Source organism: Ailuropoda melanoleuca, chromosome 12 (genome assembly GCF_002007445.2).
Source record: "Ailuropoda melanoleuca isolate Jingjing chromosome 12, ASM200744v2, whole genome shotgun sequence".
Taxonomy (NCBI): domain Eukaryota; kingdom Metazoa; phylum Chordata; class Mammalia; order Carnivora; family Ursidae; genus Ailuropoda; species Ailuropoda melanoleuca.
Window position 1 is genome coordinate 16725424 of NC_048229.1, and position 130446 is coordinate 16855869.

Below are 130446 nucleotides of genomic sequence, written 5' to 3' on the forward strand. Positions count from 1 at the left end.
GCCAAAAGACATCCCAGGCTCCCTGGGTTTGGGTCCCCCCCAGCGTGGAACCAAAGAGGCGGGAAGATGCCTCCCGCCAGTGGGTGAGGAGGGGTGGCCTTACAACCAGAGGGCTCCACGTTACCCTGACTGCCCGCGTTAACTATCATAATAGCAAACGTGTATCAGATGCTTGCTGCGGGCCAGATGCCGAACACACCGCCTTCGTGCATTATCTCAGTGTCTCCCGAAGCGTGGAGGAGGATTTAAGTTCATCCATTCATTCCACAAGCGTTTATTAAGCACCTTTTATATGTCGGGCACTGGAAACAGATCAGCAAACAAAATACATACAAATCCCTGGCCATGTGAAGCTTGGTTTCTGGTGGGACACAGCTTTAAAACACAGCTGGGATGTGGGTTAGCAAAAAGACACTTGGCACTCTGTGATGTCACCGTTATTACCTTAGGATGAAGTTCTAGGTTTAAAAGGTGACTTGAAGGAAAGCATTAAATGGGGGTGCCTGGGTGGCTCAGTTGGTTGAGAGTCTGCCTTCAGCTCAGGTCATGATCCCAGGGTCCTGGAATCAAGCCCCGTGTCAGGTTCCCTACTCAGTAGGGAGTCTGCTTCTCCCTCTCCCTCTGCCCCTCCCCCTGCTCATGTGTGTGCTCTCTCTCTCTCTCCCTCAAATAAGTAAAATCTTTAAACAACAAAAAAGATTTTCAAAGAAAAGCATTAAATAATAATAAAACAGATGTTTCACAGGTGGGCTAACAGCATGATGGGGTTTCTTCTCCTACACCACCCTGCTATAGGTGTTATCGTTAGTCTCATTTTATAGCTAGGGAAACTGAGGCTCAGGGAGGTGGAGTCATTTGGGGCTGAGGTCACAAGGGACACAGCAGAGTCCACATCTGAACACAGGTCCATCTTCAGAGCCCGTACTGTAACCACTTATCGAAGCCAAGGAGATACACCAGCTGGCCCATTTCATCCCACCACCTGGCTCCCTGCCGCCAGCTCCCCAAATCAATTTGCACATGGCTTACATCCACTCTACAGAAATCCCACCGAGGGGTCGTGCCATTTCCCCTTGCTCATGGTTTAGGGTTAAGGAGGATTCAGGGCAGCCTATTTCATATCCTTCCTTAATTTGGGAGCCAGGACCACCCCCCCCCCATTCACACAACAGCCTAGCTCAGGGGCCTGTGGAAACTACCAGGGACCCACTACGGGGACGGAACACCCTCTGATAACCCGCAGCTACTTCCCCAGCCCCGACAGGGCTGATCTCAAGTGTGATCGTGTCTGTGACCAACACGCAAACCTGCCAGCACCCCCACCAGGAAAGCAACTCGGAACATCTCCATCTCCAACCGCAAGCCAGAGGAGCAAGACCGTCTCCCAGGTGTCGCATGCAAAGAGCTGACTCACTCCTCCAACAACTGGTGTGATAACCACCGTGATCATTCCCAGTTCACAGATGAGAAGACAGAGCCACGGAGAACTAAGTAACTTGCCCAAGGTCACACATCTGCTCAGTGGCAGGGCTGCGTTTTCAGGCCCCAGTCTGGCTCCAGACCCCGTGCTCTAAACCATGGGTCAGAAAACTTGTGTTATGAAGGGCCCAGGAGTTAAGTATTTTAGACTTTGTGGGCCATACAGCCTCGGCTGCAACTACCCCACTCTGCCACTGTAGACTCAAACAGCCATAGATGACACATAAATGAGTGGGCACAGCTGTGTTCCAATAAAACTTTATTTACAAAACCAGGCAGTGGGCCAGATTGGGCCCACAAGCCATAGTCTGCCAACCCCTACTTTAAACCACTGCAATGCACTGCCTTTTGTCGTTTCTCAAGCACATCCCCTGCGCCACCCACTGGGGATTTGTATCGTAGAAAAAGCGAGTGAACGGTAAGTTGGTCTCGAAATCCGGAAGGGAATCCTGTGGGACCCTGAGGAGACTGTGTCACCTCCTGGTTCTGTTTCCCCTACCATAAAATGAAAACAATACCCACACGGCACACAGACAGAAAACACACGTGCATGCGTGTGTGCGCTCCCTCTCTCCCTCTCTCTCTCTCTCCCTCTCTCTCTCTCTCCCTCTCTCCCTCTCTCTCTCTCTCTCTGCAGGCTTACTAGGACAATCCAGGGAGGAAGCGCGTGCCAACGGTTTGGAAGATCACCCCTGCCCAAATGCAATTATTGTTATTCTATAACTAGGGCCTTCAGCTGCTCCTCCAGGAGGCACAGAAATTAGTGGGCATCATGGTCAAGAGGCTCTCTCTACTACTTCTGAGGGCCCCTCTATGCCTTCCCGTCACCCTGGAAGCTCATTTGTCCTCCATTTCCATTGCAACTGAGCCTCTTAACCCCCTCCATGTTGAAAGCCACAGGGGCCCACGTATGAGATTTAACACTCCATTCCCCGAGTAATTAGATCAGCCATATAAAGTGAAATGTTGAACAATTAGCTTCTATGGGGCGCCCGGAGGTGATGTGGCAACAGCACCAGCGACCCTGTCCATAAACCACTCTTTTGTTCTCTCCGGGAGCCCTGAAACCACTCATCTGTCCTCTGTTGCCTCTCCATTTTCAGTGGGTAGAACCCCAGGATGGGGTGAGCGCAGGTCAACACCCCAAGAGAGACACTTAGCCCGGTGAGGGGGAGCCACAGGGAAGATGTTTATAAATGGAAGCAGCAAGGTTCAGTAAAATCTAATCAGCCCTGAAACAAGGTGAGCTCTTGATGGTTCCAAGAACGCTCCATTCGTGCCGCAACTCTCTGGGGGTTCGTGCTGTGTGTTGTCACCGCAGCAGACAAGGGCTGCCCTCATGAGTCCACGGGGCTACCAGGGACACAGGAGACGAATAATTCGGTACAAGAGGGATTGACACCCAGGGAGAGGGCAGGAAGTCCTGACCACATATGGGATGCCCTGAGCTCGGGTTTGAGTAAGCTCCCCAAGAGAGGAGCTGAGATGCTCTGAGGTGAGCAGGACTTTGCTACGGGAAGCAGGGGTGCGGGAAAGAACATTCCAGGTGAAAAGACGGTGTAGCAGTCCTCTGGCCGGACGGCCCTCGGTGTGTACGTGTAGTCCCTGAACTCCGTCATGAATTTTATTGCTACTTGACATCATCCTGCATATCACAGGAGAGCAAAAGATCTTTCCTGAGGTGAAAAGGATGGTCCAGGCACGCTCCTTTTGCTCCCCCTTAATGGGCTGTTCAGGGAGAGACTCGTTAAGCGTCTGCGCCGTGATCCCAGCGTCCTGGGATCGAGCCCTACACCACGTTCCTCTGCTGGGAGCCTGCTTCTTCCTCTCCCACTCCCCCTGCTTGTGTTCCCTCTCTCACTGGCTGTCTCTGTCAAATAAATAAATAAAATCTTTAAAAAAATAAAAAAGAATCAAGCAACAGGGGCACCTGAGTGGCTCAGTGGGTTAAGCGTCTGTCTTCGGCTCAGGTCATGATCCTGGGGTCCTGGGATCCAGTCCTGCATCAGGCTCCCTGCTCAGCAGGGAGTCTGCTTCTCCCTCTGCCCTTCACCCCGCTCATGCTCTCTCTCTCTCTCTCTCTGAAACATAAATAAAATATTTTTTTAAAAAATCAAGCAACGAACATCAATGTATCATCATCAATTAATCCTTGGACCCCAAACAAGTTTCACCAATTATTCCAATAAAGTCATTATAATAAAAGGACACAATTCAGAACCAGGACATATTTAGATGCCAACATTTCCTCAGTGTCTTCCAGTCAGTAATAGTTCCTCGGTCTTTCCCTGGTTCTTAAGACTGGGACACTTTTGGCAAGTACTGGCCCGATAGTTCGTAGAATTTTGCTCAGTTTGGATCTGTCCAGCTAGATTGCTCAATTAGATTGTCCACAGCACACCCACCACCACGGACCAGTAAGCCACCAGCTGCCACCAGGTGAGCTGCATGCTTACCAAAAGTAGCTATTTGCTCCCAAACCTGTTTATGTCCCTTGTACTTGCCATTATAATTATATATTTTAGGTAAGAAGTGGACAGGATAAACTAGGAGGGGAAAAGGAAGTTGTGCCTACGAAAAGTGAAGTGTTTGGGAAAGCCCTGAAAAAATCAACATCCTGAATAGGAACTGATGGGGCGCCTGGGTGGCTCCGTTGGTTGAGTGGCTACCTTCAGCTCAGGTCATGATCTCAGGGTCCTGGGATTGAGCCCCACGATGGGCTCCCTACTCAGGCAGGAGTCTGCTTCTCCCTCTGCCTCTGCAGCTCGCCTTGTTTGTGCTCATTTTCTCTCTCTCTCTGTCAAATAAGTAAACTCTCTAAATAGGAACTGATAAGGAAGGCGTTATAGAGGTAGGCACTGTAAAACATGGGGCGGTTGAGGCCATTAAAATAGGAAGGGTCCAATACTCTTGCCCTGCGAGTGTCTTTCAATTCTCATTACGTTGAAGTAAGCCAAAAGAGACAATCACCTGACCTGTACAGGGAAGATGAGAGGAGACTTGAATCAATTAACCCCTCATCGATTAATTAACCCAATATTAATTAATTACTTAGGTTACTCAATTGACCTAATATTAATTAGCCCAATATTAATATTGGAAAATTAATGTACAGAATGCAAATTAATATACAGAACACTGGTGTGGGGACGTTAATATAAAAGAGAAAATATTCTAGGATATAAAATCTTCTGTTTTTCTGCTTCGGCCAACTTTTCCTATTAATCTCCCCAGACTCTAGGCGATGGGGAAATGATACCATGCTCCATATCACAGGTCATCAGGGAAATGTAAATTAAAACAAGACTCCGCCACGCACCCAGGAGAACAGCCAAAATCTGGAACACAGACAACACCAAGTGCTGACAAGGACGTGAAGCAGCAGGAGCTCTCGCTCAGGGCTGGGGGGGTTGCAAAATGGGACAGCCGCTTTGGGAGACAGGTTAGCAGTTTCTGATAACACGAAACATCCTCTCAGCATACGATCCAGCACAGGAGTCGAACGCTTCCGTCCACACAAACACCTGCACACAGATGCTTACAGCAGCTCTATTCCTAGTTGCCCAAACCTGGAAGCAACCAAGATAAATAAACTGTGGTCCGTCCACACGAGGAAATATTCGGGGCTAACAAGAAATGAGCTATCAAGCCACGAAAGACCTGGAGGAAACGTCCATGCACATGACGAAGTGACAGAAGCAAGTCTGCAAGGCCACATATGATTCCAACATATGACATTCTGGAAGAGACCAAACTATGGAGACAGTAAAAAGATCAGGTTGGCCTGGGTTGGGGGGGGGCTGGGGGGATGGGAGGGGATGAACGAGCAGAGCACAGAGGACATTTAGGGCAGGGAAAACACTCTGCATGATGCTGTGATGGTGGATGCCTGTCTTTCTGCATCTGTCCAGACCCACACAGAATGCACAACACCAAGAGAGAACCCGGATGTAAACTGTGGACTTTGGGTGATGACAATGTGTCCGTGTCCGTTCATCGATTGCAACAAGCATTCCACTCTGGTGGAGGATGCTGGTAAAGAGGGAGGCTATGCCCGGGGGGGTGAGCAGGGCGTAGACGGGAAATCTCTGTGGCGTCCTCTCAATTTTGCTGTGAACTTAAAGCTGCTCTAAAAAAATTAATAAATAAATAAAATCTTTAAAATTAAAAAAGAAATGATAGCAGACCAGCATCTCAGCTGTACCCGAGGACATGTTCAAAGTGAACACTAGCGGGGCGCCTGGGTGGCACAGCGGTTAAGCGTCTGCCTTCGGCTCAGGGCGTGATCCCGGCGTTATGGGATCGAGCCCCACATCAGGCTCCTCCACTATGAGCCTGCTTCTTCCTCTCCCACTCTCCCTGCTTGTGTTCCCTCTCTCACTGGCTGTCTCTCTCTGTCGAATAAATAAATAAAATCTTAAAAAAAAAAAAAATCAAAGTGAACACTAGCAATGTTATTTGGCCTTAAAAAGGTAGGAAACGCTGACTCGTGCTACCATGGGGATGACCCCCGAGGGACACTAGGCTAAGCTGTCACAAAGAGACAGACACTGTAGGGTTCCACCTTGAGCAGTCAGACTCAGAGAGAAGCAAAGTAGAAGGGGGTCTCCCAGGCTGGGGGGAGGGGGTCTGGGGAGCTAGAGTTTCAGTTTGGGCTGATGAAAAGAGTCCTGGAGATAGATAGTGGCATTGGTTGTACAACAATGCAAGTGTCTTTAATGCCACTAAACTGTGCACTTCAAAACAGTTAAGACGGTTAATGTTAGGGTACGTGCATTTTAACACAGTAATAATGCTAATCAAATAAACAAGTCAAATATCTAGACCAGCACAAGGCAAAAAGTGAGATGACTTCTACCTGCACTGTTTATGGCTGAAAGATAGAAAACAGATTACGGCTTTAGCAAAACAGGTGCACGGAGAGGTGGCTTTCAAGTGAATCCCACAAAAAGAAAAGGAGGGCAAAGAAAAGGTCTGCAACAATGAACCAGTCCTAACACACGCTTGGGGGATGGTGCCTGGCACCCAGGAAACACTTGCCAGTCGTGATGAGCACTGTCCCACCCCAGCCTCCCTAAGAGGAAGTCGTGGGGAAGCATGTCTGCTCGCGCAGGCAGGACACCCGGCCAGCTGTGCTCCGAAGGGGCCCCTTGCCCCGCTACAGTCTCAAAGCAGCGGGGAAGGCTCCAGATGGAACGGGAAGGGCCAGCGCTGGGGGCCTCGCAGGAATCTGTTCCCCTCCGTCCCTCTGGAGCCCGTGGGCTAATTCGGCAACTGCACCCCCAGACAACGGAACTGTTCTCAAAGAGAACGGAGACACCTTTGTCAGAGAGACTATGGCGGACCTTAAGGAGGCAAAGAATAAAAATGCTGAAAGAAGCCAGTCGCCAAAGACTACATATTCTATGCTTCCATTTATAGAAAGAGGAATCTATATGGACAGAAAGTAGGTTGCTGGGGCGGAGGGCGGGTGGTGGCAGAAAAACCTAAAGGGTGGGAGGTTTCTTCGGGGCGGGGCGGGGTGGTGGTGGTGGAGACGAACAGTTCTAAAATCGACTGTGATTCTGAGTGAACTGTATGGTATGAGAATCACAGCTCAATAAAGCTGATATCAACAACAGGAGCGCCTGGCTGGCTCAGTCGGTAGAGCATGAGACTGTCGATCTCGGGGTCCTGTGTTCAAGCCGCACACTGGGCATAGAGATTTCTTCAATCAATCAATCAATCAACTTCAAAAAAAAAAAAGAAAAGAAAAGAAAACCTGACAGTCTTCTTAAAAACAACAACGAACAACAGAAAGGTGAGTTGGCTCTAAACTTCCTCCTCGGGTTCCTCTACAAACGCCAGAGCCAAAACCATCACTCAAAGGGCTGCACTCCTTTCACAACAATTCACTAAAGAGGAGATGCTCTCCTCCAGGCCAGAAAAAGACCCTTTGATGTCTGTCTGTAGCCCTCCCTCAGAATTCTTATCTAGTTAGGGGAGGGGAATGCATAGAAAAGGCTCTGCTTTCTTGCCTAGCCCGGCACCCTTGCTAATTTCCTTGTCTCCACGTTACTATGGCAACAGAAAGCTTCCACCGAGAGCTTCCGGGGCGTGTCCAAAGGGACTGCAATCTGGACCCCTCTGCCCCTCTGCCTCTCTGCCCAGTAGCTCCCAGATGCCGGCTGGCCTGCTGATGGGTGTGACAAACCATGATTCCATGAAGCAGGGAAGCAGAGAAGGGGAAGGAGGCAGACAGGGGGTCCTGTCCGCCTCCAGGCTGGCCTAGTGGCCACCCTGAGTCACCAACACCATGCAGCAAGAGGAGAGGGTGTTAGGCACATCTTGTAGAGGCCGTGATCTAAAATGGCATCTTGACACCTGAGCCGGTCTCCACTGTCAGCATGACCATAGTTTTAGGCAGGGGGAGGCCGCTTCTCTGGGCAATGAGACTAACATAGCTGGAAAGCTTTCATGAAACATCTGGGGGAAAGGCAGCTGGCAACTGGGAGCCCAGTGTTGTGACAGGTGAGTCTCACACCTGCAGAAGCTTCCTGCCCCGAGGGCCCCCAAGACTTGGCCAAAGGGGCCTGAAGTCCATGCTGTTAGGCTGCCGGATGGAACCACTGGGATCGAGGAGGGGCAGGCACAGTGGGTGCTGGACAGGCAGCCTCCAAGATGGCCCCTAATGATCTTCGCCTCCTGCTGAACATCAGGCAGTCCCCTTCCACAGTGTACCTAGGCTGCTCTGTGTTGTGACCCACACAGTTCAGCAGAGGTGACAGTAGGTGACTTCCAAAGCTATGTCGTAAAGGACATCATGCTCTCGGATCACTCATACCGGGAGAAGCCGCCGTGTTGGGAGGGCACCCAGACAGCCCTATGGAGTGACCCACATGCAGAAAAACTGAAGCCCCTGCCCACTACCAGCACCAATCTGCCAGCCACCAAAACGGGCCACCCTGGAAATGGTTCCTCAGCCCAGTCAAGCCTTAGGTGACTGTAGCCCCAGCCAACACGGCAACTGCAATCTTGAGAGAGATACTGAGTCAGAACTATCCGACTAAGCTGCTCCTGGATTCTTGACACACCACACTATGCAAAATAATACATTTGTATTGTCGTGTTAAGCTGCTAAATTTGGACACTGTTTGTTACGCAGCAGCGGATAACTGACACAGAGTAGATCCAGCTGCCCTTGGGACAGCAGAAATTGTCTTGAGAAGAAAAGGTGGTTTTATTAAGATTTTCCCTCCTTGCTCCTCACACCCCTCCCCAAAGTACTTTTATGAAAGAAAGTGATGTGTTGGTGAACAGAGTCTACAGACTTGAATTTGTGTCCAGGCTCTGCCCTTGCCTTCTAGCCACCTCAGTTTCTCCACCTGTAAAATTGAAGAGCTAAAGCGTAACCTGTCAGCCCTGAAATCATAGGGTCTGATAGCGGTTAAAACTATAAATTTTGAGTCAGGAAGACCGGTTGTGAACCCTGGCTCTGCCACTTGCTGGCTGTGTGCCTCGCTGAACCTTAGTTTCACCTTCTGTAAAGTGGGTTCAATGATTTCTACTTCATGGTATTGTTACAAAAATCCAATAAAGTAATATACATAAATTACTTAGTACACAGTAAGTGCTTAATGAATGGTTGTTACCACTACCAATAATGAGACGGCAGGACAGGTACAATTATTTCCACTTATAGTCAAGACACAGGAGGATCAGAAAGGTTGGAGGACTTTATTGGTCTAGAGCAGGCCCAGGTATGGATGTTTTTTTAAAAAGCTCCCCAGGTGATTGATTCTTTGAGAAACTCCGCCCTAGAGAAACTTCCACACACATGCCAAAAAATCATACAAGAATTTCACTGCCATGTGTTTGTAATAGAAAAGAACTAGAGGGGCACCTGGGTGGCTCAGATGGCTAAGCATCTACCTTCGGCTTGGGTCATAATCTCTAGGTCTTGGGATCGAGCCCCATGTCATGCTCCCAGATCAGCGGCAAGTCTGCTTCTCCCTCTCCCTCTGCCTCTACCCCTGCTTGTGCTCTCTCTGCCTCTCTCTCTCTCAAATGAATAAATAAAATATTTAAAAAGAAAACAAAGAAAAGGACTAAAAATGGGGGCGCCTGGGTGGCACCGCGGTTAAGCATCTGCCTTCGGCTCAGGGCGTGATCCCGGCGTTATGGGATCGAGCCCCACATCAGGCTCCTCCGCTATGAGCCTGCTTCTTCCTCTCCCACTCCCCCTGCTTGTGTTCCCTCTCTCGCTGGGTGTCTCTATCTCTGTCGTATAAATAAATAAAATCTTTAAAAAAAAAAAAAGGACTAAAAATGATCCAAATACCTTTGAACAGGTAAATGGGAAATAAATCGTACGTGGAACGTGACACAGCAGTGCACAATTACTGAGCCAGAATTAACTGTATCAACATAAATATAACTCTCTAAAATATAATGCCAAACTAAAAAAAGAAAAATGCAGGAGGATACACAGTATGTATATAACATGTAACAGCATGCAAAACCTCACTATATGCTATTTAGGAGTATATACATATGGTTAAAAACAAGAGGTCATGTATGGGTGTAATAAGCAACAAATTCAAGATGGTGATTATCTCTGGGAGGGAAGGAAGGGAAAGTGACAGGGGAGAGGATGCCCAGGGCTTCAGGGCATTGATAATATAATCTATTTCTTTCTTCCTTTTTTTTTTTTTTAGACTTATTTATGTTAGAGACAGACAGAGAGCACAAGCAGGAGAGGGAGAGGGAGAGAGAACCTCAGGCAGACTCCATGCTAAGCGTGGAGCTCGATCCCATGACCTTGAGATTATGAGTTGAGCCGAAATCAAGAGATGGGGACACTCAGCCAAATGAGCCACCCAGGTGTCCCACTGTGATATTTCTTAAACTGGAGGGCAGGCACACAGGTACCCATTTTATTATCTATGCCTTCTGGCTGTCTGAAATACTTCATAATTTAAAAGCAGACATGCATAAAAAATATCTATTTCAATTGAGCATGGGAATTTTTTTTCTTATTGTTTATCTGTGCCTTCTATTTATCTGTGATCCTATTTTGCTTTTAGGAAATAAATTGGTTATAATAACATTGTAAGGTGACGGACAATAACTGCACTCTTCGTGGCGAGCTCTGAGTGATGTACAGAATTGTCCAACCACTATGTCCTACAACCGAAACTAATATAATATTGTATGCCAACAATACTTCAATTAAAAAAAAAAAGAAATAAAGTAGTTGGTTATTTTGGCTATTTAACAAGAGAAGAAGCAGTTATGTTTAATTTGTTAAAAGTAAGAAATATCACTTCCCCAAGTGATTTGCTCTGAAAACACTTATTTGCATGTCTGAGATCATCCTGAATCCAGAGCAGGAATCATGGGCCCAAGGACACCTACTCAGTGTTCCCCCAAACCCTGCCTCTTGGGCCCCAGGAACTGGGCCTGACTGCCACTGGGTATACAAAATGAAGATGTCAGAGAAGGACTGCTTCGGTGGGGGGGGGGCGCTCTTGGACAGCAGCTCTAAGTTAGAAGGAGAGGGGGAAAAATCCAAGCAGGCTGGGAAATTAGAGGAACCTGGGAGTGGGGGGAGAGGGGACCAGTATGGTGAATTTTCTTTTAAATGAAGTTGAGTCATTCTGGAGCCATTTCTTGCAAAGCAGCATTTAGCCTCCAGTTGGGGGGAGTTTTGTGTTTCCTAAGCAATAGAATCCGACTCTGACAGCAAGAAGCGCTTGACTGCTGTTTCTTAAAGATGCATAAGGGTTTGTTTTGTTTTGCTTTGCATAATGGACGCGTTTCCCAAGCAGCCACTTTCCAGGTTCTTTGTCAAGCGTCAAGGTAAGCTTTTAGAGCACTCCTCCGTGGGCCTCGGCAAGGAGGCCATTTCCACCCAAGACGGAATGTTTAAGGCGGAGCAAGCCAATTTTTGAATATCGCTTCAGGGACCGTATTTTGTGCATTCAACGCAGCCGAACGCAGTCAAGAAAATTGAGTGGGATCTCCTGACAAAGAGATTGTGTGGGGGAAGTGATACCTGGTAAATTACTGCCTCCTGGTGGCTACAGGCAGTAGTGCGCTCATCTGCCAAAAGGCGTGATGTTCCTGCCTCTGATCCCAGCCACCATCTCCGGGCCATTTTAAAAAACCTAAAGCAGGGATTGAGGTCTAGTAGCCCTCAATGTGGGCAGACATGCCAACTGTTTAAAAATCTGGAGCATTTGCTTAAAAAACTAGGCCTGACATTTCTTTTGAAAATTTAGAAAATCTGTCAACTTTTGGACGAAATGCATTTTTTACACAATAAATGTAGGCTAGAGCTGAGAAGCTGCTGCCCGCTTTGGATAAGGGAGGCACTCTCACCTTCTCCACACTTACCCCTGTTGTCTCACGCCCAGGCAGTTTAATTTGCTGATGGTTTTTGTGCAGCTTCTGGGTTTGCTACCTAAGGTTCTAAGCTCATTGAAGAGGTGACAGTGGCACCTCGGAATGTGGAAGGTGGATGGTGCCTTTATTTTTTTTTAATGTATATTTTTTAAGATTTTATTTATTTGAGAGAATAGCAAGTGACCACGAGCAGTGGTGAGGGGCAGAGGGAGAGCAGGGAGCCTGACTTGGGGCTCAATCCCAGGACCCTGGGATCATGACCTGAGCCAAAGGCTGATGCTTAACCAACTGAGCCACCCAGGTGCCCACAGATGGTGCCTTTATAAGCAGATGATGGCGTCATCTTATGCCTGGGAGGGGCAGAAGTCCACAAGCCCCGGGTTACCCATTTCGGTGGGGTAAGTGATCTGCTCTAGGACACAGAGCTAATAAGAGATACACCCTGCATTTGAGCACATATCTGTCTGACCTCTGAGCCTCACTGCTTTCTACTCCACCAACCATCCTCCATAATTAGCTGGTTTCATAGCAGGCCCTCCTTTGGGGAGAGTTTTTACAACATTGCTGCTTGAGCCATCAGAAGGGAAATTCACAAGATTTCAAGAGAACAATGTCGGAGACCTCTGTTCAAAAGATAGAAACAAGAAACCCCAGAAATAACCACTATCCTGATTTTGTTTCTTTTTTTTTTTTTTAAGATTTTATTTATTTATTTGACAGAGATAGAGACAGCCAATGAGAGAGGGAACACAAGTAGGGGGAATGGGAGAGGAAGAAGCAGGCTCATAGAGGAGGAGCCTGATGTGGGACTCGATCCAATAAGGCTGGGATCACGCCCTGAGCCGAAGGCAGACGCTTATCCGCTGTGCCACCCAGGCACCCCCTGATTTTGTTTCTTAAAATCACCATGGTTTGTCCTGCTTCACGTATTTCTTATTTGAGTCAACAAAATGTCTCAAGTATTTACTACATGCTATTTTCTATGCCAAGGGCCGGGAGCTGGGGGAATGGGGAACAGTTACAAGATATAAACAGGAAGCACAGCCAGCAAGGGCCAAAGCTGTTTGGTCCTTCACCTTCCAATGCCCTCCCCTGTCCCCATGGTGTCTTTTATGACAGCACTCTTCTGGCTGTGGTCAGTAGCTTCCCTAAACTAGAAGCAGACTGAGACCTATGAAAGGACATGGAGTCACTCCCCAGTGACTGGAGCCACCTGAAGCTCTGACAGTTTCTTCCGTGAATAAGAAAACAGCAACAACTTTGTGTCTTGTCTAGAAATAATTGCAACAGCAGATACTTATCAAATGTTTGCTTTGTGCCAGACATGGAGGATCTCACTTCCCCCTCACACAAAACCCTAGGAGGAGGTACTGTCATCGCACTGTCCCCGTTTTAGAGAAGCAGACGGGACCAGTAAAATCAAGTCACTTGCTAAATGTAACTCAGTTTTCAAGTGGCAGAGCTGGTATTAGACCCCAGGGCTGTGTGGCTCCAGTAGAGACCCCTACAACCACTGCCTGATAGTGGCTCCCAAGGGGAATGCGGGTCATGGAGGAGGGCAGATCTTGAACATGCAGGCCTTCTGCAGATCCTGAACTTGAGGTCAAAGGCGAGGTCGGCTGTTTGTCCCCGTTTAACAAATGGAATAACTGAGGCTTAGAGTAACGCCCAAGGTCACACAGAGCTTAGGTGACAAAGACTTGATTGAAGCCTGCAGAATCTATATGGCTAACATCTTAATGCTTAGCATTTCTGGGCACGTCCTAGATGATGAATTTCAGTATTTGTGAACAAGGATGGAGGTTTCAGCTCTCTGCTTCAAGGAAAAATCCCAGTCTCTCTGGGAAGCTAAATAAACCAGACAGTTCCTTCTCGAGGGGATGCAAATTATAGAGTCGGGGAGGAAAAGGGAAAGGGGGGGGGAAGAGGGCAACCCTGGTATCACAGCGTCGGGGCTAAGAACAGGAGCTCTGAAGTCAGACTAACAGGGTGCGGCGCATCCTCATTTTCTACGTAAGGAAACGGAGGCCCACGAGAGCGGCCCCGGGACGAGGCGCAGAAGGGCAGCTTCACGGCAGACGGAATTGCGAGTTTCCGGTCGCGGAACCGATAGGGCCCCCGAATCGCCGCCGCGCGGGTTTTCCGCCCGCTACTCCCGCCTGTCGCCCGGGCCCCGCCCCTCCGGTTGCCCATTGGCTGCTGCGGGCACGAGACAAACACAGGAGCCAGCCAATGGGGGTGACCCACGGCGCGTCTTTCCCAGGGAAGCAGACACAGACGCGAGAACCCGGAAGCGCGAGGGGAGGACGAGTCGGAGAAGCCAATCCGCCGCAAAGAGGATGGCGGACCGACCAATGGCGAGTCGCCGGGGGCGGGGCCAGAAGGCCGGCGGCGAAGCAGGGCCTGGAAGCCGGTGGCTTGCGGGGCCTCCGAGCGCCTGAAAGGCGGCGGCAGGGTCGGGCAGCAGCGAGCGGTAGGAGGGGAGGAGCCCTAGGGGCTCGGAAGGAGCGAGCTGGGCAGGAGACAGCGGCGAAGTGAGCCCTGGTCGGGATTCAGAGGGGTAAGTCCAGCCACTTCGCCCCTCTGGGCCTCAGTTTCCCCCTTCCTAGTGTAGTGAGGGGTGAGACGTTCGCATCTCCTGCCTTCCCCGCGCAGACGCGGGTCCCTGGCGAACTCCAGCTCTGCCGCGGATCCCGTCCCTCCCGGAGCCTCCCAGAACACCTGGACGAAGCAGTGACCCATACTCTCTTCTAACCCCCTAGAGCACACCCAGCGTACCCCGGTTAGAGCACAGACCAAGCCATTTCAGGTGTATCAATGAGCCAGGCTTCCCCATTAGACTCTACGCCCTGGGTGATCACAAACCTAATCGGTCATTTCTGGGTCTTGGAGGCACAGCACCAGAAGCAGGCCGGAGCAGGGATGCATGGGCCCTGGTTGGGAATAAGGTAGCGGTTAAGACCTGGGTACTCTTCCCAGATGCACTGGGGATTCATTCTTGATGCTTCTATTTACTCACGTGGCCTTCTGGAGATTCACTTACTCTGCTTTAGTTTCCCTTGTCTGTAAAATGGAGTTGGGGGTAGCTTTCCTTCATAGGGTGTTAATGATTGAGATAATGCATGGCTAGCACTCAGCTTAGTGCTCAGTACACCATAGGTGCCCAATAAATGCTTATTGTTAGCATAATGGTGCCTGCATACCTAACCCCTCCACTCCCACTGCCAGCCCAAAGCACATGCCCACTGTTATGTGGAGGGCGAGTGGTCACCCACTCTGGCCCACAGCTTGAGTTTCTTTTGAGGTGCTTTGACTGCCCAAGCTCTAGGTGAGATCCTTGCTGGACAGGTCAGGGAAGGAAGGCCAAAGAGGGGAGCGGCACTGTGGCTAATACCAGGATGTAGGCATGAAGAGGCGGCCACCATGTGGCAGCAAATCAGGCCACCAAACAGTTGTGCGCTCAAAGACTAGACCTCAGAACTGCTTTGGCCAATCTGAGTATGTGTGTGGTCAGAGATCTGTTGTCAAGGGAGGGGACTTTAGAGCCATGGGTTCCTGAATTCAAGTCCTAAAGCTGTCACTTACTCACTGGGTGACTGGACAAGGGGCTTCATCTCTCTGAGCCTGTTTCCTCATCTGGAGAAGTGGGATGACGATAGCATCAGCTCCTGTTGAAGACTGCAAGAGATAGTATGTGTGAGGTCCCTTAGTGCTTAGCCCAGGGCCGGGCACACAGTAAGTGCTCAATAAATGTTGAGTGCAGTGGCATTACTTTTCAGAGTCACGGTGCCCTGGAAGTGGCACCCGTCCTCCAGGCTGGCCCCTCCCCATTTACATCCACTTCCTGCCTTGCCCCAACATGTGGTCATAGTGAAATAGGAGGTGTGGGGGGCCTGAGTTCAGAAACTGAATTCAGAAACCTATCTTAAACATGTCTCCTTCCCCTGCCTCATCTCCTACAACTCTTGGTTCCCTGCAGGTCCTGCTCTGAGGCAACTGAGTATGTGCAGGGGGCCCACCCGAGTCCAGATGACACTCATGCCGATGGCTTCAGTGATGGCAGTGACTGAACCAAAATGGGTCTCTGTCTGGGGCCGCTTCCTGTGGGTGATGTTGCTGAGCATGGTGCTGGGGTCCCTGCTGGCGCTGTTGCTGCCGCTGGGGGCCTTAGAAGAGCAGTGTCTGACTGTGCTCAAAGGCTTCTACCTGCTCAGAAGCAAGTTGGACAGGGTGCAGCATGCCATCACCAAGTGCAGCAGCCCTTCCACAGAGCTCAGTGTGACCTCCAGGGAGGCACCACTGCTGGCGGTCAAGACCAAGGCCTCTCCAGGTAAGGCAGACCGGCCACCTGTCCTCACTTCGGAACTGGATAGCTATTTAGAGTGCCTACCGTGTCCCGTGGGCAGGGCACAGGGTACTCTGGTGAACAAGTCTGCCCCGAGCTCCCACCCTAGACGAGCTGACAACTGGCTAAGATACAGCATCACCAGTGTGGTGATGGGGAAACGGGGGAGCATACCAGGCGGGCTCCCTGGAGGGAATGCCTGAGCTGAGACCTCAGTGTAAATGGGGAAATGACCCAAAGGAAAATGCATGAGGGGGCAAGTGCACCAGGCAGAGACCAGAGGGTGAGGGAGCCTGGGCATGTGAGGAAAAGCAGCCCCATGTGTGGCTGACACTTGGCGAGTGGAGGGGTGATGAGGGACGGCTAGGTCTAGCAGTTTCTGTCCCTCCGTACTGTCCTCTGGGGTGCACTGAGCAGCACCCCTGGGCTCTAACCACTGGATGCCAGCAGCACTGCCCCCCCATCAGACACTGCCAGCTGTCCGGGGGTGGGGCGGGGGGGGGCAAAATCACCCCTGGTTGAGAACCACTGGGTTAAAAGATTTAAAGAACAGGGGCGCCTGGGTGGCACAGCGGTTAAGCCTCTGCCTTCAGCTCAGGGCGTGGTCCCAGCATTATGAGATCGAGCCCCACATCAGGCTCTTCTGCTATGAGCCTGCTTCTTCCTCTCCCACTCCCCCCGCTTGTGTTCCCTCTCTCGCTGCTGTCTCTATCTCTATCGAATAAATAAATAAAATCTTAAAAAAAAAAAATTCAAATAACAGCCCAGGGATGGGGAAGCCTCCAGAGCCTAGCACCAGGGGGGAGCTGTTAACAGCCTAGGCCTGAAGGGACAGGGGCCGGGACCAGCACCACCAAGACTGATCCAGGAGAGCAGAGCGCTGAGCATATGGGAGAGCCACCTAACAGGAGCTGCGGCCACAGCCACTCACTCCAGCACTCGGAAGGCAGGGGGCCAGGGAGTCCAGGTGGTACCTCCCAGGTACAGAGAATGGCTCTAGGGACACACAAAGACCAGCTGCAGTGGTACCGTGAGCAGAGGAGCTGGAATGAGCCCCATGAAGGGCCAGCACAGGGGCCAGCTCCCCTGAACATCCTTTGCCCGCCCTACCCTCCCTGCCAACGCTTCTCTGGCTCTTTTCTAGCTGGTAAGTTGGAAGCCAAAGCAGCTCTGAACCAAGCCCTGGAGATGAAACGCCAAGGCAAGCGGGAGAAAGCCCACAAGCTCTTCCTGCACGCCCTCAAAATGGACCCAGACTTCGTGGACGCGCTCAACGAGTTTGGCATCTTTTCAGAAGAGGACAAGGACATCATCCAGGCGGATTACTTATACACCAGAGCGCTGACCATCTCGCCCTACCACGAGAAAGCACTGGTCAACCGGGACCGGACGCTGCCGCTGGTCGAGGAGATTGACCAGAGGTATTTTAGCATCATTGACAGCAAAGTGAAGAAGGTCATGTCCATCCCCAAGGGCAGCTCCGCGCTGCGCAGGGTCATGGAGGAAACCTACTACCATCACATCTACCACACGGTCGCGATCGAGGGCAACACCCTCACCCTCTCGGAAATCAGGCACATCCTGGAGACCCGCTACGCCGTGCCAGGGAAAAGCCTGGAGGAGCAGAACGAGGTCATCGGCATGCACGCGGCAATGACGTACATCAATACAACGCTGGTCTCCCGCATCGGGTCTGTCACCGTCAGCGACGTGCTGGAGATTCACAGGCGGGTGCTGGGTTATGTGGATCCAGTGGAAGCTGGCAGGTTTCGGACGACACAGGTCCTCGTGGGACACCACATCCCTCCCCATCCTCAAGATGTGGAAAAGCAGATGGAGGAGTTCCTCCAGTGGCTCAACTCTGAGGACGCCATGAATCTGCATCCAGTGGAGTTTGCGGCCTTGGCCCATTATAAACTGGTTTACATCCACCCTTTCATCGACGGCAACGGAAGGACCTCGCGCCTGCTGATGAACCTCATCCTGATGCAGGCGGGCTACCCTCCCATCACCATCCGCAAGGAGCAGAGGTCCGAGTACTACCACGTACTGGAGGTCGCCAATGAAGGCGACGTGAGGCCGTTCATCCGCTTCATCGCCAAGTGCACGGAGACCACTCTGGACACCCTGCTCTTTGCCACAACGGAGTATCCGGTGGCACTGCCTGAGGCCAAACCCAACCACTCCGGGTTTAAGGAGACACTGCCTGTGAAGCCCTAACCCTCTAAATCCTCCCTTGGGGACAACGGATGTCCCCAAGGTGGGGGGGAAAAACCTTAGCATTTCATAGAAACCTAGTTGTCTCCTAAAGCAAAAGGAGACGGAAAAGGAACTTAAACATTCTTTACCTCCAAATGTTTTAGTTAAAAAAAAAGAAAACCTAAATTATTAAGCCTTATCTCTAAGGTAACTTATAATTCAGCCCAAGTTATTATTTATTTTCTTTTTGGGGGCTAGTAAATGTTGTGTGGTGTCTGCTGTCTGCACTGGTGGCCCAAAATAGGCTTTTGGGGGCATCAGTGCTGTGTGTGTAACCAGAACGCGGGTTCTGGAGCAGAATTTGCACTCAGGTGGGGGAGAGGCCAGAAGTGTGGAAGGAGGTCCAGAAGCTATAGGAGGAACTCCTCCAAGTGTTCTGTGACTTGACCTGAGAGGTCAGCACTCTTGGGGAGAACGTGGTCCCGGTTTTGAGAAAGGACTGAAAGCTTGCTTCTGTAGAGACTGGCGTTGAGACTAATTCTCACTGGTAGAGCAAACTTTTGAGATGTGAAATAAGATTAATGTTGACAACATTTCTAGTTAGATGCCTTGCTCATTTCAAGGAAGGCCTTGAGTCATAGTTAGCTCGCAAACTCCAGTGCCAGAGGCTGTTATGTTGTTCCCTTATCAAGACTTTTTCTAATTAAGAATAGGGGAGTGGCCAGCTTGGTTTGCTCTGTGTATGAAATGTTTCTCGCACTTTGTTCTCAGCAACTCAGACCAGATATTTTGGTCTACAAGTCCTCTGGGTTCGTCGCACAACTGAGTCCTACCACAGATCAGGTATCGCGCAAGTAGCCAAGTCTGCCCTCAGCCCTGACTCTTGAGTTGAACATCTCGTGTAAGCAGATATTCAAGAACACATCTGAGAAAACAGATGCCACGTCAACACCAAGTAAGCATTTTTGAAAATGGAGTTTCTACCAAACCAAGAAGAAACCTTTCACCACAGCCAGGATGTGTCCTTTTTGTCAGGCAGCCTTCTCCACTTACTGACTCGACCCCCACACCTCCCACAGCCATTGTACTGTCCCACGTCCCGTCAGGGAAGCGGAAGAGATTGCCTTGGAGTGGCCTTATTTTTCTAGCAATTTGTAAAATGATAAAATGTTCTATGTCATACGGCCAGGTTTCCAAGCCTTCATTCTACAGAAGATGACTCTCTTCTATCAAGAGCATATTGGCCCCAGCGCCGATATGACCGCTGCTATGCTGCTCGGAGTCAAAAGGGCCACAGGTTCCTTTCCCAGTGACGGAGCCTGGGACGTCTGGCACTGTCACGCACTTTGTCAGGGTCGGAATGGTGGTGAACACATACAGAGTGTGGTCTCTGACTTGGGAAGCCACACCCTGACAGGAAGGAGGTCACTCTTCTGAGGCAGCATGTGTTTCTACAGTTATTTAACTGTGCAATAGCAGAGTAGCCTTCTGAAAGATGAGGAAAAAGCTGTGTGACGTGGCCCCAAGGGAGAGTTATTCAAACCCTTATAAAAAATATTTTCATCCTCGTATGCTGCCATAAGGTATCTCTTCAACCTGAAGTCTTCTATCGTCCTGGTTTTACAAGCACACCGAGGAAGCCTGACAGAAGTGCGTGCTTGGTACCAGAGAGAAACGTGCACTTTAGCTCTGTTGTGAAGGACGTTACTTAACAGATTACTGACTCTAATAAAGTATTTTATTACATAAAGGCCTGAGACTTTGCTTATTCAAGCGATGTTCCCATCCGTCACAAGGATGAAGGAGGAATTCTTTCGGAACGTTAAGCCCTGTCTGTATTACGGCATAAGGTGCTCATTTCGACAGGCAGATGAGAGGGAGCTGTGGGGGTAAGCGACCTACCTGCACTGGCAGGCCTGAAGCACTGGTCTTCCACTAACACGCCAGTAACGCAAATGGTGTTTCGTGCTTCTGTTTACCATCAGTTCTTGATTTCCTGGGGAAAACACATAAACCCACTCACATGTTCCTGACGGTCCGTTTCTAGGACTGTCCACACCCTGAGCCCCGAGCTCGAGTCTGAGTGGGTTCAATTCTTTAATGAGCCTGTGTTGACATGAGAAAGCATGAAGTGAGGGCAGAAGACTGGCCAACAGCAAGAGAGCAGAACGGTGAAATGTGCAGCACCGAGAGTGAAGCCACGTCAGCTGGGACTGGTAAGGAGATACCTGGGGCTCCTCGGTGGTAGTCCCTGTGCGTTCCTAGTCCTCTTGCCCAACCAACAGTCTTCGGTGGGGTGAGGCGCGGGGGGAGGGGGTGGTAAGTGCCCATTTCAAGAACACAGGAGGGACCAGGGTTACAGCACGCGTTTTTCTGGCCACTATGTGAATTTAATTCACAACTAACATCTAACAAAAAATGTTTTGTGAGAAAGAGAGAGACAAGGTGGAGGGGAACTGTCAGATTAAAAGACTTCAGAGGTTTATCAACGGGTCCTAACTTCCTAGGGGGTGGGGGGATGCACTTACAAAACAACAGGAAACTAGAAATTTGGATTGTTGAGGACTTGGAAGGCATTATTGCTCTTATTTCTAGGACTAATGATAAAACCTTGGCCTGTAGGGCCGGATCTCTTGGAGGCACTGGCTGCAGTCTCTGGGGGTGGGGGGCGGGGCTGCCGAGATGTAACAGGGAGGGCGGGTGCAGTGGAGGTGAAGGACCCTGCGCTAGACAGCGATGCTGCAGCTCAAGGACGGGACGGGAGTTCCTTTTGCTCTTCTGTCAACACTTTTGGATGACATGACCAATTTCCCATTAAAAATGCAGTAAAGCCTGATGCACAAAAACTTAAAAACCAGATAAAGTGGGTTGATTTCTAGCACGCATGAGAGCATTTCCTGATTTCTTCCCCCAGAATGCCTTTATTTAAAAAGTCCATTTCCCTACTGAACTGGCAACATGGCTTTTAAAGCAATAAGTATTTGATAGGAGATGAGAGGTAAAAAAGCCTAGAAGCTAAAGGGCCAAAATGCAGCAAAGTGAAGTCTAAACCTGAAGAGCCATCACAACTGAAATGACTTAAATCAAAGGGACAAAAGGATTTGACTTACAAAAGTTCTATTTACACATCTGTTAGGTAACACAAGTGCACCCATTTCAAAATACATCCATGTTTGAATGCACATCTGAGTACCGTTCGGCAAGAAGTTTTTAAGAGAACTTCAGTTTAATAAACAAAGCTAAGTGGGGAGAATTTAAGTTTGCACTTGACATGGTATTTAAACAAAACCAAAGGGCAGAAACTCAATATTTAGACAAAGAACACGGTTCACTAATCACTAGGCAAAGAAAATGGTCCACAGCAGGTGGCACACACAACTCCCATATAAAACAAAGGTCACAGATATTTCGCATTTAGGAAACAAAACAATGGGTTGATGTGTCATTTACAAATACATAATATAAAAACGCACAGCCCCCTTTGAACAAAAATCCATCAAACGTTTTTTACGTGACTTCCCTATCCCCACCACCCCTTTACTAAAATAGGCCATTCTGGTGAATTACTAGCATCTGCCATTTTGTCTTTTAAAATTAAAAAGAGTGACGGGCACATAAGCTGTGCAGGCTGTAAGAGAAGTGTCTTATAAAAGGGGGCCAGAGCTGGCCAAAAACATTTGGACAAGTGGGTCTCAAAACGGTGTGTTTGAGTTTCACTTCTGTTTCTCACTCTATAAGACACAAAAATAGCTTAAGAAACTACACACTGGGCCCAACCCATGGAGTGATCGTTTTCCTCCCATTGCCCTCAATATGAGGGAGCGCTTCAAGCCTCTTTCCTTGGACACCCTCATCCCTTTCTGTCTAACCCCGAGGAAAATATGTGGGGGGGTGCTGCCCCAGGCCCTTCCATACCCAGAGTACAGCTGGGTGCTGGGCGCTCTTCCTGGCCAGCGTGAAGTAAGGCATTTCCCTTCTCCAGAGTCCCGTTCACTTTCTCAGAAGCAACTTGGCAAAATCGGCATTGGACATCTTGGGCGCCTCGGTGGCTGCTGAGGCGGTGACCGCCGGCTGCGGGGCAGGGCCGTTCTCGGCCTGGGCAACCGTCGCGCTCGGGCGCTGCAGGGCACGAGGCAGTAGGGAGAGCTGGGTTCTCCCCTTCCCCCTCCTGGAAGAGCAAACACCGGGTGTACACTTAAAAAGCAACCATTCGTGGCCCCTGCTTTATTTGCAAAACTAAGCCAGGATAGTCTTCAATCACCCGAAGTTACAGAGTGAAGACCATACTTTCTGGCTCATTTCTATAGTTTGTTACTAGAGAAGTTTCTCAGAATGTGTAGAGTCCCAAGTTAATAGGTGAAGAGTAAAAACCAGAAAGGGGAGAGGATCCCTGTGCTGTGCGACTTTGACTAATATGCAAAAACCAGTTTAACAAACTGCCTTTTTCACAATTTTGGCAAAGACCAACCCTGTGCAACAGTCACACGTAAGGTGGATAAAAACGCTATCCTCTTTCAGACCTTACCCCAAACCACCTCACGATTTCACTGTCTCCTTCCTACCAGGTGAAAAGCCTAGCTCTTCTGTGATTACACCCAGAGTGTAGATTACCCCGGCAAGCATATGGCTCTCAGGTTCTAAATCTCCTCGTATGGATTCTACTGCCAAAGGAGGCTTTAAAATAATCACTGCCTAGAAACCAACTGACCTCAGATAAATCACATGTGTAAACTGAAACACCAGGAAGGGCTCCACTTCTGGGCTTGCGCTCTGCATGGATCTGCTCTGGGGAAGGACGGTGAGCATCCCCAGGAACAGGAGGCCCTGGCTTCCCGCCCCAGCTCGCTGTACTAGCAGGAAATGAATCCACCACAGTGCTGGCAAGGGCCAAGTCCGCGCAGGGTGGCATGCACACACTTACGCTCCGTAAATCTGCCGCGGCACCATGGCGCCACCTGGAGCTTTCCTTGCCTCTGGCTTCTCTGGAACCTTCCTCTGAGGGGGATTGCTGATGGCCACTTTGATGACATTCTCTTTGATGGTCATACCGTCCATCTTCAATACAGCCTGTGATGCCTGGGACTCATTTTCATACTCCACATAGGCCAGGCCCTATAAGAGACAAGATTCAGATCCAAAGCCAGATCAGGTGCAGCCGAGCCAGGACCCAACTTCCTGCCTCAGCCCAGAAGCCAGTACCAGGCAGGCACCCCGACGTCGGGTTCCCTTCCCCACCGCCACCATCCTTTGTCTATCAGTTTATGCACTGACCCTACTCTTCCTCCCTGTTTCTCCAACTGACTGTAACTTCAGATAACCTTTGTGAGGTCAGCGTATCTTGTGCTTGCTCCAGCAAAAAAGAAAAAAAAAAAAAGACAACGACAGAAAAGGAAAAATAGGGAGGGAAAGAGGAAGGGACGGACAAACCAACCAGTATAAATCCAGCAAAAGCAAATGAATGAGGCAGCTGGACACAAGGTGAGCCCTCGTGTCTGGGGTCCAGCCCCTCCTTATTTCATGCTCTTCAACTCTCCATCAACCCGGAGGGCTGGGGGAAAGACAGGTAACCCAAACTCTAAACAACTACTGAGAATGTGGTAATTTTGCAGGACGCTGGGGGGAGCTAGTGGGAGGACGTGATGGGGTCTCAGACCGGAGGAGGTGCCTGGAAGCCTCGTGAAGAGATGAGTCTGGGCAGGAGGGCGCACGCAACCAGGGGTCTGCACTGTGGCCCCTGCTAATTTATGGGAAGCTTTCTTTCCCCCAATGCCCTATTCTTTTTAGTATAATTAGCTAGAAACAGGTTAGGGGCGCCTGGGTGGCACAGCGGTTAAGCGTCTGCCTTCGGCTCAGGGCGTGATCCCGGCGTTACGGGATCNTAATCCGACTCCAAATGCAAGTAGAGCGAAGTGTCCCTATTGTTCTGTGAACTTGTTTCTCAGCAAACGAGGAACCCACTCAGAACCTATTAATCTGAACACCTCAAGAAGCTAATACCGTCTGCGCAGACGCTAACCTTTGGTTTGCCTGCCCGGTTGGTAACCAGCCTGATGTCCTTCACGGTGCCATGAGCCTTACAGATCTCTTCTAGCTCCTCTTTAGTGCAGGAAAAAGGCAGGCCTGAGACAAACAGCTTGTGTTTCTCCAGGGCAGTGCTGTACCTGAACACCTACAGGAAGAAGGGAAGGAAGGAGTCAAACACCCAGGGCCCAGCCCAGCGCACCAGACTCGAGACCACAGGTCTCGCCCCAGCCGGAGACCAGAGCCGATTCTGGCTGCTGCAAACCGTTAGTGGGGTCACCCTGGGAAAGTCACTTAACCTCTCCAAGCCCCGACTTCCTCCCCCGGAACATGGCAGGGATGGAAGCCGCTAGTCTCAGAGTTGAGGTGAGCATCTGACAAGGTAACATGATAAGAACTCCGCACAGCCCCATGCCACTCCTCAACCTTCAGTGGCAAGTACCCGTTATCGTGATTTCCAATTTTCTCATCATGTGTCAACTAGCGCGAGCTCGAAGTGACCCAGCCGTGAGTCAGGCCTCACATACCCGGCTCAGAACAGACCCTAGTTAATGTGTGAGTCTAGCGCTTAACAGACTACAGACCTTCCACGTAGGTTCTAAATGTTAGTTGCTGTAACCAAAGAGCGTTCAGTCTGTCGACAGCAACCCGACATGAAAGGCATTTTCTGAACAGACCCACCTTGAAATCAGGATTTTTGCTCTTATCCACACAGGGGGAAACGAACATCGGCCTCCCTTCTACAGTCTTCCGGTCCAACTCCAGCGCCTGCAGGGCCGACTTCTCCTCTTTAAACTCCACGTAGCAGTAGCCTCGGAAATCGCCCCGGTTGCTGAAGATGGGGCGGATCTCCACCACCTCCCCACAGGCCTCAAAGAGCGGCCGGAGCTTCACGTCCGGCTCACCCAAGCTGTAGGGCAGGTTGCTGACGAAGACGGTGATGCTGTCCTTACTGCTGTCATGGGGCACCTTGGGCACGTCCCTCTTCAGGGCGGCCGCCTTCTCCTTCTGCTTGGAGGGGGGGTCGACGTCTACAGGCGCACTCTTCCCAAAGAGTCCCGTTTCTGCCTCTAGGTCCTGTGCTTCCCCGGCTGGAGGAGTGCTGTTCTCTACCTTTCTGCGTTTGGAAGGCTGCTCTGTAGGGTGAAGAAGAAAAGCAGCAACGATTAACGAACTGCTTCTTCTCTTCAGTGAGCTACTCGATGTAACCCTCCTCCCACTGCGGGATGGAGGGTCTGCAGCGGCTGCACATGACATGCCCCTCCTGTCTCTGGAGCCGGGCACGCACCTCGCCCTCCTTTGGCCTCCACCATTAATCCAGACCATCCTCTCCCACAGTCCCGATTATACGCCACTGCGGTCACGTGTTACATCTGCCTTCCCCTGCTACACCTGGAGCCCTCAAGGACAGTGAGCTAATCTCCATCCATGGTCATTTCTTTTTTTTTTTTAATTTTTTAAGAGATTTTTATTTATTTATTTATTTATTTATTTGAGAGACAGCCAATGAGACAGGGAACACAGGCAGAGGGAGTGGGAGAGGAAGAAGCAGGCTCCCAGCGGAGGAGCCTGATGTGGGGCTTGATCCTAGAACACCGGGATCACGCCCTGAGCCGAAAGCAGACGCTTAATGACTGAGCTACCCAGGCGCCCCCATCCATGGTCATTTCTGACGGCCTCAACAAGGTGCACAAGAAAGGTCCCTCTGGTTGACACCTTTGTACTAGAAAAACACATGGAGTCCTAGAATGTCTACGAACAATTCTTTTCCTTGATAGACCCTGCTGAAATAAATCTGACCCACACCTGCCCACCCCTGAAATGGCAGGGGCGAGAGAAGCCCTAGTTGGAAACTCCACCAAGTCAAAATCATCCGGCAGGCCAAGCAAGGCGGTGCGGGGTGCTGGGGCCTGAGAGGCTGAAGAGCAGGGACAGTGACAGCCAGCTGTGGGAACCCAAGCGGGGTGAAGGGGCACCACACAGAAGGCGGGCAGAGGGGGCAACGGCACAGTGGACGGAGTGGAGCCCGGGTGGACAGGCGGGAGTGGCTGCAGGGCAGTGTCGGGCTCACGACCTAGAGCCCGAGCAGGGGGAGGACACCCATGTGGACGACAGGCAGGGACAGGAAGGGTGATGGGGCACCATGCAAGCAACTTATTCTCAGCTGGTTCAGACACTAGTTCTCTGTACGGTGTCTGCAACTTCTCTGGAAGTTAGAAATGTTCCCAAATAACATTTTCAGAAAGCTCTACCTTCTTCATCATCGCCCCACTCCTTCTCATCGTCCTCTTCTGCTTTGCGCTTGTCTGCACCTCTGGTCTTTTTCTTCTTTTTCAATGCTTTCTTCTCGGCCCGCGCCCTCTTCCGCTGTTCGACCTTTTCTTCTTCCTGCTGGGCAAGGGCTGCTTCCTTCTCCGCAGCCTGGGAAGATGGAAACATGGACGCATTACTAGGATGCAGCAACTGTGGGACCTCTATGGGCCCATGACTAGCGGAGAAGAAAGAGGATGCAGGGAGCCAAAATTTGCTACCCCAGGGAAAGGAGAGGTCATGAGGAGGAGAAGGGCATGAGACAACTTTCCCTGCCAGGGCTTACTCCGGCTTCTCAGGGTACTATATCTCACGTCTACAGGACCTTCTGCAACATCCCCAGTAATTACTCACCAAAAGAAAGAAGACAAAGTATAAAACTGGGACTCTAATTAATTTGGATGTGTACGTTCCACTCACAGGGCTAAGTGAGGCTCCATTCTTAGCTTTTCCATCTATTCCCAGTAAACTTCAGGTCCCAAACTCCCCATCAACATAAAGTTTTTATTGTCAGGGCTAAAGTTCTAAGCCAATCCAAGAAAATGATACATACTGATTCAAGGATTTCACTAATTAATATTCTCTGAGTAAAAGATGCTTCTTAGGAAGACCTCAGAGGTTTTGACAAGAAATATTCATACCAAACACAGTCAAAATAGCTAGCAGAGCTTCTGAAAACTTTAACAGCACCACTACCTTAATTCTCTGCTCATTAACACGAGCTAATCGAGTTTCGGTTTTCTGAACAGCTATATCCCAATCTTCTAGGGTACCTTGATAGAAACAGAAGAAAACTGTCAGTTTTTAGAATTTTAAAGGATAGAATAATACAAAATTTTCTTAATTCCCCCACACCTCCATAAGAGATCTCTCCCATGAGAAATAAGAACTGGAGACTCGGCTCCCCATTTTCCGATTTCCTTACTGTAGGCTTGAACTTTTAGGAATTTGAACAGTTCTTCCAGGTGTGTGTGTGTTTTGTTTTGTTTTTTAAGATTTTATTTATTTGAGAGAGAAAGTGGGAGAAAAGCATGAGCAGAGGTGGAGAGGCAGAGGGCGTGGGAGAAGCTGACTCCCTGCTGAGCAGGGAGAACACAGGGCTCCATCCCAGGACCCCAGGATCATGACCTAAGCCGAAGGCCGAGGGCAGACGCCTAACTGACTGAGCCACGCAGGTACCCCCTTCTAGCTGTATCTCTTCTCCTGGGGCAACTGGGAGGCTCAGTCAGTTGAGAGTCCAACTCCTGATTTCAACTCAGGTCATGATCTCAGGGTCCTGGGATCGAGCCCCGTGTCTCTTCCCCCTGCCCCTCCCCCCTGCTCAAGCGTGCTCTGCGCATGCTTGCTCACTCTCTCTAAAGTTAAATAAGTCTTAAAAAAAGAGTTTAAAAAATTTCCCTTCTCTTTTAAAAAGTAATGAAAAACCAGAATATGATCTATTACTCTCATTAGCAAAGATTATGAAGACAATCTAACCTAAAAGGTACAAGACATTTATGTGAAGACCAAAGGATTTGAAGAGCTGCTCAGATGATAAATATGGTGTGTTTTTTATTTGCTGTTGTTGCTTGGGTGTTTTACTTCCAGTTCTGAGGGGTTCACACCCAAAATCCAGATCAATGCCCATGGGTAAATTCATTACTTTCCTATTGAGAACTTAATACCAAGGCTCTAAAATTTACAAGGGATGCACTCATGACCAAAGCCCACGTTTAGCCCTTTGCCTCTCAATGCGCCTTTGGTGTGCATGACGCTGTGCTGGAGCACACAATCTCAGCTAGAGCGACCCGGATCCCCAGGCAGCAAGCCTGGAAATGTTTCTGTCATGACTGGGGGCCAGGGAGGAGTGCTACTGGTAACTAGTGAGGAGACAGAACAGCACCCACTGCAAAGAATGGCGAGAACCCTGTGCCAGAGCCACGTCATAGGGAGCCCTCCTGGTACTCGGAGACTCTGAGCAGAGGGGCAAGGGGATGTGGGATCTCGTGACAATCTAATCACAGAGCACCACTTGAGCGGCTCTACCGTACACAGTCTGTCCTCACAGACTATAGTCCTGAGACGAAAGGGCGGATGGGACAGACTCCAAGGCAGAAGCAGAGAGCTGAGGGCCCCACCTTCTGTCCTCTCCATGGTGAGCAACACTTCACAGACGTGCTCCGGGTAGTCACTGGTGCACTGGACCGCCCGGTGCAGGGCCTTCCTGCAGTGCTGGGTGTCACCGTGTGCCCTAGGACAGAAAACAAACCGTTGCTGCCACTAGGACACAAAGCAGAAGGCACGCCAACGGAGGGGCTGTCTTCTCACAGGTACCGTCACAAGATCAGAAGCACTGCGATGACTCTGGCTTCCAGCACTATCCACAGCTATCTGTACTACTGCTACTTAGAATGTTTTCTCCTTTTCCCTCCAGTCAAAACAAAGGCTTTCTTCTAAGTCACTCTTTCCATTAGCAAGGAGATGCTACTGGAAAATGCACCTGGGACAGCAGTCTGCGACCAGGTGTCCCGCCTTTATAGAACAGGCATCTGCAACACAGGTGGGGGGATCTAAGAATGCTACACTAACTTGATAAAGTCCTTAGAGAAATTCTAGGATGCTGTCTTATCCAAGGGGAGAATCACCAATCCAGAGGACGGTCAGATTTCATGCCCAGAGTTATGCATTCTGATACTCACATGGAAAGATATGCAGCTAATGACAGTAATCATAAACAATGTTCTCCTACTAACAACACTTATTACATTTCTATTTAAAAAAACTTATACATAAATATTATAAATACATACTAGAACACTTAAAAAAAAAAAAAGAGCAGTGGTTCTCAAAGTATGATCCACGTACATGCCCTGAAGTTCTCTTAAGACCCTTTCGGGCGATCTGCAAAGTCAAAACTGCTTTCATTATTATTGAACATTAACTGACTTTCTCACTGTGTTGACATCTGCACTGATGGCACAAATCAAGGCTGCACACTATTTTTCTTTTTTTTTTAAAAAAGGGATTTTATTTCATTTTTTTTAAAGGTTTTATTTATTTATTTGACAGAGATAGAGACAGCCAGCGAGAGAGGGAACACAAGCAGGGGGAGTGGGAGAGGAAGAAGCAGGCTCCTAGTGGAGGAGCCTGATGTGGGGCTCGATCCCATAACAACGGGATCACGCCCTGAGCCGAAGGCAGACGCTTAACCGCTGTGCCACCCAGGCGCCCCTGCACACTTTTTCATACTGTGTTCGACAGAAGGAGATATACATATAAAACACTTTTTCTGCACACCAAAGTACAATGGTTGTCACAAAGAAAACCATATCTTTTTGTTTGGGATGCAAGCTGAACTAGTTTGTTTTTTCATGGAACACCATTTTTACTTGAGAAAACAGCTGAGTGACAAAAACTGTAGCTACGTAGACCTGAGTATCTGGTAGACATTTCTGAAAATTAATGAAGGAAGACTGTCACTTCAAGGAAAACCCCTGACTGTATTTGTTGCCATGATAAAATGGCAGCTTTTAAGCAAAAATCAGAATTTTGGAAAATTTCTATCTGCCACTTTGAGTTTGACAGCTTCCTACTTAAAACACTTTTCTACTGGGGCACCTGCGTGGTTCAGTGGTTGAGCGTCCGACTCTGGGTTTTGGCTCAGGTCATGATCTTGGGGTCATGGGATCAAGCACCACCCCACCTTGGTCAGGTTCCATGCTCAGTGGGGAGTCTGCCTGAGATTCTCTCTCTTCCTCTCCCTCTGCACCTCCCCACTTGTGTGCACACGCACTTTCTCCAATAAATAAATCTTAAAAAAAAAAAAAAAAAAGACTTTTCTACTAAGATCACTGAGGATATAAACAAATGTGATTTTTTAAATACTGTATGATGAAATGTGTTGACAGTGGAAGAGCTGCAAGCCTTAGTAAATGAGTATTCCCCAAATGAACAATGCATGTCACAGGATCAGGTGTGGGTAAAAGGTCTATTCAAAGTACAAAACAAACCAATGGATATTAATGTAATGGAGTCTGAGAAATTCAATGATAAACGGTTTCAGATTCCACACTGCAACTACTTAAGAACCTACCACTTGCTGAATTTTGCTCTAGTATGAAAGAGTATCCACAATTATCTGAAAAGGTTAAATAACCCTTTCTTCTAACCTCCTATCTATGTGAAGCCAAATTTTCTTCATATTTCTCAATGAGAATTCACAACACAGTGAATGCAGAAACAGACATCAGAATCCAGCTGTCTTCTAAGCCAGACTAAAAACATTTGCAAAAATACAAAACCATGCCACTTTTCTCATTAAATTATTTTGGGGTTTGGAAAAGAGTCATATTTTTCATAAAAAATATATTCTTTATGTTAAATGTGATGAATTTATTATTTTGACAATTTTTTAATTTGTTTTCTAATATGGTGATATTGGTATTTATTAGTATTTGTCAGTTTCTAATATGGTAATATTAAATACACAAAACTCACATAAACAAAAGCTTCTCAGGGTTCTCAAACTTTAAGAGTATAACGGGTCCTGAGACCAAAAAGTTTGAGAACTGCTGCCCTAGAGGAACATTCAAGAAGCTTTTTTTTTTTTTTTTAAGATTTTATTTATTTATTTATTTGACAGAGAGAGCGGGCGAGCACAAGCAGGGGGAGCTGCAGACAGAGGGAGAGGGAGAAGCAGACTCCCCACAGGGCAGGGAGCCTGACGCGGAGCTTGATCCCAAGACCCTGGGATCATGATCTGAGTCGAAGGCAGAGGCTTAACTGACAGAACCACCCAGGCGCCCCTTCAAGAAGCTTTAATAGTGGTCATCTCTAGGTGAGATAGTAATAAACTTTCACTCTCTACCACATAGTTTGGCAAATGTTCTATTTTAATATGAGCACGTGTTATTTTTTTAATTGGGGACAAAAACAAAACATTCAAAAAAGAAAAAAGTATATAGAAACATATCTGAGATGCAGTGTTCAAGATACAACGAATGGAAAAGCTGGTCATATTCTTTACACCTTCCCCATGTTATAAATGTTATTGGTCATATTTATTTTAAAAAGTTTTAGAGATTTATAACATGTACACTATCACTGCATTTTCTTAAAAAAAAAAAAATTTAAGCATAGAAAAATCCCAAAGAATATACCCAAACCGTTGGCTAACAGGGGTTATGTCTCTGGGGCTGTTGCTGCAGATAATTTTGGGGTTTTTCTCTTTGCTTTTTAATATTTTCCACTTTGACAGACAAAGCAATCATAAAAAATAGTTCCCCCAAAAGTCAAATAAAACATACATATGCAAAAATCAAAACAAACCAAAATAACAAACTGAAAGAAATGCATGGCTGTACGACAAGCCTGGGCACAAAATATTAGGTTTAGTTCCCTAGCCTCGCCCAGTACACACACGGCCACTAACGAAGGACAGGTTGATGAAGGCCTGCGGCCTGTGGTGAGAAGCAAGCCCAGACTGGCAGAAGTCAGCCAGGACTGAGGACAGCTTACCCCTCCCTGACAGGCACCGCCAATCCCGCCCCCAGGCTGGTTACCTTTCCAGGTTGTAATACTCGAGCCACATGTTGGCATACTTGGCGTTCCCTTTGGTCATGATGCTGTCCCAGAGCTCCCGAGCTTTCTGCATATTATTGCACATTCGAGCCTAAAATGCATTAACAGGCATCGTTAGGAAAGACTCAAACCTTAGGACACTGGCACCCGTTACAAAGCATACTTCAAACAGACATGCCTTAGCCCCCACCCCCCCACTGCTGATCCGTGTTCCGTAACTCCCTGGACGTTCCCCCGCCACCCTCCATGGCAACAGGCCCAGCTCAACCACTTCAGGCTTTCTGACAAGCCTCAAGATGTCTGCCTACGCTATTTGAGAGCAAAGAGCAGGAGCCCACAGGTACTTACGACAGAACTGGCTAGTCGCTTGTTTTTTATTTTTATCAAGCTTAACTACAAGCGCTTCATCTGAGAGGCAATGCAGAGAAAAAAAAGACTGATCTAGGAGTAGGTCCCAGCTCTGCCATTTAAGGGACCTGGGCAAGTGAACCTCTCTGGACCTGACAGATACTGGTTCTTTGACCTGACTCTCCCTCAGAAAATAAAACAGGATTAGAATTTCACAATTCTGTGACCTGATCAAGGACAGGTTCCATACCTTACTCACTTGGGGTCCTTGGTCCGAGAATAATATTCAATTCATTACACCCTCTAATTATTTGTCAAATTTCTGTCTCCCACAGGAGATCAAAGACTTGGGGGTACAGAGAAGGTCTATCCCATTTCCCCAGCACACAGTAAAATGCCTGGCAGACGGTATACACCCAGGGTACTCTCGCGAACCAGGCACCAAGGGGAGGGGGCAGAAGTCCGTAAGTGAAGGCCTGGCATTCCGACGTTTGCTGCGTAACTTCTGACCTGAGTGCTAGTGTTTTCTCTAAGATACAGACGAATGGGCACCAAGCTACAGAGCACAAATCCTTACAGACTCCAGACCATCACCTAGGATTCTGACTCAACATCAGCCACGTGTCCTTCAAAGGTGGATGTCACTGACACATCTGTCAAAAACACTTACCTCGATCCTAGCCCAGTTCTGCATGATCATGCAGCTTGGGTCTCCACTCTCATTGAAACCTGTAAGAACAGAATTAGTCAAAATTAAAACAGAGTTTAGAGACAAAGAGCCTCTGACTGAGAAGGCACATCCACCAAGAAGAGGAAAGACAACTGCGTCAAGCAGTGGGTGGAGCCACACTTACGCTCCTCGACCTCCTGCTTCAGATACTCCAAGGCACGGGTGAATGCGGACCTCAGCTCTTCCAGCTCTTTACTGGAGTCTGTTAGAAGTTGCAAGAGAAGTTTGGCTTCATGAAACCGCGCACCGTGGTTTTTTTTTTGTTTTTTTAAATCCTACAGTGAAACTCCTGGGAGCCTATGAGGCCCCTGGCATCATGCTGGGGACACAGAAATTAAATTGCCAGTCCTGCCCTCATCACATAGTTGGGGAAAAAGACACTGGAACAAACAGCACATTATGGACAGTGCTGACAGGAGACCCTAAGTCTTTTCCCTTATAATTCACAGCAGGACTTAAGGATTTAAGTAGCAAAAATTTCTGGGGGAAAACAGTTGCCAATGACTGGTCTACATCATTTGCCTAACCGTGATGTATTTGGGCAACTGGGACATCTCACCAGAAGACATGTCAGGAAAAAATTCAGAACTGAATTTGACGCATGAATTTAAATACCTTGTTTGAAATCAACCCTTCTCCTCAGGTAATCAAGGTACGCCTGCCAAATCTCCACATAATCAGTGGCCTGAATGAAGCCAGCACTCAAAGCTTTCTCGAAGGTCCCTGGAATTGGAAGAACAAGCCAGGATTTTGTTACCAATTCAAAAGGAAGGTAATACAAATTATCAAGATTGTTATAAAAACCTCTACTGACTATCCAATACTATATGACTTAATAATAATGACAGGAGGCAACAAAGTGAAATGAGCTAGAGAGAAATGTTTAAAAAAAAAAAAAGCGCCTCCAGGATTTGCACAAACTGTTCTAGAAAGGGCATGTTCCACAAGATGCCCTGCACTAAAAGAATTCCAGGTCAAGTAAGTTTGGAGAAAAGACCCCAACTTCCTGGAAAATCACAATGAATGTTAGCACATTAAAATCTTACAACCAGTTTATCTCTCACTTAGGGCCTTTTCTGTCACTAACACCCAATGTCCAGAAGTTAACACCCAGGGGAAGGCTGATTTAATGACTGTCACAGCATTAGGTTTCTGGCCTGGGACAGAAAACTTAAGAGTCTTCCCATAAAAACATTCGCACCAGAAATCGCTCGATGGTCAACTCCATGTCTTTCCATGGCCAAGAGGTAACGACTCCACAGGGCAACTGTCCACGGGCAGTTTCTAACAGCTCGATTATGTACAGATAAAACCAAATCCTTTACTTTCAGCTGCCGATCCTACAATAAAGAAGTCCAGAGTTAGGAGATAAAATGCTGCCGTTACAGACTTCACCATCAACGAAACATTTCCAGCACAACCAGCTGACAAAAGAAATTTCCTTAGAAATGCCTCTCGTGACTGTTTTCTTCAACAAAAAAATTGTAAGGGGGAGCTGGGGTAGAAGAAGAGAGGTAGAAAGGGGAACCTATAGATGAAAATAGCCTTAAGAGACAGCGGCCGATCCTAACGGATGGACCTAGTCTGGATCCTGATTCAAATCTTTTATATATAGATGTACTGAAATATTTACCAATGAAATGTGATTTCTGGATCTGCTTCAAAATCACATGGAAGAAGGAAGTTAAGGATATACACGAAACTAGACTAGTGCCGTGAGTTAACTGTTGGAGCTGGGTGCTGGGCCCACAAGGTTTCACCTTACTAATTGTGTTCTAGTGCTTAAGTTTTTTCCCATAATGAAAACTTGCAAGAAAAAAAATTAATCTGTCATAAGGTCCTCAATAAGAAGACAGCAAATTTTTTTACAGTTAGCGATCAGTCTGAAATGACTTGAAACACCCGAAGAATTCCCTGAGTGAGCTGGCAGAGGGGAAAGGAGGATGAGGGACAATGAGGAAGCAGAGACAGTCCACAACTAACTCCTGGCACTCTTGCTGATTTTCTCTGAACAGGGTCTCAATGGGTAAAAAGGAGAGAAGTCAGAACAGTCAAGCGGTCTTACTAGGTACTGACTGTAGCGGATCCACAGGTCTGGCACGAGGCAGTTCTCGACCAGCGCGCGCTCGAAGATCAACTGCACGCGAGCAGGGTCACCAACTTTCATCTCAAAATCGATGTACGCTTGATATTCAGCCAGCCTGGGCGCCTCTGCTTGCAACTAAGGCAAAGGGGAAGCACAATGAGGCTGAAATGAGCTACTCAACAGTTAGGAAGCACAACATAACTTCATATTAAATTCTGGCAAGACTGGCTACGTCAGTAAGAATCCCCAGTCCCCACTCTCAGAAGCTCTGGCATGCCGGGGTCTACAACATGACGGGCAGAGTAAGAGTCCATAGTGCCTCTTCATGGCAACAGTTACAAAGGCTCCATAAACCCTTTTCCAAACCCACCCGTAGGCCACAGGGGGTTTCTGATGGGGGCATCCATCAGAAACTGAATGACAGAGAAACACCTTTGCCAGTGACCATGGCCAGCCATTCTTCCAAAACAGAAGTCACTTTCTCAGCCTACTGAGTGCAGTGAACGCAACCACACTGGAGTGATTCGCTGCCTCCATTCCAAGGCTTCTCATTCCAAGTATCAGCCCCTGCCAGCGTACAGGCACATGCAGAACATCAAAGAGGCTAGGCTGAATGTTTACTGATCCAAAGACCTACAATCAAAATTCTTTTCAGAGAAAATCCCTACTCAACTTTCCTCTTCAGCCACACTGCACTAATGGTTGTACTTAAACGAACTAGCTGAGGATTTCATTAATGAGGCTTGGAGAAAAACAGCTACATACCAATCATTTAAGTGTGAAAAAGGGCGAGGGGCACAGGCAGGCCGGCAGGAGAGCACACATGCTCTGAGTAGAAAGATGATGTCTTAGGCTCAGTTTCTAGTTACAAAATGACAAACTGGTTACCCGGACAGCCACTGAACACAACTAAAACTGCTGGATTCAATATGAAAAACGTCTTGAAGACCACCAGCAAACTGGCAAAGACACAAGAAATACTAAGGACAAAATCTAGGTGAAGGTTAAGCTTCTGCTGGTGTAAGATATATTAAGGATCTGGTCTTCACAGTGAGGTGTCATTATTATCCCATCTTACATTCGAGGTGACCGACAGACACGGCGGCTAAGGACAAGCTCAAAGTCAGAGAACTAGTAGCTGGCAGAGTTAACATGCAAACTTGAGACAGCCTGGCTCTCAAAGTCACTGTTCTTACTATACCACAAGATACCAAAAACAGAGCCAAGAAGCCCAACCAACTGTGAAAAAGATAAATACAAAGATATCCACACCTGGACCTACTGTATGACAACTATGGGAGACATCAAACAAAACCAAAGAGATTTTAAAATGGGCCAGGGAGAAAACAAGGGTTGCCATCAAAGAAGCTGACATCTCACGAGCAACACTAGAAGCCAGAAAGACGGGAGACGCAACTGTTAATCTAGCATTCTACACCCTGAGACATGAACTTTGAAGAAGAGCAAAGTGAAGACCTTTTCAAATTAAAACCGAGAAAAAAATCTGTTACCAGCAAATACCCAGTGCAGGAGACTCTAAAGGGTATACCTGAAGCAAAATAAAAACGATTCCAAATGAAAGCTCTGGGATGCAAGGAAAGAAGAGCAAAGAAGTGGGAAACGCCTGTGGTGAATACAAGCAAGCTGGGGTTGTATAATGCAAGACTGACTTAACAATGCTGCCTTTCCGGTCGAACAGAAAGACAAGAAGTACAAGAAAACATGATGTAAGTCTGAGGCTAAACGAAGCTGAAAGTATTCTATGGCCAAGACAGGTAGAAAAACGCCACTTACAAACAATATTATGGTTAAAAAACAAATAGTATGGTCAACACGGAAAATCCGAAGAATCTATTGATCATTAATAAAAATTTAGAAAGTTCAATAGACAAAAAAATTATAAAAAACAAATTACAATTTATATACCAAGGACAATTAGAAAAGCAAATCTTTTAAAAAGGTGGCATTTTCAATAGGATCAAAAATAAATTAGAAATAGATCTAAAAAATGTGTTCAAGGGACCAGATGAAATTAAAACTTTACAGAAAGATAAGGCCTAAATAGCAAAGGCCTATGGCACATTCATAGATTAGAAAACTCAGTATTTGTAGGATGTATCTTCTTCCCCAAATTGGTCAATGCAATTTCAATACAAAATTCAACAGGTTTTTAAATCAAATCTGAAAAGCTGATTCCAAATCCAAGTCTGAAGAATTAAAAAAAAGAGAAGACACTCTTGAAGAGGAACAACATGGATGGGATTCATATTACCTAAGAGCAAAACTTACGAAACTATCATTATTAGGACAGTGTGATATAAGCCAGTGGGGCAGAATAGAAAGCCCAGAAATAAATCCACACCCCAACGGACAGCTAATCTATGACAGATGTGGGCCGACACATCAATGAGGGGAGGATGGAATTATCAAAATCAGTGCTGGAACAACTGGTTCTCATATGGAAAATGAAACCAGACCCCACCCCATGCCATATACAAAAATCAATTCCATATGAAGATCTAAACATGAAATACACAGCTATTAACTTTAAGAAGAAAACAGAGCTAAGAATATTCATGAGTTTGGAACGTGGAGAGATTTCTTGAGTGTAACAAAAGCAGCAACTGTAAGAGAAAGAATGATAAATCCAATTAGAGTAAAACTGAGAACTGCTCATCAAAAGATGTCGTAAAAAGACAAACCACAAACCTGGGGGAAGCTTATATGCAATACATACAACCAAATAAGGATAAAGATCCAGGATTCCTATGAATTAATTAGAAAAAAATACAGATGCAAGAAAAATGAGACAAAGACTTCAACCGGCACCTCACAAAAAAGGAAATCTGAATGGCCAACAGATGTGAAAAACGCTCAACTCTCTTAGTAATCAGGGAAATGCAGATTAAAACTACACTTCAGATCCATCAGAGTGGCGAAAATTTATGTCCGTATTGAAGGTTGGTGAGACCAAGGAGAACCCTCAGTTCAGGGAGAAGTCCCAGGCAGGAGTGTCAACTGATAGCACAGAAAAGAGTTCAGCACGATCTTACGATCCAGCAATTCCTCCCAGGGATACACTCTGGAGAACCCCTTTTCATATGTGCACCAAGAGACACGCACAATGATGGCCAGAAACATGCCGCTGCTCCTAGCAACAAACTGGAAAACGACCCAGCTCGGAACGTGGATCTATAAACTGTGGCGTACACATACAACTTCGCAACCGTGGGACAGACAGACTATACTTATCAACATGATTACGACCTGAAAACATGTTCACTGAAATACACGGCATGATTCCATTATATTAAAGCTCAAAGACAAGCAAAATTAAACAATATATTAATCAAGGGTATGTTCATAGATTGTAAAACTAAAGAAAAGCAAGGGAACGATTATCACAAAAGTCAGGAAAGTGATTACCTCTCGGGAGAGGGAAGAGGAGGCAATCGGAGAGGGGCACATAGGAGACTTCTAAGGTACTGGCAATGTTCTATTTCTTAACCTGGGTGGTGGGTACATGGATGTTCACTTTATTATTAGTATGTAAACTGTACGTACACATTTATATACTCTACAGATTTCACAACAAAACAAATTTTAAAGATGCAACTATTGATTAGGGAAAAATTTGCAGCGAGAAGTTTACTGTAAAGAGGCCAACACTTACCAGTGCTTCTTCATAGGGTTTGTATCTCTCCAACTGCTGGAGTGCTTTGTTATAGTTCTGAATTACGGACTCTGGTATTGGGTCTTCCGACCACTCTTCATACTCTGCAAACGTGGCCTCCATATCTATTGAAAGATGGATTCAGCCCCGTAGGTCTTGCCATTGATTTTTATCAACCCAGAGATTAAACCATGAGACTCGGATGATGCTAGCCCCTCCCGCATTAGTGACCAGGGCAACTCTTATGCTCCAATCTTCTACTGGGCCCAGACTTGACCTTAGATTCTGTCTCAAAGCAATTCCCCCAGAAGCCCTACCAATTAATCGATCAGTTACATAATAGCAACACTTACCTAGTGCTTCCTATGTTCTAACACTTTCCATCCACTAACTCATTCGATCTCCCAACTCTACGGAGTAGGTTCTAGCATGATCCCCATTTTGTAGTTGAGGAAACGCCAAGTAGAGGGTTATCAATTGTCTGTAGTTCACGGCAGAGCAAGGCCTGGACCAGGCAGGCTGGCTCAAGTACATACTCTGCCCACTGTTCTAGGCCGCATCACACCGGTACGTGAGACGAAACCTGCAGCCCGCTCGGTTCTAGCCTTTTCTGCGTGTCGCCCAAGGATTCAACTGGAAAGCCACTTTATAATTTGTTAAATCAAATTCAAATAAACCACGAAGTAAAAAGAGAAATTATGTCTGGGCTCAAGCAGCTGTCCAGAGGTGCCAAGGACATACAGTGTGTAACCACGCCTGGAGAACGAACAAGATGGCAGCACCAAACTCTTTCCGTGCCCAGAAAAATCCTCCAGGTGCTGCTCATGCTCGAGCTCCAGGGCTTCGAAGGCTTGGCTTACCAAAACAGACCCCCCAAACAGAAACGTCCTTACCAAAAGCCCAAGAAATTCAGACATGAACACTTCCAATCGACAGTGTCCCTGAACCAAATCACCCCCGCAAAAGAATGGTAAAAGCCCATGGAAAATCCCCATTCTGATACGGAAGAGGTTACTGCTAAAGAGAAAATGCTCACAATGGAACTCTTACTCAATAAAGTTTCCCCAAAAAATACAGGGGGTCAGTTTCCCTATTCCTTATAGTAACTCCACCTCTCCAACAGCATCTTCATAGAGGACACGGAGAGTCAGGAAATCCGGCTTCTAGTCCTGCTGGCCGACCCTCAATCCTCTTGAGCATTAACAATTCAAGGTATGTTTTTACCAAGGGCCTCGTCCACAGTGACACTGCCCAGTGGGAGTAAGAACACCAGCAACATCTGCCTCACAGGATGCTGGGAAAGACCTAATGACAGGACATACCCCAAAGCACTTTAAAAACCATGGAGAGCCGGCTGTTGACAGGTCAGTTTCTCTTACCATAGAGTGGGATCGCCAGCTGTCGCCGGAAGAGACTGTGGACTTTCTCCAGCTGTGAATCAAAGGTTTGTTCCCGGTCAAAAGGGGAAAGGAAGCCAGCTATGGGCTAAAGAAGCAAATTTGTAGTAAATGACAAACTTTGTGGTCCTTCCTACTTCAAAAAATATTTCAAAAAGTTTTTCAGTTCAAACTAAAAATATGTATATATGACCCTCTGATACATGACGTATTGTGTCAAATGCTGTAAGAGGCACAAAAATAAACGTCTCTGCTACTAAGTATTTATGATGGGGTGAAAAGCAAAAAGCAATATAAGAAATGTGTATATTGACTATATACACACGAATGACTACAATGAAGCAGAATATAAACATCAGGAAAGAAAGTATGGCAAGTAGCAAAGTACTGCGGCTTGCTTTCAGCTGGTTTTTAAGGCTGAGCTTTGTTATGAAGGGAGGAAATCAGGAAAGACTCCCAGAGGAGCTGGCATGTGGGATGAATCTGCAGGCTCTCCCGATGTAGAAAGAGCAGGAAACGGTCTCCCAGGTGAAGGAACAGTGTAAGTACAGTAGCCAGCAAGTGCACAACTGTCGACGGGAGCAGGGTTATGTCTGATGCTACAGGGCCACATATGTCAGCCAGAGGAGTTAGCCCCGATGCCTCTGTGAGGCTAAGCTGAAGGCACCACTGCGGACTTTTCAACAGGGATGCAATCCACAAGGGACTGGGCTACTTTAATAACAACCATCTAACTATTAGAGGGCTCCACTAGGTACCGATGGTAACTCTGTGCACACACACACAAACATGGGAGAGGGGACACTGGGAGGGGACTGCAAAATCCTTGAATCAGAGTTTAAAAAAAATCCAATTATGATGGGGTCAAATCTCCTATCTCTTGCAGTTGTTATTGGACATGACTGATAACATATATATATATTTTTTAATGACATACTTATTCTTGTATATTCACCTGGAACCAATAACTGAAATAGTATTTTTAAATATCAGAAAAATTACAGGGTCATCTGCTTTTTAATCAAAAAAATCAATCTTGCTGTTCCACAAAGACTACTGATTTTACTTTACTGCCTACCCACTAAGGGACTGGCGAGGACCATTTTGTTGACTGTGTTCTTCCATGGCCACTTACAAAGACAGCCCCAACTATGCAAAGGCAAGCACTGGTCACAGAGACCAGGCCACTCACCCGGGCAGCTTCCACAATCGCACTTTCAAACTCCCGGTAAGCCTCCCAGATGGCGAGTCCTTTGGTCATATGTAAGCCAACTGACGAGAGCGCCCTTTCAAACACAGAACGGACTTTCTCAAGGCCACCTTTCTGACCAATTCCACCGACTGAGTACTGGCCATACTCTAGCCAGATGTTAGGACCTAAGAAGGAGAAGTGCTCATTAATTCAGGGTATGAAATACCCAACGATCAAAACTTTCCGGTACATCACAAAAGAAATATGCTCACCAAAACAGTACTCATTCATGCAAAAAGGCAAGAGCACATCAACGAGCATCCCAATGTATATATATTCCTAATACTGCAGCTGGAAGGGAAAGCGCATCTTAAACAGTGTCCCTACTAGGTTACAATTATTGAGATTTTACTGCATAAACAGAATATGCCAGCAGGTAATATGTAATACACTCATGATTATAAAGCCTACTTATTAAAATGGAAAAAATTCAATAAAAAAAAAAACTCAATGAAAGAATTCAATGAAAACAGTTACTAATCTGAGTCAATTTTCAGGAAAGATTTCAAAGCCTAGAATTTTTTAACTTTTGAACCTTTTTAAGCCTCTGGTCAAAGTCACAGAGCCAATTAAAACCACCAATCCTGTAACCAGAAGTCTATATTTTAAGTCTCTCTTTGCAATGATGTTTAAACAGCAACAACAAAAAAGACCCAGTTGCCCTGTTTTTTGTCACTTTCTTCTTAAACTTTATTTATTCACCCCTGCAGCTTTAAGGGCAGACTAATGAATTAAAATCTTTAGGAATGCAGTGGTTCCCACTGCACATGTTTTGCCTATTCAAACATCTGAAAATAATTTCACAGGCCTATCCATTAACCTTGTAAAATAAAAATACTTAGAAGATAAAGACACCGATTTGACAATTATTGTATGTTTTCCCGAGGCTTGCTTTTTCTTTGAAACAGGTTTATTTCTGAGAACTTTGCCAAAGTCTGTTGGCTACTCTGTTTTAGCTCACCAGTACAGAGCTGCCATATGGGATGCAAAACAAAAATGGAACAGAGGGGTGCCCGGCTGGCTCAATTGGTAGAACATGCAACTCTTGATCTCAGGGTTGTGAGTTCAAGCCCCATGTTGGGTGTGGAGATTACTTAAAAATCTTTTTTTTTTTTTTTAAGATTTTATTTATTTGAGAGAGAGAGATAGCGAGAGAGAAAGAGAGCAAGAGAGAGTGAGCAGGAGCAGTGAGGAGGGAGAAGGAGGCTCGCTGCGGAGCTCGATCCCAGGACCCTGGGATCGTGACATGAGCCGAAGGCAGACGCTTAACTAACTGAGCCAACCCAGGTGCCCCAGCTTAAAAAAAAAAATCTTAAAAAAAAAAAAAAAAAAAGAAAAGAAAAAGGAAAAGGAAAAGAGCTATCTAGCTCTTGGAGCTGAAGCCCTCGGAGATGTAAAGTCACATTTACAGATCGCCTATGAAAACAGTCCCTCCTCTGAAGAGAAGGTAACTTTCAATGGGTCACCTCACAGCTCCCCCCAATATTTAAATAATCTAGAATGGGTAAATATTATGAACAGTATTTTAAACTCAGAAAACCCACGGGTGCGGAGTCCACAATGACTACGAGAGGCAAACAACGTGGCACTAGATGCCACATTCCAAAGCAGGCCTGAAGCCCCCGCACGAGGCCTCCGAAGAACCGCAGGCGAACCTATCACTGGCGCTCTGAACACCTCCCAGGCCGTTTGAAATCACTGAGTGCATGCGCAGAAAGAAAGGTATACACTTAGCATCTTCAAATGTGCAAAACATAATTAAAAACTAAGAAGCAGGCCAAAGTGGCTTCCGAACATTCACAAAACACGGGACACAATTTCCATGCTCCACAGCTCCTGACACTAACACAAGAACCCCATGGGCCCCCATTCAAAACTACTTTAACAGACCTATTCTAAGAAGCACGGTTATCTGGCTTCCAACCCCCAGCAGCCCTGAAGAAGTCGGGGAAAAGGCAGGCACACTGACCTCAGCACTGACAGTGGAGGCCCGACAGCAGGCTGACTGCAAACCATCAAAGACCGGAAAACACTACAGTCTGGGAGGTGCTGTTAATGACGACTCTGAGACCTTCACAAGGGGGTGACAGGATCATCAGAAAACGTGGCAGTGTCATACCCTTGGAACCGTCAAGAGGTTCTAAGAAGCCACATGGGCAGATAGAAGCAGAGACACAAGAATACTAAAAGCACATATGGTGTAATTTCATATTCACAAAACACCTGTAATTTTCCATATTCGGATTATAAAAACTAAAAATTGATCAATTCTTTTGGCTGGTAAAGGCACATGAAAAATTCTCTTCGTCGGGGCAATCCATCTTCAAGTACCAGTGCTTATCACGAGGAGAAAGCGGGGAAAACCAGGTACGGAAGGATGTTTAATTTAAAAGAAGGAAATGTTGGGGGGGGGGCGCCTGGGTGGCTCCGTCGGTTGGGCGTCCAATTCTTGGTATCAGCTCAGGTCATGATCTCAGGGTCAGGCTCCATGCTCAGCACAGAGTCTGCTTGTCCCTCTCCCTCTGCTCCGCCCTGCCCCTAAACCCCCACTTGCAAGCACACTCTCTCTCAAATAAATAACATCTTTAAAGGAGGAAATTTCTAAAAATATTTTTAAAAAACATTTTGTCCATAGCATTCTCTGATAAAGATAATATTTAGAGAATCATACTACCAACAAGGATGGGTAAAGAAACTTAAAAGGAGAGAAGGTGTCTACACTCCACTTGCATTGGCAAAACATCGACACGAGCAGACAACGCAGACCTCTGTGGTGATGGAGCGTTCTGTATCTCGATTACAGCGGTGGTTACTAAAATCTACACGTGGGATAAAATGTCACAGAAGTACACACGCACCTTGTACTAAGATCAATTCCCTGGTTTTGATTTTGTACAGTAGTTACAAGATATTGGGGAAAGCAAGACGAAGTAAGTATAGGACCTCTCTGTACTATTTTCCTGTAAATCTATAATTGCTTTAAAATAAAAAGTTTTTAAAAGCTTTTTAATTAAAAAAGGAAAAAAAAAGCATTCTGTCCAAAACTTCTAAAAACCCATTCAACGTGTAAAAGGCAACTTTAGTTGTCTGAAAATACCATGTTAAGTTCTCCCTGCCAAAAAAATGCTGGGTGTGAATATATTCACTCCCGTACTACAAACATTTCTAACTGTATTTTAAAACCAGATATCCTCAAATGAAAACCACAGACAGGGACACCTGGGTGGCTCAGTCAGTTAAGCATCTGCCTTCAGCTCAGGTCATGATCCCAGGGCCCAGGGATGGAGTTCCACATCAGGCTCCTTGCTCGGCGGGGAGCCTGCTTCTCCCTCCGCCTGCCAGTCTCCCTGCTTGTGTGCTCTCGCGCTCTGACAAATAAAATTTTATAAAAATCTTGAAGGAAGGAAGGAAGGAGAGAGAGAAAGAGAGAGAAAGAAAGAAAGAAAGAAAGAAAGAAAGAAAGAAAGAAAGAAAGAAAGAAAGAAAGAAAAGGAAGGAAAGAAAGAAAGAAAAAGAAATAAAGAAAGAAGGAAAGAAATAAAGAAAGAAGGAAAGAAATAAAGAAAAGAAAGAAAGGAAAGGAAAGGAAAGGGAAGGAAGGAAGAAAGAAAGAAAGAAAGAAAAAAAACAAACCACAATGAGAATAATAAGTAAACTCAAACCTTTCTAATTGCCGGACTAACCCTCTCCTTCCTGAGGAGCAACACCTCACAATGCAACCCAGGGCAGCAGAGACAGATGCATCCGCAGACACCCCAAAAAGCGCACAGGGAACTTACAAATATAATCCTTCACGGCTTTCTCAAAGAGGTCGTACACGTGCTCTCTGTCCAGGCCATCCAGAGCCATGCTGATCTCGTCATGCAGCCACTCCAGCCAGAGCTCTGCAAGACAACAGCACCTCCTGCATCACCATCTCCTTCACCAAAGGGGAGGATGAAAGCAGGGACTTCACTGCGAGTCACGAGCACACAAACGTTTCACCCACCTTATACAGCCTGCCACGGTTCACAGAAATTTAATTCTTAAAACTGGCACCAAGCACATAGAAGGTTTATGCTTCCAAAATCCTACACCTGTTGGGCATTTTTATACTTTTGCTAAGTACTTACATATATGTATTTCTCATTCAATCTTTTTAGAATTCCTGTAGATGATAGTCACGATAATGAATAATGATGGCATCTATCTAAGCATTTACGACATGTTAGGGCATTTATTATATGTTGTACACAGAATACCTCATCTGATCCATGTACTATAAAGTAGAAACTACTGCTGGCCCCATTTTACTGCTGGGAAAACTGAGTCTTACAATGTTTACATAATTCGCTTAAGGTCACACAGCTAGTAAGATGTGTAGTCAGGAACGAATCTAGAAAATCTAATTTCAGCTTCTACACTCAGAAGTTATGCTTTTGGGGAGGGAGGGGGGCTAGAGCTGGATCTGGGACCAGTGTTCTCCACTCCTCCCTAAAAGATCAATTACAAACATTCACGAAGACTGGTCTACAAGATGCACAGCGTAATTATGTTTCAAATAAGTATAAATAATCTAAATGCCCAACTACTGTGTAACAAACAAGGTATGAAACATTTACATTAAAAATTGTTCATAAAAGTTTAATTACAATACAATTATCTGGTACTGAGAAAATGGATTAAATACATAAACACTGGAATGGGAATTTAGACACGAGAAAAGTTTAATCATGATGTAGGGTAAAAAAAAAATCAGGATCCAAAATATGAGTCAGTATTACACCATCACGACTGTTTTGCAAAAAACTAGAAGATGAAAAACTAGAATTCACTGACACTGGATGATGGATTTTCTTCTTTCCACTGTATTTATACATTCCAAATTTCTGTAAGGAACACGTCCCAGTTCCAGTGAAAACAGAATGTATACCCTTTAGTTCTCTGTGTTTATAAAAGCAGCCTGACTGCTGACACGTTACCTTCAGTCAAAGGAAAGATCTCACTCATCTTCTGGCGAGCCACCCGCACTTTGGTAAGCTCCCCTTCCAGCCGGAGCAGCCGAATCAGGTCCACATGGCAGTTGTAGTCATAGACGTTGATAGATAGCTAAGAGGAAAAGAACACAAGGTGAAATTTAAAATGCCACCATCAAAATAACTTAGCATTTTTCACCACTGGTGACAACGCATGTCTCTGCTACAAACAAAACAGATGTGTTATCTGGGAGAGCCACTAAGACAGCAATGCAACATTTACCCCGGGGGAAGAGGAAGAAAAATCAATGAACAAGGCTTTCTCTAATAAACACACAGAGCCTCCACTCTGTTCCAGTCCCTAACAGAATGCAGTTGGGTTGTTCTCTGAAATACAGGAACCATTCTGATGAAACAAATCAACACAAAGCATGACCTTAGGCAAGTCATTAACTTTGCTAAGCCTCCATTTCCTCATCTGTAAAATGGGGATACCACTACGGTCTCTGGTCCATAAGGTTCTTGTGAGGACTTTTTTTTTTTTTTTAAAGATTTTATTTATTTATTCGATAGAGATAGAGACAGCCAGCGAGAGAGAGAACACAAGCAGGGGGAGTGGGAGAGGAAGAAGCAGGCTCATAGCGGAAGAGCCTGACATGGGGCTCAATCCCATAACGCCGGGACCACGCCCTGAGCTGAAGGCAGACGCTTAACCGCTGTGCCACCCAGGCGCCCCCTTGTGAGGACTTTAAAACGTGATTAATAACGTGCTTTTAGCACCTGCCAGCTATGAAGGTGAAAGCTCTCCTCTTTTACTAAACAAACAAAAACAACAAAAGCAAAAACCCCTACTGGGAGGAACAAGAATGGCAGCACCTGTTGAAGCTGAGTGAAAGATACATATTTATTTTTATATTTGAAACTTTTCAAACTAAAAAAACAAAATAACTGCTTAAAAAGCTATCAGACATCTGAGACAACAGGAAACTAAAAGAATCTGTCACTAGTGGACTTTTCTAAAAGGTAGAGAAAGGAAGAGGAAGGAAATGATAAAAGAAATCTTGTGGCATCAGGAAGGCAGGAAGAACTGAAAGAGCATGAAATACAGACAGGTATCTTGGATGACCCTTCTCATGAGTCTTCTAAGCTGTATGGGATAGCCGACACAAAAATTCTGAGACCACCTGATACTCAAAACAATGATATTTAAAAGTGGGGATGCTAAAGTGATCTAAACGAAAGGATGATTCCCTCGCTTCACTCAGCGGTGGAACACAAGACACCATGTAAGTCAAATACACTATTCCCAAGGCAACCACTAAGAAACTACACAAAGCATACACTAAAAATCACTATAAATAAATAAAGATAGAATCCTAAAAATGTTCAAGTAACTCATTGGAAGGCAACAAAAGAGAAACAGAAGAACAAGAAACAGAGGAAACAAACAAAATAAAATGTCAGGCTTTAGACCTAACATTGCAATAATTATCTTTAATGTTTATGCTCTTGGGACACCTGGGTGGCTCAGTCAGTTAAGCATCTGCCTATGGCTCAGGTCATGATCCTAGCTAGGGTCTTGGGATCGAGTTCCACCTTGGGCTCCTTGCTCAGTGTGGAGTCTGCTTCTCCCTCTGCCTGCCACTAACCCTGCTTGTACGCACCCTCGCTCTCTCTCTCTTTCCCTCTGATAAATAAATAAATCTTTTAGATGTTTATGGTCTCAATATACCAATTAGGGGGCGCATGGGTGGCTCAGTCGGTTAAGCAACTGACTTTTAATTTCGACTCAGGTCATGATCTTGGGGTCATGGGATTGAGCCCTACATGGGGCTCTGTGCTAAGGGGGGGGAGTCGGTTTCTCTCCCTCTCCCTCTGCCCCTCCCCTCTTGCACTCTCTCTATAACATAAATATTTAAAAAATATATATACTAATTAAAAGGGAGGGAATGGCAGAGTGGATAAAAACAAAACCCAACCATATGCTGATTACAAGAAACTCACTTCAAATTCAAGGACACAGCAAGGCTGAAAATAAATGGATAAAAAAACATATACCACATAAACATTAGTCCAAAAAAAGAAGTGGCTATATTAATATCACATAAAGCAGACTTCAGAGAAAATATAACTACCAAGGATAAAAAGGGGCATTACAAAATGATCAAAGGATCAACCCACCAGGAAGACAAAGCAATCCTAAATGTGTATGCAACAAACAACAGACCCTCGAAATAGATTAAGCAAGACTGTTCCAGCTAAAACAAAGGGACACATACATGCTTACAATGGGGACTTCAATATCCTCCACTCCACTAAAAGGACTACCAGACGAATTATCACAAGGATACAGAAGAAATTCAGCATCATCAACCAACAAGATCTAATTAACATATATAGAGCATTCCATCTGATAATAACAGAATACATCTTTTTTCTTCTCAAGAGCCCATGGAAGATTTACTGAGACCAAATCATGGGCTGTAAGACAAACTCTGATAAATTTTTTAAAAAGTGAAATCACACAGAGTATGTTTTCTGATCACAACAGAATTAAATTAGAAATCAGTAATAGTAGGGAAATCTTTAAACATTTGGAAATTAAGTGATATACTTCTAAATAATCCATGGGTCAAAGAGAAAGTCTTGAGGAAAACTTAAAAATATGTAGAAGTAAATGAAAATACAGCAAGCCAAAATAAGGATACAGCTAACACAGTAGGGAGAGGAAAACTTACAGAACTAAATTCAACGTATAAAAAGAATCATACACCCTAAGTGGAATTTGTCCTAGGAACATAAGGCTAGTTCATAGCTCAGTCTCTGAAAATCAATCACTGTAATCCACTAGATCAATAGGCTAAACAAAAATGATGCCAATCGATACAGAAAATGCATTTGACAAAACCTAACACCCATTCATGATAAAAACTCTAGACCAGGGGCGCCTGGGTGGCTCAGTCGTTAAGCATCTGCCTTCGGCTCAGGGCGTGATCCTGGGGTGCTGGGATTGAGCCCCATATCAGGCTCCTCTGCTGGGAGCCTGCTTCTTCCTCTCCCACTACCCCTGCTTGTGTTCCCTCTCTCTCTCTGTCAAATAAATAAATAAAATCTTTAAAAAAACAAAACAAAACAACAACAACAACAACAAAACTCTACACCAGTTAGGGCCTTATCAAAATTTAAACTTTTTGGTCTATGAACTATCTACTGGGGATGCAAACAAAAATTACAGACAAACCACATACCCAGCAAAGGACTGGTATCTAAAAGATACAACTCCAAACTCAACAGTAAAAAACAAAGAATCCAATTAAAAAATGGGTCAAAGACACGAACCAACAGGTATATGCAAAGAGGGCACACAGACAGCAAATAAGGCACATGAATAGTAGTCAACATCATTAACCCTCAGGGAAACGCAAATTAAAACCACAATGAGGTATCATTACACACCTAACAGAATGACTAAAATAAAAAATAGTGACAACACCAAATGTTGGGGAAGATGGAGGGAAAAAACCCAACCAGCTCACTCATACATTGCTGATAGGAATGTAAAATGGGTATGGCAGCTCTGGAAAACAGCGGGGCTGTTTCTTATAAAGTTCAACACACGATTACCACATCACCCAGCAAGTGCACCCTTGGGTATTTTTGCAGAGAAATAAAACTTATGCTCCCACAAAATCTGTATGTGAATGTTCGTTAACAGCTTTATTCCTAGTAGCCAAAACTGGAAACAACCCAGAAGTCCTCTGATGGTGAATGGTTCAGGTAAGCGTGGGGCACCCACTGTGGAATACTATTCAGCCACAAAGAGGAAATGAACAACATGTACTCAGACGAATCTTTTTTAAGATTTTATTTACTTATTTGGCAGAGAGTGAGAGTGAGAGAGAGGGAGGGAGGGAGCACAAGCAGGGGGATAAGGAGAAGCAGGTTCTCTGCTGAGCAGAGCACCCGACGTGGGGCTGGATCCCAAGATCCCAGGATCATGACCTGAGCCATAGGCAGATGCTTAACCAACTAAGCCACCCAGGCGACCCACAAGTGAGATGAATCTAAAGGGAATTATGCTGAATAAGAAAAGCTAATCCAGAAAGATTACATACTATATGGTTCCATTTACATAACATTCTTGAACTTACTACATTATAGAAATGGAGAACAGATTAGTGTTGCCAGAGGTCAGGAACTGTAGCTGTAAAAAAACAACAGGAACGACCCTTATGGTGACAGAACCGTGTGTTGACTGTACCAATGTCAACATCTGGGCGGTGGTATTATACTGTAGTTTTACAAAAGTTACCGTTGGGAGAAACCAGTACACAGGATCTCTGTAGAATTTCTTACAACTGCAGGGAAATCTACAACTATCTCAAAATGAAAAGTTTCATTTTTTCAAAAAGCTTTCGTATGAGTTGGGGTATAGGGTTCCCGTAAGTCTACACACAAACACTAGTGTCACCTCTTCCAACACCTGCCACAACGTTTCAGCACTAAGTACTTCCCTCTCCTTCATTCAACTAACACTCTGACAATGTACTCAATAATCTAGACACTAGCTACTGCGTTAAAATACGAGGAGGACCTGTCTCACCAGGTAGCAAGTCTCAGTAACAATAAGTTAATCCGTGGAATTGACACAGGATTGACAAACTGACCAACAGATCAACAGAGAATGCCCAGAAACAGATCCACGCAGACAGAAAACATATGACAAAAGTGGCACTGGTTGGGGCGCCTGGGTGGCACAGCGGTTAAGCATCTGCCTTCGGCTCAGGGCGTGATCCCGGGCGTTGCGGGATCGAGCCCCACATCAGGCTCCTCTGCTATGAGCCTGCTTCTTCCTCTCCCACTCCCCCTGCTTGTGTTCCCTCTCTCACTGGCTGTCTCTATCTCTGTCGAATAAATAAATAAAAATACAAAATCTTTAAAAAAAAAAAAAAAAAGAGTGGCACTGGTTGCGTCTAATAAAATTCATGACCCAGGACCATGACCCCAGTCTGAAAAACACTTACTCATAGAAATCCTTACACATGTTGAATAATAGCACAATTCAACAGTAACAATGTTCCTTGTAGCTTGTTGGTAACAGGACCATAAAAAATTAAATAAAAGAAAAACAAACTGTGAGCAATCCAAATGCCAGAACTGATAGATGGTGGGACACCCACCCAATGGCGTACTAAATACACAGTAGGCAAAATGAACAAATTGCAGCTACAAGCAACACGGATGAATCCCTGAAACACACTGCTGAGTGGAAAGCAGGCCCAAAAGATTACACGTAGCATGATACACTTTCCAAAAGCTCAAAAATTAGCAAAAGTGGGCATTACTTAGGGATGCGTATGTAGGTGATAAAACTATACATGTTTTATAAGAGAAGGAAGCACACCAGTTCAAGGAAGTAGTTACCTGGGTTTAAGGAGGGCAGGCAGGGCCATGGAATAGGGGAAAAGCCGATTAAGTTCAAGCAACAGTACTGATCAAACTCAGACCAAGTGGTGGGGTAAGTAGCATTTATTTGATCACCACACTTCACAATTTACAGATGTGAACTGCTTTGTATATATCGAATTACATGCAAAAAGACAACAAAGACTCAGAAACAGTAAGAGTCTGACCTATAATTTTTTTAAAAAATCTTAAGACTTTCAGCAATGTTCTCCTGCTCTTGGTATATAAAATTTAACAAGCTGAGTCCATCCCATGATTACACGATGGGCTGAAAAAGGACAGGACTAGGTCAGGACACAAGTGTTCTAATCTCCCCTGGTTCTCAGTTTCCTCATTTGTACGGGGAAGGAGCTGGAGTAAATCTCTGCTTCTCAAGTGGGCTGTCAGGACACACTGATGTTTCAAAACCGACTGTCAAGTGAGCACCAAAGGAACACTCAGGAGAGAAGTGAGGTTTGCCCAAAATGTACTTTCCTCGTTAAACAAGAGGCAAAGGCTCTCCCTGTCACCCGCTGCTCTCAACTCACCTGGGTCTGAATGTGGTTTTGGAGCATGAAAGGGAGGACAGTCCTGTTAGTGTGACTAATGTCTATACAAGCGCCCCTTATATGAACGCCATGTGTAGGTCGGGGAAAAAAAGGTATAAAAGTCAATGAAGTAAAGAAACTGCCTCCCAGGATGGCTTTTGGTCCACATTTCTGATTTCTAGGCCCAAGTAATAAAAACACTATACAAGAAGAGGTGTTCCGGAAGTACGTGTGCTACATGCATGCTGAGATGCACTTAAGAGACCTTCCACAGAGTTCACTTAGCACCGACAAGTGAGCACGTATACTGGTCTATTCTGGTCTCTGAACATCATTAACAACAAAGGATGATTTACAGAAAGAGGTGGCTTAGCCCATGCATAAAATGATGTGTTGATTTCCTGACTCCCAAACAGCACGACCTGGACCCGGAGCAGTGGTGGAGAAACAGCAAGAGGCCTGGTCCAAAAGACACAACCATTGCAATCATGGGAGGGTGGGGAAAGAACAGAGCAGGCCGTGGCACAGCACCGACTATGTGTCAAAGTTGCCAGGGGCTTTGTAAGCAACCGGTCACTTAAGCTCCACAACAGCCCTGTGAGGGAGGCATCGTTACAACCCGTGTTTCCACCACCTAGGACACCGTAGGCTCAGAGAGCTGGAGTAACTTAGTTTCAGGATACAAACACAGTTAATGGGAAATCTTTGCTTTGGGACATGGACAGATACCACAACTAACTTCAAGCTTCCATAAAATACGCTCAGAGGACTGGAATGTGTAAATATGACAAGGTGGAGTTTTTCACAGGCCTGTCTAGAAGTTACCCATCATTACACTCCACAAGTTACTGCAGGAGCTAGAGGCTATGGGATCAGGATGAGGCGGGAGAGAGATTTGGAAAAATCAGAAAAATCAGTCTCTAGACCCCATGACAAAGAGCTTGATAAAGCCAGAGGCTCTTCAGTTCACATCACGGTGTGGTCATGGTCTGAATTCCATCCCACCTTCTGCGACCTGAAGTAGGGCAGGACACCAATAGCCAGGAGACCTCTGCGCTGACCCATCTGCTCTCTCACTAGCTGGTTACCCTCACCAAGAACTTAATCTTTCTGCTTCCAAGTCTGCCCTACCGCTCAAACAGGTAATCCTGTTTTCCCCTGCCTCACAGAACAGTGGGCTAATAAAATGGCTCGTGGAAAAGCCCAAGGAAGGCTAGAAGTCAGAAGCACAGATTTCCATCGGGACAGGGACATAGCCTGGCACCCTATATTACACGGCATTTTCTGAATGAATAAAAGATGGAGTGAACACCGGCGTACTTATTTCTAAAAGGCAGAATAGGGAACCACCTGCCTATTCCAACTAGGCTCCTTTGACATTCGAATGTGATGATGGATGAAAACAAGCAATACTGATGGATATCATCACTATTTCACAACGAAAATATCACTGCCAAAGAGGACATTATAAGGAATCTCACACCCAGCAAGGCTGAGTAATGTAGGTTAACAACTTCACACCACTAAGTGATTTCATATCAGTGTGCCTTTTGGTCCACAGACAACGCTGATAAATTCAATTCCCCTTGTGAGTGACTCTGAGCAATCATTTCATCATCTGTTCTGAGCCTGTTTCCTCATTGCTAATACTCAATTTCTGTGTGCCCTTCCAATCCTTTTTTATTTAAAGATTTTATTTATTTTTGCAAAATAGAAAGAGCGTGCACGCGCATGTGCACACAGGAGTAGAGGGGAGGGGCAGAGGAAGAGGAAGGCTCCCCGCTGAGCGGGGAGCCCAACTCGGGGCTCAATCCAAGCACCCAGGGATCATGACCTGAGCAGAAAGCAGACCCTTGACCGACTGAGCCACCCAGGTGCCCTGCCCTCCAATTCTACTTCCCGCTCTCCTCCCTGTCCTGTGCCCTCCTGTGTGGACCACATCCATTGGGTCTCTAGCTCTCTTGCTTCCAGCAGGGTTTGCCCAGCAAAAGGCACCAGCAGATGTTTGGAGAGAGGAAGAGAAGTCACAGTATTCTTCCCCAACCCCAATCCCTGATGGGAAGATGGGGTGGGGCTGCATCCCCTGCTCTCAGGTGCCCTCTCCACACAACTATTCAGAAAACTGGTCGGTTTTCTCCCCTCATCTCTTCAGGCCTAAAGGTGGACACAAGGTCCTGCTGTCACGAGCCCTGAGGTACTGCACCTCCACTCCTGATCTTTCTGATCACACTTTAATAAACACAGTAGGCCCTTTATTGACCTTCTCTCAAATTATCCTAATCTGAATGTACCACCTATTTCCTGCTGAGACCCTGGATTACACAGGAGTTACAAATGAGAGATCACGGTACCACGAGGTGCGAGGCACTGGGCTATTAATTAACGTTACAACAACTACATGACGCAGAAATTGTGGCTTCCAATTTACAGGTGAGAAAACGGAGGCTCTGAGAGGTTAAGAAATTTGCCGAAGCTCACACAAGCACGGACTAGCTACAACTGGGGTCTTAGCCTCCAGACGCTGAAATTTCTACCGTCCCATTTCTATCATCATCGTCACGGTCACTGCTTTGACTATCTCACCGTAGTTCATCATTGCGGGCACTGCTACTGAAAAGAAGAAAAAAACGGAAAAAAAACCAAAAACACTCTCTTACAAGTACAATTTTATTGCTATTGTTGACCACAGTTTAACGGTGTGGTTAAGAGCGGGAGCTCTGGAGTCGTTTCAAAGTTCAAGGCCTGGCTGGCCACTTGCAGAAGTGTAATCCTCAGCTAAAGAATTCCCTCCACGAGGAGCCCCAATTTCCTCCCATAAAACGGGGAATACACTACTTCCTTCACTAGCTCGCTGCGAGCGTTCAATGGGATAACACTTGCAAAGCACCAGGCAAGCAGTAAACGCTCAAAAGACGAGAGCTGAGGTATTAATAGCGGTTTTGCGGCCTTGGCGGCTTTATTACGGCCGGAGACCCGGGAGAAGGCCGGGACCTGGGAACCTGAGGGAAAGAGCCCGCCGCCCAACCCCGGACGCACCTGCTCCTCCAGCCGCTCGATTTCCAGCTGATTCTTCTCTTCCTCTTCGTCATACTCCCATTCGTATTCCCCGGGGGAGCTCTCCGCGGAGGAAGCCATGGCGTACTCCTCGTCCCCATCGCTCTCACTCACACCTTCCTCCGGCTGGTCCCACCCCGGCCCCACGGCCTTGTACGTCGCAGCGGCCACGGCCCGCGATAACACCTTCCTCCTCGTCCTAGCAGTCTTAACGTCATCCTCCTCGCCCTCTGCCGTAGGCCCGGCCTTGGGCTCAGCCTCCGCTTCCGAAGCCGAGGTTGCGGCCGCCGTCGCCATCTTGCGCTTCCAGTGACTCCCGGGTCTTCTCGCAGCAGCCGAAGACCCGCTGAAGTAGAAGCTGCCCGCGGCGTGCGCCTGATCAAAACCCCACTCCCCTTGCTACGGAAAGGGAAACTGTGAAGCTCGAATGACGGGAAAATCCCGGAATGCATGAAACTTCCTATTGCTTTTACATAGGTGTAAAAGCTCTCTCAGAATAAGAACTCCCCGGCACGGCATGTGTTCCGTCGCAACTTCGGACAGATGTTGGGTCTTTGCACGGGAAGTGGAGGCCGTACAGGAAGTCATGGAGTGATGATTGAAGTGACGGGTTTGGCGCCATCTTGAGAAGGTCAAAAGGAGTTTTGGAATAAATGCCTTCCTTACCGCCTAGCCCGACCTGGCGCGTGGTTCAGTCTCCCCAGCAACTGAGCCTCAAATGCAGAGAAAACTCCAAGTGCCCGGGGAAGGATTCACGAGGATCCTTGCCGAGAAAAACCTATTTCCCAAAGAGATTCCTCCCCTTTATGTAATACCTGGTGCCTAAGTAAAAGTGAAATACACTTGAGTTTTCTGCTTTTATAAGACCACATTCTGCAAACCAATATTAATAAGTTTCATTACTAAGCGTTTATTTAGAAACTCTTCATTTCCAGGCATTGTCATATAAATATGTCAGTTTGCTGCTTTATGAAAAGAGAAATAGATGCAGACATATACATACTCTTAAAAAATCAGGGTATGGCGTGTTCGTTTCCTCAATTAAACTCCCATTTTTGAGGTCGGAAAATATTGTTTATTTGTTGCCTTTCTCCCTCATTAGCAAGGTTAATTATGTAAGGAATTAATGTGTTTTTCTTTCTGTTGGATCCCCAAAGCCTAGTATAGCGCCTTGACACATGACACTTGCTCAATGAATAGTCCTTGAGTTAGTACGAAAGCGAGGATCAAGCTTAAAGAGATGATGTCATTCGCCTAGGGCCACACAGCCGGGAAGGAGGAGAAGGCGGATTCCAACTCAGGATTGTCCTTGCTTGAATCCCAAAATGAGTCTGTCTGGGCAACCTTGGACAAGTTACTAAACCTCTCTGGCCCTCAACTTCCTATGCTAAAAAATCGGGTCGAAAAAGTAGACTGGTTGATCCACTATGCCGCATTGCGATGGTGGGCTTTGTGAACGTAAACTTGGACCCCACTCCGGCCTGACCCCCTTGGATCCAAAACCTTGCACTCGGAACAAGCCCTCCAACTTCAGTCTTTCAGGTCGGCGTCCCCGGCCCACCCCCGGAGGGGCGTGGTTAAGACAGTACCAAAAGCCGACACGTGCACGGAGGGGGAGGGCGCAGGCGCGAAGTCGCGGTGACGTAAGAGGGTGCGCGCCCCCAGCGGGGAGCCGACTCGCGGGCGCGTTCCTCTCCTCCGTTTTGCGCTCGGCCTGCGCAGGCGCAAGCCCGGAAGATGGCGGCAGCTGGAGCGGGCCGTCTCAGGCGGGCGGCCTCGGCCCTGCTGCTGCGGAGCCCGCGCCTACCTGCCCGGGAACTGTCGGCTCCGGCCCGGCTCTATCACAAGAAGGTAGGGGCAGATGAGGGAATGCGCGGGACCTGCACTGACAAGGGGGCGGGAGGGCTAGGACCGCCGGGAGGACCCAGGTATGCCGGCGCTCAGTGGAGGCCCGACCTGGGGAGGAGTGGCCGCGGGGTGGTGCGCGGCCTTAGGAGCCCCCACTGCTGCGGGGATAGGGGCCACCCCCTCACGCGACTGATTGGACTAGGTTTTCTTCGCTGTTCAGATAAAACTAGCCGCTGCCCGTGGGCCCCGCTGCTGGCTGCGATTTCGTGCCTCAAAATCCAACAACCCAGGAAGGAGGTCCTGTTATGACCTGCCAGCCTGACTCCAGGAACAGACACATCCAGCTTCAGCGAGGCCATTGCCCTAGTCAAATGACCTTGGCAAGTCCCTGCTCTGCGTTGAACTCGTTTTCCCCATTTGTAAAATGAGCTTTTAGCATTCCCCTACAAGAGAGAGTGCTTGTGGAGTCCTCAGCATGGTGCCCAGCACATGGAGATCGTTTACGGTGTTGTAGGAACTCATAGCCTCCGAGTGGAGTGAGACACGTAATCAACAATGTTTTAATTTTTGTCCTGTTTTTTTTTTTTGGCGGGGAGGAAAGGCCAACTCCCCAACGGGAGTACGGATAGGTGCGTAGTTTGCAGCCCTTGCCTTCCGAGGGCATTAAGTCCCCTAGACCTGAAACTTTCCCACTCGGGAAACGACTAAGTAAAGAACACGGTAAATCAACATGGGCCAGAAGTACAGACGAGGTACTATCTTGTAGGTCCTTGGACGTGGAGTGAAAATCCGTGGTGGGATAAGTGGGTAAAAGAGACTGGAAGATCCGGAAGCTTACGGCTTAACTGGTAAACAAGCCTCAAGGTTACATTAAAGCCTTCTGTTTGTGCGGGTTTGAGTGGATACTATGCTGTTCTGGCTTCAGCAGGTTGGCCAGGGAGTTCGCTCCTCCCCCACCTAGGGGTGTGTTTTGTTGACATTACGCGCTCAACAAACGTGGGCTAGCAGCCTTTCAGCCACCAGGGTGCGCTGCTCCACCAGAGTGATTTCCGGGTCATGAAATAGAGTTACGGGACGGTTACTGTTTTATCATACACAAACGGACACATTCCATGGCATTGTTCCTTATGTAACATTCTTCTTGAGGCTCCTGGGAAATCCTTCGATTGCTGGACCATACTTATTTTTAAAAAAATTTTTTTAAATTTATTTGACATAGACAGCCAGCGAGAGGGGGAACACAAGCAGGGAGAGTGGGAGAGGAAGAAGCAGGCTCCCAGCGGAGGAGCCCGATGTGGGACTCGATCCCAGAACACCGGGATCACGCCCTGAACCGAAGGCAGACGCCCAACGACTGCGCTACCCAGGCGCCCCTAAGTTTTTAATAATAATCATCCTTTGAGTATGGATTTAGAAATACTAGAAATGTTATTTGAGCCTAAATCTGGTGACTTAGGTGGTAAAGATCAGGTAATTATTTGTGATCAAAAACCCTATGGAGGGGCGCTTGGGTGGCTCAGTCAGTTAAGTGTCTGCCTTCAGCTGGGGTCATGATCCCAGGGTCCCGGGATAAAGCCCCAGGTCTGGCTCCCACCTCAGCAGAGAGTCTGCTTCTCCCTTTCTGCCTACCCCCCCCCCACCGTATGTGCTTTCTTTCTCGCTCACTCTCTCTCAAATAAAATCTTTAAAAAAAATAATAATAACTATGGATTTAAGACATGATTTTGCTGATTTTTCTCCAGTAACTCAAATCTCTGAAGGTAGTTGGAGAAGAGGTACAAAAAGATTGGGTCATAAAGTCTCATTGACTTTAAGTGTAAGCCTTCCTCCCAGGTGAAGTTTGATGCTTAGTGACTGCCTGCCAGGTTCAGCTTGCTGACTTCAAGGAGCTTACCATCAAGCTGGGGAGACCAGTAACAAAAAAGAGTGATCATGGATTTCTCTTAACCTTCTCATTTCAGGTTGTTGATCATTATGAAAATCCTAGAAATGTGGGGTCCCTTGACAAGACGTCAAAAAATGTTGGAACTGGATTGGTGGGGGCTCCAGCATGTGGTGATGTAATGAAATTGCAGGTACTCACTGGTTTTCATCAGTAATCCCTTTGCTCATACATGCTTCGTTGTTTACAAAACATTTGAATGCACAGCTTTCCATCTGGTCTTTATCTGGATTCCTATGAGATGATGGGATGATTCGAAGTTATCAATTATTAGGGTAGGGACTGAATCTTAGTTCTCCTTACTTGTACACTGTGCTCACCCTTTCTCGTGTCACTTTTCTACTCTATTAGCTTAAATTCCAACTTCACCTAAGTAGAAAGTTTTGTGAATTTTACTGATCAAAGGAAAACCACAACCGTTCAGTTAGCAATCCCCAGTGAGACAGGAAATGCCACATATCAAGCCTCCCCCAAATTGGAAACAGCACAAAGGTAGTGATTGGCGCTTTGAGTAAACTGTAGCTTTGTCCACATCTCCATGGTGATGAGGGGGCAGCTTGCCAGAGGTCTTCCTGTCTATCTTGGAAAACAGAAACAAGGCAGGAGGAAACCACTAGGTGTCGTTTCATGCCAAATTCAAAAGCACTAACCAGAGACCTATATTGCAGACTCTCCCAGTGTTTAAAGATGCAGATTGACCGAGCAACCAGGAGGACTTCAGAGCCAAAAAGCAGACTAGGGTTGCAAAACAAAAGGGGGGGGGGCATAGTTTTCAGCTTATCTTTACCACGTAGGCCTGTTTCATTCTGATGCTCATTCCTACATTTACCTCTTCATCACTTAGTCCTTTGTGAGAAAGCAAATTCAGTAATTAGTGTTAAAACTTAGGGTGTGTGAAACAAGACCAAAGCCCTTGGGGAGAGCCCCAGTGAACCCCCATAAATACAGGTTCTGCAGGGTGGCATCAGGAACCATTGCTTAACTCCTGTCTCTTTTCTAGATTCAAGTGGATGAAAAGGGGAAGATTGTAGACGCCAGGTTTAAAACATTTGGCTGTGGGTCTGCTATTGCCTCCAGCTCATTAGCCACTGAGTGGGTGAAAGGGAAGACGGTAAGGTTGCTTGCAGATTGACAATTAAACCACATTCCCAACAAACCTGCCTCAGAGTTAAGGAGCCTTGTTATTTGGGGGGGGGGGCTTAATTTTTTTTGAAATGCTCTTCAGAATTTTTTTAATTTCTCCTACTCTGGCTTTGATTACATTCTCCACATTAGGGGATTATGGATAATTTTGTTTGGTGTTTTTTATTTTGGGGGGTTTCGTCATTTTTGGGGGGTTTGGGTGGTGTTTTATTTAGGGGTTTTTTCTTTGTTTGTTTTTGTTTTAAGGAGGGGAGGGGAAGAGGGAGAAAGAGAGCCTTAAGGAGGCTCCATGCCCAGTTCAGAGCTCGAGGCAGAACTCAACCTCGTACATAACCTTGAGATTCTGACTGAGCCAAAATTAAGTCGGATGTTTAACCGACCAAACCACCCAGGCACCTCTGTTTAGTTTTGATTTTAATTAAATAGAAAAAAATCTTCAGCTCCCCCTCTAACAAAAAAGAACTGCAAAGAAATCTGGTTTTCTCCAAGGTTGCTGATTAAAATTTCTTAGGAGTCTTAAGGGTGGGAGAGGTTATATTGTGGTTTGTGTTCTTGTTTATTCCCTTCCATATGTTCCAGGAAGGATTGCAGGTGGCTTGTAGGGTTCATGAAATAACAAACCAGCCTGTGCTAAAAGAGGGATTAAAGAATCAAACAGCCAAGAAGAGGCAAAACAAGCAAATCAATCAGAACAGGGATCCAGGTGGCTGGTCGGCCGGCCCTCTGAGGGTGGAAATGAGAGAAGCTGGAACATCTTTTCTGTTCTTTTCTCTGCCAAAGCCTCTTTCCCAGCAGCTGCAGAGGTAGAAGGTCCCGAACCCAGTGAAGAGCTGGAATTTCTAAAATCCAGTTATTAAAACCTCTCAGGAAAGCCAAAATACAGGACTGCTTATCTTTGCAGCCCCGAGGGACAAAGTTCAGGGAGCTGAGTCACAGCGGTGTGTGCCCGGGGAGCTGGGCAGCTCCACAGCAGAGCAGTGTGCCAGGCCACGTGCCACCTGCTTCCTGTGGCCGCTGGCCTTCTGGCTGGCAGGCTGCTCTGGCAAGCACAGACCTAACCTGATCTGGAGGAGGTGCCTCTGAAGTGATTTCTTAAGCCCTGTCCTTGGGGAAAGGGGAAGTGAGACAAGGCACCTGGGCTCCCAGGATCTGGCCTTTGAGTTGTGATCAGAAAGTGGAGGAAGAGGGCCTGCCTTTGACCTTGACGTCCTCCCGTCTGAGTTACTAGGAACAGAAGGTGAAGCATTATCCTCGGAGTCAGCAGAATTGGGAAACGAGGGGACAAATGGGGGAACCTTGATTTTCTGTAAGGCAGCACAGCTCCATTCCACGTGGGCCTGCCTCCCCTGCCCTTGGGCGCTCAAATAAAGTCGGGCATCCTTTAACGTCTGTTTTGGTGAGATAGATTCTCTTTTAGGCAGAGGAAGATCCCACTTCCAGCCGTCTGTGCCACTGGCTTACTTGCCATCTCTCTGGCCTCCCTGACACTCCTCAGCAATTGTAGTTGAAGGGATTTAGTCTAAACGTTTGGTATAAGGACATCAGTGAAGCTGATACAAAACCAGAACAGGAAATCACTGCTTTAAAAAAAAAAAAAATCCTGTCGTTGGCCTCAAGCAGACCCCTGAGAGACGTCTCACTGGCTGGCCTGTAAACGTGTCTTTGTCGGCCTTGCTTACCCAAGCCAAGCAGTGGGGTGTGTATAGGCCACACTGGAGAGTCCCAGCTGCAGCCTTGACGCACGAGTGAGCATGGTTTGGGGTTGTTAAGTGGAAGTCATCCCCCACCACGCTGTCCTGAGGGCCTCTTTGGCCTTCCCTTTTTAGTGCTTGTTCCTCAACCTAGAGCATCGCTAAAACTGTGATTGTCTCACGTATGCCTCTCAGGTGGAGGAAGCCTTGACCATCAAGAACACAGACATCGCCAAAGAGCTCTGCCTCCCCCCCGTGAAACTGCACTGCTCCAGTAAGTCTCTGCTCCAAAATGCCAACGAGCTTGCACAGTTGGGAGTGACTTTGTAATGGCATCAACTGGCATTTGTGCAGAGTAAAGGCGAGTCTGTTTTGGCCTCGGAGTCCATAACCTTCAGATGGTTAAAGCCCCCGGGTCTCACAGCTGATCTCCAGGAGGGTCTTGCAGGAGGTGGTGTGTGCTGGGCGTCATGTGAGCTCTTCGTGGCATCATGTCTAAGCCTCGGAAATGTCCTCTAGTCCACAGATAGTGTCATCTCTCCCTCTTACAGACCAGGAAAGTGGGGCTCAGCTTAAAGCGGCCCAGTCACATGGCTTCTAAGTGGGAAAGCCAGGCCCTAAGCCCCAGTCTTTGATTCCAGAATCTGTCTTTTCCCACCCCACTGGAGTCAAGTTTGGACCAGTAAGAGAGAAAATTCAGCTTCTGCCATAATCCTATCTGTTGCATGTGTTACCACTTCCTTCCCAGGTGCCGTTAACTGCGTATACAGTCTGCCTCTGTGTATACGGAATGACTAAGCCCAGTTGTGCAACAGTCCCCTGTCCACTGTGCTAAGAGAAAGCCCAGATGCCTTAAGACTTACACTTGGCTTTCTAGTTCAGTCTCTGTCTTTAAAGCTTTTTCCATCTTCTCTCAACCTTCTAGGGGAAGAAGGGAATGAGAAACAGTAGCCTTAACTTACCAAATTAGTTAAAAATCAGCAGAGAGCCAGGCCTCTTGCCAGAGCAAGACTCACAGGGGAACTGAGGGGCAGGGACATGCTAACACAGTTGTCAGGAAGTCTGCTGCTGAGACCCGAGTTTTTTCCACCTGAGCTGGGATTCCAAGTACCCAGGAATAAAGTCAACATTTTCAGAAAACCCCCAGCCTTTTCGTTTGGCCTTCTTGGGCACTGCAACCTTTAGCTACTGCACTCTGCCACTTGCTTACTTTCTGTTTTCCCCCAGAGCCTCATTTTAATATTGACCCCAAAGTAAAAGTTGTCAGATTCAGGATCCCTAGAGGATGTGGCGGGTGCCACCTGTCAACAAAGTGGCATGGCCTACGTTATGCCAGTTTGCTCAGACAGCATCTGCTACGTTTATTCCTGACTTCCATGTGAGCAGATGACAACTGACATCTCTTGTGGCCCTCCGACATGTCACTTGTATTTTTTTTTTTTAAGATTTTATTTATTCACTCGACAGAGATAGAGACAGCCAGCGAGAGAGGAAACACAAGCAGGGGGAGTGGGAGAGGAAGAAGCAGGCTCATAGCAGAGGAGCCTGATGTGGGGCTCGATCCCATAACGGTGGGATCACGCCCTGAGCCGAAGGCAGACGCCCAACTGCTGTGCCACCCAGGCGCCCCGACATGTCACTTGTATTAAGTCCTCGCACTATCCCAGCAAGGAAAGAATGTCCCAGTTTTATAGAACAGAAAGGGGATTCCAGAAGGCTGAGGGACTAGCCTAGAATCCCAGGTATTTAAACCCCAGTCTGCCTCCGAAGCCGCAGGCAGGAGTAATCAGGTTCAGGAAACAGGTGGCTTTGCAGGCTTGTTCCTGACCCCAGCACCCTGGCTAGGGGGCTCCGATAAGCCCTCCCCAGCACCGCTGCCCTCCAGCTCTTAGAGATGCAGTTCCCAAGTCCCTCTCTGTGCGGTCTACAAACTGAGGTGATCTTTCCTTGTGCCCCTTCCAGTGCTGGCCGAAGATGCAATCAAGGCGGCCCTAGCAGATTACAAACTGAAACAAGAGTCCAAGAAAGGAGAGGCGGAGAAGGAATGAGCCCTCAGCGAAGTGTCCAGCAGGTCAGACCTGCTGCCCGTCCACCCACCGTGTAATCACTACAGGTGTTCAGAAGCCCCCACTGCAGAAGAGCTCTGAGACACACACAGTGCTTGCCGGTCACGCGGGGGCTCCCACACAGGCAGAATACACAGTTTACTCGTTCCCAGTCCTGTGCTTTCTTTCAGCGCACTCTCCGCGCCTTAACCCCGTGTGTGTGTGTTTTGAATTGTGTGCATGGCCTCAAACTGAAATCAGTCACGAAGTCTCAAGTGCGGTGGTCCACGAAGTGCCCAAATACCTAATTTCACCTGAATCTGTCCTGGGGAAGATTACTAGTAGAAGGCCGTGGTATGATTATTTGATAGAACCAATTACTGTACATAAAACAGATTTGCATATATATATATATATATCTACATATATAATAAAAGAACGTTAGACCATGTTTTTCTCTGATAAGCCTTGTCTCTTGGATCCCTCCCTCACCCCAGGGTCCTGCCCAGAGCCCCTTGGGGCTCCCAGGTGCTCGACCATGATGACGTGCGCACCTTTCTGAGCAGACCGGACAGTAAAGACCATGGACAGAGCTGGCCAGACGTGTGTCACGTTCTGTGGAATGGGGGCGAAGGGGAAAGGAGAGAGCCATCTCTTTTCATTGTGCTTTGCAAAATAATAGATGATTGACAAGTCAACAGGAGTCCGGAAGATTCTTTTTGTAATTTCACTGGTTTGTGAAATGCTAAAAGCTGAGAAACACTGGCTCTGACAATCCCCTGAAGCTACAGAGCAGCTGGGGGGGCGGGGTGCAGCCTGTGTCTGCGCAGCGCCTGACTGCCGGTGGTGGCCTTGTGGCCTTCCAGTAGAGGGGTGGAGTTGGCCGGCCCCGTGCCGGCATGAACCGTGCTCTCGGGGGAGGCAAGAGATGCGGAGCCAGAGCCACGGCCCAAGCCCTGGTAGCAGCGGGGCCGCCCTCCAGCACTGCGGACTCTGCGGGCCCTCGCGTCTGGCAAGCCATGAAGTACGTGGAGCGTCAGGCACAGCAAGCTTGGCAGAGTCCACCGAAATCCGCCTTCAATAGGGCCCTGTGGACATGGGGCTGGACCCCGAAGGACAGAACGGGAAGAGCACGAACACAGGCATACACCCTCCCGCCACTCGAGGAGAAAGACAAGCTGCTCGCCTACCGATGATGCTTTTCGAATCACCCTGACGGCAGGATCTCCGTCTCCAGCAGCCAGAAAGGACAGAGCTGAAGATTTTCTAGAAGGCTAAGCTAAAAAAATGAAGAGGATGCATTTGAAGTCCTTACTAGTTTATGTATAGAGGCACCAGCTTTTTATACTAAAACGCCTCAGCCACAAACCTTAAAAATGATTTAGCACAGGCCACATCAAAAGCCTTGGTGTCTATTTCTTTGTATGAGATTTTCAGATTACAGACTATTTGGAGATTAATACTCAATAATTATGGATAAATACATACAATTTGAATAGAAACATGTATATTACTCGTAGCAAATAATTTGGTACCTACTCTACAGCAAAGTGCATGTGCCCGTCTGCGCTCAGGGGGCCCCAGTGTAGTGCAAAAGTGACGAACTGGTAATTAAGTCCGGTGTGACTAACAGTGTGATGGAAGTAGTCCATACTGTTGCTCTCTTTGGGAGAGCAGGTTTCAGAGAACTGGCCCAGCCGCTTGGAACCTTGAATTTAAAAATGAATTTAGCCACAACTTTGACCCAAGAAGTTGATCTAGGTATGTATATATCCCTGACGGAATTCAGATTTCATACATTAAAGGCTGTAACAGTATGATAAAATAAAAACACCTAGGGGATGAGTTGAAAATGGAGATTTCTAGGCCCAGCATTTGGCTTTAGGTCCCTGCAGGTGATTCTGATGCTTGTGACTTCTGAGGGCCTCCTGGGTTCTGGGTGGTGGGGGAGCCAAGCCACACGGAAGCAGCTGCTTTGGTCCAGTCTCCATCCTGGCCTGCACAGGTGTGCCGTTCGAGAAGTTCGCTGTCAACGGTGTGACCGTGTACAGTGACCTGAGGGTTAAAGAGCATCCATCCCTGGCCCCGGCACACCTAACATTCTACTCACTGTCTCTCCTGCCCCCCATCCACCCCCAGGGTTGTGGGTATCATTCCAAGCTGCCCACAGTCCTGCATCAGCCAAAATCCCACTAAAGGAGACCCATGAGTCTCAAAGTCCCAGCTAACCATCTCAAATCTTTAGCTCTTCAAAAGTAAGATGTGTGTGATGGTGGCTTTTTTGTCCAGGCATGGGCTGGCTGTGTCTTCTCTTAAATATACCTCCTTTATTTTAAAAACAAAAACACAAAAAGTCCTCGGTGTCCTGGAGAAGGTCACAGAACTTCAAAGGCCATTCGCTCAGCAGCCTGTGGAGAGGGCCACAGAGCAGGGCCTTCATAAGACTCTCCAATTAGGGCCACCGGGTGGAGCCATGTCAAAATGTCCCTTGTGGCGCATTCTACTGTTTAATTCACAATCCCTCTAGGCTAAGCTGGTCTCTCCCTTCTTCATTATATGTGGCCACACTGCAATTCCCCCACCGCTTTTCTTTGTAATTTAAAAAATGAGACCTCTCTGCCCGGGTTAGCGCCCTCCGAGAGTGGACCCAGAAGTCTGCACATCACAGGCCGCTCACAAACAGCTCGGGCAATATCACCAGAACAGCCCAAACCTCAAAATAATGGGGTTGTGCAGCTAAAAGAAATGAATTTTTTTTTTGTAACTTACATTCAACACCTCCCCCCTCCTCCCTTTGCCCAGACAAATCTAGTTTTAACCACATGAGGGCATCATGTACCCTTCAATGAGCTTAAAGCTAGCTCTGAGGGCCTCTGAGTCAAACTTCCGCCGGGAGGTGTGGACATAGAAGGTAGGAGAGCGTATCCCGCACGCATGCCCTGTGCCAGGCCTTCACATCGGTAGTCTGTTCCTTCTGCTGACAACCCTCCGAGGTGGACATCATCTAAACCCACTCAAGCCAAAGCCCATGCTTCTTCCTGGTTTCCTTCTGGCAGAACACACCGAAGATCCCGACTGACCCCGCATCAGAGGCTCACGTGAGCCTTGAGCCTTCACATGAAGGAGATAAACCAACACAGATGAGCCCCCATCCATTCATTTGGCCACCTCACCATCCAAGCACCACGGCCCTTTAACCCCGACGCCCCTTAAATCTCATGTCCTGGCGGTGGGGCCTGGGTGCTGGTGTTTTTAAAGCTCCCCAGGAGTTTCCAGTGTTCAGTGGCTGGGCACGGGCTTGTGGGGAGGTGTCACTTCCCATCTTCTAAAGGGCTCCTGAGTCCCTTCCTCTCTGCCCCACAGCATCGGCCTCAATTTAGACCTTCCTCATCTCTCCCGGCCTCCCCACTGGTCTCTCCGCCTCCAGCCTCACTGCTGCGATCCACTTTGCACGTGGCTGCCAGAAGAATCTTCCTAAACAAAAGTGACCCTGTCCATGGCTCCCGGTTGTCCACACTTTTCCTACCACATCGATGGATTTGCTCCAGATGCTGACTGAACCTTCCCATCAGGCCTTTCCCCTGCTATTCCTTCTGCAGGGAATGCCTTCGCCAGACGTCTTCCCTTAACCTCTGCTCAGCCTGGGAGCCTCATCTCAGGCATCACCTCCTCTGGGAAGCCTTCTAGATTGTCCCAGGCTGAGCTAGGTGCCGCGCTCTGTTCCCACAATCCCCTATACTTCTTAATCACATATGTGTCATGGACAGCATTGTAATTTGCTGTTCTCTTGTCTTTCCATATCATTATGCAGACACGGAGTCCTTTTTGTTTTTCAATTTTAAATAGGTAACATGCTACAAGAAAAAAATGCAAACAACCTGAAATGGAAAAGTGCTGTATAAGTGTCCTTGCCATCCCTAATTCCCCAGCCTCCTTCCCCAGAGGCAGTCTCTGATAACTCGTTTCTTAGGTGTCCTTCCAGAAATTCTCTAAGCAAATCCAAGGATACATGTGTTTAAATAGACTTTTCTCTTACTTCCTTTTTACACAGGTGGTAACATACTATGCATATTTCTGCCATGTTTATTTTCCTCTTGACCGTATTTCTGAAGGCCGTTCCCTATCCGTTCCTAATGACCTGCCACATTCTTAACAGCTGCACAGCATTCCATGTATGAAGGTCCATAATTTAGTTTTCTGTTGATGACTGTGTAGATTATTGTCACGGCAATGTCTTAATTAGGGGACCCAGCATCTGGTACAGTTCTTAACTTACTAGGGGACTCCCTAAATGCCTACTGAGTGGATGAATGGATGGACGGTTGGATATATGCATGCATGGATTGCTGGGTGGATTCACGGGTAAGTAGATAGGTGCATGGGTGGATCAGTGGATGGGTGAGTCAATGGATGCGTGGATGAATGGAGACTGGGTAGATGGGTGGGTTCCTGGGTGAATGGATACATAGATGGATAGTGGGTGGATGAATGGATGGCTGGATGGAGAAATGGGCTCAGAATGGTGAAATGACTTGTCCCAGATGACACAGCTAGGAAGCAAGTAGGTTAGCACTCTGCTGAGGTCCTCTATCCCCCTCCCACCCCTTTCAAAGCACCACACCACAACTATGACCATGTCTCTAATTTAACCTTTTCTAGATGTTATTCCTGGATTTGGGCCACTTGGGACCACATCAGAATGCACAGTTTTAGAACCTCCCATTAAGCATGTCCTGTGAAAACTAGCTGTCCCTACCCTGAAGTCTTCTTTAAAAGCCAAACAAATGAGGGGCTCCTGGGTGGCTCAGTTGGTTAAGCGTCTGCCTTCAGCTCAGGTCATGATATCGGGGTCCTGGGATCGAGCCCCACATTGGGCTCCCTGCTCAGCGAGCAGTCTGCTTCTCCCTCTCCCTCTGCTCCTCCCCACTGCTCAGTGCTCACTGTGTCTCTCTCAAATAAATAAATACATAAATCTAAATAAATGAATAAATGCCAATGAATGAATGCCGAACAAGAGGCCCCTCTCGATAACTGAGGCTCCTTGAACTCGAGGCAGGAGTGCAGGCTCTGTGTCCGTCCTCATGGCCAGACAGAGTACTTCCAGGTCCTACTGAGTCTTGGTAGAGTGAGGGGGACCCTGCAGACGAGCTCCAGCTCCAACCAGAAGATGGATGTGGGGTTCATTCCTCATCAAAGGCTCTTTCTGGCCTATCTGGCTTTCTCCCCCCTCCAAGGCGACATCAGCCAACCCTCAAAAAGCCACCTCCCCAGAGAAGGCCGTCCCCACACAGGGAGGCACCAGCAGGGCAAAGCAGAGTGAGCTGGGAGCACTGGGATCCGACAGGGTGGGTCCGAATGCCGGCTGCCACTGGGTGACCCTGAACAAGAGACTTCAAGCACCCCGTGCCTCAGCTTATTCATCTGCAAAATGGGAATGAAAAGAGTACCTACGCTGTCAGGTTGACATGACGATTAAACGAGACAATGCAATAAAGCACATGTCCATAGAGCTCGTGGTCACGGCGTCGGTTATGATCACGCACAACCGCTCAGCCCTGACCACATACCAGGCACAGCCGCTCAGTGTTGACACAGAGGAGCTCGTGGACTCCTCCCAGGAAGCCTCAAATGCTACTGTTATCCCATTTTACGGATGAAGAAACTAAAAGGTAAAGTGACATGTCCAAGACCACATAGCTAGGAAGTGACAGAGGCAGGATTCGAACCCAAGGCTGTCGGATCCAGAGTCCCAGCCCTCCATTTGCTGCTTCTCCACTCCATTCTCCCCCCTGCCCTGAATACTGTTAGCCTTGGTGTTATGACCAGCACGAATAGTAACTGCTGTTACTCTTACTTCTACTGTTGCTGCTACTCATACTTTATTTAAAATACAAGAACCTCAGGGCTTCCAGCCTCTGGTGTCTTTGCCACGAGACCGGCCCTCACAGGAAGGCTTTGCAAATACTGCAGAGCCCTGGCCAGGCTGCCGCCGTGCAGGACGCACGCAGATGTGACTTCCATCACACACGGCTCGTGGGGCAGGCACCCTCCACCGTGCTTGGCCAACCACAGGGCATGGCTCTCCCCCAGCTCCAGCCTCAGATACCACCACCACCCTCCCCGCCCAGCTATCTTTGGAAAACTCTAACTCCTGGCCTCACCTCAGAGCAGCCCAGCTCCCAGAATAACTCCAAAAGGCCCCCAGGGTGAGGACAACTCTTACTGCCCTGGAGCTGTTGCTGGCAAAGAAGTTCCAGGGGCCTCCCATCCCGCCCCCGGTACCTCAGGCCAAGGGGTCACCAAAGCCCCAGTGGGGAAACTGGGCTGGACCCCCCTCTGCCCAAACACCTCCCCACCATACGCAGCCCTGTGTCACTGGCCCCTTTAAGCAGGACCACATGGCCTGAGGGAGCAGCCCTGGATGGGACCTGGAGGCTTGGGTTCTGATCCCAGCTCTGCCATGATCCCTGCATGTGACCTTAAGCAGGTACTGAACTTCTCTGAGCCTTGAAAAATCAGCAGAAGACTAGCTCCTAAGTCATAGGATTGCTGTGAGGATTGAATGGATTATCACGTGTCAAGTTAAAAAAAAACAGAGTCAGGCATATAGTAAGCGCTCGATAAATGTTAACTGTCCTCGCCTTCACCCCCACCCCTGTCGTCATCAGCATCACCACCATCATCACCGTGATCCCCATCATCATCACCACCAAGTTCAGCAGCAGCAACAGCGCTGTCACCGTCATGGTCATCACCATCGTCACTGTCCCCCTCATCACTGCTATGGACTAGACTGTGTTGCTGCAAAATTCCTACATTGAAACCTAACCTGCAACGTGACTCTAGGGTCTTTCGGAGGTAAACACAGCTAGATGAGGGCATAAGGGTGGGTGGGACCTTACGAGAAAGGTCCCTCTGCAGGCTCTCAGGGGAAAGGCCATGTGGGGACAAAGTGGCCATCGACAGGCTGAGAAGAAAGCTCTCACCAGAAACTGAGCCCTGTCCAAACCTTGATCTTAGACTTTCCAGCCTCCAGAACTGTGAGAAAATAAATTTCTACTGCTGAAGCCATGTGGGCTGGGGTATTTCGTTACAGCAGCGCAAGCCAACTGATACAGCCATCATCATCACCATCGACGCCACCATCATCACCACCATCGTCACCGTCACCATCACCAGTCAGATTCCCCGGGAAGCTGACTCTGAGATGGCACTTAGCATGAAGGGTATTTATTCGGGAGTGTTCCTGGTATCAACACCTGTGGGAGGGTGGTAAGAAAGCAGAACTGGGCAGACGGAGATGGGCAGCCGTGTACCCCAACAAAAGTGCTTGTCGATCCCACGGGGAGCCCTTAATCGAAGAGCCCCTCAGAGTTGCCCTGCACCCAGGCCCCTGTCACTTACAATCTCCAGAATTTACCACAATATTGGGCTCAAGCCCTCATCTTCCCACTCGTTTTCCAAAGGAGACGTGCATATTGCAAGAAGAGGGGCCAAGGGCTTACCACCAATGAATAAATCATCACTAGTGGAATTCCAGGCATCTGTTGGGTTTACTATCTGGGGGCAAAGGAGTTTTGTGGGAGCTTCTCACACTGTCCCGCTTGCCCTGCAGCCCCAGAATCCTGCTCACTTTCCCACAACAGCGGGGCCCCTGGGACCATCTCCCTTTGAGTGGGTACTCCTCCATTCTAACCCCAAAGGCTTGGGACACCATGGCCCTGTTCCTGGCAAGCCTTCTTGGGCGGCCGCTGCAATCCGTCTCCTCTTGACCTTTCCCACTCTTTTTTCTAGGCAGCTGAACCAAACGATGATCTGCTCGTGCAGGCGAGCCCCTTTCTGGCCAAGCTGACGGAGCTGAGGACCTCAGGGAGAGGGCCTGGGTCAGGGCTGCTTGTACTGCCTGGCCACGGGCAAGTGTGGGCCCCTCTGATTTAGAAAACCTTCGAGGATCTGTTACCGGGCAAATGGGGTCACGTGATCAAAGTGCCCAAGACAGCTAGGCACACAGTAGGTGCTTACTAAATGCTCCTTCATCCACAGGACAGGCCCTTAGCAGGCTCCACAGGGCAGAAGGAGAAGTCAGGATTCATGCCAAGCAACAGCTTCCCACCGAACCTCTCTCTCTGGCCCCTGAGGCCCTACCTGTCTAACTTTTGCCCCACTCACCCCACTCCAGGCCTCCCTGCCATCCCTCAGACTCACCAAGCTCATGCCCACCTCAGGGCCTTTGCACTCGCTGGCCCCTCCGCCCAGAGCCCCCTTCCCCAGAGCTTCCCAAGGCTGCCTCCTCCATTCAGGTCCTACCTCATCCCATCCGCCCCGGCTCAGGTAGAAACCCGTGCCTACTCACTAGCTCAACACCGTGTTCGTTTTCTCCGCCGTACACGGCACTCTGGATTCACCGTGCTCGGGGAGGGTAGGTCGGAGGGGTCACCATGCAACCTCCGATGCCCAGAACAGTAACTGTGTGGGATACGGGAGGTGCTCCCAACGGCCCGACCCAGCCACGGGTCCTGAAGAAGGTAGGAGGCAAAAGAGACCCGTTCTCCCTCCCTGGGCAAATCTTTCCCCGCTCTGTATCTGCAGTTTCTCTGCAAAAGGAGGAGATTGGACCCAATGACTCCATATTCCCTTCCAGCTCAAACAAAAAGATTCCACAAACTTGGACAACTTCTCATTTTAGCCAATAACCAACTCTTGCCAGAACGTGATTCATCTCTGCCGATTTTGCCTAGCAACCAGCCCTTCTCCCCACACCCCGAATCAACCCCCCCAAGAAAAATTCCTCCCCCAACCACGCACCCGCCCTCTTCTGGCATCCTGGAACGGAATGCAAGGCTTCAAGATCCCCCATCTGTCTGCCACCAACATTTTAACGCAACCTCAGAATGTCTCGGGCTATGTCTGGAACAAGCTGGGGGGAGCTGCTCCCCCCCCCGGGATTAGTACAGGAAACAGCAGCAGAAGTCAGGCAGGCAGAAAGCGCTGACCCAGCATGGAGAGATCATTTCTATTCTGATGCCTCACCCTCCTCAGGCCTCGAAAAGTTGTCTGCGTTTTAGGGAGGAAGAAAGGAGAGACCAGGAAAGTGAGCCGGGCGGAAGGAAGTTCCCTGCCCGAGACAGACCCAGCCCATTCAGAGGGCCCAAGGGATATTCGCATCCAGGTCCCCACAGTGAGAAAAAGGACTTGTGTCATCTTAGCAGATACTGGAAAGCATTTAATAAACTTCAATACCCGCTTGCAACACAAAATCTTGGCAATCTAAGAATAGAAAGGAATTTCCTTAACTTGAAAAACGGTATTTACCAGAAAACTAACAGCAAACGATTTGCCCACTGGAAAACTTTGGAAGCGCTACTGTTAAGATCACGCACCAGGCAAGGATGTCCACCACCACCGCCGCCTCCACCATCACCACCACCATCACCTCCTCAACCATCACCTCCTCCACCATCACCATCACCTCCACCATCATCACCTCAACCACCACCTCCACTACCATCACCTTCACCACCATCACCTCCACCATCATCACCTCCACCATCATCACCTCCACCACCATCACCTCTTTGAACATCACCTGACCATTATCACCATCACCTCCACCATCATCACCACCACCTTCACCTCCTCAACCACCACCTCTTTACCAACACCTCCACCCCCACCCCCACTTCCTCTACCACCATCAACTCCACAGCCATCTCTTCCTCTACTATCACTCCACCACCTCTGCCACCATTACCACCTCTGCCATCATGACACCTCTTTCCCCATCCCCTCCACCTCCACCTGACCAGTCAACATTGATGACAGTCAGGGGACCTGGGCTGGAGACCTGCCTCAGCCATTACCTTTTTAGGTAACTTTGGGTCTCAGTTTCCCCATTTGTAGCTTGAGTGATAAGACTGTACCAACTGTTTGCAAACTGCACTCCACAGAGCTCTAGGGGCCCCTGCAGGGGGCACAGGGAGGCAAACAGGTGCCCTCTGGGGAGCCCATCCCCCTCCCAAAATGCAGCTTTTCTTTTACTCAACTGCTGTTAAGATTCCTGGTGAGTGTTTAGTAGAACAGAGGAGTCTATGGCTCGGAAGAGTTGAACGTCAGCAGATACATCGTCAATACAAGTGGGGACTAAGGAGAGAAACAGGTAATCCTGGGCGCCTGGGTGGCTCAGTTGTTAAGCGTCTGCCTTCGGCTCAGGGCGTGATCCCAGGGTCCTGGGATCGAGCCCCGCATCAGGCTTCTCTGCTGGGAGCCTGCTTCTCCCTCTCCCACTCCCCCTGCTTGTGTTCCCTCTCTCGCTGGCTGTCTCTTGTCAAATAAATAAATAAATAAAATCTTAAAAAAAAAAAAAAAAGAAACAGGTAATTCATGGGAGAAGAACTCTGTAAGGAGAAGTCCCTTTCTCGCCAGTAATCAGACAGCCCTACCTAACCCAACAACGGAATACCACTTCTCACCTCTCGGATCGGAAAAACACAACGCCGGCAGTGCTGTCAAGGATGTGGGGACGTGGGGGCACTCCTAGACCAAGCTGGGAACGGAAACTGGAGCCGCATCTTGGACAAGTCATCTGGCAGCACCTGTGAAAAGGCCATGCACGTACGTCTGAGCTCGCGACCCCACCGGAAGGACCTACCGGCAGGAGCACTGAGTACGTCTGCACAGACAGGCCCATGCAGGCCCCCTCGAAAATGTGTGAGGACACAGGGCCACCCATCTCTGCCGTCTGGGACTGCCCTTCATGAGCTCGCCCAGGGCCTGCTGTGGCCCCCACGTCTACCCGGAGGAACCCCGAACTGGCTCCATTCTGGGGACACCCGAAGCCCAGGGGAACGGAGATCTGGGCTCACACCTCTAAAAAAGTGACTTGCTTGTGTAAGTCCATCACCCCAGGGCTGCTCCCCGGAGCACAGCACTCTCTCCCTTCGCTTAAGGTAAACCGCAAACCACGGGCGTGACCGGGGACACATCAGCTCCCTTTCATCAACAACGGGCTGAGCAGGGATGGTTTCCTCATCGGCTCAATGACGCTGATCAAAGCGACTCCATAGCGATTTTTAAATGAAATCCTTCACGTGAAAAGCCAATTGGGAAACATTGACTATGTCAGGACTGACACCCCCCATGTTCCAGGCCCTTGCCCCCCAAAGCAAATTCTCTCTGCATATCCTCTCGCTTGGCAGGAGCGCCCTCTGTACCGCTCTTCACTGCTGGGCACGGACACCACTTCCCTTTTTTCACTTATAAGCGACGCTGGCATGAACACCCTTGCAGGTCCATGCGTAGGCCGGCTCCAGACAAGAGCTTCGGGGGTGAAGGGCAAGGACATGTACAGCATTGGTGGATGCAGCCGTCTGACCCTCCAAGAGGGCCGATCATCTTCACTCAGGTCTGCTGAAACCCAGACCGTGCGAAGATCGAATCTGGACAAAGACGAAATGTTCTTATCTTACGAGAGGTTGTGGGAAAAATTCAAAAGGGTTTCTTTTTTTTTTTTTTTTAAGATTTTATTTATTTATTTGACAGAGATAGAGACAGCCAGCGAGAGAGGGAACACAAGCAGGGGGAGTGGGAGAGGAAGAAGCAGGCTCATAAGAGGAGCCTGATGTGGGGCTCGATCCCAGAACGCCGGGATCACACCCTGAGCCGAAGGCAGATGCTTAACCGCTGTACCACCCAGGCACCCCTCCAAAGGGTTTCTAACCGGCTCCCCCATAGCTGGCCCGGGCCTTCCAGCCAGAGCTCTGCTGCAGGCCAGGCGGCAGGGAAGCTGGCCCTCTGGCCCAGCCTGTTCAACATAGGTGTGATAGAAGAAAGGACTTCCCCACAGGGAGGTGTTCGCAGATGCTGTTAACAACAGAAGGTGCCTGAAGGGTTCCTCCAGGGGTCTCTTACGATGGGGACAGAGGGGCAGTTTGAGCTCCCCGGGAAGGATTAAAGTGGGGGGACAGCAGGAAGAAGCCAGGTTCTCCCAAGACCTTCTTGTCCAAGAATTGAATGGCTCTTTGCACTTGTGGGAAACGGTGTCCTGCACGCATCCCCCCAGGTGCTGACAATAAGGCCTCATGCAGGATCTCCGAGTTTGGAGCCCACCAGCTGGCTGCAATCCAGAGCAAGCCTCCTTCTTCCCTTTGCCAGAGACGCAGCTGAGGCCCAGAGAGGGCAAGGGACTTGCCCCAGGCAGCACAGCCAGGGAGGGGGTGGGGCTGAACCCCCCCGCCCATCCCCAGGCCCCAAGGAACCGGCCCCAGGGCCTCCTACCTGCAAGTTCACTGGAGAGCCCCAGGGCCGTGGGCTCGACCTCCAGACCCGGTGGACTCTCGGAATCCCCACACATGCAGCATCCGGGGCAGGACCAAGGGCACCGGGGTCTCAAGAGCCGTTTGTCTGCTTCTTCACCCGCCATGGGACCTGGGGCCACCCCCCACGGCGCACTCAGGACCATGGGAGCAAAACACTTGTGGGGTGCTGCCGCCAGGCGCTCAGACAGCCGCTCCACCAGCGAGCCTGCAGGTGTGCACATGCGCCATGTGTCAGCCCCAGGGCCAGGGGCGGGCTGGGGGAGGGCCAGGGGCTGCATTCAGAGCCCTTTATGCTGCCTTTTGGCCGGCAGACCATAAGCACAGAGGCACCCAGCCACTGTGATGACATCTGCTGCCCCAGCTGAGCTGCAGGGCCAGGGGGAAGTGTGGGCGCCTTGGCCTTGGGCCTCTGCTCCAACCCTGTTGTCCAGCATTCATGCTGTCATTCATTCATTCGTTCGTTCGTTCAGGAACAGGATTGCTGGCATGGTTAGAGCACTGGCCCTGGAGTCCAAAAGCCTCAGGAGGTTCAAAGCCCGGCTCAGGCACGTTCTGGCTGTGTGACCTTGGGCAAGTCGCTTTACCTCTCTGAACTTCCATGTCTTCCTCCGTAGGAGGTGGGTATCTGTGCCTCTCTCAGCTTTGTGAGGACCCAGGGAACAGAAAGTGCTTAGTACTGTGCCTGCTACCCAGTGGGTACTCAAGCAGTGATGGAGACTGGACCTGATAGTGGGATTTAAACACTGACCAAGGATGAAATAGGAGATTGGGGCCCGAGGGGAGTTTTCAGAGAGCCTCGTCTCAGCCCTCCCCAGGGTGGGTGCAAAGGAGGTGTCCGACATCCCAATGCCACCCTTCCTCTCTGCTCCTTCATCAAGGAGCAGCTCAAAGGGAAGTCAGCAGTCGTTGCTCGGCATTCGCGGAGCGCCTACGGGGTACCCGGCTCTGTACTGGGCTCTGACTGCAGGACTGGGCAGGGAGATCAGAACTGCCGGCAGCGTCCTCTTTGCTGCTTCCTGGCTACGGTAGGAGTGACAAAGATCATCCGAGGAGCCGACGACAATGGAGCCCTTTCTCCACCATGGGCCCTGGGCCCTGGGCCCTGGGCCGTGAGCTCGAGGAGCATTTTCTCATCTGAGTCTCGCAGCATGGCAGGACCTGGGCTTTCACAGGTGAGGCACTGAGGCTCCAAAAGGGGACAGAAGCTGCCCGAGGTCACACAGCTGGAAGTGGAATTCGCACTCAGATTCGACTGCAGTCTTTTGGAACGCAGACACCTCCGTCCTTCCCCCTGCGCCAAGGAGTCTCCTGCCCGGAGTCAGTGCTGGTAACGATTTGGCTTGTTTTATAGATGGGAACCCAACAGAGAGGGGAGCAGAGATATTCCAGGTCACCTGGCACCTAATCCAGCTGGGTACCTCCCCCCTCCCAACCTTTCCAACTCCTCAGAAATAGCCCTGGCGCCTGCCCCACATGGGCCCAAGTCCCCGCGCTCCCTGACCCACGTTGTCAGCCACGTCTCCAGCCACACTGGCCCAGACAATGTCTAAGCTCTAACTGGGGTCACCGTACCTCAGAGGGAGACAGGGAACAGCTGCCACGTGACCCCTGGCCCCATCAGGCGCCAAACCCCTGCAGGGGGGGACACGGGGTTGGGGGGGTCTTTGCCCAAAGGGCAGCATGAACCTGTCTCTTCTCTCTAGCCCCATCCTTCACCCCCTCCTTGGGGTTCACGGGACTTCCCTGGCTGCTGGCCTTCTTCTGCTTTTACCAACATTTCCAGGACCGTCTGCCCTGCCCCCACCCCAAGAAAAGACATGACGACGCTGAAGATTCAAGCGTCTAAGAATCACTGATCTCAGGGTTCTGAAGCTACTATACTTAGATCTGGAAAGACGAGGTGACTCTCAGAACAGTGAGACACTTAGAGACAGAAGTTTCCTCCTTTTCTTCAGGCACAGCACTTCACAGTTTATAGCTAATAGCACCTCCTATTTATTGAGCGCCCATGGGGGGCCTGGAAGTGAACGAATTCAACTTCCACCGCCTCTCTGATGTAGGAGCCATTATTCCCGTTTCACAGACAGGAAACTCGGGCCCAGAGAGGTGAAGTGACTTGCCCAAGGTCACACCGCTGGGTGGTGGCTGAGTTGAGATTTCAACCCAGGTTGTGTGAAGCCTGTACCCCTAACCACCACACTCCACCATCCTACACATCGTAAAGTGCATTCACAGCATTCTGGGGGGTCAGGGGAGACAGGGCAAGGGCTGTGGTCCCAGGACTTTAGGCGTGAAGTGCCTGTAGTTCATAGTGACTTGCGCAAAGTCACGCAGATAGGAGGAGGCTAACCGGGTCTCCCGGTTCCTTATTTCTGTGTCCCGCTACCTCTCCCTCCTCTTGCTGTCCCCTGTCCTCCACCCCTGCACAGTCTCAGTCTCTTTCCCCCCTCCAAACCCCCTAGCTCAGTCTGCTTCCCCAAAACCTAAGGCAGAGGCCGCAGGTGGCCACCATAGGCCTGGACCCTCCAGTCTTCCAGGGCACCCCCAGGTGTCCCTGCGGGGCCCCAGTGGGTGGGGGGTGCCCATGCTGAGCCCTGCAGAGGCCTCTGGCATCAGGGCCCCTGGCAAGAGCGCATTTACGAGCAGGACTATTTTATACTTTGCAGCTGCTGTAAACCCTGGAGCCGTTTGGGGAGGGGGGAGTCCCCGGGCCTGGAGCCAGGGCCAAATCCTTCCTGCTATTTCCAAGCAGCTGGAGGAATCCTGAAATTAAAACCGCCCAAAAAAATGACAAAGCCCTGTCCCACTCCACATCGGCCTGCTTCTTCCCCAACCCCAGATGAGGAGCCAGGGCTGAAGCCGAGCAGAGCGAGACACAGCACAAGACTGCCCAGCAGAGACCCGGATCCCTGTCTGGTCCTCGGATGTCCACGTATGAAATGGGGGGGAGCTGGTCTAGATCAGGATTCCTGAGACCCTCTGAGCTTCAGAAGTTCCCTACAGTAACTTAGCTTAAACATTCCCACTTTAAGATTCCATGCTCCCACTCCTGGCTGTGTGACCTTAGGCAAGTTACTTGACCTCTCTGAGTCTGTTGGGTTCATCTGTAAAATGGGGAGAAATAACGACCATCTCATTAAGAAGGTTGGAACGATAAAATAAGCGAACTTCGGAAGTTCCCAGCAGCGTTATTTGTAATCGCCACAAGCTGGAACACCACCCAAACGTCCATCTGCAGGTGAATAGATAAACAAATTGCAGTACAAGGGAAAACTACTCCACAGTAAAAAAGCAGTGAAATGTTAACACACACAATAACATGAATAAATCTCAGAACGTCAGTGCTGCGCGCAAAAAGCCAGGTAAAAAGAGGACACTATATGGTTCCATTTTTTAAAAAGATTTTATTTTTTTTTTATTTTTTTTTGTTTTGTTTTTAAGATTTTTTTTTTATTATTTATTTATTCGACAGAGATAGAGACAGCCAGCGAGAGAGGGAACACAAGCAGGGGGAGTGGGAGAGGAAGAAGCAGGCTCATGGCAGAGGAGCCTGATGTGGGGCTCGATCCCATAACGCCAGGATCACGCCCTGAGCCGAAGGCAGACGTTTAACCGCTGTGCCACCCAGGCGCCCCTAAAAAGATTTTAATTTACTTGTCAGAGCGAGAGAGCGAGAGAGAGAGCACAAGCAGGGGGAGGGGCCAAGGGAGAAGCAGGCTCCCCGCTGAGCAGGGAGCCCCATGCAGGACTCTATCCTAGGACACTGGGATCATGACCCGAGCCGAAGGCTGACGCTTCACCAACTGAGTCACCCAGGCGCCTCTAGATGGTTCCATGTATATAAAATTCCAGAAAATAAAAATGAGTCCTAGGGACAGAGAGCAGATCAACGGTGGTCTAGGGACTGAGGTGGGGGGAGCAGCTGGCAGAGGTTGCAAAGAGGTACGAAGAAACGGTCAGAGGTGACTGATATGTCCGTTATCTTGACTCTGGCGATGGCTTCCTGAGTATACTTATCTGTCAAAATTATGAAAGTGCGCATTTTAAATACGGGCAGTTATTGCGTGTCAATTACACCTCCATAAAGCCGTAAAAACTAGTAGCGGGAAAGTGGCAGTCACGTGTCATCATGCATTCACGTATGGCGGCCTTTCCTGTTATTAATCACTGTGGTCGCATCTAGAAGATTCTTTGATGCATTTTCCTCGCCTCCACTTAAAGACAGCCTCAGATCTGTTGTGCCAATGTGTCCCCCGGACCTGGCACTCAACAGGTGCTCCCTGAAGAGTTTGAGGTTGGGAAACTAAGAGTTTCTGACCCTGGTGGGTCCTCCTTGGCCACCTTGGAGCCCAGAGAGCTGAGGAAGCCCAGCTGGGGCAGACTCCGTGGTTTCGAGGCTCTCAGCACAACGGGGGGCCCCCCAGCGCTGGGCAGTCCCAGTCAACACCCCGAGGGGGAGGGTGGGGTTAAAACAAGGAAGTGGGACCCGTGATGAAATGCAACAGACATCCCAACATCAGTAAAAGGGCTCAGCCTTTGGACCCACAAACAGGTTCTTAACATGAAGCAGGAGGCTCAGTGCTGATGAGCTTGACTTGAGGAGCCAGACGGGCCTGGGTTCAAATCCCAGCTCTGCCCGTCTGTGTGACATGGGCCAAGCTTCTGCACCCTCTGTTTCCTCATCCGTAAAATGGGGGGGTCATGAGATGGCGCATCTCTCTGTGGGGAATTCAGTGAGGGTTAAATGGGGGCATGGAGGCGCTGGCACAGGGCTTCCCTCGGCCTTAGACGCATGCACGTGTGTGCACTCATGGAGCACCTACTGTGTGCCAGGCGCCGTGCCCCATGCCGGGGAGACGGTGGTGGACTGCCCCCCAGGCAGTGACAGTTGCCCAGCCTCACCCTCGGACACTCCGATTTAATCGGTCTGGGTGAGGGGGGCGCTGGGCTGCCTCGGTCGGTAGAGTATGTGACTCTTGATTTTGGGGGTGTGAGTTCGAGCCCGTGGAGATTATCTAAATAAATAAATAAATGGTCTGGGTGGAGCCCAGGAGTTACAACAAGACAAAACCCTCAGACAATCCCAGCGAGCATGTTGAGACCCCCGCCAGGTAGGGTAGGGTCATCTCTTTACACATACAGAAATGCAAGCCCAGAGAGGTGAGGCCATTTGCCCAACGCCACACAGCTAAGAAAGGGTGGAGCTGACGCTGACTCAGTCAGTCTCCCGCCAGGGCCCAAACTACCTGAACCACCCCAAGAGGGTTCAAAACAACGTGCCTAGTGCAGAGCTCCTGGGGGTACGTGAGTTCTGCCCCTCCTGCTCTTGCCTCGGACACGATCCCCAGCCAGCGAACACCCAGCCCATCGGGCTGATCAGAGAAAGGCAGGACATGTGGAAGAGGTCTCCCCAGCACCCGCGGACCTCACCACACTTCCCCAGAAGGCCCCACTTCCACATTGAGCTGAGGGCTGGGTCTCGAGGTGGTTTTGTTCCCCCTCCTCCTCCCTCTATAGGGAGAGTGACAGCAGGCCTGGCCCGGGGACAGACTCCCAGCCTGGGGGCAGCTGTGTGGTTTTACAAGCCCTGGGACAGTGGGGGCCTGTTCAGGCCCTGGCAGATTCCCAGATCCCTGGGAACAGTGGAACGCCCCCACCCCCACCCTCCAGCCCAGTTCTGCCCCTCGCCTGGCCCCAGCCCACACGTGCCCCCAGCCCATCTCTCCCCCAAAGCTTACCTTCCCCTGCTCCCTGGCCAGATGTGTGCCCACAGAAGGCCCTCCCAGTAACCCCGTCAAAAATGTGGGAGCACACTGGAGGGGCTCTAAGCAGGAGTGGGGCCCTGCTCTCTGCTTGCCAAGAGTTTCATTCACTCATTCATTCATCCAAAAAGCTGTTGAGCCCTGTGGAGAAGTCGCTCAGAATCAGACGGTGGGGCTGGGATCCTGGCTCTGTGACCTCGGCAACTGACTTCCCCTCTGCGACACGGGAATAACAGCAGGTCCCTCTCCTCGGGGCTGGGAGCCTCAAAGAGTAAATGCTGTTCAGTGCTTAGAGTAGTGCCTGGTGCGTCACAGGTGCTCATTAGCTGTGAGCAATTATTGGTAGTATTGAGCCCAGGGGAGTGTGGGACAGAGTCTGAGTGGGGGCTGTCGGGGAGGGCAGGTGTCATCTAGTCTGGAAGCTAAAGGAGGTGGGGGAGTTCGCTGGACAAGGAGGGGTCTGGAAGGGTGTCCTAGGCAGAGGGAATAGTAGCTGTTAGAGCTCAGAGGTGAAGGGGAGGGTGACTCCTGCTCTGGACTCAAACTACCTCCCAAGTCCCCACCCCCAGCAGTGCCCGGGGGACCCAGGCTATAACTAAGGCCACGCGCTTCATGTCCTCCGGCGGGCCCAGCTGACAATTAATGGGGAGCCATTGACCAGGGAGCTGCTGATTGCCAAACTCATGCCTGCCGGCTCCCCAGGAATCTCTAACATCTGCTTCTGTCTTACCAGAGTTTTACTTGTTCCGTGGAAGCTTCATGCGTACCCCAGCCATAGCCAATCACCTAGGATCCCGCGGGAGCTCAGAAACTAGGAGAGAAATTGTCACACACAGAGAGGGTGACTGATTTGGTCAGAGCCACACAGCACTCAGGCATCCATATTGGATTTTCCCTACATTCTTGGGCGGGGAGCCGGTCTGGGCTGAGAAAGGGAGGGCCCTTCCCCACTGCGAGAGACAGAGGCCATTGTGTGTTATGAAACCCAAACCCGGCCCCCTCCGAAGGGATGTGGGGTCAGCGGAGGAGAGGGGCTGGAGTGGGGTGGATCGCCCCCCTGCCCCCGGGGATCCAGCACTGCTCCCAGCCCAGCCACATCTGGATTCCAGCTGGCAGCTCGGGGGAGGAGGAGCAGTGGCTGCAGGAACTTGCCATCAAAGGCAAGGAAGAGCCTGGTAGGCGAGGAGACAAAGGCCAGGGCTGCCTCCGACCCCAGGACAAGGGTGCAGGGAGCATGGCATTGTCCGTGAGCCCCGTTCTAGTCCTCGGCCCCTCTGCCAGCAGACAGGAGACTGAAACCTTGGCTGGGAGCTCCCCTACTGCTCATGCTTCCTGGAAAAGGAGCCAGGCGGCTCTCCTGCAGCCACAGTGCAGAGCAGAACTGCTAGGAAGCCGGGTCTGTGTGGCCTCAAGCCCAGGGCTGGACTCAGCCTTGGGGGCAGGGGCTCCCACCCTGTGCTCCCGTTTCGCCCTCGTTTCACAATCATCTCATTTCACGAATCATCTCATTCGGATTCATCTCATTCAGCTTCTCAGCCCTGCCTGATGTGTCTCCCCCAGAAAGCTGCTCCCCACCCCATGGAACAGCCCAGAAGAAATACCTCACCCACACTTCCCGCCAGCAGACTCATTCCCCCCTCAGAAAACCAGTGAGGCTCAGGCCAGAGTAAAGGTTTATTGTGCTGGTTTTGCTATATTTCAGCACCTAAAAAATTGTGCAGAGGTCGGGGGGGCCCAGATGGAGGGATGAGGAAGAGGACCCCCCCCAGAGCCTCCCCAAATCAGGACGGAGCTCAGGCTCCCTTGTCAAAGGCTAAAGAATGCTGTGAGCGCAGGCTGCCAGACAACGCACGTGAGCAAAGGGTCGGGGGCCAGGGCCCCCTGCTCCAGGCTGGGTGTTAGAAACCCACCCACCCCCTCAGACTCCAGAGTGGGGCCCCCTCACACACGGCCCCCCAGCTTCTGGGCGGCTTTGGGGGCCTGACAAGAAAGGTTCGATTCATTCACCCCACGCCCGTAGCAGTAACGGGATGAGACGTCGTCCCCAGGCAGAGATGGTGGGCAGAACTTGAGTGGGCCTGAGCCCCCAGACCCCACACCTCTAACCCCAGAGCAACCGCAAACTGGGGGGGCACCTGCAGGAACATTTGGGGCAGTAATTTCCAGAGTGCGCTCTGCAAGATTTTATTCTGTAACTGTAAAAAAAAAAAAAAAAGTGCTCTTTGGTTAAAAACAGCTTGAGCTAGACCGAGCAAAACCAGATTCCACAGGGGGACTTTCCTGGAGTATTTGCAGAACGCTGGGGTGCTCTAAGAGTGGAGAGTGGGGGTGCAGGGAGTGGAGAGGCAGAGTTTCCTCAACGCACTAGCCCCCAAAACCCTTTTTCTGCAGAGTAGCTCGGGGAACGCAGCCTTGGACCCACTCCCTTAGGGGGCCGTCATGATGGATGCATGGGCCCCTCGGAAGCTTCCTGACTCTCCAGGCCCACTTCTGTGGTAACTCTGTCTGCTCTCACCCCAGGGGGCCTCGGCAGGTCCCGTTCGCCCTCGTCCCAAACTCCTAGTTACTCTTTTCTTCCCTAGCTCCGTGGAAAAGCGGCAAAGTTGGCCCCATCACGGGGGACCTGTGGCATATGTTGGCCCAAATGACAGGGCTGATTTCATGGGATGTAATATCATGAATATAATGGGGATCCTTCCCATCCCTCTCTTCCCAGAGAAGCTGTGTGTGGGACGCAGCCCTTTGGGGCTGCAGGGGCAAATGTTCCTGGAAGCCGGGGAGATTCCTGGGGTACGCTGGAGACCAGCGTCTCTGCCTGCAGCAGGGGGTGGCCTAGGAGGGGGTGTCAGGGAGCGGTCAGTGTCAAGGGCCTTTCCACACCCATGGAGGTGACCACTAGGAGTCCGACAGTCAGGGCCAGAGCCCCAGAGGCCTGTCAGACCTTGGGGACGACGCTGCAAGCACAAGGGCTCTCGGGGGGACCAGCGGCTCCCCTGGCTTCCTGGGCTAACAAAGGAGCCGCTTCCGGCTCTCCTTGGCCTTGGCCAGCCTCCCGGGCCCCCTCCGCCACGGCCGGGCACCGCTCCTCCGGCACCGCTGCTTTCTCCGCTGGGCTCGCACGTCCCTGGGCCTCCTGGTCCGCCTCCTGGCCGCCGCTCTCCTCTCCCTCCGACTTGCCCTCCATCCTGGCTCCGTCTCCGCTGCCCAGCGCAGCTCTGGCGGGGGACTTGAGGTTCTGGGTGGCGGCGAGGATGTCAGCCTGGAGCTGCTGGGAGGAATCCAGGGCCTCCTCGGGCCGGCCGTCGGGAGCCCGGTCGGGGACCTCGCTGAAGGCCCGGGGGCCCCCGGCCCGGTCACTCTGGTCCACGTACTTCTTCTCGGGGAAAGACGAGGGGTAGTAGGCCGAGGCCTTGTGCTTCTGGCGGGTGATGAGCGCGGCGCAGACGGTGAACATGAGCAGGAATGCCAGGGAGCCCACCACGGCGATGAGCATCACGTACTGGCGGAAGAAGTCCACGATCCCGTCCAGGAGGTTGGTGGGGGGCTTGGGGCCTGCCAGGGGCGTGGGCTGGGGCCCCACCGATGTGGGGCTCAGGGCCGGGGTCCGGGGCGGCGGGAGGCTTGGGGAGGAGGCCGATGAGCCCTCGGCCTCCCCGCTACCCCCTGTGTCCTCCAGGAAGCCAGCCTGCAGGGGTGCGGAGTAGGCCACCGCGGGTAGGGGCGCGGAGTAGGCCACCGCGGGCAGGGTCCTGAAGAGCAGCAGCACGGACGCCGCCAGCCTGGGGACCACCGCTGACACCATCCTGGCTGAGACCTGCGGGGCAGCGAGGCCGGAGAGGGGTCAGGGCGGAGCTCCAGGGCCTCAGGGGACACGGAGCACCTTCTAGCACGCCACTCCCCTTGCCCGCTGTACGATGGACCCTGCTCGTGCATGCGTGGGGTTCCTGCCTGCCCCTCCACGTCATCCTGAGACCCTGGAGGGACCCCCCCCTGCAGTGAGGCACCCCCCTTCTTATGTACCTCGGCACCCTCAGGGTTTCCTACCATATCTGGTATACCATATGTGCTCGATAAATGCATCTTGACGGACTTGGCAGAATTAATAACAATTTACCCTTTCGTAGCTTATCACGTGCCAGATACTATTTTGAGTTTCTTACAAAGAATTTCATTGAACCCTGAGAACCACCCAATGAGGGGTACTATTATTATCCCCAGGATCCAGGTATGGAAGCTGAGGCTCAGAGGAGTGAAGTCACTGGCAGGCAAGAGCTGGGGTTTGGAGCCAGGCCCGGAGAGGGAAATGGTCAGGTGGGCTGGGAGTAAGTCAGAAACGGAGCAACGGAGGGAGCTGACCCCTCCTCTGCTGGGGAACCCTCTCCAGCAGCCCCCAGCCCTTCTGTGGTCCCGGAACCCTTCTCTGGGAGACCCACAGGTTGTGAATCTTCCAGACTCCCTGAGCTCAGCAAAGGGCCTGGATGCCAGGAGCGTGGCTCTCACCTCAAGGCACAAAGCAGGGCCTGGAGGCCCGGGGAGGGGGTGGGGGGAACCCTCGTGCCTGAGACAAAGCTGCAGCAGAGTCCTATGGCCACCGCTAAATGGGAACCAGATGAGCCCCGCCCCTCCCCCTCTCCCCCCTGGAAGGCTGCTCCCGACATGAACCCCCAGACCCCATCTGGCCCAGACAGCCAGGCTGACTAATACATTCCGCATGGTCCAGGTTTCTGGAAGAGGCCAGCTCCTTAAACTCGGGCTCTCCCCGCCAGCCCTAGGGGGGCTGGGCCCTCAGACAAACCCAGGAGCCCCTTTCTGTGCCCCCTCGCAGGCTGTCCCCGAGAACCCCCTCCTGACCCGGGTGGGGCTCAAAGCGCCAAGACAGAAAAGCCTTGGGATCCCCTGTCTGACACCCTCTCTCAGGGGACCGAGATGGGGGACAGGGGTCCGGAGGCAAGGGGCAGGCCCAAGGCCACAGAATGAGGTCCTGGGCTGGAGGGGGAGGTCAGGTTCCCAACACTTGGATGCCCAGTCTTCAAAGCCTGCTCCCTAAAACGGCGGCTGTCCCGGCCTCGCGGGTCACCAAGGGGACTCGGGGAGGGAGGTAGTTATGATGTCAGGACGCTGAGTGGCTTCTTCCCACTGACCTGAAGCCTCCCAATTAAGTAGCACTGATGGAAACTAATCGTACTGACGTCAGTTTGGACAAACTGGCTCAGATGACCAGGAAAACCCAAAGGTAATTCCAGGACAGAAAAAGAGGCCGGGCTACTCAGAGGTTCGGCTTAAATGAGCAGATGATCCTGTGCTTTCATGGGGTGGGGGGGCCGCCCCCTTGGCCGGGCTTCACCCCTAGCGCAACCCTAGAGCGCGACCCTAGAGTTCCAATGGAGAGTTCCACCCGAGAGTGTGACGCTGGGGGCCGGGAGGAGGGCTGGAGGTTCCCAGATGGACAGCGACTTGCACAAGGACACACAGAGGGTACCTGTCAGAGCTGGGGTTTGAACCTTCCTCTGTGTGACTCAGAGAGTCCACACGCTTGCACCACACACGCGTACACACACACGTACACACACACACATCCATACCACACACCGTACACACACACACACACACTGCGCACTCTCGTGTGCCCCTGGAAGACACCAGGCGTCAGCTGGGACGGGGGGGGGCTTCCAAGCACCCCACGTTGAACATGTTAGCAAAGGTCCCCACAGGCAGCCTTGGTCTTCGGGGTCTTTGTCCACTGGTCACCTCCCTGCCTGCTGCAAGTCAAGCCCGGGAGACCTTCCGTGGTGGCAGCCAAGGCTTCTCCCCACACAGGGCAGCTATGAGTGGGCACAGGGGGCTCCACGGGGTCCGGCTCCGCGGGCTGACCCCTCCGGGCCTCACTGTCCCCGTCTGGAAATCGGGTCAGCGGGGAAGTGATCGCAGAGCCACGTGGGCCAGGGGAGACGACGCGCAGAAAGCGTCTGTCACAGGGTAGCTGCGGACCCAGGAAGGGCCTAGGCTCGCGAGCAGCCCCATTTCCACCCCAGCTAAGCCCAGGACGAGCGCCGTCTTCCCACCGGGCGGGTGGGTGGTTAGCTCCACCCAGCATGTAGACTGGCTCAGCCACCCGGCTCGGGAAGTGACCAAGCTTGCACCCTGTTGAGTGACATCTCAGCTCTGGCCACCCAGGAATCCAGGGCACAGGCATGTGTGTGCACACAGACGCACACACACACACAGACACAGATGCACGCACACACGCACAGAGACACAGACACGCATGCTCACACAAGCACAGAGACACAGACACACATATACACACACAGGCACACATAGAGACGTGCACAGACACACGTGCACACACAGAGACACGCGCGGACACACATGTACACACATGCACACACAGGCGCACACACAGAGACACGCATGGACACTCAGACACACATGTACACACAGACGCACACAGACACACACACACACAGAGACATGTGCGCGCACACATGTACACACACAGAGACATAGTCACACAGACACACACAGATACACACAGACACACATGCACACACACAGAGACACACATAGAGACATACAGACACACATACACAGAGACACACAGACACATGCACACAGACACACAGATACACAAGACAGACACACAGATATGCCCAGAGACAGACACACACACAGATACAGACACACACACACACACAGATACACACAGAGACAGACAGACACACATACACACACACGCGACAACGAGCTGGACAGAGGGAAGGGCCCCCTTCTCCCCGGAGCCTTGGGGTCAGGGACAGAGGGTAAGGAAAGAGGCCACACAAACGATCGCTGGCTCTTAGAGGCTGAGACCCCAACTCTCAGGTCCCCCACACCCCTCAACCTGGCTTCCTGGGAAAGGTGCAGGCAAAGCGTGGGGGACCCCTCCGGGCTTCAAAGGCAATGGCTGTGCGGCGCTGCATGAGGATCCCCCGCCCTCTCTGGGCCTCAGTTTCCCCTCTGTACAGTGGGCACGCTGGCCCAGGCAGCCCCGAAGCAATCAGTGTGTCCATCAGCTGTCCCCACCTCCTTCTGGGAGAGTCAGCCTGGCTTCCCGGGCCCTAACGTTTTCCAAGGCTCAGAGGGAGCTGGGGTCAGGCCCACCCCTCTCATTTTAGCCAAGAGGAAACTCAGGCCCGAGACTGGGAATGGCCAGCCCGGGGTCCCACCAGGCGAGCAGAGGGGGACTATCCCAGGGGAAGTCACCGCCCAGCTCCGTGTCCTGGGGTCGGGCACATCACCTCTGTGAGCCTCGGCTTCCGCATCTGTGCAGTGGGGCTAAGGGCCACTCCCTGGACGATGGTCAGGACAAGAATCAGCTGTGCCAGATGAGGAGGCCGTACCAATTAAAGGCACCACATGATCGTGCGGGACCCCCGGCTTGGAGGAGGGCCTCCCTCTGGAGCCCAGCTCACTCGGGTTTGTGGCTTTAAAGGTGGTGATGGCCCCTCCAGAGGCCAGGAATAGGCAGATGATGCAAATCCACCCTAGGGCCTAGAGACCTGAGGCTGAGGGGCCGGAGCCGCTGCCCCACCCCCACCCAGAGACTGGTGGCCAGAGGGGGAGGGGCAGCCCACGAAAACCTGGCTTCAATTAGTGGCTTTTGGGGGAAGAAGGTCTGGCTGAAGCGCTACCCCCCCTGCCCGGGGGTAGCCAAGGACAGGGACTCGGGCCCCTTGGAAGGGAGGCCAGGAGAGGGAAGGGGAGTCCTGAGGCTCAAAATATACACCCGCACATAGCAGCAGCAGCATAGACACACAATACACGGACACACAATATACAGACACACAACACACACTAACCTGTTTCACAACACACACACACAACAACAGGGACACGCAAGGCCCAGACACCCCAGAAAGTCTGCACAGCCCACCAGCATGGATACAGAGGACAGACAACAGACCCACAACAGGCTGATTCTCTGGCCACGAGAGCGCAGACACAATCTCCTGACACACACTTGGTCCCCCACAGACGGGGCAATGTGGGCCACGCGACCCTCCCGCGGACCCTGGGCCAACCACCCTGGTGCCCACTTTTCGAGGGCACATCCCCTCCGGTTAGGCCACAACTGCACACACGCACAGGGCCGGCCCCGCACGCGGGACACGGAGAAGGTGCACACACATTCCGTCGCCCGAACCCTCAGCACGGATCCCAAGCGCGCACACGCGGCACCATTCAGTGCTCCGACGGCGCAGGAACTCCGAGACGCCCCCCAAAGTGCTTGCGCCGGCCCCCAGGCCCTAAACCCCAAGCGCCGCAGGCTCCCCGGACAGAGGGCCCGCCGCAACTCACCCGTCCGTCCGTACGCAGGCCGGGCTGCTCCCGCCAGGTGGAGCGACAGGGAGTGCCAGCTGCCGCTGCTCCGGGCTGACGACGCCGCCCACCCTCCTGCCCCCGCCTTCGCCTCCCGCCCGGGCCGCCGCGGGGCCAGCTTGATTCCATTAAGAGGGTTTGGGGTGGGGACAGGGGAGGGGCGGGGCTGCGCTCGGCCACACACACAGGATCCCCCCTGCTCCCCGCTCCCACTCCCGCAGGCGCCCCTCCAGCTCTGGGGAACGCCAGATGGGACACTTCCTCCCCGACCCTGGGTCCCCAGCGCTGGCCCCGGGCAGACAGACAGAGGGAGCTGTCCTGCCGTGCCCCAGAACAGCGAGCTGGGGCCTGCCTCCTTTCTGATGGGGATAACGAGGTCTGGGAGGTTCAGGGGCCCTTGGAAGTGAGCAGGAAAGTCCCCCGGCCCCGGTTCCAGCTGTGACTCAGGTTTTCCAGAGGCTGGGGTGCAGGGTGAGAGCAGAGTGTGTTTCAGGGAGAGCATGAGCTCAGGCCAGCCGGAGGGTCCAGGCCTGCGGCAGGGAACAGCTCTCTGGCACCCACAGTCTGGTCCTGGCCAGGCTCTTCCCTTGTCAGGGCCCCAGTTAGCTTATTTGCCAGGGTGGGCAGGAAGTTTTCTGGGCTCCCTCTGGCTCTGACACTTTAACATCCGTGGCTTAATGGGACCCCAAATGGAGTAGCCAGAGCAGGAGTCGGGGCGGGGGGAGGGCATTTCATAGGTGGGCAAAGTGAGGCAGGGTGCAGTCAAGTGGCTCAAATGGGAAACTGAGGCAAGTCAGTAGTAGCCCCTGGAACTGGGATCTCTGGCTGCCCTGAGGACTCCAGTGGGTCAGCGGCCCTTTGCATTCATTCATTCACATGCCCATTGATTCATTCACATGCCCATTCATTCATTCATTCATTCAGCGAATGCTTAATGAACACCTGTGGTGTGCCAATCAGGTTTCAGAGGCAGATCAGACACAACCCAGCCCCTCGAGGAGCTCACACAGAAGTAAATTACTTTTCTTACAAAACAGAAAGGGGTCAGTGGCGGGAGAGCAGTCAGGCCAACGGCTAAGGGAATCCCAGAGCCAGCAGAGGTCCTCTGAGAGAAGGAGGCAGGGAAGTTATCTTGGAGGATGTGGCTTGTGAGCGAGCAGAGTCTTAACAGGAGACTCCGGAGAGGCCTCCCAGGGAGAAGGACCGGCGTGGATAAAGGCAGAGGGGCCGGAATGCCGTCCTGTAATTATATGAGGCTGGAGCATAGGTGGACAGAAGGGAGGAGCAGGTAATGAGGGTGGGAGTCAGCAAGAGCCAGGCTAAAGTGTCAGAATGTCACTTATCCACCAGGCAGTAGGGAGCCACAGAAGGTATGGGGCAGGGGGCAGTGCATGAATCCACAGTTCCTGCCCACCCTTTAGGAACCAGGACTCCAGATGACTGTCATTCCTTCCAATGGTCCCAGCAACCTCTACTCACCTCCAAAAACGGGGGGAGGGGACTGTTGTTTGTTTGGAAAATAAAACCAGAGAAGTTCCCATTTTCTCTCGGGATCACCCCCAAATCCTGCATCCTCAAGGGAACGGACGCACACGCCCTCCCCCCAGGTGTGAGATGCCGTCCACCCACATGTCGCAGCTTTCCAGATGGCTAGGGGGCAGCCCAGGGCTCCAGGGGAGGAGCCGCTCTGCCACGTCTGAGGGCTACCGGGAATCTGACCCTAAGAAATCAAGAGGCAGGGGCCGCAACCCTACCAATCAGGGCCTGCCCCCAGCTGGGATGAACCAGATGCCCCAGCCTGAGTCAGGGTCCTGTTCTGTGCTCCTCCTTTGGCTGCGGGCAGACAGACCCGAGTTCCAATCCTCCCTCCACCGAGTCCTGCCTCCCATGGAGCCTCTGTTTTGTCACCTGAAAACTGAGGACAGAGAATCTCAGCTGCTCACAAGGCTGCTGGGAAAAGTCAGAGGCGCCGGAGGGCAGAAATTGCCTAGATGCCAAGCGTATGCGTTTCCTACGGTCACTGTAACAAATGGCCACATGTTTTCAATGGCTGAAAACAACACACAGGGCTCCGTGCATGCCGGCATCTTCAGGGCCGGAGGAATCTAGAAGCTGCCTGCACTACTTGGCTTATAGGCTCTTCCTCTGTCCTCACAGCAAGTGGCAGCAGGCTGAGTCCTTCCAGTACCATCTCTCTGGCTCTCTTCCAACCTCTCTCCCAATTTCAGGGACACTTGGGACGACATTGAGCCCACCCAGGTTGCCCAGGGTGATTCCCCATCTACTATCCTTAACTTAATCCCATCCGCAAAGCCCTTTTGCCATGCTGCGTGACACATTCATATCCGCAGGTTCTAGGGGTGGGGTTGGGGACATCTCTGGGGAGAGGGTCCTAGTCTGTCTCCTGCACGGAGATTGAATATTGTTACTTGTTTCCTGCAGAGCTGGAGTCATCCCACCCTCCAAAGTGCAGAGTTTTCCTCCCCTCCACGGAGCCTCAGGCCCAGAAGGCCCCATGAGTGCTTGGGGGAAGGTGGAGAAATAAGCAAAGCCTGTTTGACAGATGTGCAAACTGAGGTTCACAGCAGGGTGACCTCGCCGGGATCCAACAGCACGTGGGGATCCAGAGCCCTTTCTTCTTCACCAGCTCCTGTGCCTTACTTGGAAATGAAACTGCCAGGCCAGTGACCGCCCCACCACCAAGGGGCCCGTTCCCCACAGTAGGGCCCCTCGACTACCTCCATCTGCCCCGTGGCCGTCCAATCAGACCATGTCAACACATGCTCTCCTGAAGCCAGACGTCCCAAGCCACAGTGTGAGCACAGCAGACACGTCAGTCACCCCTGCAAGAAAAGAAGGATCCCTGAGTTCCAGCCCCAGCTCATGGCCCAAGTGTGGGGGTGCTGGGCAAATCCCTGCCTCTCTCTGGGGTGCAGCTAAATGTGGGGTTGGACTAGATGTCTGCCACAAGCCTGCCAACACTGAGGTTCCAATGCTCTAGCATTCTGCCCCTCCTTCATTCTACAAATTTCTCTTGACATTTACTTCATCCCCAGCCAGTGTTGGGCTCTGGGAGACAATGATGAGCAAACATGGGCACAGAGCTTACAGAGTGGAAGGGAGACCTGCAATAAACAAGTAAACAAACAAATGAATCTCTAACTGCACACTGTGCTAAGAGCTGAGCTGGGGCAGTTCTCGTGCTGTAGGGGGCTAGTCTGGACCCAGAGCTCATGGGAGCCTCTGTGAGGAGGTAATGGTAGAGCTGCTCATGAAAGATGAGGAGGAGGTATTCCGGAGGGCAAGGGTGCAAGAGGATTCCCAGCAGCGGGGATAGCATGTGCAAAGGCCCTGAGGTAGATGGCACCCAGTACCTTCAGAACAGCTCCTAAAGGTTATTATCGATTAAGAGTAGATGAGCCAGGTCTGCGGGGTCTGTTTTGTGCACTGCCATAATGCCAGCATCTAGGACAGTGCCTGGCACACAGTAGGTGCTCAATAAATTGATGTGTGCATGACCACTCTGACCTCCCCTCTTGCATTCCCAGGTTTTGACAACCTCATGCTCTGAGAGTTTGCTCCAGCCGCTCTCCGTCTATCCGAGGGTCTCACGTTCTACACTCTCTAGTCCCAGGACCTGCTGTGGGGCCCAGGCCAGATGATCCCTATGGCCCCCACTGCCATGGCTCCAAGGGGTGCGGGCAGGCTTGTGGCACGGAATAGGCCAGGCCACTCGTTTGCAACCTATAATTCCAGCCTTGAAGCAATTCAGAGACCCCACCCTGTGCCCACCGTACAATTAACAGCTGCGCCCCCGCCCTGCTGAACAGCCATGGCCAAGGAGGCAGGGAAGGGGAGGAAACCCCCCACGCCCCAAGTCTCTGCCACGGTCCTCCCCAGTGGAGCCCAGGGCAGCCTGGCCCACCACAGCCCCAAGCTCTAGCCTCTGGTGGGCTCGGAGTCACTTCTAATTACACAGCCCTCAGGCCACTGGGGCCTGCCCTCCCGGCAAAAATATCCCAAGCCTTTCATGTGGCTGGAGAGGCCTGGGCTGTGGCCCCATCACAGCATAGTTCTGGCCTTCAGAGGGACACCCATGGCGTGGTCTCCTGTGGGGTGCTCCAAGGAGGCAGAATGGGCCTCGTCTGGGCAGGCCAGAGCTCTAGGTGTGTCGTGAAACCTCCCTGGGCCTCAGTTTCCTCACCCATAAATCAGAGAGGTTCACTCACTCCCCAGCTATTTGCTGAGTGTCAGCGGGTGCCAGGACCTGTGCCAGGTGCAGAGAGCCACGATGCACTGTCCTCCATGCCCCCCTTGCCTGACCACACCCCTGCGTATCTTCTAACTCAGTCGTCACCACCTCCAGGAAGCCCTCCCTGACCCCATCCTCTGGAGAGGGAGATCAGCGGCCTCCTCCAGGCTCTCGTACCACTAGGATCCCACTGGGAGCACTGAACACACTGGGCCATCATGGCCCTGTTGACATAGGACTCTAAACAGTCAGTTTCTCGGGTCCAGCATCAGGGCCTTTTCTGTTAAGCAATCCCCAATACCAGCGCCTGGACACAGCAGGTGCTCAAAAAATGCCATCCGCTGGCTGAATGACTTTAGCCCGATCTGCCCATGTTACAGATGGGAAAATGAGGCTCAGGGAGGGGAGACACTGACATTACTTTGCTCTGCACCAGCTCCTGCATGGGAAAAAGACAGACCCAGCCCCTGCCTCAGGGAACTCTTAGTAGGGGGTACAGGGGAGCCACAGGTCAACTGGCAAATCAGGAAGATAACCCAACACTGCAGAGTACTATCAAGGAGACAAAAAGGATACAGAGTAGCTTAGAAGCAGGTGGGGGAAGGTGCCTGGGCTGCTATTTTAGCAACTGTGGTCAGGCACAGCCCCTCAGAAGAGGTTTCTGAACTGAGACCTGCAGGATAAAGAGAAGCTAGGCACTCGAGGACCAGGAGGAAGAGCTCCCTGGGCCAAGGGAACAGGAAGTGCAAAGGCCCTGAGGTGGAAAAGTCTTGGCGTGAGGACTCTTCCAAGAAAACAAGACTGGGTGCCGATCTGATAAGACCAGGGACTAGTTAGAGCTTGGAAATGGGGAGACCCGCATTAGTTCCTGGCTCTGTCCTCACACACTGTGTGACCCGAGCCTCAGTTTCCCTTCCTGCATCAGGAAGGGTCGGGGTGGCTCCTCCAAGCTCTGTCGTTCAGTGGTTTTAAGTAAAATCTCCACTTGTTTCCCTTGTTTGCCCACCCCCTCGCCAACGACCAGATGCTCACCCACTATGGATGGGAGAGAAGAATAGCACAGCCTCTTTGAAAAACAGTCTGGCAGTTTCTACAAAGTTAGCCATCCACTTCCGGGTGGCCCAGCCTCTCTTTTGTAGGTATCTACCCAAAAGAAATAAAAACACATATCCACACAAAGACAAAAATGCCCATAATTGCTCAATTCATAAAAGCAAAAAATCTGGAAACAACCCCAATGTCCACCAGGAGAAAAACGGATGTACAGACAGCGAGATGTCCATTCAGGGGAGCGCTTCTCCGCAGTGCAGGGAAGAGGCAGGAGACAGACAGGTTGGCGAAGTCCCATGCACACGCTGAGCGAAAGACCTAGGCCAAAAGAACACGCTCTGGGTGATGCCATTTACATGACATTATGGAAAAGACACAAAACTCAGCTACGGGAACAGACGTCAGAGGAGCAGTTATCCTTGGGGGGCTGTCCACTGGAAAGAGGCACAAAGGGACCTCCCGGGGCTGGAAATGCGCAGTATCTAGACCCAGGTGGCGGTTACGGGGGTGCGCGCGTATGGAAAAATCAAGGTGCCTGCTTCAGTTTGGTGTGGTTTATGTAGGTTATGACTCAATTAAAAGTTCTCTTAAAAAAAAAAAAAAAGACCTCCGCATCCCTCTCTTCTTTTGACGGGGGCAGGGGGAGCCTGTGGGATCTCTGGCTTCCTGGGGCCGTGGTGGCCGGGCCAGCTGCAGGCTGCCTTGTAAACATTTACATTTCCCCACTCGGTAAGGACCAGTTCCTTAGCTGTTAGCCCCGCAGGGAAGCCGTGGAGGGAAGGAATGTAAGCACGGGCTGCCGGCTGGCCTCACGCTCCCCATCCGCAGACTGCCCACTGGGTGCCCTCCGGGAAGTTGTCCCCAGGAGTTCCTGCCACCCCCGCCCCACCTGCTACCCCATCAGAGAAGGAATTGAGAAGATGCTTCCAAATTCCTTTGTAGCACTGCTGGAAATGGGGGGAGGGGGCTGCCCGACTTTGAGCAGAAGGAGGCTGGCTGAGAGGGAGAAGTGGGGAGGCTTGGGGCTGAACTTCAGGGGGTCCTAAGTCACCCAAACACCAGTACATCAGCCCACATTCCTCCTGCTTTCTTTCTGCCCCTTTGCTGTACACTAGGACCTTCTGTCCCATCTTCCTTCTCTCTTGTCTTTCCTCTTTTCCTCCCTTCTTCCCTCCCTCCTTCCTTCTCTTTCTCTCTCTCTCTCTCTCTCTCTCTCTCAGTACTCACTGAGCACACACTACATGCCAGACGCTTCCCAAGCCCTAGGGCTACAGCAGAGAACAACGCAGATAAAAATCTCCGTTCTCGTGGAGCTGACATTCTAGTGGGACAAGGAAGACAATTAAAGCGGTCACTTAGTGATGTCTCTATGGCCTGGTCTGGAGAAAATTCAGGGAAAGGGTGACGTTCCAGCAAAGCTCTGAGGGTGGCAGAGACTGAGTCAGAGATGATGAGAGGAAGAGCATTCCAGGAAGAGCCAAGGTCCTGGGGTAGGGGTGCCTTGCATTTTTGAGGAGCGGGGGAAAAAGTGTCCGGTGTGGCCAGAACAGAGTGAGTGGGGGCACAGCGGGAGGAAGTGACGTCAGAGGCCACCAGGGCCAGATCAGGCAGGGCCTCTGCGGTCACTGGCAGCGGGTTGGGCTTTTACTGTAGATGAAGGCCCAACCATGGGTCCCTACGTGTGCAAAACCTCCCACCACTTCTCTCCTTGCATCAAGCCCTTCTCCTCTTCACCCACCCCAACACACACACACACACACAAACACACGCACACACACACACACGCACACGGACTCTTAAGAGATGGCTCTAGGTCTCATCTCTGGGAAGGAGAAGGGGGCTCCATATGAGGCCCCCATGAAAGTCACACAGATCCCCCAGCCTTCCCTGTGGCTCCTTCCACCCTGACCACCAGCTTCTGACTCAGCCAGGACCGGAAACTGGGCTGGTGGGGGCTCCCACTGAGCCACCTCCTCCTGGCAGCTGCCACGAGTCCATCTTCTGCAGCCGGGCCCAGGGACATCCTCGCAGACAGGGTCCTTCCACAGCATCCAGATCCGCCTGCCATGTGGGAAAGGGCCACACGGGGGTAAAACCCAAGATGACCTGTTCTTCAGGGACCTCTGGGATCTGCTGCTTGGAAGCTGTGCGACCTGGGGCTAGGTTACTCAACTCCTCTGGGCCTCAGTTTCCTCATCTGTAAAATGGGAGTAATAGTGACATCCTCATCCCCAGGGTTATTATGAGAGATCAATGAGCCTTGGCACCTGGCACTAAATAAATATGCTAATAATAATAATAACAGCAACCAAGTGACACGAGGGACAGGGAACGTGCATCACACATCTGGACAGCAGTGAACACTGAAGCCTGGCATACAGCAGGCACTCCGTAAGGCTACTGGAGGGAAAGGGGCAGAGCAATTAGCCCCGCCCCCACCCCCACCTGCCAGCAGGTCAGTTGGCAAGGGGTGCCCCCATCCTTAGAGGGGTGTGCATGCAGGCCGGGGGCTCCCTTCCACACCCCTGCCCCTGCCACGCAGCCGGGGCTCCTGGTGCAGGCAGCGGGCTGCTCTCCCCCAGGGTTAATTCAGACCTCCCTGAGCAGGGACCCAGGGGGCGCTGGCCAGGGGGGATGGGCCCCGACAGCTGGAAACATCTGGTTTGAATTGTCGGTTAGAAGCCCTGGCCAGGCAGCTAAGGAATTTGTGAGCTAATTTTAGGCCAAAAGACAGAGAGCTCAGCAGGGCGGGGGTTTGCTCCCCAAACCACAGGGCGGGGCTTCGAGGTTTAGGGGGACAGGGAGGCCTCCACGGTGCGGCTCAGGTGGTCCAAGTCTGCCCTGAAGGCAGGGACCGTCTCTCCCCAGATGGGCCATAACTGGGCACTGATAATGTGCCAGCCACATGCGTGGTCACCTCTCTTGGCCTTCAGGTTAGCAAGGACTCAGCTCCCCATTTCACAGGTATGGAAGCTGAGGCCCCCAGAGGTTAGAGAGTTGCCCACTGTCCTGCAACTGGTAAGCAGTGGAACCAGGATTCGAACCAGGACTGCCTGACTCTAAGCCCTACACTGAAGGCTCCCTGGGTCTCCACCCCTGGTGTTCACGTTTTTGTCAGTCCCATTGCTTTGCCTCCCTGGCCACACCCTCGCAAAGCCTCCCTTGCTCACGCGTTGATTCAGTAAATGTCCCCTGAACCTCTACTGCGAGCCAAGCCCTGGGCAGTAACGAGGGGAGAGTGAACGTGAGGGGCAGGGGCCCCCGCCCTTGCACAGCAAAAATCGGTATCTCAACATTACTGCAGACAGTCATCAGTGCCTTGAAGGGAAAAGGGGGTTGTTGGAACGAAGACCTATGGGCAGCGCTGCAGAGAAGGCCTCTCTGAAGAGGTGATGTCAAGCTGAGACCAAAAGGATGGGACAATGCCAGCCATGCAGACATCTGGGAAGAGAACATCAGGTAGAGGGAACAGCAAGTGCAAAGGTCCTGAGGCAGGAGCACGTGAAGAATAAAGAGCAAGAAGGCTCATGTGGCCAGAGCACAGTGAGAGGGAGAATATCGTCCTACATGTTCATGTGTACCCAGCGATTTGCTGAGGCACTGCCGAAACTCTGCAGGAAATCTCTGAAGCCTCTCCCTGGAGGGCCCAGCGGCTGGACAACAGGGTCTCAGGAAAGAACCACCCCAAGGGAGCAGGGGGGCAGCCCGCAACCAGTGCTGAGGCTGGAGGGGAGGGTGGTTCATGTGCACATGACTTCCCTGGCAGAGTTCATGTACCTTGGAAAGGGGCCTGTGTCTGTGCCACTTTGGCACCCCAGTTTCCTGTCTGGAGGCCAATTTCGCTCTCCTTTCTTGGGAAAAGCAGCCCCGAGCCCGTCCCGTCGCAAGGTTCAGTGACGGCGTTCTCGCTCCGCCGACTTCGGGCATGGGGGTGCAGCTCTGCGGGCTCCTGGGTGGCAGGAGTGGGAGCAGCTATAGCTCCAGCCTTCCAGCCACCAGGAAGCTACTCAAGGTTGCTGGCACACAGAAGCCCCTCTGGGTTTCCAGAAACCTCTGGGAAAGGGCACTCTGTGGGTCTCTCGTTGCCGAGTGGGGACAGCAGGGTGTATCTACTTCAGCACGACTGGCCTTTTGGACCAGACACTTCTTTGCTGTGGGGGGCTGTCCTGGGTGCTGCCGGCGGCGTTAGCAGCAGCCCCAACCATGTGTTCGATGCCAGGAGCACGACCAAAGTACCCACAGACAGGGCCAATGTCCCTGGGGAGGGTGAAGTCGCCCCCAGCTGAGACCCACGGGCTCAGAGCCTCCCTGGGTGGGTAGCAGTAAGTCGATGGGACCCCCAGAGTTCCCAGCACTTAGGGTTTAATTCTATTTGTTGAGAAATACGAAGAAAACACAGAAAACTCTGAAAGAAGGCAAGAAAGCTCACCTATTATTGCACACTGGGTGGCTAACCTCGCAATGATTTGGGGACTTCCTTCTCGTCTTCTTTCCACTCTCAATCATCCTAATGGCTGTGACTTATCGAGCATTTCCTCGCTTCTAGCCTCGTCTCCTTCAGCCTCCTGACCCCCGCGGGGCGATACTGCTATTATCCCATTTCCCAGAGGAGGAGACCGAGGCCAAGTCCACATGATGTTACATCACGGGCATTTTTCACTGCTGTCTTTCGAGAACACTTGCACGCCTAGGCCCAGCTGTTGGAATATTCCATGAACTCTGCCCAGTCACCTGCTTTGTGCTGGGGTCATGCTAGAGGCTGAGTAGTGATCCCTGTCCGCAAGCATGCCGCATCCCGGGCTGGGGGGGCTGCGTGTGGAGGGAGTGCAGGAGTCAGAGGCCGAGGCTGACAGTCAGGTGGTGGGGCGGGTGGGCAGAGCCGAAGGAGGAGCACGCCTGTCCTCAAGGCCAACCGCGTTTGGACCCTGAGTCCACACACCGCCTCGCACACCATGGATTGAACTTTTGTGAGCTGCCTGGAGTTGCAGGTGAGCTACCCACGGGGAAACGCATTGGGAAGGGTCGTTCCCACAGGCACTGTTTGTCACCCTGTCTTCTGCCCCATCTGTGGGGACTGAGAGCATCCTGGCCATTAATAAGTGGTGTCCTGTCGGAAAAGGCCCACACTCTCTTCTGGGCAATCCTACTCCCGCCCATGGCTTCAGGTCCCACCACCCCTTCGCAGCCCCCAGCACGGCACGGGCGCCAAGGATGGGCAGAGCCCCGTGGCTGCTTCCCAGCTCCTCCTGCCCTCCACCATGGGCCGGCGTGGGCGCAGAGTGGCCTGTGGGGTGGACTCGGCTCTGTGGCCGAGGGGAGGTCAGGTCAAGGGTGTGACTTTGAGCTCTGGAGATTTGGGGGAATTCACAGCCCTTCCTCAAGGAGCCAGCCTCTGCCTGCCCCCTGCGCAGCTCTCAGAGTTGAATCCCAAATCTGTGATTTTTCAGGCAAGTCATCGAATCTCTCTGGACCTCAGTTTGTCCATCTGTAAAACGGGGCTACAGACAGAACCTACCTCACAGGGAGAGGATGGAACGAGAAAACACAGGCAACAAATCCAGCACAGAGTAAACTCACGGTTGGCACCCAGGAGCGAGCAGTTGCTGTCACTTCTGCTGCCGTGAAGGCTGATGGAACCCTTATCGTTCACGGTGCTTGAGGCACCCGACCACGCCCGTGTTACAGATGAGAACTCGGAGGCTCAGAGAGGCTATGTGGCCAGGCCCGGACCAAGCATCCTCTTGACCTCTGTATCCTTCCTGAGCCTTCTACGGCGTGAAAGACCCACAAGACCCTGCTTCGTGCGGCTCCCATTGGAGTGAGAGGAACAGGTGAGTGAACAGTGGCCACTCAGTGGCCACTCAGTGGCATGAGCAGACACGTGGACACCCATTTCACAGACGGAGAGATGGAGGCCCGGAGTGGAGGAGAACAACCTGGAGTTACCTTTCGGCCAGCCAGGCCGGTCTCTGTGCCCTCTGTGCCTGGGGCTCAGGGCGAAGAACCAGGAAGAGGAGGGACAAACAAACAGGGAGCCCAGAGGCATGGCTGGATGAACCCTGAGCCCAGACAGTACTCGGGTCCTGGGGGAGCTGAGCCCCAGGCAGAGGCAGTGGAAGGGGGTGATGGATCAGAGGCAGGAGGCTTGTGTGAGGAGGAATGACGAGTGACAAGGTCAGTCTGTACGGACTGTGAAACATTGAGGTCAATGGCCAGCAAATGGCAAGGTTGGAAACTTCTTTTGTCCTCGGGCACCAGGGAGTCGGTGATGGTGTCTGAGCACAGGAGCAGCCACTGAAGGAAAGGAGCGTTCTAGGCAGGGCATGGGTGGGGTGGCCCCAGGAGCTGTGGCCTCTTCCAGCCTCCCTGGGACGGATGTCCAAGCCCGCCACGCTCACACATGCCCTTCACCTGAGCAGACCGCAGGCGCGCCCAGGCTCATAAACCCACCGCCCACCTGCTTGCTCGTCAAATGCACCAGTCACGCGAGAAGAGTTGAGTGAGCTTCAGTAAAGGACGATCCCCCACCACCCAGACCAAGATTGAGCATGTTCCCATCACCCCAGAAGCCTCCTTCCAGCCCCTCCTAAATTGTCCCCCGTGAGGGTAGACACTGAGCTGATTTCTACCACTCTGGATTGGCTTTGCCTGTTCTTGGACGTTTTATCATTGAAGCCACATAGTTTGCAAAAAGCCCTTGATGTCTAGCCTCCTTAGCTCAGCGTGTGTTTGAGATTCGTGCACTTTGGTGTGTGTATCAACCGTGTGCTGCTTTTTATCCCGAGTAGTGTCCCGTTGTTCATTTATCCATTCGCCAGATGGTGGACCTTTGGATTGCTTCCCGCTTTTTGGCTGTTGTGAGTAAAGCTTCCATAAACACTGCACACAGGTCTCTGGGCAGTTGCACGTCTTCATTCTCTTGCAGAAAGACCTAGGAAAGGGATTTTGAGGCTGCCCGGATGTACGACTTGGTGCATACGCAATACAGTGAATGCGCGTCTAACCTTGTAAGACACCGCCACACTGGCCGCATTCTGGCTTCTCCACGTCCTCGTCAGCACATGGTACTGTGGGGCTTGAATGGGAGTCCTCCTGGTGGCACGAGGTGACATCTCACAGAGGCTGTCATTTGCATTACCCGGTGGCTAATGACGTTGAGCATCCTTTCCAGCAGCCTTCTTGACACTTCCGCCTGGAGACAGACCAGACCCTGGAGACTCTTCAGGGCTGAAGCATTCCCTTCCCTCTCTTCATCACCCTGCCAATGCATCACCAACTCCTACCCTTCCTGCTTCCCAGTTATCTCTCGATTCCTCACCTCTCGCACCCCCCACCCTGGCTCAGGGCCTCTTAACCTCACCCAGCCTTGCCTGCCTCCCTGCAGCTACTCTGGCTCCTTCCCGCTGCCCCAGCCTTGTCCATTCTCCCAGTGCCCCCCACCCTGTTCTCTACACTGTCCTCAGTGCCTGGAACATTCTCCTCTCTACCCCTACCCTCCACAACTCTGCACCTGTCCGTCCTCAAACATCGTTCTGACCTCTCCCCACCCCACCCCCCAAGGTCCAGCCACATCGCACATGCTCAGAGCCCCCAGCACCCCTCCTTTTTGGGCTCCGGGACAAAAGGGTGATCATTTCATGAATCTCTCACTCTCCCTCCAGGCCAGGAGCTCCAACAGGCATCCCCAGGCCTGTCTCGCCCACATGGCATCGCCAGGACCTAGCATGGTGCCTGGCACAGGGTGGACACACCGTGACATTCGCGTTATGTGGCTTGGCTGAGTGGCAGATGGGGTGGGGTATAGAGGGCAAGCTTGAGGAGCCTCTCCCCAGATCAGCTGCCGGATGAACCACCGCAGGGCTGGCAACCCCAGCCCGGAAGACGCAAGAGACCTAGAGTAAACTTAGTCTGCGTCCCCCGCTCTCGCCCCCATTTCCTGATTTACTGTCTACCCTCCTTCCTTCCCTGCCGCCAGAGCTGAAGTCAGCAGAGTGTGCTTTCTTAGCAATGCAACCTGCTGGTGCAAGTGATCCAGCCTCCTGAGGCTCTGTTTCCCCAGCAGTAAAATGGGATAACAATTACGCTCACGTCCCGGGTGGCTGTGAGGCCCGAGTAGATCACGCCGCTGAGTGATCGGCATGGGGCTGGATGTGCACTAAATGCCCAGGACATGCTGGCCCCACGCCCCCCGCCATCTCTCTTTGTCCTAGACCCCAGCATTACTGCATCCTCTCTGCAAGGAGAGAGCTGGCTTCGACCCTGTCACCTTCCCAGGTACCATTGCCTTCCCTCGGCCACCAGGAGCTGCAAGGGTGACTGACAGTAACTTCCAGATGCCAGGACAGGTCAGCATGGGGGAGAGTTTGGGGCGTGGCATGACCCCCGGAACCCCGCTGTGACACGAAGGACAGCATGACATTGAGGTAGGAACAGGGTTTTCTGATTCAGGCCTGGGTTCCCGTCCCAGATCCTGTGTGTGACCCGAGACAGGTGACTTCACCTCCGTTTCTTCTTCTGTAAAATGAGGAGAATACGAGTCCTCCTTCCCAGGTTGTTTGAGGGGATTCGTGGAGATGTTGCTGATGTTCGTGCTCAGAATATATGTGCCGAATGGATGAGTGGGTGATTCAGGCAGTGATGTTCAAGGTCGAGGGGAGGTCGGGGCAGGAGGAGGGCACAGGGGTGCGCAGGACCCAGCCTATAGCCATCTCCAAGGGCCAGCTGTTAAATTTTTAGAATTTTGTAAGCCAGTTGTTTCATAAGTTAAATTATAAAAGGCCTCCAATGCTCAACACCCATCACCTCCTAATTATTTTACTACATTCTGCTTTTATCTACGTCCTGAGATGATTTACATTTGTTGTATCATTTATTTTATACACAGTTGGTGGCTCAAAAACAGCCGTGGGAGCATTTACACCAAGGACATCGGCAAGCAACACAGATCACCGCTTGGGTACAAATCCAGCCAAGGAGCCCGTGTTCTGGGTGTGCAGCCCGTCCCGGCTCCGCAATCCCTGCTCCTCGAACACTGGGAAGCTCCCGGCTCTCCCCGGCTCCAAGAGCTGGCGGCGGGCGCCCCCTGGTGGCTGCTTCAAGCACCTGTCATCCCTTGACGCCCACTTCAGTCCAGAGCCTGGGAGAGAGCCGCCAAGGGGAGACCTGTGGGGTCACAGCGTCCTCCAGCCAAGGGGGGTGGGGGGACGTGGGGACCTGTTCCCTGTCCAGAAGGACGGGGTGACAAGGCCCCACGGAGACTGCTCAGATGTCCCCCAAGTCCTTCGGCCTCTGGGTCCCCAGCTCCAGGACGTTGAGTCCGCCACGTGATTTTTCTCATCATTTCCAAAGGGCAAGTAAATCCACATTTCTCCGAAAGCACGATCCCACCTCTTCCAGGGTCAGCGGCCCCGGCCCAGGGTGGACACTCGTCTCCCACCAGAGCGCCCTGAACACCTTCCTCGTGTGTCACACTTGTTCCAGAGAGTCAGGGGCCAGGGCCGACATCCCTCCACTTCTCACTGACTGCCCCCATGGCCTGCCACGTTCCCTCCTGCCTGTCCCTTGTCTCTCACCCCCCTCTCCCGCTGCAGCCAATACCTACCCAGATTCAACCTTGTCTTTGAACTCCCTGCGGACCACACCCTGAAGTGAAGGGATCCGTGGCTCCCAAAGAGGCTGCTGGAGGTATTTTTCTAGAAGAGAAGAAATACTGCTCTCCCAGAAGGGGAACAGCGTGAAACAGCAGTTCCTTCCCCCGATATCGAAGGGACAGAAAAGCATCAGCAGGCAGAAGATTCCAGGTCTGAATCCGGGCTCAGCCACTGTCGAAGCTTTGGTTTTCTGGTCCGACCCTCGGGGTCCGTGTGGGTCCGAATGCGGTAATGTAGGCACACGGCGAGCGTAGCTTGAATAGGGCAGCCAACAGTCCTGATTTGCTGGGGCTGCGGAGTTTCCCCCAATATGGGGCTCCTAGTGCTAAAATCTCAAAGTCCCACACAAAGCGGGCCATTGGCTCATCCAACGCTTAAATCAGGGGTCAGCAAACACAGAGCCTGACGCCTGTTTGTAAATAAAGTTTTATTAGAACCCAGCCGACCCCATTCATTTGGGACATACTGTCCATCACGCATTTGATCTCTGAGGACTCAGGATGGGGTTGAGAAGGTGCAGCTGAGACCATGTGGTCTGTGAAACGTAAAATATTTTTGGTCTTGCCATTTAAGAAAATGTTTCCCAGCCCCAAACCTTGTAGGCTGCAGCTGTGCTCAGCCCTGTGAGTGGGTATTAAATGGGAGACAGGCCCCCTTGTAGAAGACAGAGGTCAGGGTGGGTTCCCAGGAGGATGGCCTTGACATTGAAAGGGCATATTTGTCTGAGATTTGGTGTGGGGAGGTTGGGGGGAGGCCAGAACTGGGTCAAGGGGGGAGTTGAAAAAAGTGGATTCGGGGACTAACCCCCCAACAGCCTAAAACCTTCCCCAGCTGCCCAAGGATGTACCAAGATACTCCCAGTGTCCAAGAGACAACACTGAAGTCAACTTTAGGCCCATACAGGGGGCTTCCTGGAGGGGGCTGGGGGCGAACAGCAAAGGACCAACTCCCCACCAGAAGGAGGCACCCTGATACCCTGAAACGTTCAGCCAACATTTATTCATCAAGTATTTACTAAGGCCTGTGCTGTACCAGGCCCTAGGCTGGGGGGTGGGATACTTCAGTGAACAAGACAGAGCCCTCCCTAAAACGCAGGCACAGGGGCAGACAAGAGAGGGTAGGATGGGGGTACTCATTGGTCCACACAGCCCCAAAGAAGGGTATACCCCTGGGCTCGCCAAATATGCCCCAGACTTCGCAGGCCAGGATCTCACCCTGGGCTCCCTGGGGAGATGCCCAAGAAAACCCAAGCTGCCCCCCCCAAGTCGGGGGGTGACCAGGAATCGCCTCAGGATCCCGGCACTCCTCCCCCCGGCGTCCCCTTCCTGTACGGTGACCAGAGCAACCAGAAGACTCTGGGTCTTCCCTGGGCGCAGGGGGATGAGACCTCAACGGTGGGAGGCAGGGAGGTGGAGGGATGACCCCGGTCTTCCCTGGAGGCGGGAGGGAAGACAAGGCGACTCCCTCATCAGTCCTGCTTTGGCTGCAGGAGTTCGGTCGCTTTTGGGCCTGTGGGGCAACCAGGGGCCCTGTCCTAAAGATCCCCATCCCCGGGGGCCCCAAGGAAGCCCAGACCTGTGGAACAGAGCCTGGGTGCTCGGTTGTGGCCCGGTGGGCCTTGGAGGGAGCGAGGAGCCTGGGTCCTGCTCAGGTGGACAAGCCGGAGGCTTATGGGAGGAAGCTCTGCAAGGTGAGGTCATCCCCATCTCGGCCCTCGCCAGGCTCCGCCTTTAGGCCCTGGCTCTTGGCATTGGGCAGGCCCCCATTGGCCGTGCCAGTGGGCACGTCGCCCCCCTCAGGCAGCAGGGACGAGATGCAGACCATCTCGGTGGGGGAATAATTGCGCACTGGGTACATATGATTCTTGCGGGAGAGGCGGACAGCCAGCACCACTGTGCACACAAGAAAAGTTGTGGCTACCAGGGCCAGGATGAGGATGGCCAGCAGACACTGCTTCACGGGGATGCGGTCCGGGGCCGCTGTGGGGTTGGGGGCCACAGAGCTCTGTGGGGAGAAACGCTGCCTATTTTTCCATTGGTTGGTGAGGGCATCAGACAAATTGCTTACTGCCGCAGTGGTGCTGTTGTGAGGGTCAGAGGTCACAAGAGGGACTGTGGTTAGGTGCCAGATGGTGTCAGGTCCTGTGGATGGGGCCTTTGTGCTGGCTGGATCTGTAGACGCCTCTGTGGCAGCGGGCTCCGTGGACAGGGCGTCTGTGGCTTCTGGCCCTGTGGACAGGGTCTCCATGACAGTAGACTCCATGGATGGGGCCTCTGTGGCAGTGGGCTCCGTGGACAGGGCATCCGTGGCTTCTGGCCCCGTGGACAGGGTCTCCATGACAGTAGACTCCATGGATGGGGCCTGTGTGGCAGTGGGCTCCGTGGACAGGGCATCCGTGGCTTCTGGCCCCGTGGACAGAGTCTCCATGACAGTAGACTCCATGGATGGGACCTCTGTGGCCGCAGGTTGTGTGGTCGGTGCCTCTGTGGCTGCTGGCTCTGTGGACAGGGCCTCAGTGGTGGCCAGCTCTGTGGATGGAGCCCCCTCTGTGGATGGAGCCTCTGTGATGGGAGGTAATGTCGTGGCCGGTTCTTTGGTGAGCGGGTCCCGTGTGACAGGAATCCCCCATGTGGCCACTTCCGTGCTCAGATTCCGTATGGCCACCCCTCCCGCATCCAGGCCAGCAGAGTCCCCTGGGGCCACCTGCAGAGTGGCTGGCTCAGGAGTTCCATGCCCTGTTGTTGCCAACTCAGCCAGAAGTTGAGGGGTCAGGGCCGAAGAGCCGGGGTTATCGGTAAGCATTTCCGGGGGCTCTGTGCCTTCCGTAGGGTAGTCATACGAGTCCGCGTCTTGGTCCTCATCCACTTGTCTCAGGCGCTGGGCAAGCAGGGCGTCTGGGGCCACCTTGGTTCCATTCCCCTCTATCTCCCCCAGCTGGAGGCTGCTGCCAGGGCCCAGCAAAATCAGAAGCAGGACTTGCAGAGGCATGGCACCTGGAGGGAGACACGGACAGAGGGACATCAGGACAGCTTCACCCCTGGGCCTGCCAAGCCCCCTCGACTGCAGTCATGGACGGCCACGGCCAGGAGTATGTCTGATCTGGGGCAGGCACTTGGCGTCAAGCATCTTCACGACAGGACACACCCGGTACATGGTAGCTCCCCAGCAAATAGCAACTATTATTACTTATCAATATCAATAGGTCCACCTGGAGGGCCCTGCAACTCTCCTTATATGGTGCATAGAAGTTCTATGCGCTTCCCTACCCTTTGTGATGAAAACTTCAAAATTGTGGGCAAGATTTCCGCTGGGGTATAGAAAGAAACTATTAGAGCTTCTAGTTAGACTCTCGTTCCTTTGTGATTTCTGATTTGCATACAAAAATATCATGAGCCCCATAGTACCTGCTTCCAGTTCACAGACAGATCAACGTACATATATTATCTCCTGATGGCATCCATGAGCCAGAGAGTCTGGAGACCACGGGTCTACAGGATAAAGCCGCTTGTTTGGGCCTTTGAGGCCTTTTGGAGTCTGTTCCCGACCCATCTCTCCATGTCCCTCTGTTCTACTTTCCTTTGTCTTGGCTCCCACCCTACACGGTGCAGGCTGTCCCTCAGATTCTCAGTTTTTCCCAACCTCTCTTGGTTTCTCGGCTTGATTTTGTCCTCACTTCCACAACTGGGATGACAGTACCAACCTTGTAGTTTATTGTGAGGTTGAAACAGGGAATGTCTACAAAGCCCTTAGCACTTTGTCCACATCACAAGCTCCAGCAAAGGGTGGCTATTTGGCTCCATCAGTAAGCCTCTCCTGTAAGTCCTCAAGGGCCCAGAGCCATCAACTGTACTATCTGGGGCCAGGAGAAAACTCCCATCTCTTCAGAACAGCCCTGCCCTTGGGAAGCTGAGAGTCACCTCACTTGCCTGGGGGCCCATTCTTCTGTGACCCTTCAACCAGCCCCCTGACCAGTAGCCAGAAAGGGCAGAGTCTCTTCTTTCAACCAACTCCTTGGTCTTTCTTCCTGGTGTTGTGAACACCTGTGTTTTCTTTATGGCTCTCCCTCCCCTTACACTCCCCTTGGCAGTGGCTGGTTGTTTGTGGGATTCAGAATCATGCACTTGAGGACCCCGTGGGGAGTGACAGCTGTGTTGTGGGCCAAGATTCAGGTATTCCTGGTTTTCTTGGACATAATACCCTCAGCGGGATGCAATCCCAGGCACTGTGTCTGGGGCAGAGCCTGGATCATTTCCAATACTTTTCCTTGTTCTTCACATAATTTAGAGCAGAGACCAGTTGCTCATCCTTCCTTGAGTGACTGTCACTTACTCATAGGCCCCTTAGCTTCTAGGCTCAACCTGACCTCCTTCACCTGTTAGTTCATGTTGGTTTCTAAAATGCCAGTGTGATCATGTCTTTAAATAATTTCTCAAACCAAACTTTATGAGATTTGCACCAGACACATCAGGCCTTCACAATTATCTTCATTTCACTAAGGAGGGATAAGGCTCAGACCCGTAAAGCAACTTGCCCAAAGGCACACAGCTGGCAAGCGGCAGAGATCTAACTGGAGCCCACTGAAGATTCAGGAAGGCTTTGTGGAGAAACCTGACGGGGTAGAAGGAGCAAAGTCTTGGAAGAGACCTTAGCTTGCTGTGTCTGTGGCTGGGGTTGGGGACCCAGTTGAGAGAAGGAAGGCAGAGTAAGAATAAGAAGGATCTTGGGGCTCCTGGGTGGCTTAGTTGGTTACACGTCTGACTCTTGATTTCGGCTCAGGTCATGATCTCAGGGTCATGGGATCAAGCTCCCCTTTAGCTCAGTGCTCAGCATGGAGTCTGCTTGAGATTCTCTCTCCCCCTTTCCCTCTGCCCCTCCTGCCTCAATAAACAAATTTTTTCAAGAAGAAGAAAAGAAGAAGGAAGAAGAAGAAGGAAGAAGAAGGAAGAACAACAACAATAACAACCTTGAAGGCCATCTCATCCAGAAAGGTCAGCCCCATATGTTCCAGGTGCTATGCAGGGCACAGGATTGAGAACGCAGACTATGGGGTCAGACAAAAAGATGTTCAGGTCCCAGCTTTGTCCCTTATAAGCTGTATGACCTTGGATTTCTGAGCCTCAGTTTTCTCATCTGTAAAATGGGGATACCAATCTGCATCTATCTCATCAAGCTGTTAAGGGAATGCAACAAGATGATGGACTCAAAAGTTCCAGGCTCACAGTAGATGCTTAATAAATGTATCACACACACACACACGCACATACACATTTTTTTGCCTCCCAACTTGCCTTTAGGAAGCAGAGTATCTTTGCACAGGGGTGGAGTTCCTTCTTGGGCGTAGCCTTGGCCTTGCTTTCCTGGTGGTGGTGGGTGTGGACTTCAGGATCTGTATTTCAAAATTACGAAGACTTGTACCCAGCACCCCCGCTTGGGCAGTTCTCGGTTCCTGGAAGGCAGAGCCCTCAGCCACTTCCTGGAAGCAGAGAGGGTGGGGGCAAGAACAAAAAGCCCCACGCGTAGGTTCCTGCATGGAGGAGGCACTTTGATGAGTCAGGACCTGACTTTCTGCAGCCCAAAGGTGGGGAGGAAGGTATGGAAGGGGTGGCTGCCCTCTCCCTGTGCCCATCCCCACCATCCCCTGCTTGCAGAGGCAACCTGGAGGAGAGACCACTAAGCAGCTGTGTAACCTCAGTTTCCCTATCTGTAAAATGGGCGACCTTGCTTCAAAGAATGGAGCTGAGAATCAAATAGCATGCTGCAGGGAAGGTCCCTGATATCTGGCATCCAGCAGGGGTGTTTTACTGGGGGAGCCTCTTCGGGGCTGTGGACAGAGATGCAGAGGAAAGAGAAAGCTCAGAGTCAGGGAAGGTACGGACGCGGCGGCCTCCCTACCACCTCCAGGGGCAGTGAGTGACACTGTGGGGTCTGGCGCGAGAACAGAGACCTCCGTGTTTGTGGAGATAGCTCTTAGTGCTGAAAATCTCTCACCCCCTTACCTCTCGCCCCGTTGCCTCAGTCCCAGGCAAGCTGGGCTGGCTGGTCACTCCAGCCTGGTGGCTGTCACCCCACGCCCTTCAAGGGAGAGGGACCACAGACACCCCAGCCACGAGACGGGTTGGGGCTGGGCAGGCATAGGCCCATTTGACAGGAAGAAAATCCAGCTCCCGGGCGTTCTGTGGCTCTGAGGGGGCCGTGCAGGTGGCAAGGAGAGGGGCGGAGTGTGAGCGCTGTGTTCGGCAGGTAGGATACTGACTTTAATATTTGCTAAGATAAATATATTGTAATACAATGAGAATGGCTTACCGGAAGGCCCCCACTGCGGCTGGACCATTCCACACAGCACTGGGTGCTACGAGTCCCATTAAACAGATGAGGACAGCAAGGCTCAGAAGAGTGAAGGCAATTCCTCAGAGCGGTGAAGCCCCACCTTACACCTTTCTCCCCCCGGAGGTAGGAAAACGGTCACTTATCACAGGAGAGGGGCTCTGAGAGAGGGGCAGAGAGCTGCCACATCCTATCTGTCTTCCTGCTTGCCTAACGGAGTAGGTCAGATATGGCCCGTTTCCTGTCTTACCCTAAAACCAGGTCGCTCTGCCGGGGCCCCACCCAGGCTGTGGAGGGGCAGGCGGCTGCGGGGGGCCCACACCCTGCTCCAGGCACAGCTGTGTGCGGCTATCCTGGGCTGCTCGGGAAAGACAACGTGGCAACTCCAAGAAGCTTGGGACTTCACAGTCAGAATCTGGCATCCCGGGAATCCCAGCACTCAAGAGTTTGGAAGCTTAGGACCGGAAAGACTAAGCATCTCCGGGTGTGGGTTGAGCACTGGCCAAGAGAAGGGGAGGCTCCAAGTCAATAAGTAGGTCAAACCGAGGCCCAGATGTCCCTCTCCCCCCCTTCCCCGGACCCCAGGGCAGTTCTCAGTCCTGGCAGCCAGGACAGGCCCTGGCTCAACTCGGGATCAGGTCCAGCATCGAACCAATTGAGGGCCCAGCTCTGGCATGCACAAGCTGTGTGACCTTGGGCAACTGAACTCACCTCTCTGAGCCACGGGTGCCACATGTGGAATACAAGGACAATGCTAGCATGTGTACTTCGTGGGGTTGTTGTGGGTTGACGTGAGCTGGTTCTGCTTGAGTGTTTGGCACACAGTAAACGCTCAATAACGGCCAGCTGTTGTCTCCGTCATTCTGCATTCAGGGCCATATCCCGGAAAGATCCCCAACCCCAGAATAGCTTTGACGTACCTCTGATCTTGTCAGTCAGAGAGGGCCGGGGATAAGGAGCCCTAGAAAACTGTCTCCACGGCAAGCCCTGGGCCATCCCTGGTTTGCAAATCACAGGTATCAGGTGTAGACCATGTTCCAGGGACTGATCTAAGAGCTACATATGAATCACTAGCTCACTCAGGCCCTAACACCTCCTCTACTAACCGCATGTGAAAATGGGGAAACCGAGACCCACTTGGCACCTAGAGTCACATACCCAGTAAGAGAGCGCTCAGCAACTTGGGTGTTCTCGTTCCAGATCCAACTCACAGTCACAGCCTCCTATCATCCATTCTCTGGAGCTGAGCAAATGGTGCCTTCTCCAAGAAGCCGTCCTGGATTGCTCAGGCACGATTAGTCGCTCCCATTGTTGAAACCGTTTAAAATACTGTTTACTGTCTAAAACTCCATTCCCATTGGCCCATAACCACAGATGTCTTGCTGCTCACACCCCATGCTCAGGGCTTAGCAGACAGACAGGCACTTCGCAGGCCTTGTGACATTTGCCCGTTGGGGCGCAGGCACGGTGGCGGCCCCACCACCGCCTCCACCAGACTGCAAGCGTTTGCAGGGCAGAGTCTCCACTGGGTCCCCAGCACCGACAGGCCTGGCCTCCTGGGGGTTCATTAAAGGCCCGTTGCAGGAGGGGACTCATGAACAGACAGAGGCAACCAGCACGCAGGTTCTCGTGCTGGGCTTGCCATCCTGCCCTTCCTGACCTTTTCTCATCATCGCCCCGACCCCCTATCAAAGAGCCCTTTCAGACGGGTTTTTTACCTAATTACCACCTGTCCCCATAAACTGTAATACCGCAGATACACCTGTTACTGTTCCATAGCCCTTTGCAGGGACACAAGCCCCAGTGACCGCTAAGACTTTTTCTGCCCCCTGCCCCCCCCCAAACAAAACAAAACAAAACAAAACAAAACAAAACAAAACAAAACAAAACAAAACCAAACCAACTGTCACCTTCTGGACCCTGAATTTGCTAGCCTGGTACAGAGGAGGCAAGATATTTAGCACAAATGAATTCAAAGAGACCTACATCTAGTTTCAGTTTAACAATTGAGGATTGTCTAAAGAATTGTCTGTGTAGACAGGCAGATGGACCAGTGCAGAGACAGACAGACACACTCCAGCCACCCTATCTCCTAGCCTGAGCCCCACGTCCCACCAATCCTCTTGCTCACTCTCAGCAAAGGAGACCCAGAGACCACAGCTGGGGTCACTCTGGGATCCATGAGGATCCTGCAGCCAGATGGAGGGGGCAGCAAGTCCAAGCCAGCCACCTCCCAGCCAGGCCACGATGGGTAGCTGCTTCTCCTCTCTGAGCCTCGATTTTCTCATCTGCACAAGGGGGCACAGCATTCCTGGATGATTCCCCAGCCCCTCGGAAGGCCCTGCTCCTGCCTGGCCAAGCTTCCCAGGAGGCGCTCAGCCTGGCAGCCCAGTCACTTCCGCCATCTGGGCTTCAATCTCCCCTGGCCTCCGGCCAAGCCTGGTGAGGGAGGCATCCACCACTTCGGGTGTGGCCAGGCCAGCCCTGGAGGAAGCCGCTCAGGGGTCTGGGGCCAGGAGAGTCACCTCCTGAGTTCCCTGCCGACCCAGAGGCCTGGTCTCAGGGGGCTCGAAGTCAGAGATGGGAAAAGAAGAAAACAAGAGGGTCCAGGAAGGAGGAAGAGAATTCTAGGCGACTGGAGCCCTGATCATTGTCTATGGGTGTTTGTGCGCACGTGTGCGTGTGTGTGTGTGTGTGTGTTGGGGGGTCACTGCTTTAGGTATCACCCCTGCCAGCCATTCTCATTCTCCTTTATGCCCCTAAAGCACCTCAAATACAAATTATTAGGAGTATTCTAATTATTATGATTATTTTCTCTTTTGCTAGCAATATTAGTATACTAATTCTGGTATTTTCCTAATTTGCTACGGACCAGTGTCATTTTCTCAACTTTATAAAAAGCAGGAAGAACATGACTTTGGGGACAATACTGTCTTGGAGCCATAGCCTAAGAGGCTTCACGACGCAGACTGCACCTGCTCTCCCTCTCTGCAGTCACCCATCAAACCCAGCCCTGCGCTGAGCAAACCCCTTCACCTCCTGTTCCTCGCATGAAAGGAGAGGCAGCATGATTTTTAGGGAAATGTTCCCAATTTCTCTGATTTTTTTCAACTTTAGAGCCCCTCCCTCTCCTTCAAGCCAGCAGCTGCTGGCAAGCCTGACGGGGAGGGTAGGACGGAAGTTGAGGGAGCAGGATCCAGAACAGACAGTGGAATAAGACCTTGACCTTGATCCCGAGCTGCCGGGGCTCTGGTTTGGAGCTCAGGTCCTGTCCCGGGGCCTGCTCTCTGCTGTCAGGCGGGCCTGCTGGTCCCAGCCCCCCTCCAGCTATGCGGTTTTGCGAGCCAGCACTTACCGTGCTCAGCAGAGCATGGGACACGTGCCTCGTGGGCCCAGGAGAAGCGGCTTCTCTGCCTTCGCCACTGGGACAGAGCCCACGCTGCCAGAGCACTGCCGTGGCACCCCAGCCGTGGTCCTGGACCCCGCCAACCCTCAACGGCCTGTGCGAAAGAAGGAAGCGAGAATGTGGTTACTCAGACAGGGCCACGTGACGGCCCACACCCCCTTGTTTGTGACAGCTTTGGTGGCAGTGTGGATTGAGACTGGGTGGGAGACTGGGACCTGCTGAGTCCTCTTGGGTTCTGGTAACCACACACATGCCGAAAACCACATGGAAGCTTCCTGGGGAGGGCTGGTTGAGAGGCATGACCCCACGGTGATGGCAAGTAGGGGTGAGGGGGGCCCCACCCTGGAAGGAAGGGAGTGACCAGATGCAAATAAGGATGATTCTAGATTCTTGTCCAAGGAGGGACTCAGGGTGGGAGAAGCCACAGAACATAGACCTTCCTGAGATTTGCAAATATGACGCAGCCATTCTTTCTGGATCCTTCTCTAGGTGCACAGGTGGTCCTTTTAGCGACAAGCTGTACCTGCTCTGAGGAGCTACGTGGCAAATTCCACCGGCGCAAGACCTGCCTATTTTATTCTCCATCCTGACTCGTTGTTTTGTCAATTCTGGCACCCCAGGCTGGGTGCTCTGACATCCAAGCAATTCCAGGCTCTGGTCCTCCCATAGCTCTTCATCTGGTGGGGAAGCCAGCAGGTGAACAAGTGAACAGACCATTACAGACAGGAATGTCACCATGCGGTGAACTAAGGAGGGGCCCCTACCCCACCCTGGGCAGGGGAGGGGGGTGTCAGGAGAATCTTCCAAGAAGTGGCACGGGGGATGACAAGTAGGGGTGGGCTGGGTGGGCAGCCCAGGAGGAAAGCAAAGGCATCCCAGGCAGAGGGCACAGAGTGGTCAAAGGCCCAGAGACATAAGAAAGCACCGAAGTCTCAAGGCAGTGAAGGAAAGCGTCATCTCCCAGGGTCCGGCCTGTGGCTCTGCACCAGGTAGGATACAGAACATATGCAGACAGGGGTTCATACCCTGCCTTACGCACAGGTAGGTTGTTTTAAAATGATAATGGGAGACCCAGTGGGTGTTCACCACGACAGAACCTCCATTCCAGGGGTGCCTGGGTGGCTCAGTCAGTTAAGCATCTGCCTTTGGCTCGGGTCATGATCCCAGGGTTCTGGGATCGAGCCCTGTGGCGGACTTCCTGCTCAGTGGGGAGTCTGCCTCTCCCACTCCCCCTTTCCCTCCTCTCAACTCGTGCACGCTTTCTCTCTCAAATAAATAGATGAATAAAATAAAAAAATTTAAAAAAAGAACCTCTGTTCTCGAAGTGGCCAAAAACTCCCCTAGTCTGTATAGAGACAGGAACTCTAAGACCCCCAAAGGGGTGGTGAGAATAATGTTAGAACTTCCCACTCTCCCCCAGCAGGTTTGGAAATAGCCAGCCCTCAGGAGCAGGGACTAAGAAACTCTGAACAGACCCACGCCGGGCCTGGAGGCTACTCTCAGGCTACAGGCATTCCAGGCAGATGTTTTAGCCTGAGTCCACGAGCACATCAGAAACAGGACAGTCCCCCTGCTGGGGACTGCTTTGGGCCCCCACCCCTCACCCTTCAACCCAGCTCATCCTGAACCAGAGCCCATCACCATATCCACAGCTGTGAAACCAACGGTGAGTTCCTAAAGATACAGAGGAAAAAGGAGGGTGACCTACCCTCCCAGTCTGCCTGGGACTGAAGGGGCTTTGGGGATGCGGGACTTTCAGGCTTAAAACTGGGTAAGTCCTCGGCAAACCAAAAGGACTTGGTCACCCTAGAGCGGGGACCAACCCCGTCCAGGCCACAGAGCCAGGGCAGCTGGTCATTTGCTAAATGCTGAATGGGGCGGCATCAGAGGCTTTGACCCCCACCTGCAGCACTGGGGTGGGAGAACTGGGTGGGTGGGGGGTTGTTCCGGAGCAAGCGGATGCAGGTCCCACATCCCCCAGATGCATCCCTTCCTCCCTGTCCCAGATGCAGCCACAAGCCGCTTCTCAGGAGGGTCGGGCACAACCTGGGGAAAAGGAAACCGTACCACAGACCCGCCCCTGGTTCTTTATGCCATCTGTGAGCTTTGAAAACCATCCAGGAGCAGGGCCCTACAGGGGAAAACACTCAAGGCCAGGGGGCTGATAACTGGCCTCCTACGAGCTGCGTGACCCTGGGCAAGTCTCTTCTCTTGAGCCTCGGCTTCCTCCCCTGCAAAGCCTTGTAATACAAATGCTTAACATTTCCTTGGCCTCTGTCACTCACCAGACACCGTGCATCCTAGCAGCTCATATAAGGCTCGGAGCAGTCTTTTGGGGGAAACTGAGGCTCAAAGCGAGGCCGTGCCTGGCTCAAGGTCCCACACAGGGGGCAGAGCCAAGTCCAGGCAGCCGGAGGGAAAAGCTCCCTATCGCACCCCGTGGCCTGTGACGGTGCTGGCTCGGGGTCTGCATGCGGGGAACTCTGTCTGTATAGCAGCAAGCCCTCTGCGTAAGGAAGGGAATAACTTAGGGGCCGGTAAGTTATCTCAAGGTAAGACTTGAGCAGCTAAATGTGCCTTGCCAAGGAGCAAATATCTCTACAAGGATTCCGGCTCGTGTCGTCTGTGCGAAGACCAGAAAAACCACATCTCATGACACCTAACACCTGTGAGATTCAAGCATTCAAAGTGAGCAGGTTTCCACTTCTACAGGTGGAGCCCAAAAAAGGCCTCCACAAATGCCTTCAGAGAGCAAAGCGATGATCCTTAACGTGAAAGAAACACTGGAAAGAGCATGCAAGTCCCATCCTAACGGAAACCTGCCCCTTCGAGCGTGACACGGGTGTGACAGCTGCACGTACGCTGAATGCGTACAGAGCGCTCACGCCTCGTTAGTGGAGAAGCAGGTGTAAAGATGTATAAACAGGGTACTTTTAGCTGTGGGTGGGTGCTCTGAGGAGGCATTGATGGAAGTGCTCACAGCAATCATCTCTGGGTGGCCCAGTGATGGGGGGCCCTTCTCTTTCCTATACATCTTCCTGCCCTATATTTTTAGACAGAAAAATGTATATAACGACATATATGTCAGCTTTGTTATCAGGAAACAGAGACTTTAAGCAGCGCAAAGACTTGATAGATACCCCAGATTTCAGGATGACTTGACATTTACCACCGTCTGTCTCCACCCTCCTGGGGTGTTTGGGGGATGGTCCCTCCCACGCCCCAGCCCTGTTTCTCAGGGCTCCCAGCTATGGTTTCCCAAGGCCATTTGGCCACAGCGACGGGGCCAGTCACATCACTTCCTCAAACGTTCCTCAGCCTGACTGGAGGAGTCTCTGGAGGGGTTTAGGAACCTACTCAGACATCGTAGACTAACCCCCCCAGGGGGCAGCTCCTTCCCTTGAATAGGATCAAGGAGCTTTTCCTGTAAAAGGCCAGAGACAGAATCTTCTCAGCTTTGTGGATCTGTCCCAAATATTCAACTCTGTGGTGGTACCATGGAAACAGCCAGAGTCCATATGTAATAAGTGGGTGTGGCTGTGAGCCAATAACGCTTTCTTTGCAAAAAATAGGTGGAGGGCCCGATTTGCCCTATAGGCTGCAGTTTACTGACCCCTGACCTAGAAAAATGAGAGACATTGGCTATGGGGAGAACCAAACCGGAATAAGAAATGAATGGGTCCCCGCGAAGGGGCAGAATGAAACATGGGTCCCCTTAAGACTATGCCGCTGGCTTTCTCAGGGCAGGATACATTCATTGAGCCCTGAGTGCCAGATACTGGGATGAGCTGCACACAAGATACCTACTGTCCTTGCCCTCTGTGGGCCTACAGATTAGTGGCCAGGTCAAAAGCCACCATCCAGGGCCACTGAATATAGCCAGGTGGAAAAACAGGGGTCTGAGAATGAGGAGAATTGAATCCTTGCCTCAAGCTTGCTGTGTGGCTTTAGAGAATTCACTTGACCTCTCTGGGATTGTCTCATCTGGAAAATGGAGGCATGAATGCTTGGTGCAAAACAATGCAAGGAAAAATAAAAGTCCAAGAGTAGACTGGGCTGCAGATGTAGGCAGAGCCCAATCACCTCACCTGACTCCCTTGAGTCCATCTATCCTAAAGCTTAAGAGCAAAACCCACAATGGGTCTCAGGTCCCTAGCCCTCAATGTATAATCCTTGCTCCAAGTGCAGGAACTCTCTCCCTATGCAGGATTCAATGGCTCCCCATTGCTTTTTGTTTGTTTGTTTTTTGAAGATTTTATTTATTTATTTATTTATTTATTTATTTATTTATTTATTTGTTTATTTATTTGAGAGGATGAGCACTGGGGAGGGGGAGAAGGGGGGAAGAGAGACAGAAAAAGAGAAAGAGGGAAAGAGAGAGAGAGAGAGAAGCAGGAAGCCCAACTTGGGGCCGATCCCAGGACCCAGAGATCACAACCTGAGCCCAAGACAGATACTCAACCAACTGAGCCACCCAGGCGTCCCTCCCTGTGGCTTTTAGAATAAAGACTCAAATCCCTGACATGGCAGCCAATGACTTGACCCCTCTTCCCCTCCAGCCTCATCTCACTCACATGCCCCCTTGTTCTCTGCTCCAGTGTCTTCTTTCAGCAACTCTTATGTTTCCTCCTGACACAGGACCTTTGCACGTACAGTTACTTCTGCTTGGAGCATTCCTTACTGCTCATCACCTATGTAACTCCTACTCACAATTTAGACCCAGTTCATGTGCCATCTATCTCCTCAGGAAAAGCCTTTCCTGACCCCCAACCCTACTCCGAGATCTCAGAACACTGCGCCCCTCTCCAACATGCATGTCATTCCTTGATACAAATCTCTCTCCCTGGAAGCTCCAGAAGAAACCCATTGCCCACCATTGCATCTCCTGGGCCAAGCACAGTGCCTGGCATATAAGAAAAACAATGGCTAAGATTTATCAGGCGCTTCCTCAAGCCAGGCACTGTCCTAGGCTCTTGACACATTTGTCACAATTAAACAAACGTAATTTAATATGTCACAACCACCCTATGAGGTATTATTAGTATTCTTGTTTTTGGATTGGGGGGGGGGGGAACCAAGGCCCAGAGAGGTTAAGTAACTTGCCTGAGGTCACACAGCTAGTAAGTGGGAGAGCCAGGATTTATTTTTTTTTTTTTAAGATTTTATTTATTTGACAGAGATAGAGACAGCCAGCGAGAGAGGGAACACAAGCAGGGGGAGTGGGAAAGGAAGAAGCAGGCTCATAGCAGAGGAGCCTGATGTGGGGCTCGATCCCACAACGCCGGGATCACGCCCTGAGCCGAAGGCAGACGCCTAACCGCTGTGCCACCCAGGCGCCCCGAGAACCAGGATTTAAACCCAAGCTCTCTGATTACGGAGCCTAAATTCAATCATGGTAGATGTTTGTTGAATAGATATACAAACTGTCACTGCTTCTCCTGGCAGATCCTGCCCATTACAATTGGTCCAAGGGGATGCCACGCTCCCCACCACTCTCCGACAGGATGTGCACTGCTGAGGTGTGGCGCGGGAACCGCAATCAGCAAAGCCAGTGAGTGTTAGGTTCCTCTCCATTCGGACCCCAGTGGTGGGGCTAGCCTGGCAACCAAGGGCCACTTATGGGCCTTTTGGCAAACATGTGCTCCGAGGGGGTTCACTAACCCATTACTGCTGGAGCAGCCGCATTTTAAAGCTCACTGGGCCCCCCACTTGGACAAGCAAAGATCTAATATCCGAGCAATCCACCACCTCTTTACACCTGGGCACTCCTAAGTGGTCGTCCGCGCACTAAATGCAGTTTTGCTTACATTAGCCGATGGGCGACAATGCTTGTAGCTGCCACGTGATGGTGTTCACCCAGCTGGGCGGGGGCCTGTCTGGCTGCATTTCACTCCTCTGTTGTTTCTGGGTGGGGAGTGGAGTAGGGAACTGTTCACACCACTGACCAGTACAGCTGCCATGTAGAGACAGAGGAAAGCCAGCAAAGCTTACCTTCGACCTGGTATTTACCAGGCATAAGCGGGTCAACCATGCATTCAGCTAGTGAGGAAAATGAGAGAGAGAAAAAAATTAAACACTTGTGGAATCCTGAAATTTTGTGCATGGGCAAGGACTGCACCTGACAGGCCAGGTATATAGCTGAGACCTGAACATCTATTTGTAATTTGCTGGGAACTCATTGTGGCTCCTCCCCACCCCCCTAAGATGCCCATTTCCCTGAAAATGGGGTCACATCTAGAATCATGCCTGCCTTCTAAAGTGGCAAATCTGCCTCCTAGGAAGCTGAGGCTCAGGGAAGGGCCCAGGAGGATTTCAGTCCAGGTTGGCCAGACCAGACCACAAAACCTACAGCTTCGTTTCTCTGCGGCAGCATTGGAAAATTACCCGCCATGGGGATCCCTTGTTCAAACGAAAGCAGAGATCTCATAGAGAACAGAGTTGCTTTAATGAACGGGAGGTGTTGGGGGAGGGGTCATACCCAAGGGCCTGCCCTCCCCCCTTCCCCAACACACACATCCTCTTTGATTGAAGGGAGGGCTCACAGGCTGTGATTTGCCGGTTTGAAACATCTAAAGGGGAAATGGCCACTTTGGGGCCCACCACAGATGCAACACAATTCCCCTTCTCAAATGGGAACAGAACCTTGGGGAGCCCTGGATTCTGGCTGTCACTCTGGGCAGCCCAGGAGCGGCTTCTGGGATGAAGGTCTGCAGAGTGAAGGTGCTCCTCCAGAGTAATGGAGAACGGGGGCTCCCCGGGGTCTCACCACGTCAGCGTGGATGCTGGAGAGTGGCAAATGCAGGGGCTGGTCCCAGACCTGGAAGGCCAGAGGGTAATCAAATATAGAAATGTGCTCAACTCAGGTTTTTCCGACAGTAGCAGGTGAAGATATCAATGCCTCCAATGGCCACCCCGAGCACTGAGCCTGGTGGTACAGTGATGGAGAACTCTGGATCTCAGACCTCAAGGGGCTCTGATGAAGGAGAAATACCGCCAGTAGGAAGGAGTCTTGGTTGCAAACTCATCTCAAACTGGCTTCAGCAGCAATAGGATTCCTGAAGTAGCCCATGGAATTTGAGGCTAGAAATGTAGCTGGATCTTATGCATGGATTCAGGGAACTGAAGGGACCAGAAGCTTTTTCTCCATCACTGCACACCTGCTCTGCCTGCTTGCTCCTGAGCGTCCCCAAATCCCAGGCCTCTGTAAAGGGAAACTCAGATTCGGTATCACACAAGGTGGCTCCAAAGGGCGCACTGGCCCAGCCAGGTGAGGGTCACATTCTGGAAGCAAAGTACTGCCACGCAGACAATCCAACAGCGTCCCCGTTCCCAAAATGTCTGTTTTCATTCATTTATTTAGCAAATATTTTTATTTTTTACTATTTTTCTTAAAATTGTTTTTTCAATTTTATTTGACAGAGACAGAGTGAGCACAGCCAGAGGGAGAGGGAGAAGCTGGCTCCCCACTGAGCAGGGAGCCTGATGTGGGGCTCAATCCCAGCACCCTGGAATCACGACCTGAGCCGAAGACAGACGCTTCACCAACCGAGCCACCCAGGCCCCCTCGCAAAAATTTTTATTTCTTTTTTTTTTTAATTTAAATTCAATTAGCCAACATATAGTACATCATTAGTTTCAGAGGTAGGGTTCAATGATTCATCAGTTGCATGTAACACCCAGTTCTCATGACATCATGTGCCCTCCTTAATGCCCGTCACCCAGTCACACCATCCCCCCACCCACCTCCCCTCCAGCAACCCTCAGTTTGTTTCCTGTAGTAAAGTCTCTCATAGTTTGTCTCCCTCTCTGATTTCTTCCCATTTCTGTTTTCCCTCCCTTCCCCTCTGATCCTTTGTGTTGTTTCTTATATTCCACATATGAGTGAAACCATATAATTGTCTTTCTCTGATGGACTTATTTCACTTAGCATAATACCTTCCAGTTCCATCCACATCAATATAAATGGTAGGTATTCATCCTTTCCAATGGCTGAGTAATATTCCATTGTATGTATGAACCACGTCTTCTTTATCCATTCATCTGTTGAAGGACATCTCGGCTCCTTCCACAGTTTGGCTATTGTGGACATTCCTGCTATGAACATTGGGGTGCCAGTGCCTCTTCGGATCACTACATTTGTATCTTTGGGGTAAATATCCAGGGGTGCAATTGCTGGGTCGTAGGGTAGCTCTATTTTTAACTTCTTGAGGAACCTCCATACTGTTTTCCAGAATGGCTGCACCAGCTTGCATTCCCACCAACAGTGTAAGAGGGCTCCCCTTTCTTCACATCCTCGCCAACATTTCTTTCCTGTCTTGTTAATTTTGACCATTCTGATTGGTGTGAATTTGTACCTCAGTGTGGTTTTGATTTGTATTCCCTGATACCAAGTGATGTGGAGCATTTTTCCATTTGTCTGTTGGCCCTTTGTATGTCTTCTTTGGAGAAATGTCTGTTCATGTCTTCTGCCCATTTCTTGACTGGATTATTTGGCTTTTGGGTGTTCAGTTTGATTTCTTTATAGTTCTCGGATACCAGCCCTTCATCTGTAATGTCATTTGCAAATATCTTCTCTCATTCCATAGGTTTCCTTTTTATCTTGATGAAGACCCAATAGTTCATTTTTCCTTTTGTTTCCCTTGCCTTTAGAGACGTGTCTTGCAAGAAGTTTCACTCTAGCAAATATTTTAAAAAACAATCTGCCAGATCTTGGGAATAATAGTGCACGAAATGAGTTCCTGTCCTTGTGGAGTTTATATTGAATTCAGGGGAGACAGTCAAAATCTCAATTGAAGTTGATAGATCTCGTGGAAATAAGGTGTTATGGGGAAGATGGCAGGGGAGGGAGAACGACGTGGTAAGCCTTGCAGATACCGGGGTGGAGGAAGGATGGGTGGTCTGGAGAGAGCCATGCATGTAAATACCAAAGGTAGGAGGCCTCCCGAAAACAAGGGGACATCAGGAGAGGCGGGCAGGGAGGCAGCTGGGCCAGCCAAACGTGAGGAGGCCAGCTTAGTGGGAGGAGAAACCTATACAGGGTTTTGACTCTAAATATGGGGGTCAGCAAGCTTTTTCTTAGTAGGCCAAATTGTAAATATGTTAGGGTTTGTGGTCATAGAGTCTCTGTTGCAACTCAACTCTGAAGGTATAAAGGAAAAGCAGCCATTGATGTTGGTTAAACAAACAGGAATACTGTTGAATACTTCAAGCTCACTAAAATTTGAATTTCATTTTTTTTTTACTTGTCACTATTCTTTTTGAAGTTCCCCCCCCCCATTTAAAATGTAAAAAAACCATCCTTAACTTGTGGGCTCTACAGAAACTTCCAGCAGGGTGGATTTGGGCTGTGGGCCTCAGTTTGCCCACATCTGCCTTAATACCTTTAACAGTCATTCTGGCCATTGTGTTGAGAACAGATTAAAGCAGGGAGCAGGAAGCTTGGTTTAGAAGATGTGATAGTACATTTTATGTCAATTTGATTGGGCCATGATTATTTGGGCAAATATTCTGTGTGTCTCTGTGAGGGTGTTTCCAGATACTAACATTTGAATCCTTAGACTGAGGAAAGCAGATTGCCCTCCACAGTGTAGGTGGGCCTCACCCAATCAGGCGAAGGCCAGAAAAGAACAAAAAGGGGGAGTTAAGAGGGAACTCCTTGCCTGACTATCTTTGAGCATTGGTTTTTTTCGCTGCCTCTGGACTCAAGCAGAAACATCAGGTCTCCCAGGTCTCCAGCTTGCTGACAGACCTTGGGACATGTCAGTCTCCATAACTGTGAGCCAGTTCCTTATAATGAATCTCTCTCTCTCTACATATGTACACATCCTACTGGTTCTCTCTCTCCGGAGAACCCTAACATAGAAGCTCAGTACACATCGGAGAAGAAAGGGACATGGACTAGTGGGTTAACAGTGGCAGTGTGAGAAGCATCTGGAATATGTACATATTCTGAAGCTACAGCCAACATGAGTGGCTGACAGCCCATGGTAGGATATGAGAAAGGAGATGGGAATCAGGTAGGGTAGCAGGAAGGGGGCAAGTCAAGGGGGCTCTCAAAGAGGAGGCTGAAAAGCATGGACTTCTTCCTGGAGACAAGGGGAACCACTTGTGTCCCCCTCAGAGATCTTGACAGATTCTGTTCTAGAAACCATGACTCTGGAAGCAAAAAAGGGAACAGGTGGGTGGGGGTAGAGGAACCAGTCACAAGGCTGTTCAGACAATGGTCTGTTCTCTATACAAGGGGAAGTTTCTGGCAGGTGCCCAGATCCCTGATTCTCTACCTTGCCAACTTTTGTGGCATTTTCATCCACTGCCCTTAGTAGAAACTGGCCAGGGTGGTAACTCATTTTAGTTTCAGGGAACTGCAGCGGAGGGTGGCCGTAGGCAGTCCCAGTTTGTTAACCATGAGGTGCCTTTTCTACCTTCTACAACCCAAGCATCATCTTGGCACGGAAACAAACCTGCAACAACTTCCTGTTATTTATGGGGCAACTTCCCAGTTCTCAGACCTCTCCGCGCAGCCCACAAGCTTGGATTTTGTTGCTTAAATACTGATGGTTGATTTCCCGACCGTCAGGGCACACAGCTAGCTTCAGTCTGAACACTGAACACAGCTGGACCACTTGGTCATTTGCTCAACTACGATTTTCTCCAGGACTTTCACATCCTCACCGGAAAAATAAGTATTTACCCACTGAATGCCAAGACAACAGAATCATGACTAGTGTGTGTGGTGGGGTTGGGGCTGGAGAGAAGTAATAAGAAAGCAGGACTATAATGAAGGCAAGGCCGGTTGCTCGGGACCAGGGTGGCACCCAGCAGAGGTGAGGCTCAACTCATCTGGCAACCCACCCCCTCAGCTCCTGCAGCCCCGCGGTGTGTGTGACCTCTTCACACCGTAACCTCTTTGCATCACCTGGGCTAGTTAGCAGTGAAGGTACTTGATCCGTGTCTGAAGTCCTAGCTCACACAGCACCGGGCACCACACAAGCTCCTCCTCTTTCCCTTTGCAACACTGATGACTGCTGGTCCCGTTCAACCCAAAGCTTTCCCGACACCTGCCAAGTGCCTGCTAGACCTTCATCTGAATCCTCTCTCTCCGGCGCTGCTGCAAACCCACCGCTGTCATCCTTTCCAGAAATAGCCATGTAGTCTTTGAGGCCAGTGTGAGAAAGCTTCTCCACTGAAAAACAGACAAAAAACTAAGCACCCCGTGGTTTTGGTAACAGAAGAGATCTTGTTTTCCGCCCTCCTGAGTGGGGCACACCGCAGTGATTTACTTCTCTCCCAAGCCCAGGCTCCCTGGACAGCAGGGCTGGCAGGGCTTTCTGGTCACCAGAGCTGTGCTCCTCACCCAAACATGCCCCCCACCACCCACTTACTAACTCGGGCCCTTAAAATCTGTTTTCTTACCTGGCTGCATTTCCGTACAATACAGTAAAGCTGCAATGAACCGAGATTCCAGCAGCTTCTCTAAACTCCCCTTTCTCCACATTCCAGCCAACCTAACCAACTTAGCAGCCACCTTATCCTTGGCTACTTTTGGATCTGGGGCGGTTCCTCCCTCCCCACTTCTCCATTCCACCTTTTCCAGAAACTCGCCATCGCCATCGGGGAGCAAAGCTCATTCTGACTAGCGTCGCCTAGCAACCTCCTTCCACCTGTTTGTGATAAACCACCTGCTAAGACTGAACCCTCCGGGGGCCAGGAAGGCAGGCTGCTGCTGGCACATCAGCCCTCTCGGCCTCACCACTGGACACACCCCACCAGGGAGGTGAGATCACCTCCACTTCATATAGAGCAGGCAGCTGGGGCTGAGATTAAGCATATTAAAGTATATTGCTTCATATCATATTGGTTGAAAATCTATTTCCCAGCTTCCATGACCTTCACCTTTTTTGACATTTTAAAGTCCTATGTAATTTGATTTTTATGGAGCCAATCTAGCTTTTCCTTTGCGATTTAAAAGGTTTTCCCCAAAGTCTAGATAGAAAAGGACTTTTTTTTTGGCTGCAAAATGGTGGTTTATTAAAGCATGAGGAAAGGACTCATGGGCAGAGTGAGCTGCTGTCCCAGGGTGGTGAGGGGTGGCTGATTACATACTATGGGGTTGGGGGAGGTAAGGAAAAGGGAGGTTTCAAAGGGATTTTCATATGCTAAGAAGACCTACAAGATACCAAGATACGGGAGGTCTTGCCATTGTCAAGTTAAGGTTGTATTTTCTTCTTCTAAACTTGAAAATAAAGTTTCCTTCCATTTACTGACTCCATCAGGAACAGACACTGGTGTCGCTGGGTGGCTCTTAGGAGTCCCTGCCCCCCAGAGCAACTTGTCGTTGCTGTACCTCTTCCCTCCCCCACTGATTTAAGATGCTTGTTTCAACGCCTCACTAATTCATCGTTCATACATTAATTTTAATAACTTCTTTCCGGGAATAAGGGCATTTACGAGAAATATAAAATTCAGTAAAATCTAATTAAAAAAAATTATCCACAGCTGGTACCTCCACATAGCAACAACAAAACTCGTGTTGATTCAACACGTAAACATACGTCGTATATGTATGTATCCTTAAGAGGGCTTGTCAAAAGCAATCTGTCCTGGGCTGGTTAATTAACCAACCCTGCTAAACGAATTTTTCCTCTGCTAATTCCTGAAGAGCTCTCCCACTAGTTTCCTTGGAGCAAAATTCCCAGAGGTGAAAACCCTGGGCCAAAAGGTAGGAACGTTGAAGACTTGAGATCTACCTTGTCACACTGCCCTCTTGGAAAGCTGTGCCAATAAGCATAAACCCGCTCCAGCCTCGCAGGAAAGGACTCTAACAAGGGGCACTGTCCAGTACTGCCTGTCTGAAGGAGGAATAGGTGTGTGTCCTTGGCCATGACTCACGTTCGGGCCCACTGATGGCTTCAGGACATTCTAATGTGCTAGCTCAAAGAGAAGGGCCTCTTAGAGTTAACATATTCTTAAGAGCCAACAAAAAGTTTTTCTGGACACAGAACAAGAACAGCAAGGGAAGTAGCCCTTAAAAAAAAAAAAACAGAAGTCCTCCCTCAGTGGGGCCTGGCTGGCCGTCTGCGGCTGACATGGTGACCTTTAGGTTTTCTGGCATAGAAGCAAGACAGCCAAGTGAGAGAAAGCCGGTTGTCAACACCTCACACACGCGTCTGCCCCCTGACCGGGGGCATCCCGGAGGGGCACAGACGGCGTCTGCCCACTGTACTTCCTGCAGCCACGCACGGGCTGACCACGAACCCGGCTGCCGTCCTCCTCACGGACTACAGCAACTTTAGCAGAATGTACTTGAGGAGGGAGAGCTTTGTGCCAGTTATTCATGTCTAGAAACCTTTGGAAAAACCAAACGGTGGGGGATTCTTTGCTACAATCACTGAAATGTCATGAGACAGTATTTGGGTGTAAAAAACGGAAGCTAAAAAGGCCACGAAGTTCAAATGACCCTGAAAACCCTCTGTTGGAATAAAAATCACAGCTAAGCCAAGACAGCTGTACTTGTACTGAAGAAAACAGTACTTTCGGAGGCACAGCTAGGGACTCAGCTGGTCGTAGTCACAATGTCAGCCACGCGGCAGTGGCAAGGGCTGTGTGTGTGGCAGGTGCAGGTCTCTCTCTTATGAACGACATAGGATTCGTATCCCTCCTTCAAAGCAGGGAAAGGGATGCCTCAAGATTAGCACATCTGCCCCAAATCCCACCCCTGGTAAAGGCTGGAGGCCTGCTGGAACCCGGCAGTAGCCCTCGCTCCGCTATACCCGGCCCGGCCTCCCCTTGTGCTGGAGCGCAGCGGCCCACCCACACTACCCCTGTACTCACCCTCAGAGAGGAACAGTCGCCCAGCTGGTTCCCCTGAGTCAGAGAGGCTGTGGGCTGCCTCAAAGACAGCTGAGGTGTGAAATAAACACGGACACCATTTTGTAATCAATGATTTTTTATCTTTGAAAATGGAAGCAAGTGTTTTGACAGAAAACTATGGCCGCTCTATAAGAGCCGATCTAGGAGTAATTCACTGGTTTTCCTCTGGGATAGCGCGGCTTTAAAAAGAAAAAGAAGGAAAAAAACAAAAGAAAGACACAACAGGAAGAATAATCCACAAAGCTTCAGGCGCCAACTTTGAGCCTGGCTGGGCATCTGTTCATTAAATAAGTCATAAACTACATGCTAAGATCAGGGTAATTTCTCCTTGCCCTCTGTCTTCTCTTTGAACCACATTCTCTATGTGTTCCACCACCATCAACAGTTTTGTTTACTTAATTTGATATCAGAACCTTAAAACATTTCTGAATCTTCAAAAAGAAGGTCCTCAACAGATTACGTTGAAAAAGAAACATGTACAGGTTTTGAATATAAGTCACTGTGATTATTGTTTTCCTCACATGTCATTATCCACTCCAATATTAAACACACACACACATACACACACAAAACCACACCAAACATTGAGGTGCCTGGAAGTTGTGGAGGCAGCGATCCCAATACTGGGTAAAAACACGGTACCTTTCCCACACGGGCATTAGCCCCAGCTCGGCTGTGCATTCCAACCCACTGTCGCCACACTCCACCTCCAACCAGGCTCTGGCAGGAACAGGCACGAGAGCCCCTGGGTGGGCCCACTGGCACCATACGTTTCATGTTCAACCACAGACACTCACTCAGCCCTTCCCAGAGATTCCCCAAATCTTGCTCCTCAAGCATGCAAAATGAGAACATGGAAATGGGAGAGAAGTCCGAGCTCACCTAGGAAGGGAACAGGCATCAGAGCTCAGTCGCCGGCCCCTGCGTCTGGGGAACCTCTGTGTGAGCTGCAGGGGCACAGCAGGTTGGTTTGTGTGGAGGGCGCAAAGGGACGAGCTGGTACAC

The 130446-nt window shown here is 50.7% G+C and overlaps 5 protein-coding genes, 1 non-coding gene and 1 pseudogene across 13 annotated transcripts; 4 read left to right on the forward strand and 3 right to left on the reverse strand.

Moving 5' to 3' along the window:
* The first annotated feature begins 7104 nt into the window (after nt 1-7104).
* On the forward strand, nt 7105-7177 carry TRNAD-GUC. Its single transcript has one exon. It is a non-coding gene; the product is annotated as a tRNA-Asp (tRNA).
* Nucleotides 7178-14266: 7089 nt separating this feature from the next.
* On the forward strand, nt 14267-20155 carry FICD (FIC domain protein adenylyltransferase). Of its 2 annotated transcripts, XR_004629040.1 has the most exons (4): nt 14267-14425; nt 15845-16195; nt 17355-18616; nt 19181-20155. XR_004629040.1 is itself a non-coding variant. In XM_002921224.4 (3 exons), the coding sequence occupies exons 2-3, from the start codon at nt 15868-15870 to the stop codon at nt 18428-18430; spliced, it is 1404 nt and encodes a 467-aa protein (XP_002921270.2). In that variant the 5' UTR covers nt 14267-14425; nt 15845-15867; the 3' UTR covers nt 18431-20155. The 2 variants fall into 2 exon arrangements, 1 of the variants encoding a protein (XP_002921270.2); XM_002921224.4 differs by having other exon boundaries at nt 17355-20155.
* Nucleotides 20156-21509: 1354 nt separating this feature from the next.
* On the reverse strand, nt 21510-56251 carry SART3 (spliceosome associated factor 3, U4/U6 recycling protein). 2 transcript variants are annotated; one of them, XM_034672364.1, is made up of 19 exons: nt 55770-56251; nt 46747-46873; nt 45565-45669; nt 41726-41910; nt 40516-40621; nt 39137-39261; nt 35443-35598; nt 34579-34717; nt 33993-34100; nt 33502-33579; nt 33318-33376; nt 32281-32390; nt 28858-28970; nt 27437-27513; nt 26683-26851; nt 25112-25566; nt 24426-24578; nt 23331-23521; nt 21510-22577 (listed from the first exon to the last, which is right to left on the reverse strand). In XM_034672364.1, the coding sequence occupies exons 1-19, from the start codon at nt 56082-56084 to the stop codon at nt 22400-22402; spliced, it is 2949 nt and encodes a 982-aa protein (XP_034528255.1). In that variant the 5' UTR covers nt 56085-56251; the 3' UTR covers nt 21510-22399. The 2 variants fall into 2 exon arrangements, with proteins under 2 accessions (XP_034528255.1, XP_002921271.2); XM_002921225.4 differs by having other exon boundaries at nt 40516-40567; nt 55770-56243.
* On the forward strand, nt 22687-22784 carry LOC117795341 (annotated as a pseudogene).
* A 1222-nt stretch (nt 56252-57473) lies between the features above and the next one.
* ISCU (iron-sulfur cluster assembly enzyme) lies at nt 57474-65958 on the forward strand. Of its 2 annotated transcripts, none has more exons than XM_034638061.1 (5): nt 57474-57638; nt 59597-59710; nt 60578-60688; nt 62607-62685; nt 64954-65958. In XM_034638061.1, exons 1-5 carry the CDS (start codon nt 57525-57527, stop codon nt 65016-65018), a joined length of 483 nt encoding a protein of 160 aa, XP_034493952.1. In that variant the 5' UTR covers nt 57474-57524; the 3' UTR covers nt 65019-65958. The 2 variants fall into 2 exon arrangements, with proteins under 2 accessions (XP_034493952.1, XP_002921272.1); XM_002921226.4 differs by lacking the exon at nt 64954-65958 and adding an exon at nt 64374-64907 and having other exon boundaries at nt 57480-57638.
* Nucleotides 65959-84719: 18761 nt separating this feature from the next.
* Nucleotides 84720-93650, reverse strand: TMEM119 (transmembrane protein 119). Of its 2 annotated transcripts, none has more exons than XM_034638730.1 (2): nt 93629-93650; nt 84720-86346 (listed from the first exon to the last, which is right to left on the reverse strand). In XM_034638730.1, exons 1-2 carry the CDS (start codon nt 93632-93634, stop codon nt 85468-85470), a joined length of 885 nt encoding a protein of 294 aa, XP_034494621.1. In that variant the 5' UTR covers nt 93635-93650; the 3' UTR covers nt 84720-85467. The 2 variants fall into 2 exon arrangements, with proteins under 2 accessions (XP_034494621.1, XP_034494620.1); XM_034638729.1 differs by lacking the exon at nt 93629-93650 and adding an exon at nt 90870-91100.
* A 12599-nt stretch (nt 93651-106249) lies between these two features.
* SELPLG (selectin P ligand) lies at nt 106250-115754 on the reverse strand. Of its 4 annotated transcripts, none has more exons than XM_011227485.3 (3): nt 115522-115754; nt 111131-111366; nt 106250-108835 (listed from the first exon to the last, which is right to left on the reverse strand). In XM_011227485.3, exon 3 carries the CDS (start codon nt 108828-108830, stop codon nt 107511-107513), a length of 1320 nt encoding a protein of 439 aa, XP_011225787.2. In that variant the 5' UTR covers nt 108831-108835; nt 111131-111366; nt 115522-115754; the 3' UTR covers nt 106250-107510. The 4 variants fall into 4 exon arrangements, with proteins under 4 accessions (XP_011225787.2, XP_034494618.1, XP_011225786.2 ...); XM_034638727.1 differs by lacking the exon at nt 115522-115754 and adding an exon at nt 112417-112647; XM_011227484.3 differs by lacking the exon at nt 111131-111366 and having other exon boundaries at nt 115522-115682.
* Between the last annotated feature and the right edge of the window lie 14692 nt (nt 115755-130446).

Excerpts from the sequence above, each read along its gene's own strand:
- FICD (XM_002921224.4), top strand. The coding sequence starts at position 15,868 with ATGTGCAGGGGGCCCACCCGAGTCCAGATGACACTCATGCCGATGGCT. Across the intron at positions 16,196-17,354 it reads CAAGACCAAGGCCTCTCCAG|CTGGTAAGTTGGAAGCCAAA; the intron begins GTAAGGCAGACC and ends GCTCTTTTCTAG.
- SART3 (XM_034672364.1), bottom strand. The coding sequence starts at position 56,084 with ATGGCGACGGCGGCCGCAACCTCGGCTTCGGAAGCGGAGGCTGAGCCC. Across the intron at positions 39,262-40,515 it reads GCTGGCGATCCCACTCTATG|ATATGGAGGCCACGTTTGCA; the intron begins GTAAGAGAAACT and ends ATCTTTCAATAG. Across the intron at positions 32,391-33,317 it reads AGAACTGGGCTAGGATCGAG|GCTCGAATGTGCAATAATAT; the intron begins GTAAGTGTTTTT and ends AATGCATTTTAG.
- ISCU (XM_002921226.4), top strand. The coding sequence starts at position 57,525 with ATGGCGGCAGCTGGAGCGGGCCGTCTCAGGCGGGCGGCCTCGGCCCTG. Across the intron at positions 59,711-60,577 it reads GTGATGTAATGAAATTGCAG|ATTCAAGTGGATGAAAAGGG; the intron begins GTACTCACTGGT and ends TCTCTTTTCTAG. Across the intron at positions 60,689-62,606 it reads AGTGGGTGAAAGGGAAGACG|GTGGAGGAAGCCTTGACCAT; the intron begins GTAAGGTTGCTT and ends TATGCCTCTCAG.
- TMEM119 (XM_034638729.1), bottom strand. The coding sequence starts at position 91,019 with ATGGAATCAAGCTGGCCCCGCGGCGGCCCGGGCGGGAGGCGAAGGCGG. Across the intron at positions 86,347-90,869 it reads GCCTGCGTACGGACGGACGG|GTCTCAGCCAGGATGGTGTC; the intron begins GTGAGTTGCGGC and ends GCTGCCCCGCAG.
- SELPLG (XM_011227485.3), bottom strand. The coding sequence starts at position 108,830 with ATGCCTCTGCAAGTCCTGCTTCTGATTTTGCTGGGCCCTGGCAGCAGC.